The sequence below is a fragment of the Hyperoodon ampullatus genome, assembly GCF_949752795.1.
Source record: "Hyperoodon ampullatus genome assembly, chromosome: 4".
NCBI classification, from domain to species: Eukaryota; Metazoa; Chordata; class Mammalia; order Artiodactyla; family Ziphiidae; genus Hyperoodon; species Hyperoodon ampullatus.
This window is the reverse complement of record NC_136917.1, coordinates 175569009-175708728: the sequence shown is the minus strand read 5'-3', so window position 1 is coordinate 175708728 and position 139720 is coordinate 175569009. Positions and strand designations below refer to the sequence as shown.

Genomic DNA, 139720 nt, shown 5'->3' with positions numbered 1-139720 from the left:
CTCCTGGAAGGCTTGCCTTCTGGTCCCGGTTCTGTGTTGACTGAAGTGAGGGTGTCGCCCGGGGTTCCTCCGAGTCCCGGGGAGACCGGCGTCTGGGCCGTGACCTTCTAACGCTGGGTTTGCTGGCTGCCCCGAAGCTGCCTGTCCCCCAGGCTCTGCGTCTGGACCAGGGCAACCTTGACGTGGACCAGTGAGGGTCACAGCCACCGCCGGGCCCGGCAGCCGACGGGGGAGACGCAGAGGGAGGTGAAGTGCAGGGCCCGGGGCCTGGGTGCGGCTTGAGGAGCTGGGAAAGGTCTTTACGATGGTGGGGCCAGTGTGTGGCCCTGCCCACACGGTGCTCACGCAGCTTGACTCACCCACTGGTGCCAAAGGCCAGAGCCTGTCCAGGAGGATGGGTCTGGGCCGGACAGCCATCAGCATCAAACGCCCACAGACGGGCTCTGAGTCTTTACTGCACCCCAAAGGGACCCCGGTGGGTCTGAGTCCCACCTTCATACACAGACACACACAGAGACACACACATGTAGACACACACAGACATAGACACACAGACACAGAGACACACATATAGACACACACACACCTAGACACACGTGCTTTGCAGTCTCATCATTCGTGTCATGAACACATGTCCAGCAAGCTCCTGACGGGGTCTTGACATGCACACGGCCAGTTCACTGCTTTGCACCGAGAACACAGGCCATGGGTGGGACGTGGAGAAGGTTCCTCCTGCGTCACCAGGTGCAGCCCACTCTGGGTCGAGCCCTAGAAACCTCTCTGTCTGGATCCAAACTCGACTGGCAAGTGGTCTGGTCCCTCCATCTGGTGAAGCCAGGGCAGCAGGGTCTGGACCCTGGCGTGGGCAGGGCTTGTCTTGAAGTGACTGTACAGCCCGAGGGCGGTGGTTTTACAACGAGCTGCAAGGCAGTGGAATTCTGCTCCCTGACCTGAGGCTCTCATGTGCCCAGAGCCCAGTGTCTCCACTCATCCCCTGAGGCTCGGGAGGTGGGGACGGCGGGGTCAACAAGGGCCCCGCGAGCTCACACAGCCACTCCAGCTGGCCAATCCCAGGAGCTGTCCTGTTGCCGCAGGCCTGCTGGTCAGGCCTTTGTCCTGCCCTGGGGAAGGCACCGTGGGCTGCGTGCAGCTGAGGACGTGAGGGTGGGACCAGGGGAGCCCTCAAGGTCGGCAGGGAATGGACTTGCACCCAGGCTGCGGCCGGGCCCTGCAGAATCTGCCTGATGGTGGCTCCGGTGTTGGAAAGCCCTGCTTCTGGGTTGGTCCCCTGAGAGGTGACCCGGGAGCCAAAGAAACCCTGACCCAAGTGGGGGATGACATGTGGGGCAGTGAGCTCCCTGATCCCTAGTGGGTCTGGGGGCTGGGCAGGAGCTGAGGGACAGCTAATCTGATTACTTCACAGACGGGGACGCCATCAGGGTCACGCAGCTGGACCAGGCCCCGTTCCCCCTGCCCAGTGCCCGTCTAGGCTTCCTCCCTCCGCACTCAATGGGCAGCCTTGCCTTCAGAGCCTGCCCCGCGCTCCTCACCACTCTCGGTTTGCCTTCAGGTCAGAGGCGTTCTTAAACACTTTTCATCTATTTTTCATATACCATACTTTTCACTTCTAGAATTTCCATTTGGTTCTTCTCAAGCACTTTCATTTCTCTTTCAAAATATTCCGCCATTCTTTCATCCATTATATATTTTTTCAAAAAAACTTTTAATTTCAGAATAGTTTTGAGGTTGCAGGATAGTTGCTGAGGCACCACCAAGAATCCCTAGACAGCAGGCAACATTTCCCTGCAGTTGGCATCTCACATTAGTGTGGGATGTTTGTCACACCAGCCAACATGCGTATTATTCTTAACCAAAGTCCACGGTTTCTTCAGACTGCCTTAGTGTTTTGCCTAGTGTTCCTTTTCTGTCCCAGGAGCACATGACATCAGCTCTCTCGGTCATGACAGTTTCTCAGGCATGGCTCGTTTTGGAGGGAGACTGGCCAGGTGTTTCATAAATGTCCCTCCAGGAGAAGTTGTCTGAGTGCTTTGGGATTGGAAGACCACTGGGTAAGCTTCCATCTTCATCGCCACTTTGCCACCTGGAGAGAAGCCCATTCTCCTCCAAAGGCAAGGTGGTCCCCTGCCCCTTTTCACCACATTTCTCTGTGTATTTTGTTTCCTCCAGTTTGAGTATAATGTGCCTGGGTGTGGATTGGGGAAATTTATTCTGTTTGCTGTTCCCTGAGCTTCCTGGATCTGTGGTTTGGTGCCTTTCATTACTTCTGGAAAGTTCGCAGCATTTTTTGTGTCAAATTCTCCTCCCTCCCTTCTCTCTTCTCTTCCTGGCATCCCAGTTACACACTTGCTACACTGTTGAAGTGTCCCAAGATTCCTGGATGCCCTGGGTCTCCCGTCCTTCTTTCTCTTTGACGTGGCGGGGGGATGCTTCGTCAGCCCCCCTTCAGCTCATTGATTCTTCCCTCGCTGTGTCTGTCTAATGCTGAGCCCGTCAAAGGCTTTCCTCATTCCTGTTATGGCTGATTCCTAGCGTTTCCTTGTGATTCTTTCTGAGAGCTTTTATCTCTGCCTACATTACCCATCTGTTGTGATCTTCTTGTTCATTTTCTCGTTGGGGCCTTCATGGGTCATCACAGTTGTTTTAAATCCCTAGTCTCAAGCTTCCAAAATCTCTGCCGTAATTTGTTGAGTCTCATTCTGATGGTTTGTTTGCTCTGCTGACGGTGTTTCCCTCGGCTCTTACAGGCCTGCCATGTACTGTGTTGTTGGAAGGCAGACCCAGTGTCTGGGGTCGTCAGAGCTCAGGCAGATGGGCCTTTACCACGAGGCTCATGGTTTCCTGGCTGCGGTTGGGTTGTGCTGTGGCTCTGGGCGCCAGAGGCTGTAGCCTCCTCCTGGTCCCAGGTTTGTCTCCCCTTGTGATCTGGGCTCCCCAAGCACCCCTCCTTGTGTGGAATCTGCATCTTGCAGCCCTTTCAGGTACGACCCCTCAGTGTCAGTGGACCCCTGGTAGTACGGTGGTCGGGGGGCCCCCGTGACCTTGTGATCAGACCCTTACCTGCTCTGGGCTGCCTCGTGGTCTTTCCTCTGTCACCAGCATCCAGAGGGGATGCTTTTGGATCTTCACCATGAGAACCTGGTGGGGTTCCTGAGGTAAAGCCATGAAGGTTTGGGGGAGTCTGTCCTCCGCCCCAGATGAACCCACCTGGGCTGTGATTCCCTGTCTCTCCAGACTTCCGGGTGGTGGTTCGCCCTGTGACTTCAGTCCCCTGGGGGGTCAAGCTATGACCATGAGGATGATGTGAGGACGATCCTCCTCAGTGTCCAGGATGGGGACCTGCCCCCTGCCTGGGGCCCTGGTCACTCAGACACACCGGCTCACAGCCTGCCCTCCTCTAGAGAGCCCGGCAGGGAACAGGGGTCCCATGTTACCTGGGGGCTGAGCCGACCCACACCCCGCCCTTGGTGCCTGCTCCGCCCTTGCCACCGTCTCCCACCCACTGTCCTCTCCCTGCTCCCCTTCCACGGCAGGCCTGGGGCAAGGGCTCCACTGGCACTTGGGCACGAGGGCCTGGGTGGGTCAGGGGCTCAGCCCCCATGAGGCTTTCGGGGGAGCTTGCTGGCAGTCGTTCTTCTTTTCAGTGAAAATGGACGCCGGGCTGGAAAGAAAGTGTCCTGAGGTCAGAGAGGGTGCGTGGGGGCCCTCTGGGGTCTGCCCTATGGCCTGGGCATGAAGGATGTTCCAGAGGGGCAGAGGCAGGCGTCTCCCCAAGCCCAGGACAATCCCTGCCGAGCCATGGCAGATGGAACACGCACAGCCCTCTGCAGCCCTCAGAGCGGGGCACCGAACGGCTGTGTGGGGCTCCGAGCACATGGGGTTAAATAACATATATTGCTAAAATTAATATCATCTGTTTCTTATTGGTTTCTTTAACATGGCTGCTAGAAGTTCTATGTTTATCCTTGTGGCTCAGACGGCGCTGGTCCCGGTGGAGAGAACCGTCTGGGTGATGAGCCCTGTGTCTTTTTTTTCTTTGCGGTACGTGGGCCTCTCACCGCTGTGGCCTCTCCCGTTGCGGAGCACAGGCTCCGGACGCGCAGGCTCAGTGGCCATGGCTCACGGGCCTAGCCGCTCCACGGCATGTGGGATCTTCCCGGACCGGGGCACGAACCCGTGTCCCCTGCATCGGCAGGCGGACTCTCAACCACTGCGCCACCAGGGAAGCCCAGCCCTGTGTCTTTGATGTGCAAAGGAAGGGCTTCAGCGGAAGCCGGCTGGACAGTCTGGTCTAGGCCCAGCAGTCCCACCGGGAAGGCCTCCTGGCACCAGGTCACTGCAGCCTGAGCCCTGAATGGTCTCATGTGAGAAGGTGAGCATGGGGGTGACCCGGCCCTGGGGGTGACGCACACGTCCTCCTGAGGGTGCTGGAACCATCCAGGTGCATTAGAGACTCAGGGTCCAGGGCGTGTGGAGCAGCCAGGCCTCACTGACAGCGTCCGAGGGGCGAGCCCTGCAGAGAGGCCGTCACAGCCAAGGGGCTGCTCTGGAGGTGGGGTCCCTGCCCTCCCCCCAGCCCGGCACGCGGCACGCAGTGGGGGTGGGGAGAGAAGGCTGGGGCCCCACTGTGGGGTTAGAGAAGCTGGCGGCTTCCAGACCCAGAGGGCTGCCTTCACAGGTGTCCTATGGGATCATGCGTGGGTCGGTGGAGAGGCCGGCAGCTCAGGGGCCTCCCTGTCTCCACGGCGCTGGTGGGTCACACTTGCACGAAGAGCAGAGGCCGCCCTGGGAGCACGTCCAGGACACACGTGCTGACTGTGAAGTGGATGCAGCCTAAGCTGCTCCTGGCTGCTGACTGGACCCACCGGGACGAGGGCAGTGGGTGGCCAGGCCCCTCCCCGCCTCGCAGATGTTCTGTGCCAGGCGCAGTGTCAGGGCCTGACCCATTCCTCGGGGGCAGGGCGCTGGCAGTGGACAGTCCTGCTGGGGAGTGGGGGTGTCACCATGGGGCCGCACCTCCAGCTGTGGAGGAGACATCCACGCAGGGCTGAGACCTGAGGCGGGACACATGTGCCGGTTGGTTCCAGGCATGGCCCAGCGTGTAGGAGAGGGGCCTCCAGGGGTGTGCCAGGGCAGGAGGGCCACCCACCGTGCGGGGGCTGGTGAATGGAGTCGTTTGCCTGTTAATTTGTGAAGGTGGCTGGGTGACCCGAAGAGGCTGGTGCCATTGAAACGGTTTGAAAGAAGCCGTTTATTACTTACATTTCCCGAGGTGGCGGGTTGGGGGATGCCACGCCACGTACGGCCACACGGGGAGCCCAGGTTTCCATCAGGAGGCAGAAAGGAGGAGGAGAACAAGCCAGAGCCTTAACGGGGTTTCTGCAGGAAAGTGAGGCTGGGCAGGACCCCCATCTTTGGATCGGCCGGTTTGAATGGTTCTGGTGGATTTGGGGGCACAGGGTGGGTCTCCACTTGCCTGGTACCTGGGCCTGGGGAGACACTGGCTTGTGTGTGAGAGTTAGGTAAGGAGGTGGAATTCTAGAGACTCAGGGCTGTTTGGTTTGTATATGAACGGTGTGCTCCCGTCCAGGCCCTTTGCTCTAAGAATTGCCTAGCCCTGGCCAGCAGACCTTTAAGGTGCCAAAACATCATAGATACAGAAGATTGGAAAACATGGTTAATACAAAAGTGTGAGGCTTAGGACAAGTTTGTTTGTTTTTCGTTTTGAGGGGGTGCCTGGGTATGTTTAGTTGTTTCAGTACCATTTGATTAAAAGACCATCCTTTCTTCATTGAATGGCCTTTGTGCTTTTTTCAAAATTTAATTGGCCATATTTGCCAAGTCTATTTCTGGACTCTCATTCTGTGTGTATCTCTTTGCCAATACCACACTGTCATGATTCTGTAGCTACATCTCAAGTCTTAAACTCAAATAGTACTCTTCACTTTAAAAGTTGTTTGGTTATTTTAATTCCTTTATCTTTCCATATAAATTTTAGAATGAGCTATTATTTATTTATTAAAAAGTGTTACAGGGTTTGTTTGGGTTTTTTGGAAATTGCATTAAATCCATGGATTCACATAGGGACAATTGACATCTTTACTGTGCTGGGTCTTCTAGTCCATAAACATGGTCTGTCTCTCCACTTATTTGATTTCCTTCATCAGCATTTTGTTATTTTCAGCATACAGATCTTGTACATGATTTTTTAGATTTATATTCATGCTAAGTTTTGAACTATTTTGAATTGTATTGGTTTTTAAAATTCAGTTTTCCTATTGATCATAGTTATGATACAGAAATATAATGGTTTTTGTTTATTGACCTTATATCCTGTGACCTTATTAAACGCACTTCTTAGTTCTAGTACCTTTTTAAAAAAATTCTACCCAAATTTTCTGCATAGACGGTCATGTTATCTACAATTAAAGATATTTTAACTTCTTTGTTTCCAATCTGGGTGTCTTTTATTTCTTTTTCTTGTCTCAATACCATAGTGATAGAAGTGGAGAGAGAGGACATTCTCACCACACTCCAAGTCCTAGAGGAAAGCATCCAGTCTTTACCACTGAGTATGACGTTGGCAGCTCTGGCATGTAAGGAGCTTGGAATCTAAGAAAGGGTCAAAAGGAAATGCTAGAAAACAAAAACACTGTGACAGAAATGATGGTAACAGAAGGTTTTTTTGTAAATTCCTTTTATCAGATTGAGGAAGTTCTCTTCCATTTTTAGTTTACTGAGAGTTTTTGTCATGAATAAATGTTACATTTTATCAAATGCTTTTTTCTTCAACAATATTATAAATTTTTAAAGCCTGTTAATATAGTGCATTACATTGATTAATTTTCAGATATTGAACCAGCCTTGCATTCCCAAAATACATCCCACCTGATTGTGGTGTATTTTTTGTTAGTATTTCTGGATTCCATTTGTTAATATTCTGTTGAGAGTTTTTGTGTCTATGTTAACAATTAACTGTAGTTTTTTTCTTATCTTATAAAGTCATGTTTAGTAATCTGACCAAATACAATGATTTGCAAAGTATTCCCTGCTCTTCTGTTTTCTGTAAGAGCTTGGATAAAATTGATCCAAATTTTTCTCAAATGTCAGTTGGCTCAATTTGGTTGAGGATGTTTGGTTTCCTGTATCTTTGCTGATTTTCTTTTTATGATGTCTATCAGTTTTGAGAGAGGAGTGTTGGAGTCTCCTTTCAGTTTTATTGATTTCTGCCTTCTGTGTCCTGAATGTCTCCTCTTATGTTCACATAGATTTTGAATTGTTATGTCTTCTTGGTGAATCTGCTTTTCCTTTTTCTTTAATCATTACATAATGTCTCTCTTTATTTCTATAATTTCTCTGTTCTGAAATCGACTTTGTCTCATATTCACAATGGCACTTCTGCATTTGTTTAGGATTTGTGTATCTTCCAATTTCTTTTATTTATTTATTTATTTATTTTATTTTATTTTATTTTTTTGCGGTACGTGGGCCTCTCACTGTTGTGGCCTCTCCCGTTGCGGAGCACAGGCTCCGGACGCGCAGGCCCAGCAGCCATGGCCCACGGGCCCAGCCGCTCGGCGGCATGTGGGATCCTCCCGGACCGGGGCACGAACCCGTATCCCCTGCCTCGGCAGGCGGACTCTCAACCACTGCGCCACCAGGGAAGCCCAATTTCTTTTATTTTTATCTACCTATATCATTATATTTCAAGTAAGTATTTTATAGACAGCATATTTTGGGATAATTTTTAAAAATCCATTCTGAATATCTTTGTTATTTGGTTTTGGTTTCTCCCTTGCTTTCTCATTCCTCTGCTTCTCATTTCCTGCCCTCTTCTGGGTTCTTTGATTGTTTTATGACTCCATTTTAGTTTATTTTCACCATTTGGGCTCAGGCATTAGAATTCGTAGTGTTAATCACTGTTCTTCTAAGTCACCTGAAACGTTTGCTGCAGATGTGTCAGCGTGAGTGGAATCCTCTCCCCAGGAGAGCGTGCAGATGTCTGGCCCTTCAATAGCTGCGCTATGTCAGGATTTCAAAGTGTGTAACACCTGCAGCCCCTGTCACCCTCATCTTGATCTCTTGGTCTTGGCTCCACCATCATATGGATCCCAGGTTCACCCTCAGAACTTGTGCTGAAGCTTCTCCAGTTTTCTTGTGGTTGTTGGAAGTTGATTCTTCAGCAAATTCTTCGGGAAAGGCTCACGGGACGACATTCCCCGACTGTTGGCATGTTTATGACTTCTTTTGCATTTATTTTATTCTTGAAGAACCGCTTGGCTGGATACAGCATACTGCTCACATTTTCTGCCCTGGAATATCTTTAAAATGCTGCTCCATTGTTTTCTAGCAAAGAGTTGCTTTTGAGACTTTTGGTGCCAATCTTATATTCTTTCCTTTGTAAATAAATTTGTAATTTTATTTTTGCTTAAATGTCCAAAGGGACTTTTCTCCTTATCTCTAGGATGTGATAGTTCATAAGGATATATCTTGATGCTGACTGTTCAGGCGGGGGTTTCCTGGTGCTCCGTGTGCCTTTCCAGTCTTCCCTGTGTCCGTAAAGTGATTCTAAATTACAGTTCTAAGTTCTTGTTCTATTCCATTGCTCTTCCTCTCTTTCTGGAAGATTCCAAATATGTGTATATATACCCACAGAACACACACACAACATACATACACACCACACACAGCACACAACACACACACACACCACACATACACACAGGGACTGCAGTGTAGCCACGTGGAAGTTATTACAATAAAAAAAGAATTAAATAACGTTCCAGCCGACCACATAAACATATCAGAAATGTGTGACTGAAAAGTAGACGAAAATTGTACGGAACTGATGGAATTCAGGAAATAATATGGAAAACAAAGGAAAAGCAATTTCAGGCATGGAGACTGAATTAAAAAGAATAATAGACCCTATAGAAAGCAGTTGAGAAAAAGAAACTGTAAAGGGTAAGAGTGAAGAAAAGTGAACAACAAAGGAAAAAGTGAAAAGATCTGAAAGCAACTGATATCAAAGGTACAAAGGGTGAGTGTGAGTCTGTGTGTGTGCGTATCTGATGTGTGTGTGCTGCAGTGTGTACATGTCTGTGTGCATCTGTGTGTGATGTGTGTGTGTCTGTGTGTATGTGTCTGTGTGTGTCGTGTGTGTGTGCATGTCTGTGTGGTGTGTGCGTGTGTGTCTGTGATGTGTGTGTCTGTGTGCTGTGTATGTGCATGTCTGTGTGGTGTGTGCATGTGCATGTGTCTGTGTGGTGTGTCTGTGTGTGCTGTGTGTGTGCATGTCTGTGTGGTGTGTGCATGTGTGTGTCTGTGTGATGTGTGTGTCTGTGTGTGCTGTGTGTGTCTGTGTGTGCTGTGTGTGTGCATATCTGTGTGGAGTGTGTGTGTGTGTGTACGTGTGTCTGTGTGTGCTGTGTGTGTGCATGTCTGTGTGGTGTGTGCGTGTGCATGTGTCTGTGTGCTGTGTGTCTGTGTGTGCTGTGTGTGTGCATGTCCATGTGGTGTGTGCGTGTGTGTGCGTGTGCATGTGTCTGTGTGCTGTGTCTGTGTGTGCTGTGTGTGTGCATGTCCGTGTGGTGTGTGCGTGTGTGTGTCTGCATGTGTCTGTGTGCTGTGTCTGTGTGTGCTGTGTGTGCATGTCTGTGTGGTGTGTGCGTGTGCATGTGTCTGTGTGATGTGTGTGTCTGTGTGTGCATGTCCGTGTGGTGTGTGCGTGTGTGCACGTGTCTGTGTGTGCTGTGTGTGTGCATGTCTGTGTGATGTGTGCATGCCTGTGTGATGTGTGCGTGTGCACGCGTGTCTGTGTGTGCGGCATGTGTCTGAGTGCAGGGTGCGTGGCCCTCCTGTGCGCACAGAGGGGTGTCCTGGGAGATGGGTGGGGGAGGAGGGTGTCTTCCCAGCTGGGTCTCCCGGGTTGGGGAGGACTCGTGGCCCGGCCCTCGCGCCGGCTCTTCAGGGAGACTCAGCAGCCTGTGTGCGGAGTGGGCCGCGCTGCACTCGCTCCGCCCTCTGGCAGGCGCCCTGCTCCGCGGGGTCCTGTCCCCGGTCCCCCTGCGGGAAGGTTTGGCTGAGGCCTTAGGCCCGAGTGCAGTTTCCTGCAGGCTGTTCTCTCAGGCGTCTGATCTGGCCTCCTCTCCTTTGGTGACTCGGTTGCATGGCGTGTGGGGCAGTGTGGCCGACCCTGAAAGGGGCTTCGTGGGCTTTGCTGTTGCTCCAGCGGGCCCCAGACTCTGCGGAACACCGCTGCTCCCCCACTTCGGCCTGGGGGCCCCCGTCCGGGACCCGCTTCCCGCCGGGCTACAGGAAGGCTGTGCAGCTTTGCCCACCATGAAGGAGGGCGGGGCAGAGGAGGAGAAGCGCCCGCGCAGAGGGCGGCTTGGTGGTCAGTGACAGCTGGACGGGTCAGCTGTGCAGAGCTGGCCGTTCCTTCGGGTTACTGGACACGCTTCACTCCACCTGCCTCTCTGTTGAAGGGGGTGAGAACCAGCCAGGGTCCCACTGGTCACACGTGTGGGGTCGCCAGTGGCCTTATTTTCTTCTCTCTTGGTCTCCAGCCAGGAGAAAGGCCCTGGATGGGCCCGGCCGGAGCCTGAGGTCTGCAGGACAGTCGGTCCAGCCCCCCGTCGACCTAGCACACTCTGAAGTGACCTGAGGTTTGTAATAATTGTGGCAGTGGAATTCTTCCTGAGGGGTCACTGGGAATCCAGTCGTGGGGACGGAAAGACCCTGGGGTCCTCCATGTGTCAAGAACGTGTCCTGAACACCCTGGGTCACTTGTTCCATAGCAGGCCCACCTCTGGCCGAGTCAGGCAGCTCAGTTTTCCCCTGAACGCAGCCAGCACATGACACCAAGTACTCTGAAGGATGAGCGTCCAGCCTGAGGGCCCGAGGGGTCAGCGTTTGGCCCCAGCACTGTCCCAGTGTGGCACACTGGGACCACGTGCCAATCCAGAAGCGGCTCTGTCCAGCCCTGCCCTCCGTCAGCCCTGGCCGGGACCTGTGACTGTCAGCATGGACCGTGGCCTCGGGCACTGCACCCCATCAGGGCTCACGTCCCTGCTGGACCCAGCTGCCCAGAAGGCACCACACTTCCTCCTGAAGTCCAGCCAGCCCGAGATGCACCGTGGAACAGCCTGCACGGGCCGGACCCGGTCAGAGCTCTGCACGGACCCCAGGGCGGCCCAGCCCCTGGGATGGGCCTTCGGGGCTTGGGCATGTGCACGCCTATAACAATATTAAAAATGGGGAATATAAAGAAGTAACACAACTCAATCAAGAAAATAAACAACCTGATTAAGAAATGGGCAGAAGATTTGAATAGACATTTTTCAGAGAAGACACACAGATGGTCCACAGGCACATGAAAAGAGGCCCAACGTTGCCAATCATCAGGGAAACACAAATCAAAACTACAGTGAGATACCATCTCACAGCTGTCAGAGTGGCCATCATTGGGGAGGGGGAAGGGTAAGCTGGGACGAAGTGAGAGAGTGGCATGGACATATATACACTACCAAACATAAAATAGATAGCTAGTGGGAAGCAGCCACATAGCACAGGGAGATCAGCTCGGTGCTTTGTGACCATCTGGAGGGGTGGGTTAGGGAGGGTGGGAGGGAGACACAAGAGGGAGGGGATATGGGGACATATGTATATGCATAGCTGATTCACTTTGTTATACAGCAGAAACTAACACCCCATTGTAAAGCCATTATACTCCAATAAAGATGTTAAAAATAAATAAATAAATAAAATAAGATACATTTTCCAAAAAAACAGTCTATAAACAATAAATGCTGGAGAGCGCGTGGAGAAAAGGGAACACTCCTGCACCGTTGGTGGGAATGTACATTGGTGCAGCCACTATGGAGAACTGTATGGAGGTTCTTTGAAAAACTAAAAATAGAACTACCATATGACCCAGCAATCCCACTCCTAGGTATTTATCCAAAGAAAACGGAAACACTAATTAGAAAAGATACATGCCCCCCCGTGTTCATAGAGGCACTATTCACAGTAGCCAGGACGTGGAAACAACCTAAGCGTCCATCAACAGATGAGTGGATAAAGAAGATGTGGTGTAGGTATATATGTATATATACAATGGAATACTACTCAGCTATAAAAAGGAATGAAATAATGGCATTTGCAGCAACGTGGATGGACCTGGAGGGTATTATGCTGAGTGAAATAAGTCAGACAGAGAAAGACAAATACTGTATGTTATCACTTATATGTGGACTCTAAACATTAAAGCAATCAAATATAGCAAAGTGGAAATAGACTCACAGACACAGAGAACAGACTAGTGGTGACCAGGGTGAGAGGAGTAGGGAGGGGTGTTTAGAGGTACAAACCACTGGGATAAAACAACAGAGTTACAGGGATACAATGTACAGCACAGGGAATACAGCCAATCTTTTATCATAACTGTGGAGTATAATCTATAAAAGTACTGAATGACTATGTTGTACAGCTGAAACGAATATAATATTGTATGTCAACTATATTCAAATAAAAACATGTGAAATGGGGATTTAAACCACTTCATAATTAAATTACCTTAGAATTTATTTTTAAAATTTTTTAATGAATTTAAGAAAATAAAAGAAAAACAGGAAATGCCAGTGGGAAGACTTCATCACAGAGGCACTGCCGACCGGCCTAATGTTTCCCAGTAAAAGGGGCTGGTGCTGCCCCGGGGCTGCTTCACCCCTGCGAGGGCCCAAGATCCCCATGGGCGGAGGGCTCCCCTGGCGGGGCTGGGGTCCCCATGGTGCAGGCCCCACGTCGCAAGTTTCGGGAGCCCAGCAGCTGGGTGGTGGTGATTAAGTACAAGCGCTGCCCAGCTCTGGACAAAGAACAAGCTGATATTAAACACCTGATAGACACTGATGGATGTCGGAGGCCGAGAGTCTCCCGCCGTGTCTGGGAAGCAGCACGTGCTCGGTGACCCCCGTGTCCTCTGAGGGCCTCACAGGAGCCCCCCGCCCCACCTAGCAGAGGGCATGTGGCCCCAGGGATCACAGGTCTGGCCCTGCTGAGATCCACCAGCGCAGCTCGGTCCTGAGCCCACGGCAGGGCGGGCTGGGGTCCCTCACGGGAGGGTTTGAGCTCTAGCTAGGGCCCTCTCCTTCACGCCTGGTGCCAACCTCCCTTCCTGCTGCAACAAAACACGGGAACTGGGGCCTAAATAGCAGATTCACTCTCTCCCGGCTCTGGGGCCAGACATCTGGGATCCAGGTGCCCTAGGGCTGCGCTCCCTCCCGAGGCCCCAGAGAGGGTCCTTGCCACCTCTTACGGCTCCCGGGGCTCCAGGTGTCCCTGGGCTTGTGGCCATGTCATCACGTGGGTCTCCTCTGTGGCTGTGTCTCTCTTCCCCTGTCCCTTGTAAGGACCCTGTCTTTGAGTTTACAGCCCGGCGGATAAGCTAGCATTCTCTCATCCTACGACACTCAACACAATCACATTTGAAAGAATCTTTTCCTAATAAGCCAATACGTTCATAGATTCTGGGGTGAGGCGGTGGACATCTTTTGAGGGCCACCCTCAGCCCACATGGGGCTCCGGGATCAGCCTGCAGGCCTTCCACCCTCCCCTCCTGAAAGCAGCACATCTGTCCTGGGCAACTTCCCTCCGGGCCGGCCAGCCTTCCAGACGCAGCGTTACTTCCAGAGTTTGGCCGTGTCCCAGAGGTCCTTCAGAATTTGTTCCAGAGCTAGAGCAGCAAGAGAGGAAACCCCAGGCCCTGCACACGGGTAGGGGGTCCCCACACAAGGCCACCCCTGCCCTCGTGGGCATCAGCGGGGCTCACCCGTGGCCTCCCGGCCTGTGGGTGCCCCCGTCACACCTCTGGACCAAGGACGTGCCAGTGTCCCAAGGAACTCATGGGGTGTGGGATGCCTCATCACCCCCTCTCCTGTGACCCCGAGGCCCTTTGCCACTTCTGGTCCCTGCAGGCGACAGGCCGGAGTGCCACACCTGGACGCGAAAGAAACAACAGCTCTTGTCCGGCCTCTCGCGACAGAGGCTGACTGGTTCCGTGGTGGGAGTGGCTCCAGGATGCCCCGCCCTCTGCTCTGTCCGCCATCCCAGGACCACCCTCCTTGTCCACCTGACAGTTGTGTTAGTGCGTGGGGCCCAGAGATCACCCTCAACCCCGCATACTCGGGGGGAAGGGTCTCCCTCTCCCCTCTCCCCCACTTCCCCGACGCTCTGGTTCTGTTGAATCCCACTCCCCCCTCATCCCCGGCCTGGTCTCTGCGTCCCCCCCACTCCACCTGGTAGACATGAACCTGGTCCCCACTTGGGTCGCCCCCCCAGTGCTCCGCCATCAGCCCCCCTGCATTCTAGTTCCCTGGAGGGAAGCACTGCATGCTGATCAAACGTGCAAATGACAGGAGGCTGGGAGGGAGAGCTAATATACTGAAGGATGGAGTCAAGATCCAAGACGACCTCACCACCCTGGAGAAAGGGCTCAAGGTAACAAGATGGAAGGTGGAGGGAGAAGTCCGCAGTCGTGCCCTCGGGCCCACTCGGTTCACAAGAGGAGCAGGAAGACCCAGCCTGACAGTTTGTGAAGAAGATCTGAGAGTGTCAGTGGACCACAAGCTCATCAAGAGACAGCTGTGTGGCTCGGCTGCTTAAGAGCCCTGGTGGAGCCTTGAGCAGCCCGGAGAGAAGAGGACCCTCAGGCCAACAAAGGAAATAACCCCTGCCTTGCCATGGTCTCCACTGGCCAGTGCCCACCAGTCAGACACAGGGTGACAGCAGCCCACACTGATGGGGCAGTCCTGTGGCCCTGTGTGGACATTTCATGGGTTAATAAGGGTGTGACCCTCATATCATGCAGTGGGTCTTTCCACTGAAGGGGACAGGAGGTGGGCCCAGGCAGTGGGAGGCGAAGCTCTGCCCTCGGGTGCCTCTCAGGGGTCCTGCAGGGCGTCCGGCCCGGCCTCAGGGTTTCCAGAGGGGCAGTGACAGACTCGTGAGCTTGCAGCAGAAGGGCAGGGTGGCAAGAGTCACGCACTGTGGACTTGGACGTCGGCGGTGGGACCGTAGACACTCAGCCCCTGGAAGAGCCTTCACTGAAAAGGGAAGAGAAATTGTCTTCTCTGTGGCCACGAGGTGAGTTTTCAGAGCCGTGGGGATAAAGCAGCCGGGCAGGGGCAAAGGAAGGCTGACTGAAGGGCCCAATGAGCCACGTAAGCGGCCCTGGCCACATGCTCGTGGTCTGTTCTGTTCTGGTTTGGTTTTAGAATTATGAGACAAAGTGAGGTAATAGGACAGCATACAAAAGCGTGTGTGCACAGCTTAAGGGACACGGTGGCCAAAGAGCCTCAGGCCAGACCCCACGGGAACGACAAGCCTTGCTCGCCCTGATCAACGCCTCTCTCTTCCTCAAAAATAACCACCATCTGGAGGGTGTGTTTCTACCAGCATCCCTGGAGAAGACGCTGCTCGGTCCTGCCCAGTGTTGGCCTCTGTGAAGGGGGCCGCACTCTGCTCTGTGACCTGCTGCCTTTGCTCACTTTGCGCTGGAGCCTCCCCTGTACTTTCACAGACGTTCGTTGGCTGCCACAGGCTGCGTCGGTTTGTCCATGCTGCCGCCGTCGAAGCCCCTGGTCCAGACCCCCCACTGCACCAGTGACGCACGGCGCACAGGCACCGCGGGCCGCCCCGCGGCGAGCCCGCTGGGACGCACGTCTGCGGGCCTGACTTGACCACGCGGCGGTAGCTGCTCCCTGCAGGGCTTCGTGGTCTCCTCCTCGCCTGCCGTGGGTGAGAAAGAGGGCCGCCCTCGGTGTCCCTTCTCGCCAACTCTTGGTGTTGCCTGACCTGTAAATTCTGCCAAACGGTTGGTGTGAAATCATGTCCAATTATATTTGTAATTTCCACTCACCTGATCACTAATGAGGTTGAACATCTTACAATTATTGGGTCGTTTGTGGTTTCCTTGTCGAGTGTTGGGGGGCTTCATGTAGCCTGAGTATTAACCCTTGGTGAAGAGTGGAAGGGATACCTCTTTCCTGCTTCGTGACCTCTTTACTCTCTGGGACGGGCAGACGTTCTTCATCTGAACGTGGTTGAATAGATCAGAATTCTCTTTGCCGTCTGTGCCTTTTCTGGGTTGTTTAAGGAATCCCGCGTACCTTCAGGGCTTATGGATGACCTCCTGCCTCATCTTCTAATTTGTTGTTAACAGTCAGGGCTATGAGGGCACTAGGATCTCTCTACGTGTGGGGTGAGGGAGCAGCGCATCCTTTTTTTCTTGCGATGACTAACTTCCCTCTGACTTTCACATGGGAGTCCAGCCACATGGTCCCCAGAGTGGGCTGGTCTATCCCCGCACCAAAGCCACCCGGCCCCTCAGCAACAGCTCTCAATGTCGGTGGGGAAGGTCCCCGCCGTGGTCTTCTGCTTCTGGTTCATCTCTGCAACTCGTATTCCTCTGCCCATCCACGTGAATTATAGAATCATCTCACCAGGGTCCACAGCAAGCCCGCTGGAAGCTGACTGGAATTGCGCTGGATTCACAGACCCATTGGGAGGCCCTGGCTTCCTCACAGCACGAGTCCTGCACTCTGTCTCCGTGGCAACCTCTCCTGGATTTAGGTCTTTATTAATGTCTCAGTAAAGTGTATGATTTTCTCCTCAATTGCCCTGTTCATGTTTGGTTAGCTTTTTATTTTTTTATTTTTTGGGGGTTGGTGTGCAGGCCTCTCACTGTTGTGGCCTCTCCCGTTGCGGAGCACAGGCTCCGGACGCGCAGGCTCAGCGGCCATGGCTCACGGGCCCAGCCGCTCCGCGGCATGTGGGATCTTCCCGGACCGGGGCACGAACCTGTGTCCCCTGCATCGGCAGGCGGCCTCTCAACCACTGCGCCACCAAGGAAGCCCCAGATATTTACATTTTTAAAATGTTTTATCTGGGATATAGAAATGCAGGTGATTTTGTGTGTTGGGTTCACATCCGACACACTTGCTACATCTTGTTACGTCTAAAGTATGTGCAAATTCCTTTGGATTTTCTATCTTTATTCTCTTTTATTTCTTATCTTTATTATTCTTTTTCATTTTGTTCATTTTCCCTAATTTCTGTAATATAATAATACCATTTGTGAACAATATATTTTTTCTTCTTTCCTTTCCAATCCTTAGCCATTTTCTCTCCATCTTCCTCCGTCTCTCTTTGTCTCTGTCTCTGTCTCTTCCTGTGTGTGTCTCTCTCTCTCCCGCAGATGACATGACCGCCTACCTGTCTCTGAACGTAGCAAGAAGTGCAGTTGGAGGTATACGTACCAATCCTGTTCTTAAGGGGAATACTTTCTGTTTCACCCTTTAGTGTTATATTTGCTGAAGGTTTTCTGAAGAGACCCTTCATTCAGTTAAGGAAATGTCTTTCTAAGTCTGATAAAAAGTTTTTCGTGGATGACTGTGAGTGTTCTCAGATGTTTTTCTATAAGCTGATCACATGACTGAATTGGAATTTTGTCTGTCTGTTCGCTGCTGAACGCCCACTGCTTAGAAGGGCTGCCAGGACAAAGCATCTTGACTCCTCCATCTGGAAAATGGGTCCATCTCGGTGACCCGGGCCTGGAAATCTGGCTCCTGGGGGCTCTCTGTGGCCAGGTCCGGGTGGCACCAGCTGGGCCCAGGGCTTGGGCCGGTGGTCAGCGTGAGCCGTTAGGCCACCAGGAGGGACGGTCTTCCATCTCTGCCTGCTCTCCCGGCCCAGGAGACGTCCCAGATGGTGGGGGCCCGTCGTTGCCACTCCTCTGGGGTCTCAAACCCGAGAGGTGGCCTTCAGAGGACTGCTCCGGCACGAGGGAGCCACGGGGTCTTCGGACTTGCCCGTGAAGCCCCCGACCCCTGGGGGCAACTCCAGCGCCCATCCCAGGGCAGCTGGGCGTGGAGGAGAGGCCGCAGTGCGCCGGGCGCTCCAGGAAGGGCTCTGCAGGCTGGGTCTGGGCGTGAAGAGCACACGCAGCCCGAGTTCACCCCTCCATCCCCAGGGCGCCCTGCAGGCCCTGCCCCCCACCCCGGGCTCAGCCTCCACCGGGCTGGCGGCTCCCGTCGGCCTCCCCTCCCCTCACAGGCCCGCAGCCAGCTCACGTCTCCAGGGTGATTGCACGTTCCTTCACCCCCCAGAAGCCGAGAGCAAGCGAGGTGCCGATGCTCCAGTTCTTGGAACGTTTTCCGGTTGTTTGGGCCGAGCTGAGACCCCAGGCTGTGGGGCTCCATGGGGAGCCTGGCCTCGGGGCTCCTCCAGGAACCCTCTTTTGTGGCATTTCATCAAACTACTGGAACAGAAAATGAAAGGCCCTTGATGACCAGACAGTGGGGACCTGCCGGCCCCACAACTCTGGCTCAGTGGACGCCAGCTCTCTCCCCGGACACCCAGCCCGGCTGCTCCTGCCCCATTGCTTCCTGTTCTTGACCTTAGTCTGCAGCGGCCACGCTGCAGGGACAGAGCTTCTTCATGTTTCAAGACCAGAAACACCTGTGTGGGTCCTGCCCCAAAGGGGGCTGTCGGGAGGAGACCGGCGATCCCACCCCGAGAAACCACGTGGTCAGCTGGGCCCCCTACTCACCTCCTGCAAGTGTCAGCGTTTGGGAGAGACGGACAGACTCAAGCTGCTCTGTGGGCTTGCCAAGTATTTTAAGCAGTCATTTGATGAAATCCCATGTGGTTTTGGCCAAGTCCTTTTCCCAGAACTGTAAACATGCACAGAGGGGAAAAAAAAGCGGCACAGATGTTTCTGATTCCTTCGCACTTGAGGGACCGTTTCCTGCTGTTCGGAGACTCCAGGCCCCTCCTGGGGTCCCTCCCCGCTGGGCCAAAAAGGGGCGGTGGGTGACCTGGGCGGGAGGGTGGGGAGCCGTGCTGGGGGCTTTGTGAGGGGGATGGGTCTTCCCACGCTGGAATTTCAGGGTTTGTAAAATATGCAACTGCCCACCTCTCAGGGCAGAACCGGTGCCCCAGGAGGGGCCTGCCTCTCTCTGCCTTTGCTTCCCAGGACCCCGCACCCCTCTCCGCCCCAAACCCACATTCTCCTCCAAGTCGCCCCTGAGCATGAAAAGGGGGCTGTGTGCCTACGATCTCATCTCAAATCTGAGCGACGTGTTCTCCGCCAGCTTTATGTTAAAATGTTATTGCTGCTGCTCCGAGGATGGCCTTTATGGGGGAGTTTCCCTTCCTTCCTCTCTTCCTTTTACCAGTCCCTCCCTGTTGATGATTTACAGATTCTATGCTGAAACTGAGGAGGAGAAAATGCATGACAGAGTCGACAAAACCTGACCAGAACTCTCAGCCAGCCCCCAGTGGCCAAGGGCGCAAGCCTGGTGACACAGGGGGACGAGGCTCAGCAACGCCGTGTGTCGGGGACCCTGGTTGGGACAGCCAGCCATCAGCACCTGCAAGGTGGTCAGGATCGGAAGCCACTCCCAGCAGATTCCTACCTCCATCATTTTCTCTGAGGAAAGCACATTAGGTCCAGGCGAGGGTGAAAACCAAACAAAACACGGACACGGTTTGGGAAGGTACGTCACACCACAAACGCCAGCGCCTTGTGGCTCTGTGTGATCACCACCAGCTGGCAGATCATCGCAAACGTGTCAGTTCACAGCTACAGTCACAGGCTGGTTCCGAACAAGGAGAGAAGGGGGCTTTCGTGTTTCCAGGAGTGAGGATACAACAGAGTTTAAGGGACACAGAAACATTGGGACTGAATCAAACTTGCCCGCGTGCAGTAGAGCCAGTCCACTGACCCCGGGCTGCGGTGAAGGAAAAGGGAGCGTTTATTGCAGGTGCCACAGCCGAGGAGTCCGGACAGCTAGTTCTCAAAGGGCTGGAACGCCCCAAAGGCTTCTGGGTGGGGGTGGCTTAAGGGCAACATCAGGGGTGAGGATTGTAGGGTGCCCGATCGGCTCGTGGAACTCTTCTGATTGGCTGGTGGTGAGGTCATCAGGAGTCAGCGTCATCAACCTTCTGGTTTCAGCTGGTCTGGGGTCTACATGCTTGTGGGCAGCAGACAGTTAACTTCCTCCTCCTGGTGGGGTTTCAGTATCTGCAAAGCAGCTCAAAGATGTGGCTCAGACTAGTAACTATAGCCCTTGAGGAGGAACTAAAGGTCGTTAATTTTGTGACGGTTTTCCTTTGTTTCACATTTTCTTACTTCTCTGATTAAATTTTCTCTTTGGAACTCAGGGAAGTCCTAGGAGGCTAAAGCTTTTCTACAGACAAGAGGCAGGAGGACGACATGGCAGGGTCCTGCTTGGTCTCAGCGTGAGGTTGCAGAACATCTATAGACTCTCTTCAATTCCTTTTCTAAGGGGCTGACCCAAAAGTCAACCTGGGTCTATGATAATGGGAAGTAGAAATGTCGCAGGGAGGGGGAGTCAATTTGCAGTGATGTCATTTCATTTGTGGATGTCACAGCAGAGCCATTTCTCAACTCCACGTTCACATTCAGTGTTCTCTCTTCACAAACAAGAACCACAGATTAACACAGAGAATGTATTTTTAGTAACCAACAGTCTCTGAGAGCTTCTATGTACAAACCATCTTCCAATCAGTTCACGTATGTCAATACACCCGGTTCTCTCCTCAACACCGTGAGGGGGGTGCCTTCCACCCCATTTTACAGATGTGGAAACAGAGGCTCCAGAAGAGAAGCAGCACCCTCAAGGGTGCCAGCTGGAAGGGCACATCCAGGCAGCCGCATCTCTGAGAAGTGGCTCCCTGGGTTTGGGACTCCTAACTTGGGGAGCAGACGGGGAGGAGAAATCCCCCAGGCGTCAGGGAGCCAATGCCACATCTACTGGTGCCGATCTAGGCCTGGAGGACAAGGGTGTCCTCGGGACTTCTTCCTTCCAGGAGCACCAAAATTCAGAAACTATCAACAGCAGTTTCCTCGGGGCTCAGAGTGATGCTGAGGACTGTTAGTTTTCAGCTTTGTGTACATTTTTAAATCCATGGACACTACTCTTTTGTACTTTTTGTTTTGAGATAATTTTAGACTTAGAGAAAAGTTGAGAAAGAGTCCAGGGGTCCGGTGTACCTTGTGCCCAGCTCCCCGTGCCGGCATCCTGCGCAGGCACACCGCAGCACTCCAGAGCGGGGATTAACACGGGTAGAATACGGTCAGCTACACTGCTGGCTTGGGTCAGATTTCACCAGTTTCCTCACAAGTCCAACCCCGTTCCAGGTCCTACAAAGGACCCCACTGCACTTTGTCTCCTCGTGACCTTCACACTTCTGAAGGTCAGGGGTTTGTCAAATGTCTCTCCATTTGAGTGTCTGTTATTTTATCACAACTCGGTTGAGGTTACGTACCTTTGGCAAGAAAACTGCAGAAGTGCTGTGCGTTTTCTGGTGTGTCTTGTGGGGCTCAGGAAGCCAGAGTGGTTTGACTTGATTCCCCTGGGAAAGGTGGTGTCTGCCAGGTTCCCCCACTGAAAAGTTACTATTTCCTTTGTAAGTAATAAACATCTTGGAGAGATTCTTAAAACTATGCAAATATCCTATTTCTCCTCAAACTTTCGCCCACTAACTTTAGCATCCATTGGTGGATTTTGCTGCGACAATTACCCCTGTGGTGTTCTAACGGTGACTGTATGTTTACCTCATTCCTTCTACATTTAAGAACTGGAATTTCTGCGTAAGGAAGAACTGTCTCCCTTTCCCTCATTTTTTGCTTATTCTGTTATTTATTTACATCAGTATGGATAGTGGATACTCACCTTACACTGAGGTTATACCCCTGTACTGCTGTTAGTTGTTTCACTGCTCAAATGGTTCCAGTTCTGGCTGTGGGGCTCTCCCAGGTTGGCTCCTGTGCCCTTTGACACACACCTCCCTCCTCACCATCCTCTTCTGAGCACTTCCTTGCTTCCTGGCACAATGAGATACTCTGGGCTCATCTCATATTTTCGCCCAGCCCTGGAATCAATCACTTCTCCAAGGAGCCCTGGTGCCTTTTATTGGGAAATGGTATTAGAAACCAGTATCTGGGCATTAGGTGTGCTCTCTGCTATTGGGGTGTCATTGAACAAAGAGAAAGTTAAGCAGAAAATTAGCCTGCAATTAGTATTAAAATAAATGTGTATCAGATAAATAAATGAAAGAGTGAATGAAGGAACTGATTCTTCAAAATAGTCAAAAGATAGATTTTGACTGACTCACTTCCTCTTTATAAGAAATAATTTAAAAGTAAATAAACATATTTTACTTGCATTGTGTTTCCTTCTCATTTCTCTCCTCCTTGCATTTAGAGAAAGAAAATTGCTGAAAATATTTTGACTAAATAATGTTGTAGTTCCCTCTCAGCTCCTTTCCAACTCTGACACAGCACCTCTCACTGTCAAAAGGAATTCCTGGGGGTCTTAATAATGTAAATGAACTTCTCAGCTGAAACAGAGTGATCCAGGTTGGGCTTTTTCACCTGAAAGTAAATGCCTGCACGATGCCACATACGTAAGAGAAGTGCAGACAGCAGTGTGTTCAGAAGGCAGGGGCACAGCCCCAGGGGACCTCTGGGGCAGGACCTGCTCCCGGTGCACTGGGTGCTCCGCACAGACATCGGCCTCTTCGCCTGGGACGCTGCTCCTTGACCTGCACTTACACTGTTGTACTTTTCTTCGGTAATTACATTATTTTGGTACCGTTTTAACTGCATTCGTAGCAATTACACAAAACGTGTAGGAGGCGCTTCTGTCCCTCCTGAGACATGGCTTGTCTGGGGCAGCCACTGCTCCCCGGCCCACTGCTGCACCCAGACTGGACGCTGGGTGAGAACACTTGTCACACCGCAGCACAGCCTGAGTGTACGTTTTCACCTGGGCTTACTCCATCAGACTGTGGTGAGGGCAGGAGGCCTCAAGAGGCCTCGAGAGCTAGAGGCCCAGCCGAGCGAGGGCCTTGTCATCTTCCTGTGTGCAAGCTGCTGAGACACATCAAAACGCAAGAGACACCCCGCTGCGTGCAGACAGAAATGCTGCACAAAACACAGCAAAAGCAAACTAAGGGTTGTAGCGGAGTAGCTGGGCTTACGAGAAAGAAATACCACGTTCGGAAAAACACCTCCTCCTGATACGATGAGGTGGGTCAGTGAACACAACGGAGCCCACATGTACATCACTTCTGCGATCCGGGAACCACCATGGTACGACGACAAAGAAACGTGCTTCCAAGCTGCTGATAAGCCAAGATTCCTGCCGAAAGTAAAGGCCAGAATGTGCTGAAGGGGCCCCCCAGCCAGCCTGCTCGGATCCCCCTGAACAGTAGCCCATAGTCCTAAGGACAAACACGCAGGGAGACGGGGGAGCACGACGGAGAGTGGGCAGTGGCCACAAAGCAACGGGTTCAAACCCTGGAATCTGCCCCAAGTCACTATGTTTAGAATCATTAATCATAAAGGAGGGACTTGAAGCCAAAATAAAATACAAAAATGAAGAACAAATGTGAAACGTGAAAAATAAACAGGAATAATTTTTAAAAGGTCAAAATAAAACTGTCTTATCAGTTCAGCTGCTATGACAAAAACACCACAGACCAGAGGCTTAAATGACGATGTGTATGCCTCACGGTTCTGGAGGCTGCAGGTCTGGGATCAGCAGGATCGGGTTCTGGTGAGGACCCTTCCTGGTTCATAGACTGCCATCTTCTCACTGTGTGCCCAAAACGCAGGAAGTGTGAGGGAGCTCTGCAGGGTCTCTGTCTTCAGGGCACTGATCCCATCACGGGGGCTGCACCCTCATGACCTCATCAGCTCCCAAGGCTCCCACCTCCTAACACCATCACATCAGGGGTGACGGTTTCAGCATATTAATTTGGGGGGACACCAACATTCAGTTCATAATAAACTCCTAAGAATGAAGTATATTGTTCATTGAAATTAAAAATACAAAGAATGGGATAAGCAACAGATGAAACATCACTGCAAGTTATGCTTTGAAGAAATAACCCACAGTGTTTATTCATAGAGAAAAAGAGATGGAAAAACATGAAAGAGAAATTAACATACATGGAAGAGAGAATGAAAATGTTCAGCTAGTTTTCATGGGAGTCACAGAAGAACAGAAAAAAAAAAAAACCTTAATGGCTGGCAGTAAATAGCAAAAGAAATAGAATAAACCGAACTTAGATCCATTGTATTGTAGTGAGATTGCAAGATACGAACAATAAAAACAGCTTGAAAGCATGTTGAAAAAAGGCAATTTGCCTGCCAAGGAGCATTTAGACAGATGCAGGCTTCTCAAGATCAGCAGCGGTGGCCAGAAGACAGGACAGTGACACCCAGACGTGAAGGAGAAGGACATCGGCCTGAGGTCCACGTGAGCCATAGGGGTGAGAAGTGCTCAGTCTTGATAGTGGTGATGGGTTCACAGGTGTGTATCTATGTGATGAAACTCACCAAATTACACACTCTAAATTCAATCACTTTTTGTATTTTTGTATATCAATTATTTCTCCATTAAGTTATAAAAAGAACGTTTAAGACAACTCTTCATAGGCAGGTTTAAAAGCAGATTAGACACAGGAGAAGAGGGGATTGGAAAGCTGGACTGTAAGACGTAGGAAGTACCTGGGCTGGAGAAGAAAGACAAAAGAATTAAAATAGAAAATAAACATAGTTTAAAAGGTGAAGATGTGATGAAAACACCTAACCCCATGTACATATTTGGAGTCCTAGAGAGAGAGTCGGGAAGCAAGACCAATTTCAGTGCCAAGATCAGTGCTAAGAAAACCATGTATTGATGCATCGACAAATCACAGGAGAACTGCTGAACACCAAGGGCCAAGGGACATTTTATTTTGTTTTTTTATTAGTTATCTATCTTATACATATTAGGCTATATATGTCAATCCCAATCTCCCAATTAAGGGACATATTTTAAAAGCCGGAGGAAAAACACAAATATCACTTCATAAGGGGCAATAAAGTGATGCAACCCAGAAAAGAACAGACTGGCATCTTTGTGGTGCTAAGAGAAAGTAAGTACATCCAGACTCCTGTACCCATGTGAGTAGCCTTCAACATGAAGACGGAACAGACATTCCAGGCTGAACACCAGAGATAAGACATTGCCAGGGGCCGGCACCGAAGGAAACGCCAGGTGAGTTACTCAGGTGGAGGAAGCGCATCCCAGGTGGAGGCACGAGAACGCAGGTGGAGTGGAGGCCACGGAAGGGCCGCCCGCCGCCACATCAACAGCCAGGGTGTCGTGTGGGACCCGGGATGCTGCGGGCTCACGGGGTGCCTCACGTGGGAGGGGCGGGGCAGGGGGGCACCGGGCCGGCGCTGCGAATACTGGCTGGACCCTAAGGTCAAGGTCGGGGCAGACCGTGGGGCTGGAGTGTTCACGGGGGTGAAAAGGCCGTCCAGCGGGCGGTGCGGTGATTCTGATCTGTCCACGAGACACAGCCTAAGTGGGGACGGATGTCCGGTCCACAGAACCAAAGGATAAAGTGGGTGAGTCCACAGTCATCGCGGGAGATTTTAGCACACGAAGCTTAGCAACTGGGAACAAACTGCCTAAAGACATAGGTTTGTAAAGCACATTTACATAATTGACAAATGTAGACCAGCGCGTTCAGTGCATACAACACAAGCCTTTCAAGGGTACGCAGGACACAACTGACAACAAGTGGGTCACGAGGCAAGACTCTGCAGAACTGAAGGACTGGATTGCTCGAGCGTGTTTTCTCTAACTGCAGCGGGACAGCAGAAACACGATTTAAGAAATCCTCAAATGTTTGGAAATTAAGCAATAACCTTTTGGATAACCCATGGGTCAAAAATAAATCACCATGGAAATTAGAACGTATTTGGACTGAGCGATAAACATGACAAATTTAAACTTGGGGGATGCAGTGGTTTTATAGCCTTAAATGAACATTAAGGGAAAAAAAGAATTTAAAAACAATGACCTAATTTCCATCTTCAGAAATTAAAGAAAAGCAAATTAATGCCAATGAAAGTGGCAGGAAGGAAATAATAAGGATAAGGACAGAAGCTAATAAAATAAAAACCGCAGGGTAAAGCATTGTTTTTAAAAAGCTGGCTCTTTGAAAAGATCAAAAACACTGATAAAACCCTGACAAAAGTGAACGAAAAGGGGAAAAGGCCTAAATTACTAACATCGAAAATAAAAAGTGATGTTGCTGTGTGTTCTGTGGACAGTTAAAGGGTGTAAGAGAGCGCTCTGAAACACTCTGGGCTGTTATATTTGAAAATACAAAAGAAATGGATGAGAGCCTCAATAAACACAATTTTCCAAAACTGACACAAGGGAAAAAGGAGAAACTGAATCCCTTAGCGAAATGAATGTGTAATCAAACCTCTCCCACGGAGAACATGCTACGCCTCACCCGCTTTTCTCGAGAATTTTCGGGCGAACCCGGGGACCGGAAGTGCTGCCTTCCCTCCCCCGCCAGGCGCTCAGGGCCCGGGTCTCAGGCGCCCGGAGGGCACAGGCAGGCCACGTGGGTGGCGCCGCCGCCTCCCCTCAGCCCCGGGCCAGGGCTGTCCGAGAACCCAGAGCACCCGCGGTGCCGCCGGCTCTGTGCTCGGCTGGTTTCGGCCGAGGGACCCAAGGCCTGGGGCCCAACCCTCTGCGGACCCAGCCCTGACGGCGTCCGCGGTGAGAAAGCGTCCGGGACAGCCCTGCCCTGAGCGGCTCCTCCCTCCAGCCCGACGGCCAGCTTCTCCGGGAGAAAAGCCCCGCCCCGTTGCCATCAGGGGGTCACGTGGGCCCCACGGCCGCGCCGGGCCAGGTTGGCTGTGTTCCCATGCGCATGCGCACCCCCTCCCCCGCGGGACTTCCGCCTGCCGCCTTCTGTTTAGCTGTCGCCGGTCCTGCAGGCAGGCGCCGCGCGAGTCCTCTTTCGCTGGCGCCTCCGTGGTAAATGTGCCGGAGGCTTGGCAGACAGGACGGGACCAGAGTCTCACGCGTGTCACGGAACTCACACCTCACCCTCCAATTTGTACAAAGGGAACCAGATGGACCACGAACAGCCCACGGGGGCGGGGGCTCTGTGTGTGGCATGTTGTGCCCCCTCTTCTCCACGGGAGCCCAGCTGGGTGACAGGACGTCCCCACAGGCCCCTGGCGTTCCCTCTGCTTCGCTCTGAGTGCTCGCCTGGGGAGGGGTGGCATGTGCTAAACCTGCATCGAATCCTGTTTTCATGACTTGGAGAGTGTGTCGGTCCTGCCCAGAGGGCCGAGAGCCGGGCCTCAGCCACTCCGCCCCAGAGCACCCGGAGAGGCCCCCGGAGCGGAGGGAGGACCTGGGGAGGATGAGAACCCTGACCCCGCACCACACCCAGCGGGGACGCGTGGGAGAGGCCCGGGGTGCCCAGGGCTCAGCAGGGGCCGGGGGGGGGGGGGCGATGGGCGTGTGTCCCCTTCCTCCCGAGGGGCCGCCCCCAGCAGAGGGACCCGCCCTCTCTTCTCTTTGGTGCTTTACTTCCCTCCCTCTCGGCTTCCAGGGCTCTCACAGCAGGAACTGTCTCCCCGACGTCCCTGCGCCCACCGAACGCCCTACACACACTAGGGACCGATACACGCCGTGGGGGCGAGCCGTGAGCCGTCAAGGCAGGGGACGCAGGAGCTCCGAGCCTCGTACAAACTCTGCGGGCACGGCAGGCTTGGGGGAGCAGGCTCGCCGGTCTGCTGGCCTTTCTGCAGGAGCCGGAGCCTGGGAGGGCTGGCCTGCCTCACCTGGGCAGGTGACGTCGCCCACCGCCGGGCCAGGTGAGGGAGGAGTGCGCCCGTCTCCTCGGAGACACAGGGACGCCACACTGGGACTCTGGGGCTCCTGAGCAAGGAGGGGGCTCCTGAGCAAACTGTTCACCTCCTGAGCTCTAATGGACCGGGGGAGAAACGGGGGCCCAAAGGAGATCAAAGGTTGAGACAGATGGTTCGGGCAGCGGCCACATCAAACAGCCTGTCAGCTCTGTCCACTGTTCAGCCCACGTGGGCCAGCGACTCGATTTTTGCCTTAATTGACTTAACATGTTGGTGTCATGGAGATGCTGACAAAGAGTGAGTTCCTGGACGGAGCTGAAACTTAAGAGCGGATTTCCAAGGGGGCCTGCGTTCTTCTCCCCTCCGGGGACTCTGGGCAGAGGAAAACAGGAAGGGAGGCTGAGGGCCTTTAACGCGGTTGGTTTCTGCCCTCCTGGACCACCAGAGTCACTAGATGAGATGCAACACCGACAGGTACATGTTAAAGGATCTTGTGTGCTTTCCGGAGTGACGGGGGTCTCGTCCGGAACCAACGACTAATTCTCAAGTAGGTCGGTGTGTTATGAACACTTACAACTAATCTTTTATGCATTTTAACACATAGCTCGTCTTTTTAACAGACTAACTTTTAGTGAATACTCATGCATGGGAGGCCCTGAACTGAAGTTTCTAGAAAAGGCCTGACGGGGAGAAGGGCTTGTTCTAGGAAGTAGCATAGCCTAGAGCGGACCTTTAGACAGCATCTCGCTGGGCGTTGGGCAGACTCTTCTCTGAGCAAAGGGAACTTCTCTCCTTAGAACAGTGAGGACAGACGTCCTCCTGTCCTTCTGGGCACGAAGCTGTGTCATGACTGCAGAGGCAGGGAGGGCATGGCGGCCTCCTTCCAAAGTGTTTTGCAAGCCTCTCAAGATTAGACCCTGGGCCGCTGGTCGGGTTTCAAATCCTAACTGGAAACAGATTTGTTTTCTCTGCTTTGATGAAGTTCTGCTGTTTTGTGGGGCTTTGAAGTTTATTTTTTTGTCCTTAAATTGCATTAATTATTTTTGAAGTTTATACTTTTGTTCACGAAGTCTCTGTGAAGGGCATAACGTGTGTAGATTCAAATAATTCAAAGGGACGTGTCTAATAGTTACTCTTAATTGGTAGCAGGGGATGGCATTCAACTTACTACAAACCTACATGCTATGGTTGAGAACTAATTAAACTTCCCCTTGAAGCTGGAATTCAAAGCCTCACTCATGGCCTGAAGTGGTATTATCTGGGGAGAATGTTTGTTTCATAATTTGAAACAAGCACCAGGATCTTATATGAGGCGCAGTATTACTTCCATATGAGGGGGCTGGACGGAAGGACAGAGCTGGACCCCTGACTAGCGCCTCTGCCCTGGGGGCGTGGGCCCCTGCACTGGCGGCTGCCCTGCCCTGGGCCCGGGGTGCAGCCACCTGGTGAGGCTGGGAAGCCATGAACATGTCTGTGTGCCATGTCCCCACAGCGACCGTGAAAGCAGGGGCCCAGGGGATGGGGTGCGTCCATGGTGCAGCCTCTGAGCAGAAACTGAAGGCCTGTGGGACCTGGCCCAGAGAACTCCTATCCTGGGGGCAGGACAAGTGGGTTGGGCTGGAGGAAGCTGGGGAGGGCGGGCAATGACCTGGGGCTGCAAGTGTTTTGGGGACTCTAGCTCCTACCGGGAGGGAGGAGGATGGGCACGGGGGGCTTCTTAGGGGGTGGCTGGGCCTGACTCTCAGTTCTAGGGATCCTTTGGCTCCCCATGGAGGATACACTATGGGGGGCACAAGAGCAACACCTGCCAGGAGGCTGTGGCCAGTGCCCAGGGCGGCTGGATGGGGACAGGGGTGCGAGTGCCTGGGTCCTGGGTGGGTTGGCAGGAGAGCTGAAAGCGTCTGCTCATGGCTGGGTGGAGTGTGAGGGGGCTGCCAGGAGAATCCTGGGGTTTCATCTGGAGCCCCTAGAGCAGGGGCTGCCAGTTCCTGAGAGCAGGGGAGATATGGGGGACATGTAATGAACGTGCTGGAGGGGCACCCAGAGTGGATGTCATGGAAATGCACATCTGGGGTCCCAGGGGGAGGAGCCAAGGGCATCATGTGACCATGAGCCAGAAGGACACACCCCTGCATCCCAGTACAGAGACCTAGGCGCTTGAACTCTGAGGCTGGGGACCAGGAGGAACGGTCAGTGAGGTGAAGGGAACTGAGAAGAGGTGTCCAGCAAACACAGGAGGCCTGGCGCAGCCCTGTCAGCCCACCCAGGTTTTCAGAGATTATTGATGTATTTGGACGTTTCCTATCACCTCTTAAATTTCAATTTCCTCTACGTTTTCTCATTCATTTTTTTTGTTTTTGCCTTTATTCAGATTGATAGCAGATGCTCACTCGACCAGAGGAGGGTTTAGTGGCTCTCAGAACGCCTGGTCTCCACGTCCTGGTCCCTCATCTCTTGAAACTACTGGGAGTTCTTGTTCTGGGTTCGTACATACGTGTGTCCATGTTTCTTAGTTTTTTCTTAAGACAACAACAAACTTTATAAAGTTATAGTTTTAATCTTTCTTTTTATCTTCTCACATCTCTTGCAGCTTTTCTGGGTTTGTTTCTTTATATTTTGAGGTTTCCTCCAAAAATGTTTTCATTGTGGGTTTTGTTGGCAAATCTTTTGAGGCCTTGTAAGAATAGCTTTATTATGCCCTCAAAACAGTTTGTCCTTTCAAATATTGTGTACCTACTATTTCTACTTTCTTCTTTTTTCAGGGTATTTTTTTCTTTTTCCTATTGCTAATGTCTTCCTTTATTTTTAAAGCATATTTGTCATACTTATTTCAGATAATTTGTCCTAACACTTCTGCTTCAGATGTTATAAGCTCCCTGGTTTGTGGCTCTTTCTTTGTGATTTTTAAACTTCTTGGGTGTTTAGATTTCTTTACTCGGAGCTCACTTCCCACTAGAAGTGAATTAAGTGATCTTTGGAGGAAAATACATCATCCAAGACCTCTATTTCCATGCATGGCATCCAAAACACACTCAAACTTTCCAACCATACCAAGGACCAAGTGGCCAAAAACCTTGGGACAAAAAGACAATGTAAACAGCATCAAATGTGAACAGATGCTGGACTTGCCAGATACGCTTTTAAAATTAACTGTTTTTAACCCTTCCCTGCCAGTTTCTAACAATTAAATTAACTATTAATATATAAACAGAAATATGACAGGATGACCAATTTCACAGGAGAACTGAAATCATTTTTTTAATCAATGGAAATACTAGAGCTAAATCTACATTAATTGAAATTAAGTACTTGAAAGATGGATTTAGTGATGGGTTAGAGCACAGAATAGAGGTCAGTGAACTGGCAGAGAGGTCAGCAGAAAATATCAAAAAGAGCATAAAAACACCTGAGATTTAGTGAAAAGCTATAACATGCATGGATGGGAATCCCAGAAGGAGAAGAGAGAGAACGAGGTGCAGGAAATATTTGAAGAAATGCTTGTCAAGAAATTCCCAAGGCAATGGAAGACATCAAACCACATATTTGTGAAAATGTACAAACATGAAGCAAATGGACACACGGAAACCACACCTGGGCACATCATAGTCCAACTGTCAAAAATATAAATAAAAGGAAAATTGTAAACGAGGTTACAGACAGCTGACTTCTTCACAAAATGATGGAAGTTGGGAGACAATTGAAGGGTATATTTAAAATCCTTGGGAAATAACAGCTCACCTAGAATTCTCTATCCAGTTAAAATGCGTTTTGAGAGTAAATATGAAGTTAAGATATATTAAAATGAACAAAAATTGAGAGAATTTGCCAATAGCAATTTTCACTAAAATAAATGTTAAAGGAAAATTTTCAGGCAGAAGGGAAATCTTGTTATTTTAAAGAAAGATAATAGAGAAAATTGTGGAAAACAATAGAAAGGGTACATATGTGGGGAAACCCAGATGGCTGCTGACTGACTGCAGCAATACAATATCTCATAGAATTTAAATAAATGTAAAATTAGGATACGGGAAAAAAAAAAAAAAGCCAGGATAGGTAAATGGGATTCAAGAGTTGAAGTGTGGTTGCTTTGTCCAGGAGGCTGAGTACTAACTCTAATATATCAAGGATGCATGGGGGAAATCATTAAAAGAAAAATAGAAATCGTATTTAGGGGAAATAATAGGAGATATTTAGATATTAGTCAAAATCTGTCGGAGAAAGATTTAAAAGGGACAGAGGAGACCACTGCAAAGCAAACTATAATATGGTAAATTTGACACAAATGTACCATTAATAACACCAAAAATAATTATTATTTTGTTAAATCATTAAAATACATAATCCTCTAACTGAAGACAAATATTGTCAGGCTGGATCACAAAAAAACAAAACAAAACAAACAATTGTTCCTCCAAGTGACACATGTAAATGTGAGTACATCAACATGAAAGGATGGGGAAAGGTACACCATGCAAACAGACAAAAATCAGTAGAAATATTGAAGATTTGAAAATCATGATAAACAAATCTGACCTGGTTGACACGCACAGAACCCTGCATCTAATCGATGACTGCAGAATACACTTTTTTTCCAAGTGCACAAGGAACATTTACCAAAAGTGATGATCTTTTGCATCCCTCAACAGCTTTTGAAGTGTTGAAAACATACAATACTCTATGACCACATTGAAATTAACCTAGAAATCAGTAACCAAAAGATACAAAGCGGGGAAATCCCAAATGTTTGAAAATAACATGATAAAGTTCTAAATGATCCATTAGTCAAAGAGAAGTCCCAATGGAAATTAGGAAATATTTTGAATTGGATGATGATAAAAATATGAAGTATAAAAACTTGTGTGACATAGTTAAAGCTATACTGAAAGGAAAATGTACAACTTTGGGGACTTTCCTGGCAGTCCAGTGGTTAGGACTCAGTGCTTTCATTGCCGTGGTCCCAGGTTCGATCCCTAGTCTGGGAACTAAGATCCCACAAGCTGCAGCCAAAAAAGAAAACAAAAAAAGAAAAAGAAAAAGAAAATATATAACTTTCAATAGCATATATTAGGCAAAATGCTGAATATCAAAGAAATAAGTACTTTACTCAAGAATTTGAGAAAATATTGCCAAAATATCAGCTTCCCTGTGCACCAATGCTGAACAGAAATACGGAGACAGGGATTTTGGAGGAAGAGAGAGATGGCTTTACTTTTCTGCCAGGCAGAAGGGAAGACACAGCAGGCTAGTGCCTCAAAAACTGTGCGCTCCCTTGAGAATCAGGGAAGATTTTATATGTGGAGCTCGCAATCCGGGGTATATGATAAGGATCAAAGTAGTGAAGGTCTTGTACTCTTCCTTTCCTTTGCATTATTTCAAAACAGTCATAGCTGGTGTCAGGCCACCCAGTAATGGTAATTGGGGTCCAGCAGTCTGGAAATTGCATCCTTTTGCCTCTGGTTTATCAGGGGCGCTGGTGATCTTGTTTCTGAAATGCAAAAACTACAGGGGGTGATTTGTTACGAGGGACATGTAGAATGTAAGCAGCTGTAATAAGGTTAGGGAGTGAGAGGCAGGGGATGTAACTCACACAGAGTTAGGGGTGATGGGTGCCGAATGTAAATTACATGGTGTCAGGGAGTGAGGTTAGCTTGGTAAAGTACAAATCTAGTTACTACAAATCAGTGACAGTTAAAGTAAAACAAGGAGTGATTAACCCTTTCAGGCCAGGCTGTGTTTCTTCTCTAGCCGGTTTGCCATTCCCTTTGTTTTCCTCGCTGTCGGGAGAAGAAGAAAGAAAACTCTCACTTCTATTTACATTGCAACAAAAAGAACAGAAAATTAAACAATTGCACTCAATTAATTAGAAAGAAGAATACAGCAATGATAAAATCAGTAATTAATGAAATATAAATCATACAGGAGAAAAAAATCAATAGCCAAAGATTGTTTGCTTGAAATAGAATAATTAAAATGATAAACTCCTAGAAAGTTTAATCAAGAGGAAGATAGGGAGGCACAATTAACAGTGTCAAAGATGAGAATGGAGACATCACTAAGGATCCCACAGATATTGACTCATGAAAGGACATGCTGAACAATTTATGCCAATAATCTTGACAATGTAGATAAATAGAACAAATTCTGAAAAATGCAAAACTAATACAAGAAAAAAATTTAAGTCTAAATAGTCCTACTGGGGCTTCCCTGGTGGTGCAGTGGTTAAGAATCCGCCTGCCAATGCAGGCGACATGGGTACGAGCCCTGGTCCGGGAAGATCCCACATGCTGCGGAGCAACGAACCTGTGAGCCACAACTACTGAGCTTGTGCTGTAGAGCCCGAGAGCCACAACTACTGAGCCCGAGTGCCACACTACTGAGCCCATGCACCACAACAACTGATGCCCACATGCCTGGAGCCCGTGCTCCACAACAAGAGAAGCCACCACAATGAGAAGCCTGCGCACCACAGCCAAGAGTAGCCCCTGCTTGCCACAACTAGAGAAAGCCCACATGCAGCTATGAAGACCCAACGCAGCCAGAAATAAATTAATTAATTTAAAAAAACCCACCTTAAATAGTCCTACTAAAAACATTCCCACAAAAACTCCAGATCCAGTTGGCTTCACCAGTAAATTCTTCCAAATGCTGTGGAAGAAATGACATCAGTCTTACACAAACTCTTCTAGGGAAGAGAAAAAAAAGGTGATACTTCACAACTTGATTTAAGAGAACAGAATGACCTTATTATTCATATCTGACCACAAGGTCATTGCAAAAAAGAAACATTACAGCAATCTCTGACATGAGCATGGACACAAATGTGCTTTAAAATTAGCAAATCACAGTCAACTGTGTATGCAGATATACACCATAGCCAACTGAGGTATAATCCGAATATGCAAGAATGGTAAAACATTAAAAAAGAAATCAATATAAATCATATGCAATCAAACAAGAAATGCTACAACATGGATGAACCTTGAGGACATTATGCTGAGGGAAATAAGCCAGTCACAAAGGGACAAATACTGTGTGATCCCACTTATACGAGGTACCTAGAGTCATCAATTCATAGAAATGGAAAGTAGGTGGTGGGTGCCAGGAACCAAGGGGGGGAGGGGCTTATTGTGTAACGGGTACAGGGTTTCAGTTTTGCAAGATGAAAAGAGTTATGGAGCTGGATGGTGGTGATGGTTACACAACATTCTGAATATATTTAATACCACTGAACATACACTTAAAATCATTAACGTGGTAAATTTTATGTGTATTTTACTAAAATTTTAATTTTTTAAATTTTTTATTTTTTTGGCCACGCCATGTGGAATGCAGAATCTTAATTCCCCGACCAGGGATGGAACCCACGTCCCCTGCAGTGGAAGTGCAGAGCCTTAACCACTGGACCGCCAGGGAAGTCCCAACTTTTTTTTAATTGGAAAAAGTAATAAGGGGAAATAGCTATGGAAAGAGAGTAAATTTTTAAAAATCAGAATTGATTATTGTCAAAATCAACTTAAACCTCTGTCAGATGGAAAACTTTATAGAAAAATATACTTTACCAAACGGAACTTGAAGACATATAAGCTTTAAATAGACCACTTTCCATGGAAAAAAATAGTGGAATTTGTCAAAGACCTACCTCTGAAAAAAAGCACCAGACCTGCCCTTTAAGCTGTTTCAGAGCATAGAATAAGAATAGACAATTCTAGATTCTTTTTACAAATTGCATGTAACATCAAAGTCTGGAATGCATCAAAAATAAAACAGGCCAATCTTGCATCATGAATATTGATGCAAAAGTCTTAACATCTTAGCTAACAGAATCCAGCAACACATTAGGACCAAATGGGGCTATGATGATCAGATATTAGAAGACCTGCAAATATCATAATATGTTCTCAATAGATGCTGAAAAGCCAACTGACATATTTCAAGGATAACTTGTCTCTTTTGTAAAAAGCGGGGACAGACTTGTGTTTTCTTGTATAATATTTCTTGTGTGTAAATTAAAAGAAAAAAACCTCTGGAAGCATGCACAAAAAAGTATTACAGCTGATTACCTCTTGAAGGAATGGAACTGGGAAGGTTAGCAGGGGGGATAATTTTCACTATCTTTCTATATATATATTTATTTTTTTATTATTATTTATTATTATTTTTTTTGCGGTACGCGGGCCTCTCACTGTTGTGGCCTCTCCCGTTGCGGAGCACAGGCTCCGGACGCACAGGCTCAGTGGCCATGGCTCATGGGCCTAGCCGCTCCGTGGCATATGGGATCTTCCTGGACTGGGGCACGAACCCGTGACCCCTGCATCGGCAGGCGGACTCTGAACCACTGCGCCACCAGGGAAGCCCCTTTCTATATATTTATTAAACCATATGGATATATTATTCAGGACTGTTAACTAAATAATAAAAGAGTCAATTTGTGCCAACTATGTAGACAAGAAAACAAAGAAAGGGAAGATTATCAACTAAACACCAGTAATTCTAGAACCTAAGTAAAACAGAAACATTTCTGGGAAAATAAAGAATGCCAAAATTAGTGTGAGAAGAAACAGAAAATGTGATAGTCCAATACCTGCTGGAGAATTAGGGCTGCAATCAGAGACTTAGGGCCACCAAGGCCACAGCCCCCACCATGTCAGATGCACTTTATTACCCTCTTCTACAGGACACGCAGCAGAGGAGCTGGTGCACTTCTCCAAGACCAGGAGCAAAATAAGGGTGACCTCCATCCCCACTGCATTTCATAAGAGCTTTGTAGGTTCCTGACTCCAAAGTAAAGGAGTTAGGAGTAGGTGGATGATTGGATCATCTACAGACAATGCACAGGATCCGTCGACAAGCAATCTGACCTAACCCAGGAGAAAGTCAATATTACAGTGTTATCCTTCTACCAGCAGCAGCCAAGTTTAATAGGAACAGACTCTCCAGAACTGTGAAACAGGAAGAGGAGCCGTTCTTGCGGCTACTGACTCCGAGACACGGCGTGGCAATAAGGCAGGGGGCTGGTTTGCAAGGACAGGCAGGGAGAGCCAAAGTGCAGCCCCACATGTGGGACCAGCTCTATGCGAGATGCAGGCCAGATATCCATGGAGAAAGGATGCCTGGTCCAGTCAGAGGTGTGAACACTGGCTACTACCTGTGGCATCCCTGCCTCACACCACATGCAAAAAGGGGGAGCTGGAATAAAGCTCCAAAAGTGAAATCATGGTCCTTAAAGCTAACAGAGGAAAATGTAAGACTGTCTTCACAACCCAAAACCCACAAACCGTAAGGTGAAAACCTGCTGGGTTTGCCTGCGTCAAAGTTCGATGCGTGTGTTCCATGGAGGACATTGTAGGCAACGCTGTGGATGAGCAACAGGCGGGGGGGAGCCGTTTCCATCATCAAAAACCTGCCAGGGTCTCTGCCCTGAAGAACCCACCGGAGCTCCTGCCCACCACCAGGCAAGGGGCAGCCAGGACTGGGGCAGAGGAGGTGTGTGGGCGATGCACAGAGGGGCACTCAGGTGAGTGAGCAGCCTCACCTGTAACGGGGAGTGGGGGCCGGCAAGAGCAAGCAGCAGGCTGTCGCTTCACGCCCACCAGGTGGGGGGGAAGGTGGGGTGCTGGGAAGCACCGCCCGGCGGGGGAACCGGCATTGCGGGCATCTGGAGAGCAATGGAGGAGAACCTGGGTGATGGGCACTTACCCTGCCCCCGGGGCACCATCGGGGGGTGCAGGCAGAGGGCCAGAGAGACGGGCTCGCATATCACTGCCACCTTGTCTGGGGAGGAGGATGGTGGTGGCCACTGGCTAAAGGTGAGGTGGTGCCTAACCCGCCCCCAGAGGCAGTGAGCGGGGCAGCCCTTCACCTCTGCGCACGTGGCAACCACTTGGCCTGCTTTTAAGGCACGCGGCACCCAGGCTGCACCTCAGATGCAATCAGTTGCAGTCTCTGGGGCTTGGGCCAGACACAATTTGTTCTGAAGCCCCAGGCTATTCCAAACGCAGCAGCTTTGAGGATCAGCAAACCGGCTGTGTGGACAATAGCGTAAATCTGGACGTAGCTTTAAAACAGTGTTAAGTTTTAAAAATCAACAGTTATGAGTAAGACCATTGCAAATATCAATTATGCCACTAAAATCAGTTCAGGAAGCACCCTGTGTGTCTGCACGGTTCATACACAAACAAGGACATGCCCAGTCGCATTGGGGGACTCCATGGAAGTTGCTGGAGGAAAGGGGTGGGGCATAAAGCAATGTAGCTGAACCAGAAGTGACTCACTGGAACGGTGCACGTTCCAGAAGCGAGAGGTTTGATGAACTCTGCACCCAAGCTCAAAAAGTAAGCAAAAGTGGGCTTCCCTGGTGGTGCAGTGGTTAAGAGTCTGCCTGCCGATGCAGGGGACACGGGTTCGTGCCCCGGTCCTGGAGGATCCCACATGCCGCGGAGTGGCTGGGCCCGTGAGCCATGGCCGCTGAGCCTGCGCGTCCGGAGCCTGTGCTCCACGACGGGAGGGGCCACAACAGTGAGAGGCCCGCGTATCACACACAAAAAAAAGTAAGCAAAAGTCAGAAGTGAAACCATAAAGGATTAGAATAAAATACGGATGGATCTTTTTACATAGTGTAATCAACATATCGGTCTTGGCATAAGACATGAAGAAGAGATCAGTGTTATTTTCAGTGTTAAAGCCAGTTTAAAAAGCTCCATCTCTTCACACCCGACCTGAAATGCTGTCTCAATCAACAGTAAATTCCTGAAATCACACCCCTGCCACATGGAGTTTCATATATTTTAACATCTCTTAGGGAAAGTCACTCCTTCTTACTCTCGTTTTAGGACTTCCCTGGCTATTATTGGATTCTTTTTTCCAAATAAACTTAAGAATTATTTTGTTACAAGTTTCCAACATCGACCGCTGGGATTCACTTTACAGGCCAATTTGAAGGATGTTGACTGAACACTGGGGACAGCAAGTGTCCCACCTTCTCATGTGGCCTCTGCTGTGTGTGCTTTACTCTTTGTCTAACTGAACATTTCATAAAGCTGGTACCACGTGCTGTTGAAGCCCGAATGAATGAACTGGATCTTTCCTGCACATCACCACACACAGGTGCGGGGAAGCCACGTCACAGCCCCTGTGGCAGTTCCCGTGGCAGCCCCCGTAGCCCGGCCTGCACCTTCAGCAAACAGCCACTCTCCACACTGGGAGGCGGTCAGGGGCACCACATCTGCTTGAGACCCTGTCTTGGTCCACGAGGCCCCTGTGACAGGGCAGGAGGGGACACCGTGCTCTCAGGCAGGTTGTGCAGGGGACCTGAGTGCTGGTGAGAGAGAGTCAGGCTCAGAAACGAGGAGCCCACGTCCGCTCACGGGAAGCACGTGACTCCTCCCAAATCAAGTTGCATTTGCAGACAGTTGCTGGGACGGGGTGTAGCCGTCGGAGCAGTGGTGAGGGCCCAGTGGGGTGTGGACCCGCCCCATCCGGCTGATCCACAGGGACCCGCAGGGTGGCTCCTGGAGACCTGCATTCCTTTCTTGCATTTGCTTTTGGTTTTCTTATTTTCATGCATTTATCAACATATCAGTTGTTGCTTCCCTACCGCAAGGATGACGAGAGCAGTTCTCAAGCTGCCGTCCACCCTCCCCTGAATGGCCGTCAGCCGGGAAGTCACAGGCTCTGCGGCCTGCACGGCAAACATCTGCTTTGTCTTTGTGGGCACTGCCTTTTAAAACAGCAATAAGTAAAAATTGTCCTGGTTCACTTGATACGCTTTCTTTTCCTCTCGACTTTGGTAGGAATTGTTTCTTCCTGCTGCCATCGCGCTCTAAAAGATGCCGTCAGAGGGGAACGTCAGCCCGCTCCCCGGGAAAGCCACGGCGGCGTGAAGCGGGCAGAGAAGCGGGGGATCAGGCCAGAATGTGTCTGTAAAACAGCCTAGTCTGAACATTTTCAAATAAAGGATTCAATTGTGCTCATGTGTTCCTCTTGTGCCGTCTTGGCTGGAGGGCCTCGTTAAACGCTTTCCTGGAAAACAATGCGTTCCTCTCTCTCCTCTCGGGAGCACTTTGGACGCCCCAGCGGCTCATAAAGGGCCCTCTGTGGGGCTGAGCCTGCGGAGGTGATGGGAGATGGGCCTGGGGGGGCACACCTGTCTCCCCTCCCCCCCCAGCTTCCACAGCCCTCAGACCCTCAGGGGTGGGCTGTGGGCGGCCGTGGACCCTCGGGGGTGGGGAGCAGCGGGCGAGGCCATGACAGTGAACTGGACCCGAGCACCCGCGTCGCGTGGCCTGGACAAGCGCACCGCTGCCCATAAGGGAAGTCTCAATAAACGGTGCCCAGTCGACCGAGTATCTGCAGGGGAGGGGAACACGGACCTTGACCCACACTTCACATCAAAAACGAAAATAAGTTTGAAATGGATCTGAAAGGACACAGGAAAATAGCCTCATGACCCGGGGGCAGATTTCTCAAACTGGACAGAGACAGCATGACTCACAGAAGAGGGAGGAACGGGACAGTGTGAACGTTGAGGACGTCTGTCCGTCCAAGACTCCAGGGAATGAAGTCCAGCCCCAGCCTGGGAGACTCTGGGACACGCGGGTCTGACGCGGGCGGCTGGAGCCCGTCAGGAGGGAGCTCACTCCGGACAAGAAGGCAGACAGCCCAGCACATCCAGGGGCTTTCCAGGCGACAGCAAGGGGCTCTGCGTCCCGTTAAGCCGGGAGACACAGCTCAGACCACAGCAGCAGACTCTGCGGAGGCCGGGTGGGTGGTGGAGCCCGAGGGGCAGGGATGGGGGCCGCGGGAGGGGAGAGTCGGGGCTCCCGCCGAGGCTGCACCCGCAGTGGGTGAGTTCAGGGCCTGGCCACCCCCGGACACGGAAGCTGCACCGACCAGAAAGCAGAGCGGAGACCGGCCCGCCTCCCGGGCAGGGGGTGCAGGTGGGGGGAGCAGCCCTGCGTCCTGGAGCCAGCCCTCAGCGGCGAAGGCAGGGACGGGCAGCTGGCACCACTTCTGTCTCGGGCTAATCAAACTGCATGTGGAAGCCGCCCTCCGGAGCGTTTACCCGCGTCTAACAGGAGAAACAGACGCACACTGCTTGCCGCTCCTTCCCCGAGGGAGAGGGAGCAGCACCTTCGTTCCCGAGGAAACCACGGGTGTGTCTGGGTGCAGAGCCCTCTGCCCGCCCCCTGCACCGCAGTGAGTGGGCTGCTCCTGGCCCTGCTCTGTGCCCTCGGGTGAGAAGGGATTGGGAAGACGTTCTCAGGGGCACTCAACCACCCGTTTCCAGATTGGGGCTCCCAGGGCCACGGGCAGCTGAGCAACGCCGCCTGCTGTGTCTGGGCAGCCGTATCCCCTGCCGGAGCCTCGGCTGCGGTGTCTCCCGTGCAGAAAGAAGCAGCGTCTCACCCTGAAAATGGCTCAGTCCACACTGACGCTCGCCATACACTCTGTCTCTCTGTATCTCTCTGTCTCTGTCTCTGTCTCTGTGTCTCTGTCTCTCTGTATCTCTCTCTGTCTCTGTCTCTGTGTCTCTGTCTCTCTCTCTGTCTCTCTGTCTCTGTCTCTATGTCTCTCTCTGTCTCTGTCTCTCTGTATCTCTCTCTGTCTCTGTCTCTCTCAGCCTGGGCAGGGCTGAGTCTGCTTTGGGAGCTGCCGTGAGGGTGTGGGTGAGAATGGGAATGAAGTTCAGCAGGAAGAATCCATGATTCCCTGAAACTCCTCAGAGGAACTTGTGGTCCCTGGGAAGAGGTGGCATCACGGCATCCACGCACATTTCCCAAGGTCACCTCTGCGCCCATCTGAATATACGTGCATCTGAATGCTGGATGCAACGGGCAGAACCCCCAAAGACCTCTGCGTTCTAATCCCCGGACCTGGGAGCAGATACGTTAGGCTATGTGGCAAAGGGGGATTAGGCTCTGACCAGCTGGTTCGAGGTGGGGATGTGATCCTGGGTCATCGGGGTGGCCCGGTGCAGTCACAGGGGTCCTTCCAGTTGGGGGAGACGGGGAGTCAGAGGGTGCACTCAGCTGCGATGCCGGCTCTGGGGCCGGAGCTGGGGAGGGCTGTGAGCCCAGGGCCACGAGGGGCCTCAAGAAGCTGGGAGGGGCGGGAATGGAGTCCCCCCTGTAGCCCCAGGGGTCCGGCCCCCTGCACACCTGGAGCGGAGCCCAATGAGACCTGTTTTGCTTGTGGTCTCCGGAGCGGTGGGGCAAGAAATGTGACACTCATACCTGGTCACCAAGGGCTCGGCCAAACAATCCATCAGGATGGGACCTGGAGGGTGGGGAGGGGAGGCCACGGGGGAGGGGACAGAGCTGAGCCCTCCTCCTCCCTCAGGGTCCTTTCCCTGGTACCTTCCCCAGGGGCCCCTCCTGCCAGGCCGCAGCCCAGTTCCCAGGGAGGGTCAGGGTCTTGGTCTTCAGGGGCAGCCCGGCCCACGGCCAAGGGGCCGAAACAAGCGGCTGCCCTACCGACTCCATGCCCTCTGTCCTCCTGCGGCCCCTAATGTCTCACACGCACGTCCACTTTGTGTCCAAACTCTTTTGCAGTTGCCATAGACATGGGGCCTGTGGTGGCTGGTGCGGGAAGCTGCCCCTCGGGGCTGCCCTGCCTGGTGTCCCCCGTGACCTCTTGCCTGCCCCGTTCTCCCGGGGGATGTCAGACGGCCCGACAGTGTTCCTGGGCGGGGCGGCAGCTTCCCACAGGGCTGCAGTGGGCGGGAAGGGCAGGGCTGCGCGGTGATGCCCCCTCCAGGCCGGAACTCCTGCTTCTCTTCCAGAGCCTTCTGTTCATCCCCTTCCCTCTCTCAGCTCCAGCTGATGCAGCTGGAGGGGGGGGGGGTGCGTCCCCATGAGGGCAGGGGGCAGAGGGCACGTGGGATACTAAAGGGGACGCAGACAAACCACGTGCCCACGTGTTCACACCGCCAAATGTGCAGACAGCCCGCGTTCCCCAACTGATGCTCGGGTAAGCCGGGTGTGGCCCCCCCTGCAGCAGGATCCCCCAGCGGTAAAAAGGGACGGGCTCTGGTGAAACCCCGTCATGGATGAGCCTCGAAAACATCGTGGAAGAAGCCATACACACATTCCATGAATGCGAAATGTCCGGAACAGGCAAATCACAGAGGCAGGAAGTGAGTGGGTCAGCGCTGCAGGGGCTGGGGGAGGGGTGGGGAGTGGCAGGGTTTCTCTTCGGGATGACGAGCATGCTGTAAACTTGGATCCAGTTGATGGCTGTGCAATTCAGTGACGAGACTGAAACCACTGGAATATACACTTGAAATGGGTGAGTGGTGTGACTTGTGAATTATATCTCAATAAAGCCATTAAAATTTTAACAAGACCTCTGAAAATAATAATGTTCCCACAACTAGAAAAAAATTAATGTAACATTTTTCGGTAGATTTAAAAAGATCAAAACAGCATATGCTCAGTGTAGAAAAATTTTAAATACAGAAAGCTACGAAGAAGGACATTGAAACCACACCTACACCTTTCAGTGTAGGTACCACGTGTTTTCTGGTTTTACGTCTGACTTACTCATGTAAAATTACGAACGTCTCCTGTGTCATCAGAAAGTTTCTCCGACGGCACTTTTACGTCTGCGTGGGCGTCCGTGCTCCGGTCACCAGGCTCCACCAGCTCGTCCCCGCTCGGCCCTCCCGGTGGGTCCCTGGCCTTCGCTGCTGTCAGGACAGCCTCTGGGCAACAATCCTTCTGTTCAGTGGTTCCTTAGAAATAATATCTAGAAGCAAAATTACTGAATGAAAGAATGGACTGTATTTTAAAGACCTTTGAAGAAAAAAGGGAGTAAGCATCTCTAGGCTGTGGGCTCCTTCGGGCTCTAGTGTGATCGCCGGCGCCTCAGTGAACCTGGAGGATTCTGGCCTGAGTAGCGCTGACGTCTCTGACTGTCATTTGGCCACAGCGGACAGCGAGCTGGCTGTTTTCCGTGGAATGACCTTACTGAGGTTAGAACGACAGCAGGGGTTAATGCTCTTTCCTCGTGGACAGCATCTGGCCGCTGGCTCCTGGGGTCTGCCTGCTCCTCCAGCCCCTGGCAAGGGCGTTTCCGGGGCCCCAGTGGGACGCTGCGGGGAGCCAGGGCCGCCAGCTTGCCCACGGCCAGCAGGGATGGCCCCAGAGCACCCCCCAAGCAGGGCCACGCAGACGCCCCTCCGGAGCCCCCGTGCGTCTCACCTGGCCCTTCCCGGCCTGGGGGAGTGCGTTATCATCCTGAGACGGCCCGGGACTCACCCAGGGACCACCCCTTCGGACCCCAGGCCCCGGGATCATTTCTCTTCTCAGGCCTGGTCTCAGAGCAAGCTCCAGGGCTAGTGGGGGAGGCAGGGAGCCTGGGGTGCCAAGGCCTCCCCAGCAGGGCTGGGCGTGGGGTGGGGACCTCCCCCTCTGCACCCAGGGCGGTCACAGCGGAGCCTCCCTGACGTGCGTCTGGGTATTGCACCTGCTTTAGGCCAACAGTGCAACCCAGCAAAGGAAACCCTGCCCTGGGCATGACCACTCCGTCCAGAGCTCGGTGTGCAGAAGCCCACCTGGAGTGGTCTCCGGGGCCTCCGTGCTGGGCCCACCAGCTGGGTGTCCCCTCCGCGTCCTGGTCTGGCTGTTGAGGAGAAGCCAGGCCACAGGTGGTTGGCCCCCAGCCACCTGGGCCTGAGCTGTCGGGGAGCACGTCTGTTCCCAACTGTTAGGAGTTCACTCTTGCTTTTGAAATTCAGGGGGAGGCGGTGACCTTTGGCTCTGACGTGCAAAGGGTCAGATGGCAGACGTGGGTGTCTGGGGAGGGGACGTGTAGCGGCTCCCTCTGTTCTTAAGGCCTGGAAGGCTTGGTGATGTTGTGCACAGCTGTGTGTGCACGCGTACTTGTGTGTGTCTACACGGGCACCACGGGCATGTGTGCTGTGCGTACACCTGTGTGTGTGTGTGTGTGTGTGTGTGTGTGTGTACGGGTGGGGGCCGGCGCTGAGCCAGCCCTGGGTCCCCCCGGCCTCCTGCCCCTCGAGCCCTGTCGGCTGCTGCCCCTGCTCTCCTGCAGGAGGGACAGAGGTCGCACCAACGACACTTCCCGGGGTGAAGGGTGCGCTGGGGGGTGTGGTGTGGCTGCAGGGGAGGGGCCGGGTCTCCAGCGGGGAGGGAAGAGTGACAGGCAGAGGGGACAGCTGGGACGGCCTTGTCCACAGGTTGGCCCCTGGCTTGGGGGTCCCTGTCCTCTGCTCAGGCCCCTGGTCTCCCCTCCACACCACGTGCCTGTTGCCCTCTCAGCACGTGCGCAGCTGAGGGGAGTTTGGGGTAAAGGAACGAAAGAATAATATCTTTTCTTCCCCTTCAGCTTTTCTTGGGTCGGGGCCATTGGTGTCTTTAAAGCCAGAGAGAAGCTCTGTTTCTCTTTCTCTTCGCTGAAGGAAGAACACCCACTTTTTCCAGCATGACTTGTGTGGCTGATTTACAGAACCACCTGGAAAGAGAAAGGTCTGCCCGTGGGCTGTTCCTGCAGAGCCCCCGTTCCACTCCAGGCTGTGGAGGCAGCACGGGGGCTGGGGGTCCAGGGTCCAGCCCCTGATGGTCAGAGAACCAGCCCAGCGCTCGGGGTGCGGTCGCCGGAACGGAGGGTGGCACCCAGAGTCCAGCCGCTGGGCTCGACGTCTGCCTGGTGCTGGTGAGACACCGGCCTAACCATCACGGCCCTCTGCATCAGCTTTCACCCTGGACATCGGCGGAGGAGCTTGGTGCTTATTCTTGTTATACCTTTAAAGCCAAATGAATATAACTGTACCCACCCAGGCCACGCAAACTCGGGTCCCATGCACTGGTCTAAAGAAAACAAAGCTCTCAAAGCATCTCCTTGGCCTCTCTTTCTGGAATTCCCCCTGCCCCTTGGCCCTCCCTAGTGGAGGCTGCCCTGCCTGGAGCTGCAGAGCTAGTCAGTTACCTTAGAACCAAAGGCAACTGCCTGAGCGCTGGCTAACCAGCTAACCAGTCAGTCCTCCGAGCAAGACCGTCCTGCAGAGGGATCCTTGCCCACCTCTACCCCCCGCACAGTCCCTGGAACGAATGCTCCCGGGCAAGAGGGGACCACACTGCCACACTTCAGGTCTCCTTACACTTGTACGGTTTGAAGGTTTTCCCCCATCTATTAAAGAAATGTGTTTATTGTAAAAGAGAAAAAGTCCAGAACTGAAACAAAAGTCTCCCACCCCCAATAGAAGTAACTTCTGCTAACAATTTAAGGGGTGTCTTTCCAGAGGTTCCCCACGCAAATGCAGACAGAATGATGTTTGTACAAACAGGATTCTGGCAAAAATATGTCCTGAGGCCATTTCATCTATTAAAAGCAGGGCCGCGATGAGGACTCACACGTGCACGTGTGCACACGTGTGCGCCCCCAGGTGTGTCTGTAGGAGGAGGTCCTGTGGGCGGCGCCCCTGCTTCTCCGCGGAATCCTGGGCCTGACGAGGCCACCACGTTCCGGCTCAAACATCCCCCCGGACGAGCCCGCCTGCTGGGAGAAGGGGTCGCCAAGCCCCGAGGCCCCTTCCTTCTCTGTCACGTGTGTCCAGTGCCCGCCCAAGACTCGAGGCCTCATCACCGAGATCAACAGAACCCCCTGGGCTCGGCACTCAATGCAACATGGCCCAGGCATTAAGAGTTGTCAGAGGCCAGTGCTGGGCCGTGGACGCCAGCTTCTGAGAGGTGGATGGAGCGTCCGGCCCAGCCTGGGTCCTTCCAGGCCACCGTGAACATGGGGCTGAGTTGAGTTTGCGGCGCCCGCAGGGACACTGACGGGACCACCAGAACCGAACTCTGTGAGCCTCATTCGGGGCAGCAGGTCCCAGTCTGGACAGCTGCCATGACCGTGACCGCAGTGGCCCCGGGGCGGACCCAGCGGGTCTGAAGCGTCAGGAAGCCTTGAACTAGGGAGGCTTGGGCCCCTCAGTGGGACCCCCATGGCCATGCCCTGGGAACTCCTCAGAGCGGCTGAGAGGCCCTCTCCCAGAGGCCTGGGGGCCCCGAGGACTCTGTCGAGGAGCCGGGTGGCCTGCAGTGGACTCAGCTGGGGGTCACTTTGCTCCCCTGCCACTTTCAAGGAGGAGGGGACACTTCCCGCGGCCTCCTCTTCAGGCCGACTGGCCACACAGGCCGGGGTCATCCTGTCTCTCTTTTCCGCCTCTTTCTGCAAATTCTTCTGGGCAGCACTTGCCCGGTGCTTCCCAGAAACCAGCCCCCAGGCGGTGAGAGCCCAGAACAAAGTTTTCCTGGGTCCCCGAGGAGGGAGGCTCCGGTGAAGGTCTGAGGGGCTCACGGGGAGGCCGGCCCTCGACCTGCGAGGTTCTACTTTCTCCAGGGGGACTGACCACAGACAGGCAGCACCTCAGCGGAGGGTGTCCTCAAGGGGGGTTGACTGCACATCTGGGACCCTGCGACCCTCTGCACACCAAGGGGGCAGCCTGCCCTGTCCCCTTGAACCTGGGGGATTCTGATGACCTCAGAGAACAGAACACAGCACAAGGGACACCCCACCCCACCAACCTCAGGCCCAGGCCGGAAAAGACCAACCTTTCCCCTGCACACGCCAAGGGCCTTGGGCCTTCAGCACTTCCAGCTGTCCTGGTGTCCGGAGGAGGCACTTGGAGCCATCCACTCCTGCGGACCCCGTTCCGTCACCCCAGACGGAGAAACAAGCACAGGGGTAGCAGCTCGGACCACACCCTCGAGGTTCCCGAGAGAACATTTCAGGGGATCCGTCAGACGTGGTTCCCACACGCCTCCCCCATCCAAGGCGGACATCCACTTGCAAACTGCCCAGGACAGCTCCCTGCCCCAACCTGAATCAACCCGATACGTCCAGGTTCCCCCTGTGGAGTCGCGTGGGAATGCCTCCCCTTCTAAGCTGGACTTGGAAGATCCTCGGGGGCCCCCTTGGACCAGAGTATTTCCCCCCAACCCCCTGGGCATTTAGGATGCTCAATTCATGAAGTTTCTATTGACCACGTGATATGAATGGGGTGCCGTGTCCTGCCGGGTTCATACACTGAAGCCCTAACCCCTCCATGAAGGTGTCTGGAGGTGACTCGGGGGAGGTGAGCCCGTGAGAGTGGGGCCTCCTCGGGGGTCAGTGTCCTTGCGGGGTCGCGAGGGAGCCTCCGCTCTGTTCTCTGCCCGCGAGGCCACGGCGAGAAGGCGGCGTCTGCACGCGAGAGGCCTCACCGGAACCCGACCCCCCTGGCACCCGGTCTCGGGCCTCCAGCCTACAGGACCGTGAGAAATAAGACCCCCCAGCCTGTAGGTTTCTGTTAGAGCGGCCTGAAGGGATTAAGACACACAGCCTCTCCAAGATTCTATATCCACCTGCAGGGGGAAGGACTCTCTGGACTTCACCTGTGAATGCAAGTGCAGGGGATTTGCCCTGAAAGGTTCGCTGGCTCTTTTCACTCACACATTCACTCGTTCACTCATCCAGCAAATGATCTCTGAGCACCTGTCCTGTCTGGGCAGTTGTGTAAACACTCAGATTCCCAGGCTCCATGGAACTTAGAGTGGCCGGAAGGTGTGTTCAGGCAGTAAGCAAACACACAAGGAGGGGGGCTTCCTGGGGACCGAGGACGAGCCAGCCACGTGGAGGAGGTGAGGAGGGGCCGCAGAGGTGTGGCAGAAGCACCCCAGCTCCGGGGCCACACGTGCAGAGGCGCCGAGGTGGGACCGTGCTGGCGCGTGTCCTACAGGCAATGAGGCTGCTGTTGCTGAGGCAGAGGGGCGTCCGGTCAGAGGGGCGCGGGGAGGTCTTGTGGGTTCTGAGCTGGGAGGCGGCCTTGCCACCCCACTGGTTAAGGAGTCCCTACGCCTGGAGGGCTGGGCGGCAGCAGCAGGGACATGGGAGAAGGCGGCTGCCCCGCCCGGGACAGGGCCCAGGAGGCCGGGGCCACAAGCTGCCACGGGCTGTGAGGAGGGCTGGACGGCGCGTGGGCACCGCAGGCGGAGCACACGGGCCACCACAGGTGTGAGAAGTTTCTGTCGACTTGGGTGGATGCGAGGGGAGATTTGGGGGAACAAGAGTTGGGCTGGGACCCTCTGAGAGTGTCGTCCCCCCAGACATTTCCCTCTCCTCCCTGTGGTCACATGTGGTTGCCTGGGGGATGCTCCTCAGCCGGGTGCCGTGGATGCCATGGAGGACACCGCCCGAAATAGGCCCGGCCCATCTGGGCAGGTTTCTGAGCCTCAAAGGGGTCAGAGCCATCCCTTCAAAGCAAAGCCTTTACCTGCTGTGTGCCCTTGGCAAACTCAGAACAGGAACCGTGCAGTGATGCTGAAAAAGCAAAGGTGGGTGAGTGAGGGCGCCGGCTCAACCTTGGAGGGAGAAGGCGGCTTAAAGCTGGGGGACTCGGGGGCCCCTCTGGCTGCCTGGGGGAGGACGGCCCCCAGACACAGCCCCGCCGGGACGAGGGTGACACCCGGGGCTCCATCTCCCCCAGGGGGAGAGCCGCACCCACGCCAGGCCCCGCACAGGTAGGCAGACGTCTTGGGTGCCAGACAAACCCAGCGTCCTGCCTGCTGACGGCTGCCTTGCCTTATCCTCACCACCCATCTTTGTCATCTTTGGAGAGGCCATGATTATCCCCATTACAGGGATGACAAGGCAGAGGGACTGCCCAGCATCACGGGGCCACTCAGAGCCCTGACCCCGGAGCCTCCCTCCCACTTGCTTGGCTACACACAGGCAGGCACCCCGGGGCCTTGAGAAACAGTGTATGGGGCCCCCACCGACCACTGGCTCAGACTCCTGGGAATCTGGGGGGCTCACCGGAGGCCGATGCCCCAGACACAGGATGAGAGAGGTGGGCCCTTGACCCCACCCGGCTGAGGAGAGAGCAGGTGCACAGCGGCCTCAGAACAGGGGTTGCAGCCGCACGAGAATCCCCTGCCCTGGGCCGTCCCGGGGCTGCACGTTCTCCCACCTCCTGTATGTAGACACCACTCAGGGTGGCGCTCGGGAGACTGGAGGCCTCGCCCTAGGTGCCCCCCATGCCCTACCCTGGCCAAGCTGCACTGGGGAGACAAGAGACCCTCTGTGACCGCCAGGCAATGGGAGCCCCGGAACATTCCGGATGTCCCCGTGCTCCTGGTCACTGGGGTCTCTCCCTGTGCTGAGTCACGGCCCTGTACCCCCGCCCCTTCCTGGCCAGGCCTGCCCCCCACGATCACCCAACTCCCCAGCAGGACACCAGACACCCAGACGGCCGACCCCCCTGCGGCAGGGGCTTCCCCGACTCCCTCTGGCCACTGGGTGGCTGGGTGTCACGGGGCTCGGGGGGTGCGTGGGGCCCGGGGCCCGGCCTCAGTGTCCGCCCAGCCAGCCCCAGGCCCTGCCCGGCCTCCGGCCGCTCGCGTGGCTTCCGCAGTGGGGACTTGCTTACCGTGGCCAGGGGCGGGGGCAGCAGAGGAGGCAGGAGAGAGAAGGCTCTGTGTCGACCCTTCTGACCGCCGAACGGAGAGCAGGTCGTGCCCGGCGCCCCCCACTCAGGGGCCTCCCGCAGCCCCCCAGGCTCCTGGCCGCCTCCAGCTCGGGGCCTGGCCCGGGGTCTCTCCACTCTGTCTCCCGCCCCTGCTCCCTGACCCGCGTCTCAGCGCTCAGATGTGCACCCGGCTTCCCCCGAGTAGGGGGCCGACAGGAGGGGCCTGGCCCCGGGTTGGCCCTGAAGGTGGGGGGGGCGGGTCGAGCTGCTTCCCAGCTCCCTGGGTGATTTACGGGGCTGAGCTGCGTGGACGCCCAGCGCAGGGATGGTCTCTCATCCTCCCCCCTCCCCGCCCACCCACTGTTCTCAGTAGCACGCAGTTATCACTCCGTTTCCCACGTCTGCGGGCGTGACCCTGACCCATTCAGTCGGGGGTCACCACGTGAGGACTGAGCCCCCTTCCTAGGGGAGCAGAGAAGCCCAGCAGCCCGGGGTGCCCCCCCGTGGGGAGCCCTTGACGGAGGTCCCGTCGGAAAGACTGGGCTCCACGCCGAGGCCCGGGATGAGAGGCCGGCTGAGGCAGAGGGAAGCGCGGCCGGGAGGGGCCCTTGCGCCTGTGCTCAGCCCCACAGAACGTGCGGGCTCTTCTGAGGCCTCCTCGAGGCCGGAAGGGGGGACTTGGGGAGCAGAGAGAGACTTGGAGGCGGGGGCCCCCTGGCAGCAAGGGGAAAGCGCCCCGAGGGGCCTGGGGACACTGGGAGGGAAGGCCCGCCTGTGCTTGCCTGAGGGCATCGAGCCAGGTGACCCGGCAGACAGCGGCCCTCGGGCAGGAGGGACTCAGTGTTTACGGTGCGTCCCAGCTTGGGATGTCTAGGACCCCGGGAAACCCAGGACAGCAGAGGTCAGTCCGGCTCAACGGTGCAGCACGGCTCATAGGCCCTACTGTGTGCCCTGAGCGTGACAGGGCCCGCCCTCGGGGGCCACGTAATTCTAAGTTCCCGGGGGCTGGCTGGGGCTCCGAGGTGCTGAGGACGGACTGGACAGAGGGGACTGAGTCTCGTCCCCCCGAGGCCCCCAGCTTCCCCAGTAGCCGCCAGCTGCCGGTCGCAGGCTACCCGTCGCCCTCCCAGCCCTGCTCTGACGGGTCCTAGGACTGGTGGCCAAGGGCACCCTTGTCTGGCGCCAGGGTCCCCACCCCCACCCTGGGGAGAGAATCCTGGCTTTGGGCTCAAGGCCCCTGCTGTGCAGATGAAGGAGATGATCCCCTGTTAACAGCTGACCCAGCACCGGGCCCACCTCCTCGCCTGCATCCTGGCTGTACGGGCAGGAACTCACCTGCAGGGCAAGCACTGGGTGGGCAGGGGGCGGAGGTCAGAGTTCAGCCCCCGGAGTTAGCCAGAAAGATGGAATTTGTGGTTATTTCCTAACAATCTTGTGCAAGCAGGAAGCAACTGGAAAGAGGTGGTGACAGCTTCAAACCCGTTTCAGTTTCTTGGTTGATTCCAAGTTTTGGAGGCTTGCAGTCGCGCTGGCCCTGCCTCTGCTGCCGGCCTGGAGGAGAGACGGGGCTGGCGGGGCAAGTGGCCGAGGTCCCTGCGGGAACTAGAGCCAGGATCCCACTAAGGGGTCAAGACAGCGACAGCAGAGCATTAAACCAAGCGTGTGGCCCAGGAATCGGGGACTAAGTGCAGAGGGTGGGGGGCCCTGGAAAACACCGAGGACGCCTGTTCCCACGTGCGTGTATGTGCGTGTTTGTGAGCACGCGTGTGAACGTGTCTGTGTGTTTGTACAGGTGTGTGCACATACGTGTATGCATGTGAGCACCTGGGGGGAGGAGGGAGGAGGACCCGCCCCACAATCCCCTTCTGCCTTCCTGTCCCAAGCTCACCCGGACCTTCGGGGGGGACACGGTGAGGGCCTCCGCATGGGGCCCTGAAGGACCCGCCCCCCCCAGCCAGTCGCCTGAAGAAAGGCGATGTGGGCCCCTATGTGGCTTATTGAGTGCACGCAAGGCACTGGCCAGCAGGCGGGCCTGGGGCCCGGGAAACCAACTTGACGGCACGGGAGCAGGTGGCATCCTGACTAAAGGGCCGTGAGGAGGCCCCTGGAGCAGGCTGACGGGAGGCTGCATGTGGCACCCCTTTCACCGGGGCAGCTGGTCCGGCCCCATCGAGAGGCAGCCTGAGCCGAGGCCACCCACCTCCTGCCAGCGGCTCCAAGGGCGCGGGCTGACTGGACCCCCAGAGCTGGGAAGGGCGACTCAGACAAGCAGGGCTGTGGCCACCTGGCCAGGCTGCATCCTGCTCGGCCACAACCCCACAGCCCTCAGGGAGAAAAAGCATGCGTCCCCACTCCTCAGGACTGGCCTGGGGAGCTTCCCCCCAGAGTCACGTGACCTGGGCCCCTCGGTAGCTGGCCAAAGACATCAGGCAGACGTCCGGGCAGGCAGCAGGGCTTCCTTCCTTCAGGGAAACCGGGGGTGGGCCTGGGCCCACGGAGGAGAGAGGTGGTGACTGAGGAGTGTGCGGAAGACCCTCGCTTCTATGTCTCCTCTGATGGGGGCCTTTTGGGAGCCGGGGGTCCCGGGGCTCCTCCCACCAGGGTCTCCCTCTCTGGCCGGACGTCCTGAGCTCAAGTCACGGGTCCCCTCTGAGCCAGCTCTACCGCCGGGACTGCAGAAGACGCTCTTTTCCTCAGGACAGCCCGGCCCCATGGCGCTCCTGCTGGCTGGAGCTGTGGGCACACGTTCAGGACGACACAACGCCTGTCACTCAGGCACCCCAGCCCCGGGCTCGCCCTTGCCCTGCAGCACATACTCGGCCGGGCCCCTGGTGCTATGAGTCGGTTTCTAGAAGCAGGTGAGCCTGAAAGGGCGACCCCACTGCTCTCCCATCCTGCCGAGGCTGCCAGTTCGGGGGAGAGGAGCGGCCGACGGCCTGGTCAGCCCTGCTGGACCTCCAGGTGCACTCCAGTGGTGGACAACGGGCTTGGGGACTCCACTGGGTGGCCACCGTCCACACCAACTGTAAAGCAGCCTGCTCCAATGGGCAAGGACTCTCCAAGGATAAACACTGTTCAATTAAATAAGAAGAGAAAATGTAGGTTTGTTTTTTTTTTACGACATAGAAATGTTAAACTTCTGTAAATCAGAAAAAAAATACAAAACCAAGTCTAATGTGGCACATATGTACAATGGAATCTTACTCAGCCATAAAAAGAAAGGAAATTGAGTTATTTGTAGTGAGGTGGATGGACCTAGCATCTGTCACACAGAGTGAAGTAAGTCAGAAAGAGAAAAACAAATACCGTATGCTAACACATATATATGGAATCTAAAAAAAAAAAAAAAAAAAAAAAAGGTTCTGAAGAACCTAGGGGCAGGACAGGAATAAAGACACAGACGTAGAGAATGGACTTGAGGACACAGGGAGGGGGAAGGGTAAGCTGGGACGAAGTGAGAGAGTGGCATGGACATATATACACTACCAAATGTAAAACAGATAGCTAGTGGGAAGCAGCTGCATAGCACAGGGAGATCAGCTCGGTGCTTTGCGACCACCTAGAGGGGTGGGATACGGAGGGTGGGAGGGAGATGCAAGAGGGAGGAGACGGGGGATATACGTATATGTATAGCTGATTCTCTTTGTTATAAAGCAGAAACTAACACACCATTGTAAAGCAGTTCGATTCCAATAAAGATGTTAAAAAACAAACAAACAAACAAACAAAAAAACAAGTCTAAGAGCAAACTGGGTGAATGTTTGCAACAAAATGATGGGGCAAACATATCCTTCATATACAAAAAGCTCTTACCCATCAATAAAAATAATACCATAATAGCAATAGAAATGTAACGGTAGACATTAATACAAAGGCCAACCTTGATCACAGCCAAAGAAAGAAATATTGAAGCAAAAATAAAACTTCATTTTCCAGTTTATCATGGTTTTGGAATGTGATGGGCTTGCCTATTGGTTGCCGATGGAAGTGTAAACTGGTGAGGGCTTTTGAAAAGGAATGTACCTCTAGACATCACAAGTAAGAGCGGTTCCATACCTCTGCCAGGCAGTTCAGGGGACAGTTAGAACAGAGACAATGATTTGTGACAGAGGCCAGGTGTGATGGTGTCACCTGTAATCATGACAGGAGGGAACCAGTGATACACGTGCTATGGTTGTGCCATGGAGCATCCGGTAGAAATGTAAATTGTGCTTTTAAAGACTATTCAGGTGTTCAAGAAAGTGACCATGAGACAGTTTTCGGTAAAATGAGCAGAAACAAAACCCTGGATAATGAAGTGGTTATCTCAGGGAGGTGGCATTGGGGACAGTTATATTTCCTTCTTCATATTTAATGTCTACATTTCCTAAATTATCTATAATGATCAGCCAGAACTTTTATAACAAGAAAAGGTAAGGAACTTTTCTTTTTACAAAAAACCAATTCTTATAAATGTGTATAATGTATACTGTGAATATTATGAAGCTTTTTGATCCACACGGGCAGATCTCAAAAAACTGCAGGTGTTGCTGCCAACGTGCTGGCCCTTGGGCACTGCCAGGACCCTGGGTGGCTCTGGGCCCCTGCTCCTGCCTGGCTCCCTGGGGGGACGGCCATCCCGTTTTGGAAAACCTTTCACCCTCCACTTCACGGCCACCTGGCTTGCATGGAAATACCCACCTCTGCCCAGCTCTGCTGATTCAAATGCACTGGGCATCCGCGGTGGGAACCGTGCCTCCACGTGGTCCTCTCCTCTCTCTCGTAGTTACATGTGTGTCATCCTTTCTAAGGAAAGCATTCAGTGTGGCTCTATTTGCAATAACTTGAGTCAGTCCCACTCGGTGGTGACAACAGAGAAGATCGGAGGTCTGAGGGTCAGAGACCGAGAACTCGCCGCGCTCGCCGGGCCTTCTGCTTCGGGCTGGAGGCGCTTTCAGGACCCAGCAGGCGAGGATGCTTATTGGCAGAGAAAGGGCTCTGCTGATCTTGGTCCGGCCCGAATTCCCTAAATGAATGATCCAGGCACCTGGAGCCGCCACAGGACGATAAGCAGGAAGGAAGGTCCCGCTGGCTGCGGCACAGCGGGGGCCCCCACGAGCTCGCAGCCAGCTGGCAGCTGCCACCCAACCGAGTGTTTCTGCCCGGGAAGGGGCCAGGCCCTCCGTCCTGCGTCCTGTGGGGTGGCCTATCCTGGAGGTCCTTACGGGACTGCTAAGCACGTCACAGCACACAGACCCAAGCCTTCACTGACATGGTCAGACGGAAATTATTTTCATTTAGCAAAGATGATGCCCAACAGAAGCCTGGCCTGCGGGCGCTTCCTCCCAGGTTGAGCTCCGTGGCCCCCGTCTGCCCCTCGAGGCTCTTGTGAGCTTCCTGCACGTCTGTGCTCGGGCCTCCCTCGGGGCGCGGGGTGTCTGGGCCAGCACTGCCCTCCGCCAGCTGGGTGTGGGCCCCTCTCCATGGACGTGGGTCCCGGCGGGGGGTCCCAGGGCGGACACCCCTCCCCCCAGCACCCAGGCGAAGGCTTGGGGTAGGTGTAGGACCCACAAACTGTGCTCCCCAGAAGTCGATGCAGGTTTTCAAGATCGGCCACTAAACACCCTGGGGGAGGGAGGCGTCCTCACGATGGACCCCAGCAGCCACGAAACCCCACTCACCATCCCCTCCGCCGGCCTCTGTACTCGGCACGATGGGGAAAGAAGCCCCAAAGGAACGCAGGCATGTGACCCCGAGCCCCACGGCGTGGGAGGTGGGGACCCCTTGGGGGCCTCGGGTGGGAAGGAACGTCCCAGATCCTGAGCTGGGGTAGGGCCGCTGTGCACACGGGCCCACCCCCATCAACCGAGCCCCTCCCAGCAGTCAACGGAGGCCACGGGCAGGGCATCCTGGGAACACAGGGCCCCCAGGGCTACGACGCATTTTCAGAGCAGGAAATATCCCAGCCAAGCTGAAAGTGGTCTGGATCCGGCCTCCTCATTGCCTGCAGCTTTTCTCAATGGAAACTCTCCCCGTTACCTGCCCGCGGATGTGCTGGGTGAGGGACGTGGGGAGGACAGCGGCCGAGCATCCCCCCTCGGGCTCACCCCACCTCCAGACACGTCTCCTCATCTTAGAGACATGCCTGGGTCCTGATGCGATCGTGCAGACACAGATTTATGACTAGAGACGCGGCTTCGGCACAGCCCTGCCCTTTGAAAGTGCTGAGAACTGATTTCTACCAACAGTGGAACTGTCCCGAAGGCGCCACGCCTGGAAGGGGGCTCAGGACGCGGGCAAGGCTGCCTCTGAGGGAGCCTGAGCTGGTCTCAGCTCCCGGTCCGCCCCGGTTCTCCACCGGCAGAGGACAGGACACTGCAAGCGTCCCCGCCCAGACCGCCCATCCTCGGGGGACCAGGACGCTCAGAGGGGCTGAGCTCAGCAGAGGGGAAGGGGCCTCGGAGGCACGGGGGCCCAGGCAGAGTGTCCGCCCTGAACGTGGATGGCGTCCCACGGACGGGCTGTGGCGAGGCCACACCAGTCAGTGCCACGTGAGGGGGCCACACGCAGACCACGCTGGTCTGAGACTTGCGGGAAGAACAGACGGCAGCCCCGCAGGGGTCACATCATAGCGGAAGCACCAACGCAAACACGATGCCCACCGAACTAGTGGGCGACAAGGAGAGGCCGCCCCAGAGAAGGTCCAGGACAGGGACGGTGGCCAAGCACACCCCTGCCAACCGGAGTAACAAAGAGGGCACAGCCACATTGCACTGAGAATGGTCACAGCGGCTCCAGGCCTGAGTCTCAAGAATGCGCAAGCCAGCGGCTCTGCTGGGCCCTGGAGCTGGTGGCGCATCCTGTAGGGACCCCAGCTAGGCTTGGCCCCACCTGGGAGGGATGGTCAGAGAGGGGAAGGGTCCAGCAGGCGCCAGGGGCTGGGAGCCACGGTGTCCCAGGGCCACCTTTGAGCGGGGATTGCCGGCAGGGTGGGGGACTGGGGGTCCGGTGGAGGGTGGACGTGAGAGGTCTGGGTTCAGCCTGGGGTGCCCGTGCCCCGTCCCCCAGGGATCCGGCCCCTCCCTTGGCGCCAGCGCATGTGAGCTCTCTCTGGGGCCTGGGGCGGAATCCGTGAGCTGGCTCTGGGTCAGAGCTCCACCCCTTGACCGCTATCAGGGCTTCTTGTCTGCGTCCCTCTTTAGGTGCGGGGCACTTTTACGCGGCGATGGTGTCGGGGCTGTGGCAGGGGTTCCATTCCGCTGTGCGCGGTGGCACCGGTCAGACTCCCAGCGCTGTTGCCATGTGTGTGCGCTCAGCCTGAGATCCGAAGTGTGCATCAGCAAAGAGCCAGCTGTAGATTCTTAACCTGGAGGTTCCTCCTGAGAACTACAGCGATCGCTCCATCATTGTGAGCAGGGAAGGACTTGCCTTCCTTGCATGCGTGCCCTCCAGCTGGGCGGAGCCAAGGTCAGCAGGCGGGTGGCCTTTCTCGGGAGCCCAGGCTTGGCCGGGAGCCCGCGGCAGCCTGCAGGACTGGGAGCCCGGCCGGGGGACGGCACGGGGTGTGGGGCTCCGCGGGTAGCCCGAAGATGGATGGAAGGCAGCCTGAACCAGCTTCCGCTGAAGGGCCTGGTGGCCTGGGGCCCAGACGGTGGGTGCAGCCTCGGCCCCCAGGTCCCCGTGGGCTTGGTCAGTGATCTGGCCAGGACTCAGCCCTTTGGTGGGGAGGCTGAGGAAGCAATGCCATCGGGACAGGGGCGGGCACAGTTAGAAGATAGAATTTTCAGTGTTTTTTATGGAGAAAAGGGCCTCCAAAGGCCAAAGTGCCCGGTCTGGGCTGCTGAGCCCAAGAGCTGGACGGACGCCCTCATTTTCCAAGCCGGCACTGCAGACCCTCCTTCCTGAGCTCAAGCGGCGAGTGCACCCCGAAATCTGGGAGCAAGGGCTCCCCTCACCTCCCAGCCCCCCTGAGCCTGGGGGCTTGCCGGACACTCAGGACACACTTGGCCCTGTGTGGACGACGAGGGACACGCACAGGACCCACCCGCGTGGGAGGCGCCTGTGGGCACTGACAGCCAGGCCAGGAAGCTGAGCTGAGGAGGACTGAGGGCCTTTCCTGCCCCTCAAGGCACCCAGATGCCACCCTGAGCCCAGGGAGCAGGCAGAGCAGGGCTCGTGTCCCTCCTGCGGCAGGGGGAGGGCGCTGCGTGCCCCGTAGGGACGCGGCCGCAGCCTTGCCCGGTTGGGAAGCACGGTGTCCCAGGCCGGAGGGCCCTTCCGGCATCTCTGAGGTCAGCGCCCCCAGACAAGGGCCCTAGGTGAGAAGGGAGCCTGTGCTCATCCCCGGAGTCGGCAGACGTGTGGTCTGAGGCTCAGGAGGGACCACATGGAGTCGGGCGGAGTGGCTTTTACAGGTGGGAACAGGAGCCCGGGGGGCCTTTCTGAGGAGCAGGTGGGGGTCACCAGCTGAGGTGACGGTGGCACCAGACGGCGAATGACCAGGTCGCAGGAGCCACGAGCAAAGCACAGCCCGTGGCCGGGCCCAGCCCATGCTAGCTGCTGCCTGGGCCTCGCCGGGACGGGTCTGCTGGGACCTGGGCCTGAGGGCAAAGGGGGCCTGGAGCCCGGTCTGCTGTCTGCTCTTCTGTCAACGATCCGCCTGTCCAGCTGAGGGCACTGCGGTAGCAAGGGGGGTGGGAGGACAGCGGCCATTCTCTGGAAACTTCAATCCACACCCTGTTTTTGTACCCACTGTGGACCACCTGGCAGCCTTGCTGGGTGAGGCTGGGAAGCCATGGGCCACTCTCTACCCAGAACAGGACCAAGCGGAGGACACAGGACATTGCAAACAGCACTTCTGCCCGGACGAGCCAAAGATGATTCAGGATTTCATAGAGGGCGCGCGGGGCACCACATTGCCTCTGTCCTGGCTGGGACCCACACTCAGCCGGGGCTCTGTGAGGTGACGGCCGTGGTCCGTGTCAGTCCTGCCCTGCCCCCTTCCGCCATCAACCCCCCCCCGCCAAGCACAGGAGTAGACATTCAGCAGGCTGAACGGCCACTGCACACAGGCCCTTTCTTGGGACCTGCCCAGCCAGAGCTGGTGGGACCGTCCTTGCTTCTTCCCCAGTTTTTGGGTGTGAGTGGGGCTGCTGGAGCTGCCGTGGCCGTGTCTACACGCACCGGGGGAGCCCAGAGTCTTCGGGCAGAGAGAAGCCCCAGAGTGTCCCGGTGGCTGAGTCCCCTGTCCCGTGCCCAGGCAAGCCCCACCTCTGCTCGTCCGTGGCTCTGGTTTGTGACCCTCTTTGGGGTTCAGAGAGTCTGAGTTGAGTTTCTTGCAGTCGAGAATTCCCGGCACCGATAAGCTTGAGGGACTTCCCAGGATGACCGGCTGTGTCCTGCCCCGTGGCTGCAGCCACGTGAGCAGAAAGCCAAAAATTAAGACTCAGAGAAATTGGAGGTATGCCACCAAAAGCACGATCAACAAAAGATGAAATGGATACACTGGAAATATCAAAATTAAAAGGACACCATTAAGAAAGTGAAAAGACAACCCACAGGATGGAAAAAAATATTTGCAGATCCTATATCTGATAAAGAACTTGCAACCACAATATGTAAAGAACCTTTACAACTCAACGATAAAAAGGACAAAGATTTAATAGACTTTTCTCCAAGGAAGATATGCAAATGGAAAAGAAGCACACGAAAAGGTGCTGACATCGTCACTCATCAGGGAAATGCAAACCAAAACCATGTGAGACACCACGTCACACCCACCAGGACAGCCAGAACCAAACGTCCCAGGACGGCAAGGGCGTGGAGCCTCCCACACGGCCGGCAGGCTGTGAGGCGGGCGTCCACATTGAGAACACCTGGGGCTCAGTGGGGTCGTTCCTCTCGACGCGAAACAGAGGCCCCACGTGACCCAGGTGCGAACCCAAGAGAACTGGAAACCTGTCCACAGGCTTGTGCATGAACATCCACAGCCGCCTGAGAGAAGAAACAAGCCAGGTGTCCACCAGCAGATGAACAGACCAACAAAACGGGGTCCATCCACACCACAGAATGCCCTCAGGCAGGAAGAGGAATGAAGCACTGACATGCTACAACACGGATGAAACCTGGACACGTTACGTTGAGTGAAGGAAGCCAGAAACAAGGCTGCACGTCACGTGATTCCCTTCACATGAAAGGTCCAAAACAGGGCCATCCATGGAGAACAAACACAGGTCGTGCGGCTCTCTGGGGGTGGTGGGAAGACAGTTCATAGTGGAGTTTCTCTCTGAGGAGGGCAAAGATGTTCTGAAATTGCCAACGATGGTTGTGCACATCTATGAAAATACTAAGAATCATGAGTTGTACACGTCACGTGGGTGAATTGTGGGGCATGTGAACTAGATCTCAATACAGCTCAAGAATGAATTTAAAGCAAACAGTCGCCAGCGAGCCCAGGTCAGGGTGGAACAGGCGTGAGGTTTCTGCCTTGCGCTGTGTGACAAGGTGGCCGTGAGGACAGACACCAGGCAGCCCCAGCCTCACGCCACCCGCCTTCCCAGGACCCTCGTTCTCCCCCTGGGCCTTCTCCAGACCTTGTGACACCTGCACGGAACAAGAACCAGAGCCTCTGCCAGAAAGAATGAGGCTCAGTGGTCTCTGCCAACACACCTGGCTGCGCTCCTGGCCAGCACCCCTCCGTGGAGTATGGGGAGTCCCGCTTTGCAGCCGCTGCACCAGTGAGCACGCAGGTGTCACGCACAGCCCCATCCAGGAGCGGATCTGCACACGGCGTCGCACGCCTACCCCTGAGCTGCCGCCTCACGTGGACATAAACACGATGCCTTTGGAAAGGCTGTAATCCCCAAACGGTCACTTTGCAGAATGCACAATAGCATCATCATTATTGTTGTCACAAAAACATTAACAAGACACATGAAATCACAAGATGACGAGCCATTATATTCTCAGTTGGGGTCAAAGGCGGTATGGATGATGGAGACAGAGAGGGAGGGCTGCAGCGGTGAGCTGGGGAGGCCCAGCTCCGTTGAGGGGGCGAGCTCAGCCACCCACGGCAGCCCACCTCCAGGGCTTGGTGCCAGCCCTGGGCTATGTGGGGTCACCACGGAGACTGGAGATACGGCAGTGACACAGAGTGACGGGCACCTGCTGAGCTGAGGCTGCTGCAGGAGGTTCAGGTGCTTGGTGGGTGCTCGGGGGGCTCAGCTGAATCGAGGGGAGAGGCAAGCGGGGGCCCAAGCAGGAGGTGAGGCCGGGCAGTCTCCGAAGGCAGGCGGGTAGGGGCCGATGCAGGGCAGGGGCTGCAGGGCAAGATCAGGGAGAGCGCCCAGGGTCTGGGCGACGTGGAGGGGGCCAAGCGCACGAGACCCCCTGCCCACTGCCCAGGAGTCCAGCCAAGGCCAAGGGGATGGGGTGCAGGGCGAAAGCAGCCCTGGGCTCCCACCCCAGCCCTTCCCTGTCCTTGATGAACCCGAGGCAGAAAGAGGCCAGCGGGTCCCCACCAGCCGGGCCAGGACCCGCAGTTGGCTTTTCCCAGAGACCCCCTCCTCTACCTCCTGTCCCTCCAAAGGACCCTCCCCAGGGGCCTCCTGTCCACTCGGATCCCCCCACCGTCTCTTCAAGACCCAGGCTACCACCAGACAGGGAAGCCGGTTGCCTCTAAAGTCGCGGGTGGTGCCCCAGGGTCCTCTCCTGCAAGTGGAAGGGCCTCTCGGGCGCCTCTAGAATGGGGGGTGCGGGGACACGGGGTGAAAGGTAGGTGGGGTGGGGAGCTGTCCCCCAAAGGGCCCGCGCAGAACCGCGGGGTCCACTGCACCCTCGACACCCTAAGAGGCCGCCTGCCCCGGGTCCTCGTCGCCGGCTGGCGCCACCCGCCTACGCCCCTGGTTTGGCTCCGCCCCAGCGGGAGGCGGGCGGGAGTCCCGGGGGCCGGTGCGCTGCGGGCGGCGGCCGCGAGGGGCGCTGCGGGGGCCGCGGTTAAAGGCCGGGCACGGGGGCGCGCGCTCAGAGAGAGCCGCGCCGCAGCCGCCGCCACCGCCCGCCCCCGCTCCCCGCTGCTGACCGGAACCCGGTCGCCGGGTCCCTGCGGCCCCCGCGGACGCCCGACCCCGCCCCGGACCCCAGCCCGGCACCTGGGCTCGGCGCTGGGAGCGCGCGCGCGGGCGGGCGGGCGGGCCGGGGGCGACATGGGGAAATTCCAGTCCAAGCACGGTGAGATGCGGGGCGGCGGGCAGGCGGGCGGGCGGGCGCGCGCCGGCCACTCACTGTCCCTTCCCTCTCCCCGCGCCCTCCGGCCGCAGCCGCTGCAGCCTTCAAGCGGAGAGAGAGCCCCGAAGGTGAGCGTGCTGGGCGGCGGCCGGGGCGCGCGACTGCCACCGGGGCTGGGACCCGAGCACAGAGCGCGACGCGCTTTCTGCCGTCGAGGCCTGCGGGCGGGAGGGGGGCGGCGGCGGGGAACCTTGCCTTGGGGCCTCCGGGAGCGCACAGATTTCCCCGCCCCAGACCGCGACCCCGGCCCCCCGCCGGATCCCCGCGCCCCAGGCCGCGCGGCGAGGGGTGGGCGCCCCGGGCGGCGGGGCATCGTCCAGGCGCAGCTCCCGCGGGCTTACCGAGCGTCTCCTTCCCTCCTCGGTGCCCCGTTTCCCGCGCGTCTGCTCACGGGGCCAAAGGGGACAGCTTCGTGGTGTCTGCGTACCTGGGTGGCCGCAGAGGCACGGAGGAGGCGGAGCGGCGGGGCTGCGTGGAGCACGGCCCAAGGGACAAGCAGGTAGGCGTGGTGGGCCCGGCGGCCCCGCCGGGGCCAGGGGACCTGAGTAGCAAAGTTGTGCCCTCTGACCCGGACCCAGGACCCCAGGACAGAGAAGGCGAGGGCCCCGATGGCCCAGCGAGAGTGACTCGGGCCGGGCCAGACGGCCCCTCCCTCTGGGGGAGGGGGGATGTGGTGCGAGGCCTCACTCTCCCAGGCTGGAGCAGTGGGGGCAGGGCCGGGGAATGACCTGCTCTAGGATCAGTGTTCCGCTCAGCAGTGGTGGCCAGAGTTAAAGGCCACCGTGCCGCCCATCTGCCGTGTGGGTGACCGCAGGCCTGCGGGGATGCTCACGGGAAAGCCAGGCTTCAGAGGACAACCAGGGCCACCTGGGCTGCAGGTGCTGTCAGGGGCTGCAGGGGTCCCACTCAGGACCCAGCGCCCCTGAGAGTGGATTTGGAAGGTGTTCCATCCAGGCCTGGGGCACCAGAGGGGCCTTGGGCAAACCAGACTGCACACGTTCGCCAGGGAGGAGAAGGAGGCCGGTGGATGGTCTCGGGCGTCAGTGTGGACGGGAGTTGGGTAGGTGGCCGTGCCGGATGACTGAGACCCCCTCCTCGACCACTGCTTGCCTCCCTCAGCATCCCCTGCGGACAGAGTGCAGCAGCTCACGGGCACGTCAGCTCTCCTTTTGGAAAGACACTTTTCTGGCCAGTTGATAAATGAAAAGTTCTGAGTGTATTTGTAAACACTTGTGTGGCCTCGTCCTGTGAAGGGACCCAGATACGCCCTGAGATCAAACACACTAGAGTTACGATTCCTGCTTTCTGGGAGTGAAATTTTAATCCCATACCTGTGAAGGTAGGAACTCCATTTTACAGTATTTGCTGGGCACGTCGTAAGAAGGTTGCATGGACATGTGCTCCTGGGTACCAGGGGGCCGCCCCAGCTGGTCTCTGTCCCTCCTTTGGGCTGATTTTGTTTGCCTGGGCAGGTGGTTGTTGATAACGGGATGGTGTTTCCTTCCCGCTTGGTCCTCCTGTGTGTAGGGGGCGGCAGGTAATCCAGAGCGGTCAAGGGCATGTCCACCACCTAACCCTGTCCTGCCAGCCACCCGTCTGGGGGCATTCTCCTGGGCGTGGACACCGTGGGCCTTGGAGCTCTCGGGCAGGGCCGTCGTTAGCTCAGGACGTGGACAATACAGCACAGCAGGTCCCACACGCAGGCGGTGTTCGTCCCGGGCTGCGGGCTACGGAGATGGAAAACAAAATGCTTCCGCTGTGGCCGCGGGTTATAGTGCCAGGTTATGATGGTTTTTAGGCCAGTGGATTCCATGCTCTCGGGACGTTCTTGAAAGAACAGTGTGGGGTTTGGCTTGGGTTGTCCCCTTGTTATTTTGTTCTCAGCTGTGGTCTGAATGTTTGTGTCCCCCCCAAAATTCATGTGGTGAAACCTAACCCCCCGTGTGATAGATTCAGAGGATGGCCTTTTGGGAGGTGATTAGGTCCTGGGGGCAGAGTCCTCACGATGGGATCAGTGCCCATATGAGAGCCCCAGAGCACCACGCGGCGTTACAGGCAGAAGGCCAAGTCTGCCGGCCCCTCGGTCTTGGATGTCCAGCCTCCAGGACTGTGAGCAATGAATTTCTGTTGTTTATAAGCCACTGGTCTGTGGTGTGTTGTCGCCGCAGCCTGAATGTACTGCCACAGCCTCATTTCATGACACCACGACGTAGGAAGAAAAAAATCTCAGAATAAGGGATGGGCCTTTAAATGTAATACATTTGGTCTTTTCTCGCCTTTTCCCATCTTTCCTCATTTGGCCACGGGGCTGTGAGCCATGCTGGGAGTTCAGACCCCCTGGCCCAGGGGCTCAGGTGTCTCGCTGCCACACCACTGACCCCCCTCGCCGGGCACCTCCACTCCTGCCTCTGCCCGGAAGTTGCTCTGTCGGGGGATATTGGGGTGTCAGGTCCTACGTTCCTCCTGTTTCCTGTCGTTCCCCTTGTGTGGTGTCCAGAGCCCCGTCACCGTCCCTGCCCTCCCAGGCGATGTCCCAAGGAAGGCCAGCCTGACTGTGCATTGCCCCCAGAACACCTGACTGGGGTCAGCGAGGGGACACGTCCTCCTTTTCTGAAGGCCGCCCTCCCGTGCTTCCACGCAGGTCAATCCTGGTGCGCCGTGTTGCCACAAGAACTGTCCCAAATGACCTCGTGGAAATTAAGTGCATGTCCACCACCTAACTCTCACCTGCCCTCACTCACCATCCCCCCCCAAAAAATAAAGGAAATGAGGTTGATTTTGCCCACTAATTAGTGAGCCATGCTGGCCTCTGGTGCCCACTTAGTGCATGTCTAGTAAGGTCTCTGGCAACTATTAGTGTTTCGGGCAGGTAGACGCCCGCTTCACGATCTAGGGTGGTGGTCCTCCTCGTTGATTCTGAGAGATGCTGCCTCGCTTCATTGCCAAGGGCCCCCAGGGGCCTGGGGTTGTGCAGGTGCCGGCCGGTGACGCGGGACATTGGCAAGAGCGGCACAGGATGCAGCAGGGGGTGACTGAGGCTGCACGTGTGTTACGGTCAAGAGAAGAGACGGCGCTCACAGCGTCAGCGCTTGACCGTGCTGTTCCAAAGGTGGGGCTGGCGGAGGCCAGGGCGAGGCCCTGTGGGGATACGGCTGCCCCTCCCGGGCACGCGCTCACTCGCCATCTGCCCGTCTGATTTCTCCATGCTCCCTGCGGGGCGGGAAGAGTCCAGAAGACAAGAATCATCACTAACAACTGAAACTTTGTTGTGACTCAAACACAGATTTCTATTGAGTAAGCCCAAGAAAGGGAATTCCAGAGGCTCCAGAGGCGTGGAAGGCGCCCCGTGGCTTCTGGATGCCCCCCGTCCCCCGCCCCCATCCCCAGTCACCGTGGAGCTGTGGTGTGTGGTGTAAACCACACGTTACCAGGCTGTGTCCTGTCCTGTGGATGCCAGGGCTCCTCCTCAGCTGTCGGGCCGCAGCCACGTGGAAGGTGTGGCCTGGGTGGACAGGTGGTGGCGCTGTAGCCACCGTGCAGCTCCACGGGCTGACCCCTGGTCTTCCATGACCCGTGCTCTGGGGACGCGTGATCTGTGGAGTCCTGGCCTGTGTGGGGCGTCTGGGCACCACTCCAGGACCAGCCATGGGGCCTTGGCTTTCTCTCGGGCCCACTGTGCACCCAGGGCCCTGTTTCTGCCCTTGGATGTGGCCTGGCCGTGTGTGAGGCCAGCACAGGTGCGCACACAAGCCTGGGAGCTCCTCTGGATTTGGGGGCACCAACCACAGGCCTGAGGGCCCAGACCTCACAGATCGGCAGGGAATCCCCTCAAGGTCGGGCGGTGTCAGTGTCCCTCACCCCGCCCAAGCTTCCAGAACTGCAGATGGCCTCCCTGGACCCCGCTTGGCCTACGGATGAGCCAGGTGGCCCTGACTGATCCACCTCTGGGGAGCCGCTGGGCTGGGGACCCTGGAACCACAAGGCTGCTTTGTGGGAAATGCCTGGAGGGGGCGGGGGAGATTGGGCGGCCTGAGGACCCCGGGAGGGAGCCAGCTGCTCTGAGTGTGTCCAGGGGTGAGTGGCTAACGTTTGCCTCTTCCTCACCTGGAAACCTGGGTGGGTGCTGTCAGCAGGCGGGCCTCCCGGTGGGGAAGAGGAGCCACCGTGCCCACCTGGCTGTCCCCGGGGTTGGGGGGTGCAGGAGGTTGGGGTCGTTTGTGGGCCTGCAGCCAATGGCATCTGACGACCAGTAGGCGCTGAGGGCACACAGACGGGCCAGACGCCATGCACATGGCACCCGCCCCAACCAGGTGCCCAGGGAGGGCATGAGGGCAGAGCATGTGCCTGCCTCGTACGTGCTCTGGCATCCTCACGTGGGTGGCAAGGACTCTGGGATGTGGACCCGGCGAGGCTGCGGCTGGCGCCCCGACCTCAGGGCCCAAGTGGTGGACGGTGTTAGCCGTGGCAGGGCCAGAGGCGGGCAGAGGCTGATCCCCAGGGCAGGACAGTGGTGGACGTAGACACCGCACTTGGGATGCTGGTCTCTTGAGAAGCCCCCAGCTTCAGTGGGAGACGTGGCATTTGCCTGCCTTCCCTGGGGACACGTTGGCACGTGAGATTGACCCACCACTCTCACGTGTGCCCTTGGGGGCAGCCCCAGAGAAGCCCCATGTGCAGACCAGGGATGGTGCTCGGACGGAGGGCGGGGAAGTTCACGGAGCACCCCTGCTCGGGGACACTGTTTTGAGAGGAGGGGCCTGCAGGACGGCAGGGGGTCTGGAGCAGCCCAGTTGGCTGCTGGGTGAGCGGAAACATCAACTTTGCAGGAGTAAAAGCAGAGACCTGCCGTCACCCTGCTCTCCTCAGGACGTGACTGGCCACCGTGGGAGAACGTGGTGCCACATCCAAGCAGCACCTGTTCCTTATCTCGCCTTCATTTTCCTTTGTGGAAAAGTAGTTAAATGAATGACTTAAAGGGGTTTTGTTGAAGTCTTGCTTGTTATCTTTTCTTTAAAAATCCATGCCAGTTTGCAGTCTTCAGAAATCAGCCCTCAGCCCTGGTGGCTGTCTGGCCAAACTGCCAGCTTTTAAAGGGGGTGTGAGCACAGACCCAGATGCAGTGGTAAACCCAGAGTGTCGGTGTGGCCCCGGCCCCTGACCCAGCAATGCCGCGTGACCAACTCAGAGCCCTGGTAAGGAGTGAGCCAGGTCCTTACAGCCTCGACACTGTGGGGTTCGAGGTGAGCTCAGGGCCATGAGCATCAGCGAGTAGATTCTGTCCTGGGCACTGAGACCTGCCGTGCACACATGACTCCTGGCCTCTGGAGTGATCTTCCTGGACACTGTGACCCCGCCGTGTGACCCCGCCGTGTGTGCCGGAACAGACTGATCTCTCATTTGAGCCACAAAGTGACCAACAAGATCTGTATTTTAGTTTCATCTCCCTTGTTGGCAGCACCTGGTTCTTCTTCAGCCGCCGTCACCTGGGCGGCCAGAGCTTGACCAGAGCTTGCTGGCAGGGCAGCACGGCCATGGCTGAGCCAGTCCGCAGACCCTCCCTGGGTGGGAGGAGGAGGACGGTGCTGCCCTTCCCCTCTGACCTGCCTCTCCAGGGGTCAGGAGTTAGGTCACGGGTCCCCATTCCCCGGGCCGTGGAACCGGGCCGCACAGCAGGTGGTGAGCGGCGGGCGAGCCAGCGAAGCTTCACCTCTTGCTCCCCGTCTCTCCCCGTGGCTCCCCGTCGCTCCCCGTGGCTCGCACTACCGCCTGAGCCATCCCCCACCCCCGTCCACGGAAAAATTGTCTTCCACCCCACCAGCCCCTGATGCCAAACAGGTTGGGGACCTCTGGGTTAGGCCGTCTCTTCCTCTGGAGGTGAGACATCAAGGCCACCCGTGTCCCCTGTTCTCACTCCCGCCATATGGCCAGGGGGCAGCCAGACAGGCAGCCCCAGCAAGGTTGTCAAAGAAATATTGCCCATAGGTAACGACCTGGAGCCCCGTGACGTGGCCCTTTTGAAATGTGGGCGGCTCCCCCCACCCCCCAAAGCCTTCCTCTATCCCGTTGTTCACGGGACGCAGCCTACGTGGTGACCTCATTGCCACCCAGACCCCACTCTGGGCCTGGTGCTGCCGCCTGTCACTTGCCCTCAAGTCTCTGGGCCACAGCCTGTGCTCCGTGGCTCGGAGGCCACATGCCTCTGCTCCGTGGCTCGGAGGCCACATGCCTCTGCTTGGGTCCTACGAGGAGAGGTGAAGCGAGGGACATGCGGAGAGCGGGATGGGAGCGGTGCTGGTGCCGCGGGGCCGGCCTCCGCTCTCACTCCCCACAGAGGCGGCGGTGGATGGCGGCCCACCCGTGGTCAGTAAGCGTGACGGGCCTGAGCTTCGTGGCTTTCACCCCAGGGCCCTGTGAGCTGTGCCCGCAGGTCAGCAGCCCCCTGAGAGACTGGGTGCTCCAGTCGGGCCTGGCAGGCGTGGGGTCGTGGTGGCCCCGTCCTCTCCTTCTCCCTGAACAGGGGAGGCCTGGGGCTGCCGTCCCCAGTTCCCGGTCCCCAGAGCGGAGGCTCGGCTTCGGAGCAGCGGTTTGGGCCCGACCAGGCACGGCCCATCTCCTGAGTTTGTCCTGCGCTGGGATTCAAGGGAAGCCGCCTGCTGGGTTGCTGCATGTCGCTGTCCCCGGGCCTCGGCCCCTCCTGGGCGTGAAGTGCAGCCTCTCCCAGGTTGACCCTGCATCAGACCGCCGCTGGGTTTGGAAGAAAAAGCCTGTGTCGAATGGAAGCCCTTGAGGAGGCTGCCGCGGCCGGAAGCAGGCCTGGCGTGCGGGTCACCGCAGGGCCGCCGGGTTGGTGACCAGCCCCCAGGAGCGCGCGGCGGGCCTGCTCTCTCCACGGGCCCCAGACGCCTGCTGCCCTTTGTACCCAGCAAGGTGCCTTCGGGACAGTTATGTGTGTGGAGCGAGGCGCTGACCGCATTGCAGCAGGAACCCTGGCTGCTGGGAGAGGCGGGGGGTGCCCGGCCCTCACAGGGAGAGGTGGCCTCGGCCATGGGCCGAGTATGGGTTTCCTGGGGCAGCCATAGCAAAGCCCCGCGGACAGACGCACAGGCGGACGGACGGGGCGGCCTAAACGACGGACTGCTTGTCTCCGTCCCGGAGGTGGAGGGTCCAGGCGTCCACAGGCCACTTCCCACCAGGGCCGCGCTGCCCTGCCTGCAGGCACCGCCCCTCCCGTGTCCTCGCAGGGTCACCCCCTGAGACGGGGCGGTCTCTTCATCAGGACACAGGCTGTGGGATCAGCGTCCGCCCCGGTGACCTCATCTTACCAGAGGGCCTCTGCGGCGACCCCACCCCTGCACACCGTCACCTTCTCAGGAATTGGGGTGCGGTGCGGCCCTAATGGGCTGTGAGGCTTTCTTCGGCTCAGGACCGGCTCTGTGCCCTGCATGTCCACCCTCCACGTGCACCCCGTGCAGGCCCCGCCACTGCTCTGACGGCCGACACTCGGCCAGCTTTCTGGGCTCTGCCGTCCCAACCAGGCCGGCGGCTTGAGTCCCTGTGCTGGTGCATCTCCGGGGCGGGGTCTCCTAGTGACAGAGGCCCGAGGGGGACCTGGGCCTCGCACAGGGGAGGCTCCCGTGGCCACGCTGACCAAACGCTTATTTGCCCCCGTGCGGCGGCCGCCTTTGCACCCCAGCTGGGAGCTGCATGGGCGTTGCTGCTCCGGGCCAGGGTTCCCTGCTGCCCCGGGTCCCCCTGGAAGGGCTTCTGGGGAAGTGGGGTCTGGGGGAGGGGACCGCGTGCCTGCCGTTCTGGTTCCTGCCTCCAGAGCTGAGGTCTGTAATCCTCCGGTTGTTGTGCTTGGAAGAGGGTGGATATTTCTGCGCTGGTTCCACGGCCTCCCTTTGACAGCGCTTGTAAAAGAGCCGCCTCTGTTCTGTGGAGAAGAAACCCTTGAAACGCACCTCCCTCTCTGAGCACTAATTTCCTTTCCCTGCAACCAGAAGGCAAAGAATCTCTAGGAGGGCCGGGCCCTGGGGTGTCTCACAGCCCACGGGTCTAAGCCTTGCCCGTGGGGGTCTGTCTCCAGCTCCTGGTCTCACCCCCTCCACTCTCTTCTCCCCCCACCCCTTCTCTTCTCCCCCTCCCCCCCTCCTTTGGGCTGTAGGAGGTTGGCGACCCTATCCAGAGGCCAGTGGACCCTGACATCCTGGGGCACGTTGCATCCTTCTGGCCTGAGGGCCATCTGCCCCTCAGATCTTTCTCCCCGAGGAGGACGGAGCCGTCCCTGCCTGGGGGGTTTGCAGATGCCCCCCTGTACACCCTAAACCCACGACGTGCCGGCCCACTGCCCTGGGGTCCCTGGATCCTCAGGTGAGGGTTGGGCGGACCCCAGGCTGTGGTCAGCAGGCACTGGGGCATCTGACTGTGGATCTTTCCAGAGTTCTAGGTCTTTGATGGCTAAAAGCACACATTGGGGATGCCTTAAAGTTAAATATTTTAAAATAGTTATATAAAAGAGCAGCCTTGGGCTCCCTTCGTTGGTCTCCTGGGGTGGCCGTGACAAAGTGCCACCAACTGGCCGGCCTAAAATGACAGACGTTTGCCCTCTCACCGTTCTAGAGGTCAGAACTCTGACACTGAGCTGTCCCAGGGCTGCGCTCCCTCTGGAGGCCCTGCGGGGGGTCCTCCCTGCCTCTTCCAGTTTCTGGGGGCTCCAGGCCCGTGAGAATGTAGTCTAACGCTGCGGATTTCCACGTGGGCGCGAAAGGGATTCCGGCACTTCCTTTCCGCGAGCTGGTCGGGAAGAGGCCCTGCCCCTCGTGGCCCGCAGGCCCGTCCTGGGCACCTGGTTTCTGTGTCGAGGGCTCGCAGCCTGCGGCCTCCCCTCCTCGGCACGCGCCCCTCCGTGGCCCCTCTGGCCCTTTGGCAGCTACAGGTCAGACGTCTCTGTTGGCCTCTGCCCGGCCCGGGAGCACCTGTCCGGCTGCCGCTGGGACGTCCGCTCCCCACAGCCTGGACAGAACTCCTCATGTACCCCTGGGCCTGCGTCCACAGCCTGGCCTGCTTGGGACAGCCCTGTGGTCCCCGGGCCCTCAGTCTCTGGCACCCCCGTCGCTCAGCAGATCTGCCAGCCCCCCGGTTGGCCTGGAGTCGAGAACTGCCCATGTGGGCCGCCTGCTGGGCCTCTGTGCCGGCCAACTGTCCACACGCGGCCAGGTAGGCACGTCCCTCCGCCCAGAGCCGCCTGCTGCCCCTTGGAGCCTGTGCTGACCGACTCCTGCCTGCCTCCCAGCCACCCCCGTGTCCGGTCTGCCTGGTTTCACGTGTTGCTCCGGCCCCTGGGATTTTTGCTCACTCCTTGGCCTGGGCCCTGCCGTGGACGTCTGGCCCGTCCAGGGGGCCTCAGGCTGCCTACCAGGACTGTCCGCCTTGCCTGTTTCAGAGCCCTGCCCTTCTCCCTGCCCGACTGAGTCATCTTCCCGACACTGGCCAGCAGAGCTGGGTCACTGAGGTCCCAAGGGTCCTGGGCTGGGGAAGCCCCACTGGGGGGCCAGAGTCCAGCTGGCGACCTCTGTGACCTCGGCCGATCACCACGTCTCCACCTGTGGGTGGGGGTGGGATTTGGGTGCTCCCAACCGGGGCTGGATGTGGTCTGTATCCATGCTGCCCACAGCGGTCACTGCTGGCCACGCTGATGCCCAGAGTGTGGCGAGTGACAGGGGAGCCGGATTTCTAACGTGGTTTCATTCATAAATTTAAATGTAAGTAGCCACATGTAGCTGTGGCTGCCACGTGGACAGCACAGCTCCAGAAAGCTCCATTTGATGTCTGCTAAGCCCCGGGGCCCCTCCCCCTGCAGCTGCAGTTTGGAAAGTGCAGAGCCCCAGTGAGCTTGGCGGGTCTCATGTATTTCAAGGAACTGTCAACGGCCAGTGTCCGCAGGCATAGGCAAATCCCTGCTCATTTTGAACATGCTGGAGGTTTGGGTTTTAAAATTGGCCGGAATCCTTTTAGATGCAAGAAAGCAAAGCAGGTCATTAGCACCAGGGGCTCAGTAGTTTTTGTTTGGTGAGCATGTAACGCACGTAAACGTACAAACACGCAAATAGGGGAGAGGACCGTTGGAGACACACACCTCGGCTCGGGAAGGAGGATACACTTACGTTCAGGAGCGTTGAGTCCCCTGCGCCCCTCGCTGGGGCCCTGGGAAGGAGAAGGCCATCCTGGGTGGTCCCGGGTCCAGATGATACACCGCGGTCTGCTGCTAGCCCACAGAACCCTCTCCTCAAAGGGGTGTCAGCAGAGCAGCAGAAGCTGCGAGGAATCCGTCTCACACCACAAATTAAATTGGCGGGGACGCTGCCGAGGGCCCTGCTTTATAATTCACGGTGGAGCTGCCGCAGGGCCCACGGGAGGGAACACGGGCGGGCGTGGCCGTGCAGCCGATCGTCTGTGTCACGACTCTTCCCACACCCTCGTGTAAACGTACCCACGAAGTCAGAGGTGCTGGAGTTCGTGGGTGAGGAAGGAGGACAGTGCAAGGATACCTTGGAAGAGAAAGTCTGGCATCCAGACTCCACCGGCATCAGCGTCCACGGCTATCAGGTACACGGAGCCCTCCCGGGCTGCCCGGGCAGCAGGCCGAGGACGGCAGGCTCAGGGCTCCTTCATGGGACAGTGCACCCTGCGTCTGCAGCTGGTGTTCGGGTTTTTCTGAGTCACATGGAGATCCCAGGTGATGGTAAAGGGCGAGCAGAGGGTGCTGGGGTGTCTGTATGGTGGGGACACCTCCTCCAGGGGGACTGCAGTGCCCTGGGATGGAGGACCCCATGCCCACCCGTGAGCCCGGGACACCCGCTCCTCCTTTGAGGCTTCTTGAGGAAAACCTGGAGAAGGGCTGTGAGGCAAGAGCGGGTCTCCTGCACTCGGGGTTCTTCCCATGCTCCCCAGAGTTTCCCTAACCACGCGGCTGCCCTGGGCCTGGCGTCGCTTCTGAGACAAGATCATCGTTTAACAAAGACGCTTTTCAAGGGAAGAAATGCAGATGGTCAACAGGCCCAGGAAAAGGGACTCAAGAGCGCTAATCATCAGGGAAATGCAGATCAAAACCACAAGACGTCACCTCCCACCTGTCAGGATGGCCATCATCAAAAAGACAGGAGATAACAAGTGTTGACGAGGGAGTGGAGAAAAGGGAGCCCTCGTGCACTGCTGCTGGGAATGAAAATCGGTGCAGCCCCTGTGAACAGTACGGGGATTCCTCAGGAAGTTAAAAATAGAACTACCACAGGATCCAGCAATCCCACTCCTGGGTATGTATCCAAAGAAAGCAAAAACACTAACTCAGAAAGATAATATATGCAGCCCACGTTCACTGCAGCACTGTGCACGATAGCCAGGACACGAAGCCACCTAAATGTCCGCTGATGGGTGAATGGATAAAGAAGATGAGGTGTGTATATACAATGGAATATTACTCAGCAATAAAGAAGAAAACCTTGCCCAAAACATGGACGGACCTTGAGAGCGTTATGCTAAGTGAAGTAAGTCAGGCAGAGGAAGACGAACGCCATATGATCTCTCTCGTACGAGGACCAGAAATATGCAAATATGTGTATAAACCAAACTCACATATACAGAGACAAGAGCTCTGATTGCCGGGGCTGGGGGTGAGGGTGGGAGGAATGGTTGAAGGAGGGCAAGAGGGTTAGACAAGGCAAGTGCAGGTCTCTTCAAAACACTTTCTGTCTTTCACGGGTGGGGTCTCAACTCCGTTGCTTGAAGGGTGGGTTTTGGTTCCTTTGTGTAGAATTGGGGAGGGGGCGCTGGGCTCCGTCGGCTCTGTCGCACGGGGGCAGGAAGCAGCCTCAGAGCCACGAGGAGGTGTTTCCACCTGACACCACACAGGTGCTGCCAAAGAGAGGAAAACCCTGATTACTCTCCTCAGAGAGCTCGGCCCTCGGGCTCCGGAGCCGTGACCAAGTATAAGCCTTTACCAGTCTGTTTATCTCTGCTGTGGGCACTGGCATCACTTGTGGACACGTGGGGCCTTCTAAACTAAAAACACAAGTGCATGGGGTTCTTTTCCACTTTGGAGTTGATCTTCCTTTGAAATAGGAGACACGAGGCTTTAATATGAATGAAAGAGAACGAAAAGTCCAGTGGTTTTTCCAGAGGAAGAAGTCGTCAAATAGAGGAAGATGAATCTGGGTCTGCAGCTCAAACCCAGTGGCGTTAAACGTCTGAATGGGAGCGGTGAAGGGCACGGTGGTTCAGGCATGTGGGGGATGAGGGTCTTGTTGGTATTTTGCGTGTTGTGACCTCTGCGGCCAGGAAGCTTGGAGGGCAACAGTAGGCGCTGGAAGGATGATTGCCCGCGATCTTCCGTGTTTTGTGAAGTTACTCGTTGTTAGCTCTGAAGACGGAAACAGGAGCAGGCACGACCGGGAGAAAATTCGGTCTGCAGATCTGTCGCAAAATGATTTAGTGTTAAACAAAAAACAGAATTCCAGGGTGTGAGAATTGAAAACACTGAAGACGTTTTTGGCATATTTTATGGCCACTTCTCAATTATCTGGGGTAGAGATTATGTGTGTGGGTGTGTGGGGGCATGTGTGTGCCTGCATATATATATATGTGGAGGTACGTGTGCATGTATGTGTGTACACGCACATGTATATGTTTTCATGCATATGTATATGTGTACGTGCACATGTATACGTGTGTATACATATGCAGGGTGTGTGTGTGTGTAGGGATATATGTATGTGTATATGTATATATATATATATATATATATATATATATATATATATATATATATATATATATAGCTTCTCACTGACCCTCCTCTTATTATGCTTTCCTTGCACATATCTTAGGGTGGAGTTATTTCCCCAGCAGGTGGCCTGGGTGCCCCTACCTCCCCCCTGTAACTTATTCACAGCCGTGGGCTGTGGGCCAGCTCCTGGGCTGAGTCCCCCGTGGTGCATGTTTTCAGGCTTTCCTGCCACACGCGTGCCAGCCATTCTCTGGTGGGGTAAGGTGACGTCACCCAGGAAGCAGGTTACAGCCTGTGCTGGCACGTGAGGTCTGTAGGCATTTATTTTAGGAGACCCTTTGATCCTCAACCGACTGAGTTTCTAGACCTTAAGTTCCAAATTTGGTTATTACCCAGCCTGGTTAAACGGCGCTAACGCAGGGGCACCGATGGGCAAATCTAGAAATGCCGCTTGGCTCTTGAAGTGTGGTTGTAACTTGGAAAGCAAGACGCTGAAGGCCTCTGTGGTTGTGGGCAAGCCCCGCACCGCCCCTCCCCCGAGGCCTCGCTGTCCTTAACTTTCGCTTTGAAATCAGGAGCTCACAGCCACAGCCTCCGTGGCCCCTCGAGTGTAGACCCTCCATGGCGTCGCCGCCCTTGAGTAGGAATTACTAGGCCCCAGAGCTGCGTCGTCACATCTGAAACTGTTGCGCCGCTGAAGCTGAGACGCCCACCGCCTGGCGTTTCCAGACAGATGCGCTGGCCCGGCGCCTTCCAGCCAGTTCTGCCCAGGCTGCCTCGGTCTCCCTTGCGGGTGTTTCTGAGATGTGTGCCCACCAGGCCTTCAGGCAGCGGCGTGGGCAGACCCCCTCTGCCCTCTGTTCTCTCCCGCCTGAGGCCACTGTCCCCCCTCCTCCTGCTGTCCCCCCCGGCCTCCTTTGCCGTCCACTCTGCTGCACCCCTGACCTTTGACTCTGGGGCGTCTCCACCCACAGTGCCCCAGCCCTTGGGGTTTCTTGAGCCCTGCCTTTGCCTCCTCCCGCATGGCCCGGTTCTGTCCAGTGCATGGTGCGCCCAGGCCTCCCCACCTCTCACCCCACACCAACCCCACCACGTCCGGCGTCCTGACTGCCCCGAGCAGGAGCCCAGCTTCCTCTCCGGTCCCCCCACTTGGCCCAAGGCGCCTTGCCTAGATGTCACGTCACCCCTGCCCCTTACCCAGCCCCAGGTTCCTCCCAAACTGCCCCGAAGTAGCCTTGGTCACCTTGGTCACTGAAGTAGCACAAGCCCACTGGGCACGTCCCCTGTCCCCGGCCCCGCTCCGCGGCCTCCTCCCTGAGCCCCGCGAGCCCCTGGCTGCCTGTGACGCTCGCTCCGGCCCCGCATCTCCACCCTCTGCCACGACCAGGTCCCCATCCTGGTCCCCAGCGGGCCGCCCAGCACCCGGGGCTGCCGTTTGAAGGATTAACCAGGGGTGGACCTGCCGTCCCGGGTGGGTGCGGCTGTCCTCGTGGCTTCTGGGGAGCCAGTTCCCCGGCAGTGCTGACCGCAGAGCCAAAATCAGTGTGGTTCTGACGGCCCCTTCCAGCCGTCCCCAGGGCCCTCCCACGTGCCGCTTCAGAGCTACCTGCTTCACCTGCCCACAGCGTCACCTGCCCAGGGTGGGGTGGGGAGGCCAGGCTCTGTCTCTGATGATCAGAAACCCTGCTGGACTGATCAACATCCCACGAAGGCCGACAGCCCACGCCGGGGGGCTGGTGTGAGCCGGGGCCGGGGTGGAGAGCCCGTGGGGCAGCCAGATGCTGTGGCTAGAGAGGTGCTCTGTGTCCCCGGGGGAGGTTCGCTGGGGTGATGGGCACGGCAGGAGCGATCCGTCTGGTTTCCGAACGGGCGGGAACGCGTGGTGGACAGCAGCTTCGGGATAGTACCTGTGGCCCTGGGCGTGGGCCCCGCAGGCCCCGGACCCCAAGCGTCCTCCTGGCATTGAGGCCACCGTCTCCTGAGGGAGCTGGGGAGCACCGAGGCTCTGTTCTACCAGGAGCCGTGCGCTCTGGAGGGCGACCCCGGCTGGCCTGCTAGGTCCTCCTCCTCCCCGCAGCCCTCCCGCTGCTCCCCCAGGGGAGCCCCTCCCCCTCCCCCTCTTCCTTCCCCTCCCCCATGTCCCCTCCTCTTTCTGACTTCCTGTGTTCTTTACTCCCCCTGCTTGGACTCCCATCCACACTGGGTCCCCCTCCTACCCCCACCTGCAGACATCTCATCTCGGGACTCCGGAAGTCACCCAGTCCAGGCTCTCAGAAGCGGCCTTGAACTTACATCCCGTGGGGCTGTATTTCCAGACCCCAAGATGCTCTATGGGCTTTAGCTCCTGAGCTGCAAGGGGGCTGCAAACTCCTCTGAGTGGGTCACCCCATACTTTTACTGTTCCAAGATCAGCAGTGGGACCAGGGCAGTTCCTGGGGGTGGTGCGTGCAGCCTGGCTCTCCCAGGGGACCCTCTGGATTCTTGAGACAGCAGCGTGTCCTTGGATCCTCCACAGAGAGGAAATTGGACTCAACACACAGAGCTCGTTTTCCGTCCTCTGGGGAAAACTAGTTCTCAGAAACTCAGGCCCGGGGCCGCTCGGAGTCTAAGGAATCCACTGTGGGAGCAGACGCGGCTCCCAGTCTGTCCTCGCGGTTTGCACTGTGACCCTGGCTTTGGAGCAGAGCCGCGGTCTCCCCACCCCTGAGGCCGGAGGAGGGGCCCGGTCGCAGCTGGGTTTCTGGCCAGTGTGCTTCCCTGTCTGCCCCCCGTTTCAGGAGAAGACCCTGTGGCGAGCGTGTGCGTGGGCGGTCACTCTGCACCCCGGCCTCGTGTCACTGGGAGGAAAGCCGAGGCTGCGCCGTCGGCGGCTGGTTCAGGATTCTCAACCGCCTTTCGGCTTCCGGACGGTGCTGGGCGCATTCCCATCCCAGAGGCCACGACTGTTACCGTATATGGAAAACGGGTCTCTGCGGATGTCATTAAACGCAGGATCTAGAGATGAGAGATGGTCCTGGTGGCCCAAACTGCCACCAGCTGTATCTCTGTGAGAGGAAGGAGGGGGGCGGGGGCGCTGACCCAGAATGGAAGATGCACCCAGGAGACGCCGCGTGGCCACAGAGCGGAGGTTGGCGGGATGCAGCCATGAACCCAGAGATGCTGGGGCCCCCGGGAGCTGGGAGAGGCAGGAGGGACCCTCCCTGGGGCCTCCGGGGGAGCTCCCTGCCAGACCGTGGTTTCTGACTTCTGGCCCCAGAACTGGGAAAGGATACATTTCTTTGTTTTAAGCCACCCAGCTGGTGGCCATTTGTTACGGCCGCCCCAGGACCCTGACACACTGTCCTCCAGGCCCTGTGACCCTTGACACCTCCTGTTTGTTGAAGCCCAAATCCCGCAGACCCCTGCACTAAGCCCTGGTGAAGAATCTGGGTTGAATCAACCTGGATTTTTGAAGGAAACAGTGCAGGTTTATCTGTTTGGAAAAGGGGAGACGCCTGCCCTTCCTGGAGCAAAACAAGGTCTGAACTAACCCGAAGGGCTGCTGCCTGGAAGGGCCTTGAGTTTTCCCCCCCCCCGGCAGCATCGGCGGGGGGCGGTGGCGGAAGGCCGGGATGTGAGCCCCCGCCCGCCCCGAGGCTTGTCAGCTGCCGAGGACTCACCACAGACCCGCGGCCACGCCAGGACCCCGGGTGGACCCGGATTCAGGAACCAAGCAGCCTGGTGGACGCCGGGCACCCCTCACGGCCGTCTCTGCAGGGAAGCAGGTTCCCATGCAGGTGGGCGGCCACAAGAAGGGGTGGCCGGGCCAGAGTGGCTGGGGAGCTGGGCTGCAGGATCTACCAGGAGGTCCCCCTGGGGTCTCGAGTTTGCAGCGGACTGTGAGGTCCTTCCAGGATGCCCAGCGTGTTTGTCAAGAGCAGTTTCTAACCAGACCCTTTAACAGGCCGACGAGGAAGCAGGTTCATAAAGGCCATCTTTTCACATGCTCCGCCCGGTTCCCGGCTCCATGGGAAGAGCAGAAACTCCGGCCGCACCGTTTCCGTCGGGGATCTTCCCGGGAGTCGGGGGGCGGTGAGCCTCCGCTCCGTCAAGAGTGTGGGGTTTCCAAGGACAACGGGCGGCCCCGAAAACCCGGGAACATGTTTCCTAAGGTCGCAGAGGCACTGAATTTTGAAGGAATATGTGAATGTTGACATTTGGAAAGCGGCCGCTGTTCGGGAGGTGATCGTTTACGTCACCAAAGGTTCCTCCTTTTCAATCACCCAGACGTCGCCACATCCACGTGGCCTTAAACGGGGGCCCATCTCCTGCCCCTCAACCAGGCTCGCACGAGGGGTGGACGGCCCAGCATCGACAGCTCTGGTGGATGGAGGGGGCACCCTGGCCGTGGGAATGTGCGGCTAGACCTCTTGGCTTTTTCATGGGAGGCCAGGGTCTGAGCTTTTAGGCGGTATGTCCCAACACCTCTGTGCCTGTAGGCCTCACCTGGGCAGATGGGCCGTCGTGGGCCTTTCAGCAGGACCTGGCCAGGCCAAGGGCCGCTTGCTGGGAAGGACCAGGAATTCAGTTCTGTGCCGTGGCTCATGGAGCAGACGTCCTCGGGAGTCTGAGCTCAGGACAGAGGCATAGCAGGGTACGTGGCCTCTGGGGGCCGTGGCCCATGGGCCTGGTGGGCTCCCCCGAGAGCCCCTGCGGGTGGGAGGGGCACGGATGGGACCATGGGGACCCTGCAGCGAAGGCCGCGGCCACCTGACGTTGACATCCAAAGAAGGACGGAGGATAAAGCATCAGGATGTGTGGGCCCTGGTGCCGTCCCAGGGGGCCAGCAGAGCGCCTGGCGAGAGGAGGGCCCGGCGGATGCCGAGAGTGGACGCAGATGCTGCGGGAGCGAGGGGGGAGCCGCCCCTGCCGGGCGCCCCAGGGGGTCGGCAGGAGCTCAGGCCCCACGTGGATCGAAGAGCATCGTGATCTCGCAGGCCCTGCTGGCTGATACTGGAGTCCCGGGGCTGCATGGGGATGGAGCCCGTCACCAGGAGAGTCAGGAGGTGGTTGGTGCCGAGGACCACGTGGTCAGGCGGGGAAGCGGGAAGGTGGGGGCCAGAGCGGAAAGCGAGGTGAGGTTGGAGGGTTCTGTATGCAGGAGGCCGGGGCTCCTCTGCGGGGGCAAAGGGGAGCGAGGTTGATGCTGGGGAGGGTCTGCAGCGGGGCTCAGAGCAAGGGCGGTGCCCGCCAGCATGGGAGGGGCATCCCAGGAGGGGTGGGGCTGGACCGCCCTGGGGAAGGTGCTGCGGCGGAAGCGGGGCCCTTGAGCGGGGCCATCAGAAATGGGGCGTGTGTTTGCACCCCGGTCGTGCTTGAGGGCCCCGGTTTTCGGGCCACTTAGGAGGTCGCCCTGCGGGGAGTGGCCGCACATCTGGTCAGCAGCCCTGTGGGAGGTTTTATATGTTGCAATTAAAGCTCTTGGCCCTTCTACTGAGCCAAAGCAGTGAAGATTAAAGGGCATTTATGTGTAACCAGGACGGATTTGAAATCACCAGCCACAGGGAGAAGCACGGGTACCTTCCCTGAAGTGCTCTTTCTGTCCCTTGATTGCTCTGCATCACGGAGGTGGTTGTTGACTCAGATCTTAAACGCTGCGTGTTCTCACGTTGGGGTGTACGTGGATGACCAGTGTTTCAAATGTTCTGAGCGTCCAGCTACGTTAGGGAAGGAGGTCACGACGGGCTGTCGTATCCGTTGCTGATCAGGTACCGTCCTGGCCCGCTGTGTCCTTACTGTGTTTGCGATTGTAGGGGAACATCTCAGGGTCCAGCCAAGGGTCTGTGCAGACCATTTCTGTCTTGACCCTCCCCCAGCCCAAAGCATTTATCATCTTGTCTGTAACCAACACAATACGCCAAAAGCAAGTGCTCAAATTATTTTAAAACAAAAAAATGGGATGAAGTTTTGAACTTGCAACTGTTTTAAGCTCACACGTAGAGGACTTGGGTGGGTCTTGTTTTTCCTTTGACCTCTCAGCCGAGCCAGGCGAGCGATGTGGAAACCCTGGCTTCCTGCCTGTCGCTCTGGCTCCTGGTGGCCGAGGCCTCCGGGCCAGCCGCTCTAGCAGCCGTGGGGCCCCGGCCCTTTCCCAGAAGTGGGTCTCGGGGCCTCAGCTGTTCCACCCCGAGACTGGCTCTTCTAGCAAGAAACGCTGTGCTGTACTGCCAGCTGACCTGCAAGCCTCCGGCACCTGGTCCGGGAGCTCCCGCTGCTCCCCGCAGATGCCTGGGACCTCGGCTTCATGGCTTATTTTGATTTTACAGAGAAAAATTTAACCAGAAATCAGGTTTTTAGAAAAAGTGACTGGAAGTTATCGTAATGTCCACCCGAGAGAGAGCTCAGCCCTGTCTTTGGGTGGGAGAGGACCTTGAGAGCCTGGGCACTGCGTGGGCAGGGCGTTCACAGGACCCCAGGGACGCTTGGAGCTAGGCGAAGCGGGTGCTTTCGATGCCAGCAGGCTGGGTGGCGGAGGGGGTGACGTCTTAATAATGGGTGTCTTTATTTTTTATTAAAACAAGTTCACTGCCCACCTGGCGTGCTGAGAGTACTGTGGGCCCCCAGCACAGCCTTGTTCTGAAGGGTGTGACGTGGAGGGGGTTAGGGTAGGGGGTTAGGAGAGAGGAAGACGCTAGGGGCACCTGTAGGGGCTCTGGAGACAGACGGCAGGGGTCCCCCTCCTTCCTGGGCCCAGCGACACCGGCTCCACCCCGCATCGTCCTCGAGGCTCCGTCTGGGCAGCGATGGTCCCTGCACCGTCCGGGTGCTCCTGTGGCGCCCACGGCCGTCAGAGCCCCAGGCCAGGTTCCCTGACGTCACGTGCGCAGGGGCCCCCAGCACAGCCGGGATCTCACCCGGAGGAGCCCGCGCTGTCCCTCGGCCCCGCCCTGCCGCACCGCGTTCCTGGGGAGACCCCAAGGCCTGGGGGGGTTCCCTTCCCCACGCAGAGCGGGACATCGGGGCCGGCCCTCACTGAACCCAGGGCAGCGTGTGCCCAGATCAGGAGGTGTGCGTTTGTCTTCTCGTTCCCATGGACCCAAGTATCTTAGGGTGTGTTTGTGGTTTGTGTTTGTCATCAAGGCCTTCTTCAAAGTAATTAGTTTGAAAATCTGGGTAAAAGCATTCTAAGTGTTTTTCGTGGTTCTTGTTTAGATTTGCTTGATCTCAGAAAGAACGAGCCAGAGACGCAGAGCTGTGTTTGAGGATGGCCTGTGTCCCCTCTCCTCCTGCCGACGGACACGGCCATCCCGAGGGCACTGGTGGGCCTGACGCGAGGGGCTGGGTCTGGCTGGTGGCATCAGGCCCCTAGATGAGGAGCCTGGGAGCAGGGACCAGTGTCCCAGCCACGTGGGCCGAGCCAGCACAGGGCCTTCTGCTGTTCCGGTGGTGACCGGGGCACCTCGGGCTGGCAGAGGCTCTTGCAGTCACCGGCCAGGGCAAGGATGCTGCCAGGCTGCCCCCGCGGGGCGCAGGCGCTTGTGCTCCTCAGACTGTGGCCCCATCTCCCTGCCACCCAGTTGGTCCTGCACGTGGTCCCTCCTGACTGGGCCTGATCAGCGCCCTCTGAGGCACCGGCATGGTGACAGTGCTTCCCACCCCAGTCCGTCTGCGTGACAAGGCGACAGGGGGACGATCGGACCCAACAATACCACCACGTGGAGATGACGTCAGGCCTGTTTGTGGACAGGTCGGGGCTGGTCCCCGGCCACTGCCCGCAGCCTGAGGGGCAGCGGTCGGAACCCTCCACCATCCCCTGTGGGACCCCGAGCTTGTGGGGTGTCAGGCGACCTGGCGGGGCAACCCCGCTGGGCCTCCTGCTGAGTTGACTCCAGCCTGGGCCTGAGCCCTTGGGAGAGATGAGGGGCCCCAAGTGACCTAGAGATGCTGCGTCAGGAGGTGTGATAGAGCCTTGGGGCCCAAGAGGGCCGTGTAGCCAAGCAGCCTGGGGGGCCGTGTCCACACACACATCTGAATGTTGCATCCTTGGCCGGGCTCTCAACAGCTCTGTGGCTTCGGAGTCGGAACGGAAATGTGGGGGACAGAGACGTCCGTCTGCCCAAGAGTCACCTGGGGCAATGCCCGGGTCCTGGGGGCGGCGCCACGTGACCCGCCACAGGGACACTGGATGGAGCCAGGATCCGAGGCAGCTTCCCTGGCCATGTCGCCCCTTCTCCCCGTCTCTGTGCTCTGACTTCTGTGGGCTGTCTCCACGGGCCACGTGAACTTCTGTTCTGTAGTTTCCTGGCTGAAGCACCCTTTGGATACGTTGGAAGTCTTGTCCCGTTTTTCCGTAACTGGTCTTGGGATCGGCCCTGGAAGCCGGGGAGCTCCTGTCTGTGCCCTCGGCCCGGCCGCCCTGGAGGAAGTGCCGTCCCCCTGCAGCCCCGGCCCCTGGGTTCGTGGGTGTTTCGGGGGCAGGTCACTCGGGTTCTTTCCCAGCTGTGACGGGAGATGCTGCGTGCGGGCCAGGGGGCAGAGGGCAGGCGGCTTCTCCTGTCCGCAGCCTAGGGTTCTGGTCTGTGCCCACCTCTTGCAGCAAAGGCCAGGCCGGAGCTTTGTTCTCACTGCGGCTGTGCCCTCGGGCAATGGCCATGTCCCTCGTGCGGGGCTCTTGTTGAAGCCCTGGCGCTCTCACAGGCGCCATGTCTCATCCTGGAGACGCTTCGCATGGAACCAGACAACATCCAGGGATGTGCGTGTGTTTTACTTTCAAAAATCTGAGGCTTAGTGAGTGTGGAGAGGTTGGTATTTCTAGACCAAGAACTCTTGACGCCCGAGGAGGTGGGGTGCGGTTCCGGCACCCGGAGCTCATGTTGGGGTGCACACCGTCTGCCCTGTCCTTTCTCCCTGCAGGGGCTGCCTGGCGGGGACCCCAAGGAAGGACCTTTCCGGGATGACCCGTGTCCCCTAGAGGGTAAGTCCTGCTCTCCAGACCTCACTGACGCCACACCGTACCCCAGGCACCTGCCCCCAGGACACCCTGGCTATGGGGACCACCCACGCCCCACGCTCCCCGACCTATCCCACCACACCCAGACCAGCCCTGGCTGGTCGCAGGTCCCCACCGGTGGCCGTTTGCAGGTGCAAGCCAGGTTCCCCGGCCTTAAAAGCAAATTGTTCTGAGATGTGCTTAAAAACACATCTCACGTGGGCTCCTCCGTGGAGCAGACAACATGGACTCTGGTCTGGGGGTTGGAGAAGCAAAAGGCGAATCTCAGGGCCTCTGCCCGTCCACGTCCCTGGAGTCCCGCGAGCCCGTGGGCAGGAGGACAGGTTCCGCACACGGGCGTTTCGGTGAATCCACGGGTCACCTGTGGGTGTGATGCGCCGCATTAGTGTAAGGCTGTCCAAAACGGTCTGCGTGTGAAGCACGACCGCCTTAGTCACCATCGCACGTGTGCAGCTGCCGTGGAGTGGGTCCACCTGTGGAGTGTGACAGGTGACCACCAGGCTTGTCCGGGGGTCAGGTACCAGGTGAGTGTTCTCAGCATTACGTGGGCGGGAAGGCTGACCGGCAGGGCTGCCTTCGGAGGGGCTCCACGAGCCCTGGTCAGGAGCTCGGGCCCCGGGTGTCTCCTGGCAGCTGCGTGTCTCCCAGACATGCCCGGCTCCTGTCCTGGGGAGTAAGTGAGCCCGGAGACCAGAGAGCTCCTTGTCTGTCGGGCCCAGAGATCGGGGAGGGGACTGCCCGGCACATAGGCAGCCTCGCAGGCTCTGGAGTTGCGGGCTGTTGGGAAACTGGACCGTGTCGCTGGGGAGGGGAAGGCAGACAGTGAGTGCAGCAACCCTCCTAGAGGTCCCTCGGGCCGGGCCGCCTGCCTGTGGGCCTGCAGGGCAGCCCTCTCCCTGCCCCAGGCTTCGAAGCCACTGCAGCCAGGCAGGCAGAGGCAGGAGCGCGCGTCCGGCCACGGCTCACCCCGGGGAGGGCCGCCCTGGCGTCCGCTCAGGTCCCGTGATGCCGCGTGCTCCAGAAGCCCAGGCCCTCAGCTCAGACCCGGCTGGAGAGGTCACAGGCCCAGCAAGGACTCCGTGGCCCCGGGGCCACACCCTCTCCCCAGCCCTGCATCAGCCCCAGGGCCAGGCCAGGGGAGACGGGCCCGTCCCACCCCTCTCGTCCCTGCAGTGGCACTGCCGCCGGAGAAGGCCGAGGGCCGAGAGGGCCCAGGACAGCTCTTCGGCACAGAAGATGGAGAAAGAGCAGCGAACCGCGAGGGCCCCCGCGGGCCGGGCAGGCGGCGCCTGGACGTGGACGTAGGTCTTCGCCCTCAGGCGGCCAGGCGCCGGGGGAGGGGCGCGTACTGTGCTAACATGGGGTCCCTGCGCCCTGCAGCTCCCACGCAGCAGGCTCTGCTGGGTGGAGGTGTCGCCGTGCACTCGGCCAGAGCTGGCCAGTGTGGCCCCAAGTAATTCAAGGGACTTGCCCAGCACCAGTGCCAGCACCACGGAAATGATCCAGGAGTCAACTGTACAGACCTCTCACCTCCCCGGCCCGCCTGGCGGGGAGGGGTCCGTTTCCTGGAGGGCAGGGTGGGGGTCAGGGGCCCCGGTGCGAGGACGAGGATGACCCTGCCTGCCTGTCCCCGTGCACCCCTGCAGGCGCTCCAGTGTGACGTCTCGGTGGAGGAGGACAGCCGCCAGGAGTGGACGTTCACGCTCTACGGCTTCGACAACAGTGGCAAGGCCACCAGAGAGGTGACACGCTGTGTCTGCGTCACACGGTCCCTGGAAGGGCGCTGGCAGCAGACAGACGATGCCCGGGTCTCCACGATGGGGACGGGCTGAGCCCCCTCCAGGGTGGCAGGAGAGGCTGGCACCCTTCATAGGACAGGCTTGCGGGGGGCGGGAAGGGAGCCACCGCAGGACCCAGGTCACTGACAGAGCCGGCTGGCGTCCGCGTCCCCTCCTGCGCCCGGCTGCTGTCTGTGCGGTTCCTGGCAGAGCCCTGCACGCCTGTCTCTGCCCGGGCCAGCAGCCCCTCCCCTCCGCAGGGTGGTGAGGGCCCCAGGGGTGCCCCCGGCGCTCTGCTCTGCTGGCTTGTGCACCCAGGAGGGGCAAAGTGCCTCTTGAAAGGAAGCAGACACGTAGGATGACTAAAATAAGTGTGTTTGAGTTAAAAGCAAAATTTGATAGTTTATCTGATTGCTAAGTCTTTTGAACATAGATTCGGTTTGAAATTTAAAAGTTCGCAAAGATGTGATTCCAGCAGGGCTGCTGGCTCAGGTCGCGTGGTTCATTCACAGGAGTGAGGAAAGGCGTCTCAGATGAGCTGTCTCCTTTAGCTGGGCTCTGCTGGGATGCCGAGTGAATCAATCAGGCAGGCAGCCTGGAGGTGGCAGCAGGCTGTGTGGGTTGGGCGGTCCTCCCCCCGGTCTGCCTGTGTCCATGACGTCCACACCCGCCCTCAGGACATGTCCAGTCTGATGCACACCATCTACGAGGTTGTCGATGCCTCGGTCAACCACTCCTCGGGCAGCAGCAAGACGCTCCGAGTGAAGCTGACTGTCAGCCCTGAGCCCTCCAGCAAGAGGAAGGAAGGCCCCCCCGCCGGCCAGGGTGAGGGCCTGGGCTCCCGGGCTGCAGCAGCTCCCTGCTCAGGCGCCCTGAAGACCCTGCGCTAAATGTCAGCCCACCCCTCCTTGCAGGCAGGCTTTCTGCACCCCGTGCCCCCACACTGCATCTCCCCAGAGCTCCCACTCACCCTGCCGGGGGGTGTTAACTGTGTCTACTGTTCAGTGCCCCCATCACAGAAAAAATCTCTGTGGCTTCCTGAACGTGGAAAGCGGGGCCTGGCACCTGGCGAGGGCTCGGAGCTGTTTGTTCAGTGAAGGCATGAGTGCGTGGGTGCCTGAGCGAGTAAATGAGTGAGTGAGCGAGCGGGTGGGTGAGCGAGCGAGTGGCTGATTGAATGAGTGAACGAATGAGTGAACAAGTGGGTGAATGAACGAATGAATGAGTGACCGAGCGCCCACCCGCCTCTCTCAGGCCGGGAGCCCACGCGATGCAGGATGGAGGGGGAGCTCACCGAGGACCCCAGGGTGGCCGACAAGAGGCTGTCCACGTACATCAGGTGAGGGGCCGGCGTCCAGCTCTGGCCTCCTGAGGTGCGAGCAGCCCGGCCACACTCCTGCGTCCCACAGGCCTCAGGGGCTGTCCCCTCAGGGTGGCCCGCCAGGATGGGCACCTGGGCACAAAGGCCTGGATGCAGCCAGGGAGCCCCGGTCACTCCCTGACGTCAGGTGGGTGGCCGGCACTCGGGCTGGAGCTGGGCGCTTCCAGTGTTGTCTGAGAGGCCATGGGGCTTGAGGGCAGCGGGGGTTCAGCCTCCAGACCCTCAGCCCAGCTGCTCCCGTGCCCTACGGCTCCACTCACTGGGGCAGCAGCCGTGGAGCCCTAGCCGGAGTCCTAGGTGATGCAAAGACAGTGGAGGACACTGGGTGGGACCATGGTCCTGGGGTCCCCTCGGGCCCCTGTTTGTCCCAGCACCCACCCTTGCTGGGTGAGCGTGCTGCTCAGAGCATGAGAGAACAAACCCTCCCCCGGCCATGCTCTGCCAGGAGGCCCACCGCCGACCCCCACCCCTGCTCCGAGCGGGGGCTGTACTGCGTGGACGAGAACACGGAGCGGAGGAACCACTACCTGGACCTGGCGGGAATCGAGAACTACGCGTCTAAGTTCGGACCAGGTGGGTCCTGGAGACCGGGCCCCTGGCGCCAGGCCTGAGGGTCCCGGGTCCCTGCGGCAACCCCAGCTGGGGCCCCGAGTCCCAGAGTGGCCCATTCAGGTGTGCGGGCGGGACCGGGCCCGGGTGGGATGTCCCAGGCCCTGCAACGGGTCTCACGGGTGCCGTGTCTGCAGGGTCCCCCCCGGCGCAGGCCAGGCAGGAGCCCCCAGCCAGGGCCACGCACCCGCAGGGCCGGTCCCGCTCCCAGGAGTCGGATGCGCACACCGTGCACCATCGCCGCTGCCTGGGGCTGGCGGAGCCCGCTCTGCTGGCCGCCGAGCCCGCGCCCCGGGCTCTGGACCTGCCGCCCCGGCCGAAGGGGCCAGAGAGGCCGTTTCTGAGGTCCCCGCAGGGCTCGGGGCGGCCACCTGGGGCCCCCAGCGGGGGCAGGCCCGGGAGAGCCTTCAGCTTCCACCCGCCGGCCCCCCAACCCCAGGCCCCGCCCCAGGACGGTCACCATGTCCCGCAGTCCCTGCCTCCACCCTACGGCCACAGGCGGTGCCGGCAGAGGGGCCGGGAGGGCCACTCGCCGCTCAAGGCCACACCAGGCCAGCCCGCGGCGCTGGAGCACGAGGCGGTGCGGGAGCTGCCACCCGCGCTGCTGGGCGAGGCCTACGCGGTGCCGGCGGTCCAGCGCCACGAGCATCACCACCACCACGAACACCACCACCACCACCACCACCACCACCACCCGGCCTAGCGGCCCCGATGGCACTGGGGACCCACACGGAGGAGCCTCCTCCCTCCTCGGCGAGGAGGTGTCGCACACCAGCGGCATCCCCATCCCGAGCTTTCTGTGTCATCCATAAACACGTTCGTACGCTTAGACGCCTGCACCTGCTTCTGTCACGATGCCAAAGCAAGGCCCGCGGGGTCGAAGGGACCCTGCTCGGACGGCCTTGGCGTGTTTTCCTCTTGGAGCCCCACTGTGGGTGCTTCTCCTGTGTGGCAGGGGGTGCGAGACTTGTCACTGGCCCCGGGTGGCCGGGGGCTTTGTGGCTCCCATGGCTCATCCATCCTGAACCCGGGAGGGGCGGCTCGGGGCAGTCGCTGCTCGGGGCCACGTGTGCGGTGGTGAGTTCCAGTGTGCGAGGCCGGCACGGATCACAGGGGAGGAGGCTGGCCACGCGGGGGCCAGGGAAGCGGCTGGAGTCCAGAAAGGCGGAGGTGAAAGCCAAGAGGAGGGGCGGCCAGGCAGGGCCACAGGCGGTGCCACCAGCATCCTAAGAGAGAGGTGGCCAGCGGGGCCAGGCAAGTGTGGGCGCCCCCGAGACCCACACACGGACAGCTGGACAGGAGGCGGGCATAAATCATTGAGTGCCGGACACAGCTTCAGCTTTGGAAAAGCGCGATTCCCTTTGGGAGGCTGGGAAGAGGGCTGCAGGCAAGCAGGAAGTCTGGGTGTCCTGGAACCTCGGCCCGCGGATCCCCCTGAGGCAGGACATGCCGCTGCTCCGTCTGAGATGAGCAACGTGAATTTGTGCAGCTGGTTTTGTATTTACCTCCTTGGCACTGTTTTTAAGGATAAAGCAAATTGGTGGTTGACCTGTGATTTATTCCCCAGTCATAATAAAAATACGTGCATTTTGTAACACATCACACCTTGTTTTAAAGTGGGTTTTCAGTCGAATCGGTCTGTCGCCCTACACCAGCGTGTGGCCATGAGTGCAGACAGCTGGCCGCTCAGCTGGGACGGGCCCACGGTGCTCGGAGAGAGCATGTCCTGTATAAACGCTGTTTATACGTTTGTAGAAGTAAAATTAACGCACACAGGGCTTCCCTGGTGGCGCAGTGGTTGAGAGTCCGCCTGCCGATGCAGGGGACACGGGTTCGTGCCCCGGCCTGGGAGGATTCCACATGCCACGGAGCGGCTGGGCCCATGAGCCGTGGCCGCTAAGCCTGCGGCCTGCGCGTCCGGAGCCTGTGCTCCGCAACGGGAGAGGCCACAACAGTGAGAGACCCGTGTACCGCAAAAAAAAAACCGCACACGCGGCACACACAGCTCCGCATTTATGCATAACTCTTCCCCCACTTTACTGCTCTAAAAAAGCAAAATAAAAAACCCCTAAGCCTAAAATTGGGTTCACGCTATGGGGACACTTCACACCCCTGCGTGGGGCTGCGCGGGCTGAGGCTTCACACCCCTGCGTGGGGCTGCGTGGGCCGAGGCTTACGTGGAGACGCTGGCTCTTTGTGGGTGCGCCTTGCCTCCATCTCCTCCTCCCCCCTTCTAGGCGCCGTGTTCGTGGCTGCTTGAAAAACCCCTCTGGGCTTCCGAGTAGCTGGCGTCTCTGTGAGCTGCACCCCGCGTGCTTAGGGAGGCGCAGGCGTCCCACATCTCAGAGCTCCGGGGATCTTGGGAGCAGACGCGGGCCGGGCCTGGTTGGCCCAGAGGCCAGCGGCCGGGTGTGGCCCCGCGTGGACGAGTCCACGTTCCATTCTGTTGTCGTGAACCCAGCTCCATGTCACCTGCCCCTCGGCACCAAATGTTGGCCCCGACCCCGGTCCCTTCCTCTGTGTGCAGAGCTCCTGCACCCGGTCCCCACATGAGGGGACTTGTAGTCCCAGCAGACCCAGCCAGCCCTGCCACCGCCCACACCGCCCTCAGGCAGAGTTCCCTGGCCGACCGGGAGTGTGGTGAGGCCTCAACTTCAGCCTGAGTCCAGACCCCGGTTTTAAAGACAAAATGTAACTGAAATGCCATTGAACAGACCAGAAGCCGAGTGTGTGTGTCTGCTGCCTGTGGATCCGTGGACGAGAGAAGCCCACCCTCCCTGCCGCCAGTGCGGGTCCAGGACGGCTGAAAGGGACAGGGAAGCTGTTTGAGAGCAGCGACGAAAAAGACCACTTACGAGCACACACAGAGCGCCGTGTGGCCGTGGACACATAAATTAAACGGCCACATGTGGAGAACAGCTTGTCTCTCGTGAATGCAGCGGCTTGACCTGGGGCGGGGCCCCGGGACCACATGGGTCAGGGGAGGCAGATGCCCTCCTGGAAGAAAGGCTGTGAGACAGAGGTGGACGGGGTCAGCGGAGCTGTGTCCAGCCTGCTTTGGGGGCAGCTCCTGCCCGCTGGGCCCGGGCGGGGGTGAGGCAGGGAGGAGGCCCCAGCGCCGAGTCCACCAGGGAAGCTTCGTGGTGACTGGTCAAGTGCAGAGAGATGCCTTCTGTAACAGAAACAAAGAGCCTCGTTACTTATTTGTTTTTAAGCGTAGATTTGGCTACTGGACGATCTCGAAACTGGACCAACCTGTGTCTTACTTCCTAAGAAGGCCCTCCCGGAGAGTGTGTTGCCAGAGAAACCTGGCACGAGTGAGCGAAGGTCTTCGTGACACTAGTGGGCGTGGCCTCTGGGCCTCGGCGGATCAGGGCTGTCGCTTGGCCACCCACCTCCTGGTCCCCCGTCCGCACGCCGGCCTCCCTCTCGTCCCCTTCCCGGGCCCGGGCCCTCGGCCGCTCCGCTCGTGCGTGCGGCCCCTGCTGGCCCCCGAGCCCGGGAGTCTCTCTCCTCGTGTCCCTCTGAGCACAGACACGACGTGGTCACTTGTGTCTCTGCACTTGGGGCACCTGGCCCCGTGCCCCAACCCCGCGTGCCGGGCCGGCCTCGCCTGTGCCTGCTGCCCACGGGCCCCGTTCCCGTCTGCTCCTGGGGGACCCACAGCTTGTCCTGGGACCAGGCTCTTCACGGGAGCCCAGCGAGCACGGAGGGTGAGTTAGGGAGCGAGCGGGTGGATGAGTGAGTGGACGCTGCCCAGTCTGAGCCTGGAAGGACGGGGAGGGCGGTGCCCGCCACTAGCCATCGTCTGAGAAGTGGGACCCGGGGCCTCCCACGGGCTCCGTGAGCCACACGCTCCCACCATGCGTACCCCCACGGCGCCTCCGTGAGGGTTGGGGGTGGCTGGGGGTCGCTGCCCTGGGGGGGCCAACCAGGGACGAGCCCGCGCCCCCAGCTGCCTCTTTGCCCTCCAAAGCGCCTGGCGCCGAGTCCGGCGGGGCTGCATCCCCACGGCGACCCCAGGCGGCTCCAGGCTGAGAGTCCATGTGCACCGTGGTGAGGGCCTCAGCCGCTCGGTGCCTCCACAGACTCGGCAAACAGCAGGTGGGAGACACAGCTGGGCGGCCGGGGTTAGAGCCGCTGCTGGCGTCCACGGTGAGGGGGCAGCACAAGGGGGGCACTGGGAGGGAGCAGGGGTCGGACGTTGCCAGGGAAACCGGGGAGGCCCAGCTGCCAACACAGAGGTGGGGAGGCAGCCACCGGGGGCAGCGGCCGGGGAGGCTGAGCATTCACCTCCTCAGAACATTTCTCTTCGCCCTCAACAGAGACCCCGTGCCCACCACGGGCTCCCAGTCTCCACCCCCGCCCGTGACTGCACCGTCAGCCGGTCTGTCTCTGGCTCTGACCACTCTGGACATGTAACGGAACATGACGGTCATGCGTGGCACCTTTCTCACAGCAGAATGTTCTCGAGGCTCAGCTGTATTGCAGCAGCAGCACTTCATCCGTCTCAGGACTGAGTTACACACCATCAAACGCGTGCACTGTGCCCATCCACGTGCATCAGCTGACAGGCACGTGGGCTGCTGCACAGCAGGGTGGCTGTGAGCGCTAGGAACCGGCGCTTCCGCGTCTGCTCGGGCATCCGTTCCTCTTGGCTTTTACGTCCAGGAGTGGAACTGCTGGGTCTCCTGGCTGAACACGTTTAGGAGCTGCAGCACTGGCCCCACGAGCAGTTTCCCTACGTTCGGGCAACACTCGTCAGTCTTCCTTTCTTTGGTCACGCCTACATCCTCGCAGGCGGGAAGGGCTGTCTCGCCACGAGCCCATGTCAGAACAAAGGGCCCCTCATCACAGATTCTTTGCCGATTCCCCCCTGATAGAAATTACAGGTGGAGTCATGTCAGCCAACAGCAGGATTTCACTGCTGTGCTGCACACCCAGCCACGGGGGGACACGGGACAGCTCCCTGTTGACAGCAGCTTTGGTGTTTACTTCTTTCAACCAATTCACGTGATGATTCTTTCGCCATCTGAGTGTGCTTTGGCTGATGAGACCTGAAATAAACTCCTCCAAGAAAAGAGAGGGAGGGGAGCATCTCCAAACGTTTAATTTCTGAACGAGTCTCGGGAGATTCTTCAACATACTCAGATTTTATACAACTTTATTCTTCTACTAACAAAATCATACAAAGAACCTAAAAAAGGAAAACATGAAATCAACTTTAAAATGGCTGCAGTTACGGTTACACAGTTGACAGCATGGAAAGGACGCCCAGTGTAGACAGACACAGCAGGAGGCAGGTGGAGGGCGCGGGCACCTCCGTTCCACGTGAGCTGGGGTCATGTGACTTACGAGAGGGACTGGCGGGCCCCTCGCCAGATGCGCGAGGGGTCTGGAAGCCACTGAGGTGGGTTTCGCTGCCTAACTCAGCACTGAACCAAGACCCCCCATTCCCCAGCCCAGCTGTGGCATTTGGCACATGCTGTGGCCGCCGAACGCTACCCAGCCACCCCTCAGAAGCGTCTGGAAGCACGTGCTTAGCCCCTGCCTGACCTGAAATCCATGCACCAGGCCGATTCCTTCGGGAGCCCACGGAAGCCAGAGAAGGCCAACGGCTGGTCTGTTTGGAGCCCCTTTCACAGAAGCTATCTCCTTATGGTCAACTTTTATCACTCAAACTCCCCCAGGTGTTTAAATAAATAAATAAGCCATCGGGAAAGTGAGGCACACATTACTGCGACAACATACAACGGACGTGATCAGCGTGTAAAGTGCAAACACTCCAGGATCATTGGAAGGTATCGTGTCAGTGCCCTCGATGTTGCTGGGACCACCCGTCAGTGCTCTCAATGTGGCTGGGACCACCTGTCAGCGCCCTAAACACAGCTGGGACCACCGTCGGTGCCGGTGGGAGGGGACACACAGGCTCAGCTGACAGCTGGGCGCCGTGGCCGCTGACGCCACAGGCCGTCCCGTAGCTGCAGCCTCGTCCCCTTTCTCCAGTGTGAGGGGTGGAAACTGAGATCACAGGGGCCGACGCACATCAGATGCTAAAGTGTGTGGCGCTCCCAGCCCCGAAGGCTCCCCCGCCGTTGCCTGCAGGTTTCCGGAGCATAAACGCAGGCGGACACCCAGCTGGGAAGAGCCGGCGCCTGAGTCCGGGCCGCCGAAGAGCCTACACGGAGCCCTCAGCAGCCGAGGATCAACCTCAGTCTGTGCGGCTTCTCGCAGGAACCCTGGTGGGGGGTGTGAGTGAACGTAACCGCACGACAGCCCAAAGATCCAACCTGGGGAAATCGCTTCTAGAATCCAAGGGGCTTCCCACCTCCTCTGTCACCACGAGACGGCCGGCCATGTCCCAGGTCACGGCCAGCCTCGCCGGGGCGGGGGGGGAAGCGGGGTACAAGGGCTTCGCGCCTCCCCTCGGCCGCGAGGAAAACGTGAGTCACGTGCCGGCTCTTGGCCTGGACAGGAGAGCCCCCGGTGGTATTCAGGTGCCGGTCAGCAAGCGTTGCGGCGCCATCCGCACAGCCGCCGGGCACATCCCCGGTGCGGCCGAACGTTAGGAGTAGATGGTGACCACCTCCCGGCCGCTGCCCCTAACCAGGAGGACCCTGTTGAGCCCCTCAGTCAGGACCTCGAGGAACTCCATGTCTGGGGGCACTGAGTTAAGGACAAAGCCAACCCCGCCAGGTGCATGGCTGAAAGGGTGCACGGAGCGCCTGTACCACCCAAGAGCCCACGTCCAGTTAGGCCTCGGCTGGAGAAGGAGGCGAGGACGGGACGGGGAAGGCCGGGATCCAGGGCCTTCGGGGAGGACACTTGGGGTGGGGGGAGGAGGGGGCCAGTGTGAGGGGAGAAGGGCCCTGACCCTGCCAAGGAGGGGCCTGTCCATCCCCAAGGGGCGTCCCGGTCACCACGAGGCACAGACCCCTGAAGCGTGTGCTCAGCCTGAGGCTTAGAACCCGGGCACCAGGCTGCGTGCCTCCTCCCACCTCGTCCTGCCCCCGGGGGACCGACCTGTGACCGCGAGGCCAGGATGACAGCCTCGTGCCTCACGGCTGACCCACGAGGGCTCCACCCGCCGGGGGGCTTCAGGGTACCTGGTGCTGGTAAGGGCTTGGGGGTGGAGCCACGGCTCTGCCACATCGTAGAGACGGGCGGGAAAGGACCCGGCCAGGCGGGAGCTCAGAGTCCAGCGCCGATGAGGACCCAGAGCCGGCGCTGCAGCAGGAAGGCTCAGGGTCGGTGATGCGGCGACTCCCCGGCCAGGCGTTCGGTCTGAGCCCACGTGCCCCTCACTTACCACCCTGATCTAGGGGCCACTGTGATCCCCGGGGAGGCCCCGGGAAGGCCCCCTCCTCAGTCACGTGGCCACACTGCCCCTCGGCCCCGGTGCTCATGCCCGAGGCAATCAGGGGCGACTCCTGGGGCTCCCCCGCCCGGCTGCCCTGGGGCCCCAGCAGCTCAAACGTGGGAAGGAGAAGCACACCCGCCCGCTGGCTCCCGGCCCCCTGCCGGCCACGTGGGGCCCAGGCAGCCGGCAGGAGCCGCCCGTTCGCAGCCTCTGCGTCTGCCTGCCCACAGCCCTGAGGGCGGCCCGTGGCAAAGCGGCTCCGGTCCGGGCCACCCGGGCTGGCCGCCCCACCTGACGTCGAGGGCCCTGCGGCTCCCGACCCCTGCCCCGGGCGTCTCCACTGAGCAGGAGAGGAGAGGGGTGTTGTCCTGCCGCGGCAGCGGTGCCCCGACGTGGGGGCGGTGCCCGGGAAAGGATACAGTTCTCATCCCCCTGCCGGTTTCTGGGGGGGCCTGGCATGTTGAGCAGGACCAGCTGGGCATCCTGGGACTTGTCAAGGACGACGCCATTGAGCTTCACGGCCGTGTGCATCCTCCGCACGTTGGACTGGTCCCTGTGGGAGGAAGACGGTCTCTCGGCACCTCCAGCCGGGGTCCTGGGTGCCGGGCTCAGGCCCCACCCTGCCCGCTCCACTTCCATCAGGAAGGGTGGGTGGAAACAGATCAGACCCGCCACCCGGAGAGCCCCCGGCACGGCGATTGCATGCGGAGGCCAAGCTGACAGCCGGGCGAACCAGCTTCTGCTCCCCAAGCACTGCCCCTTGGGTGTAGGGGGCAGCCCCTTCGACGGCACAGCGTGCACCTCTAGGTCACAGAGTGTCTCCCGTTGAGACCCCCGCCCTGCAGCTGAGCCTGCCCTAAACGCCGCCCCTCGCTGCTTCCAACGCAGGCTGGGGTCCAGGGGGCTGCACAGAGGGTGGGCGAGGAAGGGCGCAGCCCTCCACCCGCTCTGGAGGCCCGAGGTCCTGGAACAGAGCCGGAGATGCAGGCTGAGAGTGCGTCCGCCATGAGGCCCACCCCCGGCTCTGTGTCCACCCCGCCAACGGTTGAAGGATGAGAGCCCCCGCCCTCGGTGACCCGGACCCTGTGCCCGTATGCTCACTGCCTGCCCAGTCCCCACACTCCTCGAAGCGGGCGGAGCATCCACTGTGCACCGGTGGTTCTCGAAGGGTCCCGGGCAACCAGGCCTGGCGGTTGCCCCCAAGGGAGGATCCCCGGGGAAGCAAGACTGCGGACACCAGGTGCTCAGGCACCTGCGTGCCTGCCCTCCCCCCTCCCCAGGTCCCTCCCCACTGAGCTGGGTTCCAAGAAGCAGGGGGCAGACCCCCTGGCTGGGAAGACCTGCCTCACTGCACCAGCACCTCCGCCAACTCTGGGGCCGCACACAGGATACGCAGCTCAAAGGTCTCCATGCCTCGGACATGCGAGGGATGGGCAGATGGGCAGACACACAGACAGAGGCCGCCACACAAGGGGTCAGGGACAGGCCCCCAGGACGCGTTCTGGGCCACAACCTTTGATCAACGCAACCCTTAAGCCAAATAAGTCCAATTACAGCCTCCAATTACCAGGAGGGAAACGGAGATGGAGCCCTTGCTTTCCTCTCTCCAATTTTATCTGGCAAAATTACAGGTTGGGTCTCTGTCCACAGCAGTCAGGGGTCTTTCGTTACAAGAACCGTGAATCAGTTACCAGGATGGACCACAATTACCAGTGCGTCTGGGGACAAGGCGATCCCAGGAATGCGTGTGTGACACTGAAGGGCCTCTCAGGGTTAACAGTCTGAAAACACTTATAACCTTAAAATCAGGAGTTTGGGTCTGGACAGGCCCGCAGCTCCGAGATGACAGGCCCCGTGGAGGCGAGAGAGGCGTGGACGTGGGGCGGGGCAGCCCGTGTGTCCAGGAAGTTAACGGAAACCTGCACTGCCTCCACAACCGGCCACGAGGCCACCAAATGGAAGCACGTGGCCGTGTGCTGAGCCTGGAGAAGGGCTTCCCACACGGGGTCCTCTGAGGCTGGGAACTGCGGCTGGGGTGGGGGCCGCCTGGGGCGGAGGAAGGCTCCATGGGGGCAAAGCTGGAAATCCAGACCCTTGGCTCCTGACAGAGACACGGAGGAGGCTGGTGAAACAGAGAGACGCCCACACGCCCGGGGGCGAGCGAACCCGCCACAGGGCGCCCACTGTGGGGACCTTTATTTGGGCACATGCCACCTGTGGGCCGACCTCCAGCCTTCCGGGGGCCCCTCCAGCCCAGCCCGAGGAGAAGCCAGACAGGAGTGAGGTCCCGGCTGCCGCTCGCACCCTGCTGACCCCTGCCAGGCGCACGCGGGGCACGGGCCCACGGCTCACTGCACCTTTTGGTGGGGGGGACACGCACTCCTGTGTCCACGGGTTTGTTTTTGTCTTTTTAATTAGGCGGCTCTACTCATAGGGCACTTCAAGGTCGTGAAAACACGGCAGGAAGTGCAGTACTCGGCCCAGCATTTCCCAACTCATCTGCACATTTTGCTCCTTCAGTGTGTGACGCACTCGGGTTTCGGGGCTGGAACAGGAAGTGCACCCCAAGTCCTGAGGCTCCACGGAGCATGCTGGCCAGGCTCCCATGGGAGGGAAAGCAGTCCGAAAGTCGTGGGGGAACAAGCGGTGGACAGATGCACAGACAGACAGCAACCCCGGGCGGGCCCTGGAGCCCCGGCCCTAAGTCTTCGGGGCCGGCCACGTGGAGGTTCACCCACATCCCTTCCCACGAGACTAAAGGTGGCAGCTTCCTACGGGGCAAAAAGGCACCCGGTGCTGGGCAGACAGGAGGAAACGCCGTCCCGGACGAGCTGAGATGAGGTCCGAAGCCCCAGCCCCAAGGGATGTGGGTGAACGATCACTACCAGCTACGGGCACAGCACACGTTCTGCTCCGCTGCAGAGCCGCTCGGGACCAGCCTCCCTCCAGCCTCAGTCCTCACGTGCTACCCAGAGAAGGGATTTTGGGTGTGGGCCCTGAGCCGCTCCGAACCGAGCGAGCAGACTGAACAAGAAATTACTGAAAGCCACAGTGGGCGAGCGCCACCTGCACACGGACATGCGCACGTGGCCCAGGCACATATACATGGACACGCACACACGGGCCAGACGCATATACAAGGACATGCACACACACCCGGACACATACACATGGCCCAGGCATGTATACATGAACATGCACACACACAGACATGCGCACACGGCCGAGGCACACATACACGGACACGTGTACACACCTGGCTGAGCACACATACTGGGACGTGCATGCACACACAGAACTTGGCACACACATGTACACGGGCACACCCACACATGGGGCTGAGCACGTATGCATGGACACATGCACGCACAAGGCCATGCACACACACCGGGGCGTGCACACACACAGGGCTCTGTGCACACACGGGACTGTGCACACACATGTACTCACGGGCACACCCACACATGGGGCCCTGCACACACACAGGGCTGTGCACACACTCGGACATGCACACGTGGTTCACGGGGGCTGTGCGTGCAGCGCATGCCAGGCAACCACGTCTACGAGGTCCCGCGTAAAGGGAGTGACTTACAGGTTTCCCCATTCTCTACATGGAAGAGAAAACAGAGAGCATGTTACTTTAAGAGGAAACACGACACACACCTCGAACAACTACTGGGCTCACCCCCGGCTGCCCTTTCTCAGCTGACTGTGGTCCTCCTCCAGCAGACTGACCCCTCGGGCCCCCTCGGGCCCCCCAGGCCCTGCCGAGGACTCAGGGCTCCAGGGCTCTGCTCTGCCACCGAACACCCGGGAGATACTGTCCTAGTCTCCCACTCGGGACCCCTCCCCAGGTCCGGCCACGCCACCGACCGGCACCTGTGCCAGCCCTGGGGGCCCTCAGCTCGACAGCACAGCCAAGAGCCACGGAGGGGGATGGGCCCTGGCCTGACGGGCAGCCTGGAGGTCACCGCGGGGGCTCAGGCCTGACCTCTAGGTGCTGGGACACCCACCAGGAACACTGACGGTGGCATCGCCGCCAACCCACCACCCGCGTCCCCGCTAACTGGCGCTGGAAGGAGGCTGCGGCCCTGGGCCGGCCCCGCCCTCTCCGAGGCTGGATGTGCCCGCCGCTCCTCACGGAGACAAAGGGGCCCCTCGTGGCTGCGGGCTGCTGCAGGGGGACACTCACGGCTTCAGGCTGAAGAGATCCTTGAACCCGGACACGCTGGCGTCCTTATTCCGGTGCTTCTCGGCCACCAGCTTCTCCTTCGTCCAGGTCATCTGCACCTTGTCCAGCGTGGACGGGGCCTGGGTCCTGGCGGCCATGGCAGAGTGGGAGATGGTGTTCCTGTCGTGGATTAGCTGAGCCTGGAGTGACAGCAGGGCAGTGAGCAGCCTCGCCGCGACGGCAGGAACCCAGCCCAGGGGAGGGCGCGTGCACGGGGAGAGGAGCCGGCCGGCCCCGGGCCCCGGACAGAGCATAGCCGGCGGGGCCTGGGGACGTCTGGACCGGCCCTCCCAGCCCCGCCTGGCCAGGCCCCTCCTCCTGGGCTTCCAGACCAAACCCATCGCTACATTTCTGTCTCCTCCTGTCCCAGCTCTGAGAGCCCCTGAGAAAGGACCTCTTCAGATTTGTTGACGGGAGATGTTGCCACGCACGTCTCTGCACTGGACACAGCCCCGCACACACAGGCTCTGCCTTGACCTCCTCATCCATCCGTTCACTTGCTCGTCCTTCCATCCGTCCATTCGTCCGTCCATCCTTCCCTCAACCATTCACCCGCCCTCTCACTCATCAACAGCAGAGGGGCTGTCAGGGAGCCCACGTCCTTGGGGTGAGGCCGTCAGCGCCTCACCCCAAGGAAGGAGAGGTGCAGGGGGAAGGAGCTCCCATGTCACACAAGGTGCCCGAGGAGCTGTGTGCAAAGGCACTGACGACAGCTAGAAGGAGCTGGAGGCCTGTGGGGGTGAGGGGTCAGGGCCCCCAGGAAACCGCAGCGGCCTGTGTGGTGAGAGCGAAGGTCACTCAGGCAGGGACAGGGTCAGGCCGTGCAGGGCCGCGGGGACACGTGAGCTGGGGACAAGGCTGGGAGGGGTGTAATGAGTTGGCGGCTGCTGGTTTGAGGATGGAGGGACGGGAGGAGGTGGCCGGTCGGGATGTGATGTAAGAGGGGCGGGGCCGTGCATGAGCAGGACGCGGGCCCTGACCCCGGAGGCCTGTGAGGGCACGACCTCGAGCCACATGGCGAGCGGAGGTGGGGGCAGAAGCCGCGCCGCCGGCTGTTCACAGAACCAGGTGTGGGGACAGAAGCTCGAGGCGGCCTCAAGGACCCTGTCCTGACAGTCACACGGGGCCCAGGACCGGTGGACACACCCCACGCTGCCCAGGGGCCCAGCAGCGCCCCCGCGCGGCCCCCACGCACCTCCCGCTCCTGCTCCGTCTTGGACAGCTGCATCTGCTTCAGCATCTGCGATCTCTGCTCCATCACCAGCGTCCGCTCGTAGGTGAAGGCTGAGATGTCGTTCTCGACCTACAGGTTCCGAAGCACGGAAGCAGACACTAGCACAGGCTGATCACTACTCACCCCCCATCCCCCAGCGAGCGTGCTGTGGGCCTGGGGGCCCCCGGTCCGCCCTCTGTGGCTCAGAGCCCCGGCCCCGGCGTCCCCACCCCTACGTGTGAGTGTGCAGGTCATGACTGAACACTCTCCACCTGCCCCAGGACCCACATTCACTGACACACGAGACACCCACGAGGAGGCACCACAACCGTGGGCTCCGGACACAGGCTGGCCCACACGCGCCCCACAGGACCGACCGTAACCCTCCCGCTGGCCCTGGAGGTCAGATCCCCCAGGAGGCGGCCAGTCCCATGGTCACACTCGGTCCAGCCGGGTCCTCCTCCCATGAGCCCACGACCCAGTCCAGCCACGAGAAAAGCATCAGGCAAACCTAAACTGAAGGACTCACTACAAGTCGCCTAACCCTCCTCGACGCCGTCGAGGTCACGGAAAAGGAAGGAAGGAACCCGAGACGCCGTCACAGCCAGAGGACAGAGAAGATGTCGTGGACGGCCCAAGCAGGCCGGCCCTGGGCTGTATGGGCCGTGGGGACCCTGCAGATGAGAGCTGCGTCCGCCCGCTGCCCGCGCTCACCATCTCCACCACCTCCACCTCGGCGCTGATCCGGAGGTGGTACAGGAACGTCTGCAAGTCCTTCTTCATCTGGATGCTGTTGTCGTGCACCTGGGCCACCGTGAAGATGCGCATCTGGCACCTCCTCCACACCTGGGGGCCAGGGGGGAGTCATTCCTGCCCGCTGTCCACTCCCTCCCCCGTGTGGCCCCCTCCCCGTGGCCCCGCTCCCCGTGTGGCCCCCATGACCCCGCCCCCTACGTGACCCCGCCCGCACCTTGTGCTGCCGCAGCAGGAAAGGCAGCAGCATAAGCAGACCCCCGTCGTGCACGATCCACCACACGTCGATGTGCCCGTCGCTGAAGCGCTCCTGGTTTTGTGGAAACAGATCCACGTTCTTGGCCACCAGCAGGGCCTGCTGCGCCGCTGTGGTGTCACGGACAGTGTCTGTGGAGAGGCGGGCAGGGCACGGGGTCACAGGCCCACACAGCAGAACCAAGCAGCCTGGACTTACCAGCAGGATGGGGGCGGGGGAGCCCGGGGTCCCCACGAAGCCCCTCGCGGGGCACGGCCCTTACCCCCCACCGCTCTGTGGCCCAGCTGGGGTGCCCCCGGGAACCGCCAAATGGGGGCAAGACCAGGGGAAGGGGCTCCCGTCACAAGGCTTCCAAACGGCCCAACCCACCAACAAAGTTCTTCCAGGAGAAGGGACCGTCCTCCCGCTTCCAGGCCTCGGGCCAGGCCATGAGCACCGTGTTGTGCTTCATGCCCCCCAGGCCGGCCGACTGGATCAGGTGGGACATGCCGTCCCGAAGGTTGGACGACACCACCAGCTGGCAGAAGCCCTTGGCCTTCTCGGCGCCCATCAGGGCCCGGACGTTCTGCGGACACAGGCGGGTCGGGGTTGGGGTGAGGGGCGGGCTGGGGCAGCAGGTGCCAGCGCACACCCGCCTACCACAAGGGGCCGGGCGGGCCCCACGCGGACTCACAGCCTCACGCGTGGAGGCCAGAGGCTCAGTGGGCGCCCCTTGGTACCCGGAGTCGAGGCCAGGGCCCGGTGCTCTCGGGCGCCGCCTGCGTGTGCACATGAGCACGAGTACACGCACGTGTGCGTGCCCACAGGAGAGTGGGGGTGAAGGTCACCGCTGCGGGCACACTGGGACCTGTGGGGTCACAGACCACCCCCTATTGCACATGGACACCCTGGCCCTCACTCCTGGCTTGTGGGAACCTTGGTCAGGAAGCATCAAACCAAATAGCTCGTCCTAGAAGGCGGTAGTGAGGGAGTGAAATGCCCGGCGGGTGCAGTGCTGCTCCCTCAGCCACATGCCAGGCACCCGACTGGGGCAGCTCCATGTCACAGCACAGCCCGGCACACCGTGACCACAGCAGGCCTTCTGTTGAGGTAGCACCACCTGTGCAGTGGGTCCTCTGCCGGCCATGCCGACTGGCCCTTGGTGGCCTGGCTTGGGGGTGGGGCCTCAAGCCACAGGGAAGCACTGCCGGCTGGACACCAAATGAACTGCCCCGCTGGAGTCCAAACCCCCCGGCTCCTCCAATCTGTGCCTCCCCGACTGGGATGTGTCCCCCGTGCAGGTCCCGCAGTGCACTTTGGAACGCGGACTGCTCATCTCCAAGTCGCACAGGCTGTGGGCAGAGGGATTCTGCCCCAGGATGGACTCCACTCAGAATCTCACCCACACCTGAGTCAGGTGACTTAGAAGACGAGATTTGGGACCTCTGAACTGCTGGTTCTTAGACGAGATTCTGCACTTAGTTGACATTGTAAGGGGCTGAGACTTGGGAGGATGCAGTGATGAGATAAACGTACTTTGCACATCAGGCAGGTGTGCATTTTGGGGGCCAGAGGACAGACCACAGTGGGTTAATTGATGGTGGCCCCCAAAAGATACACCCACCTCCTAATCCTGAGAACCTGTGAATGTGGCCTTATTGGAAAAAGGTCTGTGCTGATGTAATTAAGTTAAGGGTCTTGACGTGAAACCATCCTGGATTATCCAGGTGGCCCCAAATCCAATGTCAGGGACAGGAGAGAAGACAGACACAGAGAAACCACGTAAAGACAGAGGTGGAGACTGAAGGGACGTGGCCAGGAGCCCAGGGACACCTGGAGCCCCAGGAGCTGGACGAGGCAGGAAGGACCCTCCCTTGGAGCTCAGGAGGGAGCTTGGCCCTGGGGCACCTCGATGTGTGACTTTTGGCCTCAGAGCGGAGACACAGTGAATCTTGGTTGTTCTAAGCCCCTGTTGCTGGTACTTGGGACGGATGCCCCAGGACCTCTTATGAAAGGTTGGAGCCACGTCGACCCTCGACCACCCGGACTTGAGCCACCACGTCGGAGGGCTGCTGGCTCAAGAAGGAAGAGTCCAAACAGGTGCTTGGATGTGACCCAGGGCTGCCTTGGTGCAGCCGCAGTGCAGTTCAGGGATCCCTGGACCCACGCTTCCTGGAGACCAGAGGCCAGGGGCTCGGCCCCATCAGGACACGGTCGCTCAAGGGGCTTAAAGGCCGCATGTTCCAGCTTTGAGACCAACAGCTTCTCAGGTCACTGGTGGAAATGCTGACCTGATGCTACAGCTTCAAGGAGACACAGCGGGGTTCTGTGGTTCTTCTATCCCACTGCTGGAAAGCCCACTCCGCTGCCCGGTGAGGTGTCGGGGCCCCTGCTACCCTGGCCTCGCGGGAACTTCGAGGGACAGCCCAGCGGTACATCTGGGGCCTCAGGCACTACCTCCACACCCAGCTCCTGGAGCCCTGGGGACCAGGTCCCTGTGGGACCTCGAAGTCAACGTGTGAGCCCTTCCCTGCCCCGGAGAAGACCAGCCTCGTTCACGCACCCGGGAAGGGGAGGGCAGAGCACAGCCTCTCCCACGTCCCGGCCAGCACGTCTCAGCTGCTGAGCCACCTGACGTGAGCTGCTCAGTCTCCCTAACCCAGCAGGAACCTACAGGGCCCTTCCCTCACGAGGCCTCTGCTTCCGCGGGCGGGACACACGCTGAAAAAATCGAGGCAGGTCCAAGTGCACTGCCCAGTCTTCGACCTACAAAACCGGGTGGGTGCCCAGTGACCCTCCAGCGGGTGAGATGCTGTGGGCTGCACAGCAAAACTGGCTGCACCCGACTGCAGCATCCCTGGGGTCCTCACCCTCTGAGACCCCGTGAGTGCCTCCACCCAGCCCCTCAGATGCCAGCCCCTCCCCTCGGGAACACACTTGGCTCTGAGCTGCATCCATGCCGGACATCTGGGGCGAAACCCACCTGTGCCTTCCTTTTCCCATGGCAGCAACGGGACAGAGCCCTCCCAGTAAGAGACGGCAGAGAGGGGCCTGAGGTCCCCCTGTTCCCGGCCACATGGACCAGCCTTTACGTAAACTACCAGGCAGACCAGAACTGGAACTTGGCTCGGAGCCTCGGGGGCACAGCACCAGGGAGGGAGGCTCTAACTCCAAGAATCCATCCTAAGAGCGATCCCCCATGGACTGCGACACACCTAAGTGGTGCTTACACCACACTTCCTGACACCAAAGCAATGGGAACCACCTCCATCCCCAGGACAGCGATTTCACGGAATAAAACTCAGAGCACATCCATGAAACAAACACTGTGCAGCTGTCATAAACAAAACAAGCACCCAGCCAGTTGGAAAAGCAACAGTTCAAAGCAAAATAAGTGTGTTAAATGGTATTTCTGCAGGATCATGTGTTTAAAAAAAAACAACAGATGAAAGTCCAAAAGGACACATATCGGGTTATGATGTTCTTGTCTGGAGAGAGGGCTGTGAATCCAGCCGAGTCGCTGCCATTTCGGGCAGAGGGGCCCGGAGCCACTGAGCCCCCTACTCAGTGCTGGAGCCCCCCCTCCCCGCCCCACTGTGCCCCCTGCCCATCCCCAGAGACGCTGGGAGAACAGAAGGACCTGCGAGTGTAAGAGAGGGGAGATGCTCTGTCAGCGCCTGGGCAACGTCACACACGACAGCTGGGACCTTCCCACCCTCGGACACGGGTCTGGAGCTTCTTCACACCGACGCACGGAGCTGTCGAGAAGGCCACGACACCAGCACAAGGAGGCTGCCCCACCAGCGAGGATGACACACCACGTCTACACCCAGGATCACGGCCACGACCCCGGCATCTATACCCGGGACCACAGCCACAACCCCGGTGTCTAAACCCAGGATCACGGCCACAACCCTGGCGTCTACACCCATGGCTCACAACCAAAACCCTGGCACCTACACCCATGACCAAAACCCTGGCATCTACACCCAGGTCACACCCATGACCCCAGCGTCTACAGCCAGGATCACGGCCACAACCCCGGCGTCTACACCTGGGATCGCAGCCACAACGCTGGCATCTACACCTGGGATCGCAGCCACAACCCCGGCATCTACACCTGGGATCGCAGCCACAACCCCGGCGTCTACACCCCCAGCCAACACCAACAACTACCCCGTTAAAGCCCTGGGTCACGACAATGCTGAAAGGACGGCTGGTGCCTCTGGAAAGATGAGGAGGAGGACACACTACGCCCCCTGAACAAGCTGCACCAGAGCCGCGTGCTGCCAGGGCGGGTCCCCGGGGGCCGGCTGTCCAGCCAACCAAGGAAGGGGTTGTCGGTGCCTCGGGCTACACAGGCCACGACCCCCTCCAAGCAGCTGGGCCTCCCCCACGTGCTCCAGAGACCTCTGGGTGCAGCCCGGTTTACAGACTCCTGGACAGCAGGGCACAGCGGGCAACCCTGACGTGGGAACGGCTGACGAAGCACCCACCCAAGAGCAAGACTCAGACGCCCCAGCCGGACGGGAAGCCGCCCGAGCCCAACAGCCGGGGTGGTGAGCAGGCAGGCCGGACGCGGCCTGTGGACGGGCGTGGTGGGGCTGCTGTGAGAACCGCCTCCTGTTTCAGAGACAGATACGCGGGGTCTGGGGTGAAAAGACAGTGAGTGGTGGATCGGTGTCGACACTCCCGGGGTGGGGTGGGCAGGCAAGGGGACAGGACGTGGGCCACGCTGGGACGGCCATGTGGTACCATCTACTGTTTCTACACATGTTTGAAATTGCCCATGAGATGGGCTTTGAAGCTCAGGCACTGGGGCTGCCCCAGACCGAGATCAGAGGTCGCGGTGGTACCAGCTGAGCATTGAGTCAGGATGACGGAGGCCTGGCCTGGGTGCCCTTGACCCGCCGTCCCCTCTCTGGTCCGTGGAGCCTCTGGACAGGCAGACCCGGCAGCACAGGCCCCAAACGTGGGAGCAGACGTGACGGGTGCTGGGCCCGCCTATCGGGAGACCTGCCCCGCGGCTGCCCTCAACAGCCCCGAGCCCCACCCGCCGTCTGAGGTCTTGGGGCCACGCACGTCAGACCCTCCTGCGCAGGTCTCCCTCCTGCTCGTTTCAAACTCAAAACCTGCCATCCAGTTTGAGACAGGACGCGGCACGACACGCAGGGCTGCGGTCGGGCGCACAGCTGGAAACACAGCGGCTTGGACCCGGCGCGGCCCCTTCGGCCCCTCCCTGGCGCCTGGCCCACCTCCTCGGCCCGCCGGGCCTCCACATGCTTGTCCAGGAAGGTGCCCTCTAGCACGGAGCCCACGATGGTCAGGCCCTTGCCGGCCTTGAGCTGCGAGGTGAAGGACAGCAGGCGGGGGTGCTTCACCTGCTGCTCGGCGTCCAGGTTCACCATCACCAGCACCTGCGGCCTGCCGGGCAGCGGGGGGTAGGGAGCTGTTACCACGGCAACTCGCCACCACTCTCACCCCAGGGGAGCTGCGTGAGACCCCTCCCGGGCCACATGCCCAAGGCTCCCTGCTGGGCAGCGGGCTTTCGCTGCAGGTAAAACTCGGGGTCTGCGAGGGCAGCCTCCCCACCCTCCTCCCAGAGGCGAGAAGACTGTCAACGCCTCCCACCCACGGCAGGCCCCCGAATGGGTCAGCTCGCCTCCCTTGTCCTCCTCCACCCCCGATGCATGACCAGCGGGCGCTGAGACCCGAGTGACCAGCCCAGGCTGATGTAAGGGACAAAGGTGCTAACAGCTTCCCTGACGACTGTCTCCTGGCGGGGGGGCGGGTACCGTCTTCTCCCTGCAGCCTGCTTTTAGGAACAGGCGTCCGTGGGGTCAGAGGGCGTGAGGACACTCACCTCCAGTTCTTGGTGTGGAGGGGGCCGTGCTCCACGTGCAGCAGGGCGTAGCGGGCGGCGTTCAGCGACAGCCCCCGGATGCCGTCACCCCACTCCTTCTCGGCCCTGCGGGGGGCGGGGGGCGGTGGTGAGGCCCCGCCCACAGCGCTCCCAGGTGGCCGCTCAGGGCCTCTCGGCGCTTCCGTGCCAGAGGAGGGGGCTTCCCAGAACGAAGCAGCAGGACATGGGGAGGGGCACCTGGTGGCACGGGGAGGGTGGTGGCGGCACTGGCATCCACCGAGGGTCTCAGAGTCGGGGCCATCAATGGGGCAGAGGAAGGAGAGGGCGCTGGTGGTGGGGGGGGACTCTGACTCACGGGCCGTGGCCCGGCTCACCAGCAGGAGTGGTCATGGCCCCCAGACCCTCCTTCCAAGCCACCCTGGAGGAGCTGGGAGGGGACTTCAGGCAGCGTCCCTGGAGGTCCTCCCACGCCCCGTGCCCTGAGAAGCCCACCCCAGGTCCCATCTCCCCAGGGCCTCGCCCCCGGGAGGGGTCCGGGGGGTCCAGGGGAAATGCCCCAGTGATGGGCCAGGGGCTGTGAGATGCACTTAACCTGCCCACCGTTTCGGTTTTTTACGGTGTACCTTTCAGAAACGTCTATTTCTGAAAATCCACCGCACACCAGTGCTACCGTTAAGCACTGCTAAAAACGTACGTTATAGTTACACATAGATACACATAGACAAACCTAATGAAACGTAACAAACGTGGAGTCAATTCGAAGGAGCAAACGCGGTCATCCCCCGGTTAGGAGCCCACAGGCAGAACCCACGCAGCCCCCGCAGGAAGCACGGGCTTTGACCCCTCCGCTGCCTGAGGTCCCTGAGCACCCACCCCGGCAGAGGGGCCAGTGGCAGCTCACCCACGGTACTCGATGTACTTGTAGATGCAGCCGGCAATGAGCATGGCGCAGAGGGCGTAGTACCAGGAGCAGATGAACATGAGGGCGAAGCACAGGCTCATGCCCAGGAAGGAGAGGGTCCTGGGGGACAGGCAGCTCAGAGGGGGCCCACGCCTCACCACCCGGACCCCCAGATCGGCACCTGAGCAGCTGCCTCGGACCCCAGCAGAAACCCTTGTTTTGGTTTCATCAAGGGCACAGCAAGGATGCTATGACCGGCTCCTCCACCCGGACCATCTCAAGGGCTGAAACGGCCCCGAGGCGCCTACAAGAGACCGGGCTCGGAGACCGGGCTGGTCCCACGAAGGAGAGCCAGGGACCCAGGTGGCCCCCAAGACGCACCACGTGCCCCAGAGAAGGGAGGGGACCAGGCTCCCTACGGCCTCTCACCAGTGGTAATACTTGAAGCGCGGGCGCCAGTTGGGCGTGCGCAACAGGGTCTGCAGGGCGCAGGCCAGGTTCACGAACATGTAGCACATGAGGAAAAACCTGGGGACACGGACAGCGGCGTGAGGGGCGGGCCAGGTCCCGCAGGGTCCCGCCGAGCTGCCTGAGCCGCCGCCACCTCCCCCGGAGCCCCCCTGCCCACATCGCGGTCCCCTCCCGTGGGGTCCACCTGCCCCGTCATCCACCGCCTGACCCCCTACTCTGCGCTATGCCCTCCCATCTGCCGTCCCCTGAGCAGGGGCCTCACGTCCCCAGGGTGGCTGCCAACGGGGCCAGCGGCCACTCACATGGAGAGGATGGGGGCCACGCTGTCCAGAGAGGCGATGAGGATGCCAGTCTCGCAGATGAGGGCCGTGAGCAGCAGGGCCCACGTGGGCTCCCCGTTGGCCTTCCCGTGGCCAAACACCTGCCAGGAGAAAGGCAGGTGGGCTGGGGGCCATGGGGGGGTGGCCGCAGCGGGGGTAGGACGCAGGAAAAAAAGCTCCTGCTCAGGCGAGAAGCCAAGCTAGTCGGGTCCAACCCAAAAGAGGTCTCAGAGTTGCGGCAGAAACAGAGACGGACTTCTCACGACACGGCCTGGACCTCACCCAGCCACGTCCAGGAAGAAAACCCGACACCCAGAGGGCAGACGGCGGCCCAGGTACCGTCAGACCCCAGACGCCCTCATCGAGCGCAGGCAAGGAGGCGACACCCTCGAGCACTGGACGGGGCTCTCCCCACAGCACACGCCCGCTGGGAGGATTCTGTGCGGGCCCTGCTGCAGGCCCTGGGTCCTCGAGCACAGCCCTGCGGGAGGGCAGGGCTCGGGAGGCTTTCCCAGCAGCCTTCCTCCTGCGCAGCAGGCCTGAGAAGGGAAATTCAGAACACGTGGCAGACACAGGGTGGGACAAGAAACGCAGGCCTCGGGGTGGGCTGCCAGTCTGGAGGCGGGGACGTGGGTCCCACCGTCTTCAACCGTAAAGATCACGCCTCGGGGCAGGATCTCTGGCCCCTCCTGACGCGCTCCTTCCAGGGTGGGGGGGGTTTCCCGGCTCTCAGCAGCGGGCTCACCTGAAGGAAAGGGACGATGCCGTCCCGGGCGATGGCCTGCAGCAGGCGTGGGGCCCCCGTCAGGCTCTGCAGGCCGGCCCCACAGGTGGAGAAGAAGGAGCCAATGACGATGACCCAGGGGGACGGCCAGGCCAGCATGCCAATGACGAGGTTCCCCTGCAGGGCCTCCCCGAACCTGGAGGGGCGGCGAGCTTTCAGACACGAGCTGAAGACAGAAACCTTCTCCCACCTGCTGAGTGGGAACGGCCTCTCCCGGGAGCCCCTGCACCCCAGCTCTACCAGGATCTGAGGTCACTGTGTGGGCCCCCAGCTCCAGGCTTGAGCAGGAGATGGACGCACAGGTCAGACCCCAACACGTGGGCCACAGGGCCACCTGCTACACAGAAAGCTAGAAATCCTGGGGTTCTCAATCCCAAAGCTAAAATCACCTTCGAGAAAACCAGCCCTGACCCCACGAGTTCCCAGAAGCCATAAATGAAACGTACTTATCTCGTAAGATCACGCCTTCAATGCAAGCCCCAAACAGCACAATGCAGGAAAGGTCTGCGGCTTGGGTCAAGGACGCAGCAGGCATGATGCAGTAGCTGAAGCCAGCCCTGGACCAACCCCACACCCTGCCCACCCTGCCCGCCCTGCCCTGGGCCCCATGCCGTGGCCTTGCTCTGTGGGGACCTCAGGTCAGTCACGACAGGCCTGGCCTGCAGGGTGACCACCACAGGCACCGAGCTAGAGACCTCGCCGGCTGGGAAAGGGGTGAGCTCAGTGAGAAAGGCTCCACTGGCACCTCTAAGCCAGTGAGCCCACCTGACAAGACTGTGATGTGAGCACACCCGTGGCTACACGTTAGTAACATGACACACGTCACAGTGTGGGTACTACACGCAGTTCTCGGACAAAGCCACGTTCTACCATCAACCCAGGCTGGCGTCCAGGAGTCCGTGTTTATTTTCCTAAGTCAGGCCAACGCCAGCCCAGCCCCCTCTGAGAACGGGTGTGTGGCCAGAACTGCCGGAAGCAGGGAGGCCCGCCCAGAGGCACAGAGGGCCCGGCGGTGAGTGGAGAAGGGCACAGAGCCGTCCGACCCTCAGCACCTGGCCCCCACGCTCGATCCCCCGAAAGATACAAATGAAAGACGTGGTCACGATGGCCAGAATGGTTCCAGTGGGGATGGACTTCTGGGCGTCCTTGAGGTCCCCGGACCGGTTAGAGCCCGCCATGATGCCTACGGAGATGGAGGGAGAAGTGATGGGTCACAGGCACTGATGGCACCTAGGAGATGCCACCCCCCGGCCCGCCCGCCTGCCCGCCTGCCCGCCCACCCTGGCCCATCTGGGGCAGAGTCAGAACGGGCCTGGGACTTCCTCACGACGCAAAGGAGAGACCCCCAGCCTGCATGCCAGGCCTCACAGAGCCAGGCTTGACCTCTCTTCACATCTTGGGTAGGCTGCTGCAGGACATGTGGGCAGGTGCCCACATGTCCCCCACGCTCTCCATGGGGACAGCCAGCCCAGCTGTGAAGTAAGTCACGGTGGAGACCAGGGAACAGCTCATCCCAGACGCTGGCCACGGACGTCAAAACCAGACCTGGCCTTCGCGTGCATCCGGCTCCGACCTCATCCCCACTCTGATCTCCGCTGATCCCCGTGGCCAGGAGTGAGAAACTCCCTGGAGAGTGAGGCCAAATGCTGACTCACTTCTGGGGCCAGGCCTGGGTCAGAGCGTAGCTCAGCCTCAGCACAGACTCCCCGCTGGCCTCAACCCTCCTCCTTCCCACGCGGTGACTGGCCACCGCCTCCGCTGCCGCCGCCCCCCACCCCACACTGGTCACTCCACTTGGCACGTAAGTGTAAGTGATTCCTACTGGGATCAAAGAAAATCCAGGTGGTGGCAGGTTCGTTTGACACCTGTGATCCTATCCCAGGCGTGGCCTGACAGAGCCCGTGGGCATGCCACAGGGCGTGCAAAGACCCACATCCACAGAGGAGGTCTCCCCGCCCTGATCACTGACAGCGCGGGGACAGAAGTACAGGAGAAAGACCCCCCAGGGGCCGGATCCACACCCCCCCATGCCCGTCCAGGTGGCACCGTGACCCCGCCTTCGCAGGGAGGCCACCTGCCCCAGCTCCGGGCCTCGGGGAAGGCAGAGGTGAAGTTCGGAGCAGGGCGAGCAGCCCCTGGCAAGCCAGCCTCCCGGAGCGTGGGGACAGGCCTGAGTGGGGGCCAGGCGCGAGGATGGCTCCGGGCCCCTCGGTTGCCCAGCACCAGCCTGGGGGGCCGGGGCTCCGCTGTGCTGGGCCAGGCTGAGGAACACCCAGGAGCAGGTGTGCGCCCACGGGTGTGTGTGTGAGCGTGCGGACCAGTGTGTGCGTGTGGGAGACTGTGCACCGGGGCCCTCCGGGAGGTCACCAGACTCTCTTATAAGGACAAGGACGCTGCAGTTCCTGCCCTCTGACGGCCCTCGGGCCCACTGCTAAGGGCCAAGGTCGCAGGGCCACTCCGAATAACCTGGGCCTCTCACAAGAACACGGACAACTCCTTGACGCCAAAAGCTCCTGAGCCCCCTGCTCAGACATGTGGAAGACGGAGACCCTTAAGCTCATCTTTGAGCCAAAAGGAAAGGAAAGAGGGGCGGGGGTGGGCGTGTTAGAAGAGCTGAGGGGGCCCTGACCCGCCGGGAGCACCGAGGCCTCACCGGTCACGGAGGGGAAGTAGATGCCGACCAGCATGGTGAAGTAGGTCGTGATGTCAGTCAGCACGTAGGGCAGCCCGCTGGCTCCGCCCTCCTCCGGGGCGGGCACTGAGGGCACGCCCTTCTTCTCCACAAACACCCCCTTGTCCGCGTACGCACTCCACAGGTTATCTGTGGGGGGAACGGGCGGGTCATGAGACTCCACACCTGCCATCAGGGCTCCGCCACCGGGTGACCCATCCCCACCCCAGACTCCAACTTCACACCAGGACAAGGACAAGTGACTGGGAGAAACTGCCCTCTAAGAAAACTATTCTCTCCTAATCTCTGAATGAAAGATTTTGGTCCTTGAGTCAAGTTTGATGAAAAAACTTACCTTGTACAACAATCTACCCCGGAGGAGCTGCCTGAGGGACCCCGCCCGTTAATTATTTCCCTTATCAACATCCTAATCCCCCGTGCCTGCCGCTTTGCAATTCTAAAGATAAAAGATCAACTCTGAAGCCCTGACCTGCTGCCTGCACGATTCACCTGGCGTCTACGCCTCTGGGGAGAATCGGCCCAGAGGGACCCCAATGGGCCAGCAGCTGGGGACGGGGTGATGTGGCCACAGGCTGGGCAGCAGGACAGGACCCAAGGGACTGAGCTCAGACGGCCCGGCCCCGGCAGAGACCCGCCAGACGCTCACCCAGGAGGACGCCGCTAACCACACCGGGGATGCCCTGGATCTCCGTGAGGTTGTTCTGGACAAAGTACTGGTCGCAGGAGACGCCGGCCGTGGATCCGTTGCAGAAGAGGCCCCATAGTGCAGTGGTCGCTGAGCCATTGTTGGCGGCGTGGACTTTGGCACAGACGTCGAAGCTACGTCGGGACAGCGTGCGGTTCCCCAGCAGACAGATCCTGGGCAGGAGCAGGTGGTGAGACGCCTCAGCCACCGCTCTTCTCCGTAAACAAGTGGAGTTCGCAGGTCCCTCGTGAGGGGCTTCGGACCCCCTCCACTCAGGGTGACAAGAGCATTCGCGTGAGGGACCGGCCCTCAGCAGGGTTCCGGCAGCACCGGGCCCCGGTCCGTCCTGCCACCCTCTGCTCTGGGGCGCCTGATGCGGAGTGAACGGCCCGCGTGGCGTGTCCACGTGTGCATAGCGGCCGCCCACCTGGGCTCCTCCTGGCCCAGACCGGTGGGGCGGCCCGGGGGCTCGCTCGCTCGCTCTGTGACCCGGAGCTACCCCCTTCCGCGCGGCATCCTCACCCGAAAGGGGACAAGAGAAGACCCTGCTCAGGGGCTTCCACGAGGACAGGGCCACAGCCGGGAGGAGCTCGGTGCTGCTGGTGTCACCAGGCCTGTCCTGTCCTCGCAGACAGCACGGCCACGAGAGCACCGCGAGCTGCTTGCCCTCGACCCGGCCAGAGTGGGGACGTCTGCGGACACAGGGCGCCATGCCCAGCCCAGCCAACGTGGTCGGCGGTTAAGGCCTGGGCCACAGACTGGGCCAGGAAGCCGGCCCAGAGCCGGGCGGAGGACTCACGGGATGTCAGGCGGGTCGAAGGCGGTCTTGACGACGCCGGCGTAGATGGCAAGGATGGACAGCACGACGCAGGCCAGGAACACCAGGGCCAGCTTGTTGACGTACTTGACACCCACGAAGACCACCATGGCCATGAGGGCCAGTGTGCAGGTCCCGTACAGGCGCATGTTGTGCAGCATGGCTGTGGCCTCGCCGCCCGGCCCCTCAGCCTGCACGATGGCCGCGCTAGGGGAGATGTAGGTCTGCAGGGAAAGGGAGGTCAAGAAGGGCCACCCACCCCTCCCCAAGATGACCACACGGGAGCGCGGGGCCAGGCGCGCCCCTGCCCCTCCCAAGGGGCCCTCTCTGAGGGGGTGCGGCACTGGGATCCCCCTTCCCCGTGAGCCTCCACGCCAGCAGACGCCTCTGGGACAGACCCTCAGGGCGCGCGTCTGCGGCCCGGACAAGGGAACCCGCCCGAAACATAGCACTTACCAAAAAAATTTCAATGGTTCCCAAAATGTACATGGCCCCCGCGAACGTGGTGCCCAGGTAGAAGCAGAGGCCCACGGCCCCCCCGAACTCCGGCCCCAGAGACCGCGATATCATGTAGTAGGAGCCGCCCGCTGCAAACACGCCAAACGGGAAGCGGCGGTCACGGACCTGCCGCCGACCGCGCACACAGACCTCCCGGGGCAGACGGCCTCGTCCACGGAACGGGGAGCCTGGCTGCAAGGGTGGGGACACGCGCCTGCGTCCACAGGCGCCCTCCCCCTGCTGGCGGCCGTCTTTGGAAGCTGTGACTAAAGGAGGTCGGGCCACAGTCAGGAGCCTGGACCCCGACGGCTGTGCCCGTAGGAAGCCTGCGGCTGACGTCACACCCGAAACCTCGACTCAACTTTCGCCCAAGATTTAAAAAGCCTAGAGCTCTTTAGTCATCCTTAGTGTGTCACACCTACGGATACAGTGACACCCACGGCCTCGCCAGCCCGTCCCTGGTCGTCCTGTCTGTCGGCTGAGAACCCCCTCGGACACTGACCAGGGACCATGCGGGACACTGGGCACTGGAGGACATCTCAGGGTGCAGCCCCCTCCTGAAGAACAAGCAGGGGACGGTGTAAACGCGACAAGAAAATCCCTGGAGGCGTTTACGTAGATTCCCCGAGGAGAACCCCAATTTCTCAGGGACCCCACGTGCACGGGCAGGCACTGGGGGCGAGCCACAGGGGGGCACCCCACCCTGGCCTTAGAAAAGCCCCACTGTGCCCTCGGTGGGGGGGGCACGCCGGGGGGGAGCATCACGTGCAGGTGGGGGCCGGGAGCCGCCTGAGTTCCACTGCCCAACGGCAGGGTCACTGCCGACGGGGCCTCTGGAAGGGAAGGGCCTGGCCGCACCACGGGGATGTCCACCCCTCCAGATGTGGAGATCCATCCTGTGGGCGGGTGAGGGCGTGTCCGCGCTGGGACCCGCCTTCTGCCGCCCCTGAGGCCGCCCGGGGTGAAGGGTGAACGTCACACGAAGTGGCACGTGTGCCACCGTCCACAGCAGAGCCCGCTTGGTCACTCCCCGCCATTCCCAGCTCTCCGTGGCACCCTTACCTGGGACCACGCCATTGGTCGCGATTGCACTCATGGAGATTGCGGTCAGCATCGTCTGCAGAAAGACGGGGGCCTTTTAGAAGAAAGAGTATTTGTAAGAGCCACCCCGGGAGGTGGACGGCATCAGGCCTGGGGCAGCGCCCGCCTGCCGACTCCCGGCTCCTGACCTCAGAGGGCTGCTGAGTAACCAGGCGCCAGAACGCTCAGGACCGCAACCCTGTTCTCTCCCACTTAACCCCCAAAGCTGAGCTCCTGTGAGCCCCCCAGGAAACACCCGACTCAGGACCGCCTTCCTGCTTCCAGTGGGCGCCCACTTCCTGATGGGATGCAGGGGGACCCCCCTGTAGGCCCCCACCTAGGTGCCCCCCGGGCCACCCACCCCACGGGGCTGGGGGGCTGCCAGAGCCTGTCCAGTGCAGGCCTTCTCACCCGCTGCTCAGGAAAGCGGCCACACCTGTGGGTTGGGGCGCAGTTACTTCACAACCCGAGGACCAGAAGAAATAGCCCCTGGGAAGCCTGCAGCCTCAGTGCCCACCTGACTGGTTCCTGCCAGGGACATTTCTAGCTTAACAAAGGCCCTGCTCTGTATCCTGCTTTTCATCGGTTTTTATTGGGAGAGAGGCGGGGTGATTACTCCAAAGATACTTCCAGGCTCATTAAGGGAAAGCGGTGCAGGCAGAACAGCAAGAAGCTTCAGACAAGACCTTCAAGCACGACCCCACAGGGCCAGGAAGGCCGTGGACACAGAGGCGGCCCGGGGCGGCCGGGGGACGCAGCTGGGGTCAGGCGGGGCAGCAGACTGGCGTCGAGGGGACTCTGGCTCATCTGCATCGTTTGATTCTTTCAGGTAGATGGCACTTGGGGGGCTCAGAGCGGCTGAATCACCCTCCTCGTAACAGCAACGGAGAAGGGGGAGGAGGGAGGCGGGGGGCAGGTGCTGAGGGCCACTTAGGGGCTGAACGAGGCACGACAAGCTGTCGCAAGGAAAGGCTCCTGGGCCGCCAAGGCAGACGGGGACGTGGGTGCGGAGGCCACGTGGAGGAGGGCCTGGTGAGCCGGGTGCAGGGCTGAACGTGTCACCAGTGGGCAGGGGACCTGGTCTAAACGCAGGACGGGATGGCCGTGAGTGGTGGCCACCAGGGGACGCTGACCCCTGGCTTTGCGGAGGCGGGCCCACGAGACTGCCCCTGGCCCGTCGGCAGCCAGCGCAGGTGAGGGGCGCCCTTGGGGCTGGGGACCCCGGAGAGCCCCGACGTCCAGCTGCCCCCGCCCCACTCACGCAGGTGCAACACACGGACACGATGAGAAAGGACTCCAGGACGCCGGCCGCCCCCACGATCCAGGTCAGGCGCAGGAAGAGGATGACCCCCAGGATGTTCTGCAGGCAGGGCAGGTAGACGCCGATGAAGGTGCCCATGCGGGGGCTCTGGAAGGGAGGGGGCAGGTTCCAGGGCCGGCAGCGCCTCCCCCAGGGCCCCCCGCCCCGCCGGGAGCCGAGGCCACACCGTGGGCCCCAGAGACCGTGAAGAGGTCAGGGGACAGGAAGACAAAGGAAGACCAGCAAAGGCCACAGCTTCAGCTACGTGGAAAACAGCTGAAGCGAGGCCAGGGCTTGGAGAGAACCCAGAGTAGGACCCCTTGAAACTGTGTACAAGGCCCTGAGTCCCTGTCTTCGCAAGTGAAATGCTGACTCAAGAGTGAATGATTGGGAAACGTGAAGACGTATCAACAGAAACAGAGAAGAGCTGCTGGCCTGGGGAACCGGCAGTAATTCAGCCTACAATTCTGCCGCATCTCGGAATCACGAACTCCCAGTTCCCTGAAACATATAGGTAAAGGCCTGACACACCTTCCTAAGTTGTTTCTGCAGGAAGCAGACACCCACCAGATGGAACCTGCTGGCCACAAGCACACAGACCCCAGACCGGCTGAAACCAGAAGGTTGATGATGCTTGAAACTTCACCTTGATGCCAACCAATCCGAGAGCTGTCCACGAGCTGACCGCACCCTGCTCCCTGACCACTGTAAGACTACCCCCTGCAGGGTGGGCACAGGGTCTGAGGCGCCAGCCCGCTGTGTCCCCGCTTCGCCTGGCAAAGAAATAAAGCTATTCTTTCTCTTTCCTCCAAAACCCCGCCTCCGTATTTCTATTCAGCCCTGGTGTACAGAGGCCAAGATTCTGGCAACACCCTCACTGCCCAGGTGTAGGGGGGCGGGGGCAAAGCCACGTCAGTGCCCCGGGGCAGAGAGGGGAGAAGGGCTCGGCCGCCTCCCCCATCAGGGGCGCAGCGGGAAGGGGGGGAACTTAGACAAAAGCGGAGGGGCAAGCTGATCTGGGCTCTGTCCGAAGCGACTGCAGGCCAGGTCCCCAGGAGACCACGCGGTGAGGGGAAATGCGAGGCCGGAAGGAAGGTTAGGGACCGGCCACCGTTCCCTAAGCTACACGGGGTGCAGAAGCACCACGTGCAGAGAGAAATCTGCCGTGTCCTGACCCACCTGGAGGAAGAGGCCAGCGAGGGGAGGGGACCCAGCGAGAGTTCGGAGAGGCCGTGCCACCTGTGAGTCACCCCCTTCCCGAAGGCCCCGCAGCACGGCCGACCAGATGCGGCCTGGGAGAGGGTCGCCCCGCCGTGGGGTAACTGCAGGAGGGTGCCTGACAGAAACGTCTTCCGTAACCCCAGACAGACTACAGCCGAGCAAACCTGCCCAGAGGAAAGCTCAGGAACAAGGCCGGGGCCAGCCCGTCCTGCCCGCCGGCCAGCGTGACAGCTGCGTCAGGCGACACAGTCGGGATTTGGGGACACCTGGCTAAAAAGACAAGAGGACGTTTAATGGGGGAAGCTGCTTAAACTTAGATGAATAAAAGGAAAAAAAGCTGGAAAGATCTGCTCTGAAAACATTTCCTGTGAAAGGGGCCAGGCTGCCTGAAACGAGGCGTCCTGTGGAGGCTGCGGAGACGTGGCCCAGCCCGCTCGCTGGGCTGAAAGGCGGATCCCCCTCAAAGGAAGCCGGGGGGCTTCTCAGGGTGAGAATGGAAGGTCGACACACAGGAACGCCCACGCCAAGAAGGCTGGCGTGGGGCTGGCATGGAGCAGGGACCCCAGGGAAGTAACCCAAGGGGGCGCCCGGGGAGCGTGGAGGTGGGTCAGAAGCCTTGGGCAGACTCGGCCTGAGGCCTGGACAGCACCCAGCAGCTGGCTTTTCACGCCTGGGCCCTGAGCGCCAGCGTCCGGGGCAGCCCGCCCCCCCGCGGACCCGTGCCCTGTTTGTGGCGGTTCCCGGCCCCGGGCGCAGGACGGTGGAGAAGGCTGAGGGCAACACAAGCCGAGAGCGGCTCCGGCCCTGCCTTTGGCCTCAAGGACCGTGAAACACCAGAAGCAAACCCTCCAGCCTCACGGGCGCGGGGCCAGCCTCAGGCCCAGCCCCTGTCCCCGTGCAGCGGCGAGATGACCCTGAGTCATCCTGAAAGGCCGTGACGGGGCCCCCGGCACTCCCATAAAAGGCAGCTTTGAAGGATCAACCTGGCCGGTTACAAGGCCCAAGATACTAGAGGTGCCCAGACCCTGGAGAAGGCACTTTTGGGGGACCGACCCCCCATCTCTGTGCCCCTTGGTCAGGGGGACAAGGGCCGCTCCCACGGACCCATGCCCGGGGGTGGGGCGGCCGGGTCATCCCGCCAAACCTGCCCACCTGGCCACACAACGGTTGTGCTGAGGGTCACGGGCGGCCTGCGTCAGCCTCTGGCACCGGCTCCCGGGTCCCCTGGGGACGGGGCCAGGAGCTGCCCGCCCTGTGGACCTGCCCTACGCGCTGCGTGCAGCTCAGCAGGCTGGGCTTACGGGACCTCCCCAAGGTCTCTGCACAGAATCCTCGGAGAGCTGGGCGCATCTTAGGAGAGGCTCCCAGAGGTAACCCCTCAGAAGTAAGGCTCCCAGGAAGGTGGCAGCAGGACAAGTCCCGACACTGAGAAACCAAGTCGGGGGAGGGGGGGTCCAGGGGATCCGGTGGGGGCGGGGAGGCCCTAGCGCGGGGCTGGGCGGGGCTGGAGCACCTTGGCCTGGCGCCGCCGGCTGTCCTCGGCCTCCTCGTGTTCCACCACGCCCTGGCTCAGGTTGGTGTAGTTGGCCAGCTTGTTGAGTAGCGAGGACACCATGGGGTTGCTGTCCATCTCCTCCTATTTGAGGCCGAGACGTGGAGTTCGTGACCCCCCCAGCCCGAGACGCCCCAGACCGACCAGACCAACCTCCCAGCAGGGCTCCCGCTCTACGTGCCCAGCGGGTCAACGGTCAGGGCTCAGGGCCCCAGGGCTCCCCGGACGGCCCAGCCCCAGCCCCTCCACGGGGCTCCCTGAGGCCTCTGCCCGGACCCCAGGGCACCGTTAGGCTGGGGTCTTCTCTCGCGGGTACATGAAGGGGACAGCAGGGGGCGGTCGCCTACCTCGAAGAGCGCCATGCTCTTCCTCTCGAAGGCGTTCTCTCCGCCCACCTCCACGCTGCCGATGAACGGGCTGTTCTCCCCGGGGTTTCCATCTCCTGTGGGGAAGGGCTCGGTCAGATGTGAAAGGAATTAAAGGAGGCCACGAGGGGACTGGAGGAGGGGCCCCGCCAGGCGCTTCTCTACGTGCCCCGGACTCTTCTAAGTTACCTGTCGGGGGCGAGAGACAAGGTAGAGAGAACGCCAAAGGTGGCGCTGGGTCCAGGAACCTCAGGTCCCACCCCGGCCCTTTTGGGTCCCGCAGGACAAACAGCTCAAGACCAGCAGATCCAGACAGGCTGGCCCGTGACTGTCCACGGTGGGGACGGGGTGGGGACCGGCACTTGTACCAGGTGGCACAGAGGTTCGCTGCTTTGTTCTGACAGCAGCTTCAGGTTTCCAATTCCCCCAATCCTGGTGGACTACGACGGCCTCACTGGTGACCCCATTAGCTCAGAGCACAGTCCCCACGGGGAGTGTCACGGAGCCCACACGTAGGTGCACGGCTGGCAGGTGGCCCACCGCGGCCCTGCTGTCTCCGCGGCTGTTTCTGTCAGGAAGCCCTGACCCGCCGTCCCCAGCTAGAGTATATCAAGGCCCTCAGCGTGGCCAGGCCGCAGAGGAGCGAAGGGTCAGCCCAGACTCACCCTGGGAGCTCCTCCCAGATCCTGAAACGTGAGCCTTACCACGTGCTCCCAATTCAAAGCAGAGAGAAAAACCTCGATGGCATTGCTCTGATTCCCAGCCCTGCCCCATCCCACCGGATCAGGAGCAATGCCATCCCAGAAGCTGCCAGCAGGGACATGGGGTGAGCTCGGAGACACTGGCACCCCTACCTGGGCCCACCTGCACATCAGCCCCACCCACAGCCCTTCCACGTGTGATGTGACCCTGTATCAGAAGGACCGAGTGAGGACACCAGGAAAAGGCGCTCAAAACTGGCTTTTCTCAGGCCCCCAGGGGCCCTGGGCCAACCTGGAGCATGACGTTAGCGGGGAATCACCTGCTCACCAGGTCCCGTCAGGGGTGACACCCGACCTTCTGATGGAATCCCCCAAGTCCCCAGAAGGAAACCAAAGCCCAGACGCACAGGAAAGGGGAGACCACAGTCCATCCCCCGTGAACTCACGTGCCGGCCCCTCGCAACGGACACAGATGCGGGAGCCACTGGGGTCCAGGCATCGCCCCTCACCCCCGACTCAGCTGTCCAGTCCCCCCGAAATCCACAGACCCACGCCCATCCACCAAGGCCTCCCAGACCCCTCCCCGGAAGGTTCCCAGGGTCCAGCCCGCGGAGGCCACAGGGCAGGCAGAGCCCTGCCCTCCTGCCGGACGGACCCTGTGCCCCTCACTGCCGAGCCCCAGTGACCAGCTCGGGGGCAGCAGAAGGCCCGAGGAAGCCAGTGGCCGGGGAACCGCTTGGTGCAGGAACCACCAGCAGATGCCGGGACCAGGGGCGACACCTGGAGGGGACGGGGCAGGGACACCCCCGCGACCATGGCCCCACGAGCCACCTGCTCAGCACCATGGGGCAGGGGCAGTGCCAGGAAGAGCCGACCACCCACCGAACCAAGGGTCAAGGTGAACCCGAGGGTCGCAGGCTGACCGGCACCCAGGAGAGGACATGACTGCCTGGGTCCCCGGATTCCAGCACGAGGAGCTTGAAGCAAACCAAAGGAGCGACCGGCCCTCTTCAGAGGCCTCGGGGGACACGGGCCGGCTCCGGAATGTTCTGGAAAGAGGAAGAAGATGGAAGCAGCCTGATTCTTTCCATAAAGGACGTTACTGGGCCGACGGTGAAATCTGAGGAAGACTGCAGTCAATGAAAACGTCCTGACTTTGGTGACCGTACTACAGGGATCATGAGAGAAAACGTGCTTGTTTTAGGAAACACACAAAGGGCATCGCACCTGCTGCCTGTTCTCAGCAAATCAGGAAGGAACGTGTGAAAAGGGGGCGGGGGGAGGCATAAGGCAGGTGGGACCAACGCTCAGGCAGGTGGCACGTGATCCTGTGCCCTTGAAAGTTTTCTGAAGTCAACGTTCTGAAGTTGGGTCAAAACAAAGCTTAAAAAATGCAACCACATTCAATTAAACAAGAAATCACTCCTGAGCGCCCTCCACCCGCCCTGCAGGTGTCTTCAGGAGAGTGCCCGCCTCTCTCCCTCCTTCCTGCTTCAAGCGGGTTCCTGCTCAGCAGCCTCTTCCTGGTAGTAATGACTGTATTTTTCTGGTGGTAACGATCCTGTTTCTGGTAACGAGAGACAAGCGTTTCCGACTGGGTTTCTGGTGTAAACGGAAGCTGCAAAGAGCTCTCTGCAGAGCAGACTCTGGAGGACACGCAGGCCGGCTCTGTCCCGGTCAACAGGCTTCAGCCTCGCAGGCCAGACAAATTCATGGCTCCCAGGTCTCACGTTTCTCGTCCAGGGAGAGGTGGCCACCGTGGACAGGGCCTCCACTCAGCTCAGGCCCAGGTGCCCCTGCCGCCCCCGCCAGGAAGCACAGCCTGGTCCAGGGGGCTCCAGAGGGTCTGTCTGAATGCCCACCAGGCACGGGGCGGATAGGCACCTGCAACCACGTTCAATCCACAGAAGCAACATCCTTCTTGGAGCATCTGATGCTCCCGGTGGCTGGGAAAGTGAGACCATGAGCTCAAACAGGAGCTAGACAGCTGCCCATCCGCCATGAGGAGGGCTGGGGGTGGCCCGGAGCGGAGCGTTGGAAAGGAGCAGACTGCGCGAGAAGTGCCCAGGTGAGGGGGCCGAGGGGGCCGAGGGGGACCGCCAGGACCAACCGAGTCGAGGCAGGTGGACGTTAGTGGCTTATGTACACACAGGACGACCGTGGAGACCGGAGAGTGGGAAACGGTGCCGTGAACGCCCCACAAAGGCCAGGATGGCCCGCCCCATGGGGACACGTGTGCTGGGCATGTGTGCACAGGAAGCCCGGGGACGGCCAGGACTGGGCTGTCAGGCTGTGAGGCTCTGGTCTTCCAGCTCGCTGCTTATAACCAGAATTCACACACAGAGCGAGCACAGAGAATGGGGGAACGCACACAAAACGCACAGGAGGAACAGCAACACACGCCCCAGCATCTCCGTAAATCCCCCCCCGCCGCCGACCCCCCTGGTTTGGGGGCTGCACCGCCCACACCAGAGGTCACGGCCAACAGCGAGTCTCCTGATCCATCGTAAACCATGAGAACACGTTTCCCTTCATTTCTGAGAAGGCAGCCCTCGGGCATGCTTTCCAAAGCGCTGGGGGACCCAGCGGAAAGAGGCTCACGTGGGAGCCTCGGGCGGCCATCTTCTCCTCGACCTGCTGGAGCCGGGACTCTTGGTTAAAAATCAAAGGCTTCGGGCTTCCCTGGTGGCGCAGTGGTTGAGAATCCGCCTGCTGATGCAGGGGATGCGGGTTCGTGCCCCGGTCCGGGAAGATCCCACAAGCTGCGGAGCGGCTGGGCCCATGAGCCACGGCCGCTGAGCCTGCACGTCCGGAGCCTGTGCTCCGCGATGGGAGAGGCCACAACAGTGAGAGGCCCGCGTACCGCAAAAAAAAAAAAAAAAATCAAACGCTTCTACCTGAGGGACACACCTGCGATCCCATCCCCAAAATGCAAAACCGTCACAAGCTAGCCGGGTGAGCCTTAACAGTCCCTTACTTGCCTTCACCGCTGGAGAACACTCACATCTCAGTTTCTATTTTCCAAGGGAGGGGCAGGTTACAACTCACGTCTTCACAAAGGAAACTGGTACAACCACCCCAGGGCCTGAGCCCTTGGCACACGCTAGGGGCTCTGAAGGCCTAAGGCTCTGGGTGGACACCTCTCCCGCCTCCCCCGGGACTCTGATGGCACCCGGCACGACCCTGCCAGGCCCGGTCGCGGCTCTGAAGAGCAGGGGTCCTCCTCTGGCTGAGCCCCTCCCCCTACGTTTCAGGGAGGAGGTCGCTCACCTGGGCTTGCGCCCGCTGCAGACTCTGCTTGTTCACGACAATGAGGACCCAAGACAAGCCCGAGCAGAGGGGATCCCGGGGGCGCAGGGCCCGCCTCACCGGCCCCACCTCCTCCGTCCTCCTGGGGCGGGTCCCCCGTGGTGCCCCCACCGGGCACACAGCCCGGAGGTCACCGGGCGCCCTCGTGCGCAGCGGTGGCTGCCGGGCCGTGCGGGAGGGGCCCCCTGACGGTCAGGTGTCTTGGGCGTGCGGTCAGGTGTCCTGGGCGTGCGGTCAGGTGTCCTGGGCCACGCCGGCCGGGGGGGCAGGACCCACACCTGCTGTCTCCGGGCAGGAGCGCTTGGGGCCTCGTTCACCTGCTCTAACGGACGGGCTGGGCTGGGCCATCGGATATGTAGTCACAGAAACGGCCTGGAGGCCACGCGATTAACAGCCCCCACCACCACCAGAGCTGGCTCCCAGCCTTGCCCACGGGCGGGGCTTTCAGCCTGCTCGTTTCACGCCGCAGGGGCCGCCGGTGGGGCTCACCGCGCAGAGATCACAGCCTGATGCGGTCCAAGGTCACAGCCCCCAGCAAGCCCGGGACCCCCGGACCCCTAGTGTCCAGCCGGGCGGGCGCTGTGGGTGGGGAGGCCCTGCCAGGTTGGGAGGTCCCTCAGAGCCCAGCCACCTTGCATGTGACTCACCCCTCTCGTCACCGAGGAAGGGGGCTGATTCGGTTTTAAAACAAGGATCCTTCGGCCAGTAAACCCACGTGGAACCAACAAGGCTCAGAATCTCATCACACTCCTCACCACGGGACACCGTGTCTGGGAACGTCCAACCGGCGGGGGTGCCCGTGTGCTGGGGACGCCCGAGAACGGCCACGCTGTGGACGCAGCACCAGGAAAGCGGGGCCGAAGGTGCCCGTGGCCCGAGGGGACAGGAGGGAACTGGGGGTGACGCACAGAAACAGCTGACGAACACGGACATGCCCACAGCACCGCCCCACACACCGGCATCGGGAGGGCGGGCGCCCGCGCGCAGAGCTGCCCGCCAGAGAGTCCGGAGCCTGGGACAGGTGACCCCCACCGCACTCACAGCTGGTGAGTTCAAACACCCCGGGAGCCGCGGGCAGGCACCACATGGCCCGAGCGCCAGCCGCTCGGTTTACAGCCCCTTGGCCTCTGGCTGCACCACCAGCTCTGGGCTGCCGACGTGCGCTCACAACCGAGTTTTGCTTTTCTAGGACACAGCAGCCATGTGCCATAACTAACCTTTTCAAGCCTTTAAAATGTGTATTTACTGGCCCCCCCTGCAGCGCGGGCAGCCCCTCCGTCCCCCAGCCCCCCAAGTCACGGCAGGCTGAGTGGAAGGACAGATGGCTGGAGAGGAGGCGCCACAAAGCCAGGAGCCACTCGCTCCAAAGGCTGGGGAGGGGCTGCCGCACCTGATGACTCGTTTCCCACAGATGAAGTACGGAAAGCAGAAAAGAGGGGCTTCACGGCAGAACCTGACGGACACTCTAGTGCTGAGCCCCGGTGACGGTGGCACCTTGCGTGACGGTGGCACCTTGCATGCCGGTGAGAATTCACGTTCCCTCCGGGGCCTCCTGTTAAACCCACACCCCGCCGAGCCGCGAGAAAACCATCAGACAGATGCCAGTCGAGGACACCTGCAACACACCTGGCCAGCACCCCTCAGAACTGTCCAGATCACAAAAACTAGGAAGCTCTGAGACACCATCATAGCCTAGGAGTGGCCTGTTTAAAGCCCCCTCCCGTGCTCCTGGCACCCCCTGCGCTCGCCAGGCCCGAGGAGCCCGAGGAAGCCAGTGCTTCAGGGGTGACTCCCAGTGCGGCCCAGCCAGGCCTTAGTGTCCACCCACCTGCTGGTCTCCCTCCAGGTTCTAAAGAAAGTTCCAGTAACCTGCAGCACCTTTTGAACACGGCACACCAAGCCCACCGCCCCCAGAGGCCCGGGCGGCACCCTGCCCGGGGCTCCCAGGATGACTGGCCAGCAAGGCCGGACCACACCAGGCCCAGGACCCAGAGCTACAGACCAGCCTCGGCCCAAGACCACCGAGGAGCCCCCCCAGAAACGGGCGGGACAGCGTGTGCCTGGCAGTGAGAGCCCAAGGCCCGGGGAGCAACCGTGGCCAGGAAGGGGCGAAGTGGGCAGGGCATCCCTCCTCCTCCCCGTGAGGGGAGGCAGCAGAGAGCTTCGCATGAGGCCGTGTGTCTTGTGTCATCACGGGCGTCCTGAGAAGCCCCCGTGCCCGCAAGCGCCGGCCACACATCCAAGCGGACCCTCCCCATCCGGTGCAGGCCTGACGCAGCTCAGAGCACCGCTGCCTCCACCAGCCTGCGCACCCGGCCCTCGGAGACACACGGCCCCCCGCCGAGGCGGCCTCTGCTCTTCCCACCCGTCGTCGATCTGCTTCACCCACATCCATTTGGATGCCTGGTTTCTGGCTCCATGAAATGCAAACTTAACCCGGACCTGAGTAAACGTGGTGGTCACCAGGGACACCGTAGGAGCCGGTGCTCTGAACGAGGGGGCGGGACCAGGAAGCCGCCAGGAGAGGAGCGTGCGTCCTCAGCATCAAGAGAACGCAGCAGGGCCTTCGGGGCGGGAGGGGACGGCCCAGGCCAGAGAGGCAGGCGGGACGGGGGCGCCCGCTCAGGGGCAAAGCGGAGGCCGGTAGGCCCAGTCCCAGTGGTCTGCTGTGGACACCGGGTCAGAGCCCCATCCCCGCTGAGGGTCCCGAGCGCAGCGTCCTCCGTCTCTGGTCACAGCCTCCGCCAGCCCCACTGCAACCTCTGCGGACAAGGAGCAGAGAGTGACCTCTGAGGCTCAGAGCCAGAGGCATTCCCGAGGGTCAGCGGGGCCGGGCCTGCACCGAGGCACGGGCAGTGGGCAGCCTGCAGTCCTCCCCTGGGGCCGCGGGGCCAACTCCAGCAGAACAGTCCCACCTGCCAACCTAACAGTGCGTCCAACTGGCCGGCCCCCGAGGCTGGATCTTCTTCCAAGTGGTTCAGCACTGCAACGGAGTTTTTAGGTTCCACGACCCTCAGGGTTAACTAATGCCCTCTGGCCCTTGTCCCCTGCCCTCCGTGCTTTGCAGCCAGGATCGATGCTGGATCTGAAATCCAGCGGCCTGGCCACCTCCTGGGCCAGTGGACTCCCCGAGGGGCACAGCCTGAGAAGAAACCGTTCTGCATTCAAGCCAGAAAAAAAGGAAATGCTTGAGGCCGAGAGCTCCCGTGCTTTCACAGCAAGTTTCTGGCTAAAACAGAAACCCGTTCTCTGGCGAAAACAGGGGAAACACTGACAGGACAGGCACCACCCACAGCCTGGCCAGCTGGACGCGGCCCCTTGCCGGGGCACCTCCCAACGTCCTCTCCCGGAGGGCTGCCTGGCCCTCCCACCCAGGCCTCTGGAGCGAGACGCGCCTGCCCACAGGCGGGAGCTGAGAGGGTGGGAGGTGGATGCGCCCCTGCCCCTCGGACCTCCATGGGCCCATGCCCGACCCTCAGGCGTGGCCTGCGGGGGCACCTTGCCAGCTGGAGGCCCAGACGCCCAGAGATGCTACTTCCCAAGGGCCTCGCCAGGTGACCCTGTGCGCCTGGCCCCCAGCTGCCCCCACCAAGCACAGACCCCGCTGCCTGGGGCCAGAAGCAGCACCGTCCAGGCCCACGGACCAGGGCATGCAGGTGGCGGCAGGCCGGCTCCGCCCTACCCGAGAGTGCTGTGCACGTGCGCCTGGCACCTGGAACCCCGCACCTGGCGGGGCGTGGCGGGTGTCCGCTTGGAGAGGTGGGCAGGGCCGGATCACAGCACCTCTGCGAGGCCTTCCTGAAACGACACAGCCCTCACTTCTGGGAGCACCCTGCCACCAGCGCCCCCACCCCCGACACCAGGTCCAAGCCGAAACCAGAAGCAGGCGGTGCAGCCGAGGGGAAAGAGCCTGCCTAGCCCAGATGTGCCCCCTGCCCCGCTAAGCTGCCCCCACCACCCCGCAGCCCGAGGTGAGGGTTCTCCTGGGCGACACCAAGGACCGGGGTGCTCACAGACAAGGACTCAGGAAGGCTCCGGGCACTGGAGGGACACAGCCTCCCTTCAACCCGGACCAAGGTCACGGCCACCGCCCCGGCGTTCGCTGTTCCAACCAAGGGCCTCAGCCCAGCAGTCGGGCCAAGGACACCAGCTCTGGCACCTTCTCCTTAAACCCGACACTCGCACAGTCGAGACAACGAGGAAAGTACCGGGATTCTCGGCTACTAAGAGGCACGAACACAGAGGAACCAGCCAGCCACGCACGTTAACACACGTGTGCAGGCACACGGGGCACACGGGGCACAGCTGGGGAGCACAGCTCTGTGAGCTGCTTCTCCAGAACAGTAAGTGTTCCAGGGACTTCCCGCCCTACCAGGCTGGATGCGCTCCCTCCTGGGCAGCGTGGGCCTCCGGTGGACTCAGGGACCCGGCTCCCCGCCAGCCCTAGGTGTCTGCTGCCGACCCGACCTCTCCCTCCTCGGGAACTGGCCGTTGTGATCCCAGCCTGGGGGTGGGGGGAAGGGCTCAGGACGGCAGGGCCGGCCCAGCCGGGGCAAAGGCGGGAGGTGGGCAGCCGGGAGCCCCACCAGCCCCCAGGGGCGGCTCCCGTTACCGACTCAGGCTCCTGCCTGGCTGTGGTCAAGACCCTCCATCAGCGGGAAGAGGAAACCCAAGAACCATGTGGCGCGTCTCTCCTCTGATTTCGGCTCCACAGGATCCCTCCCCGGTGACCGTCCCGAGAGCCTCCCTGAGAACCCAGGCCTGACCCGTGGGCGCTGTGACCAGGTGGGGCAGGACACGGCCACCTCTGGGACAGGCCGGCTCCAGGAGAGGGAGACAGGCAGGAGAACCCCCGGGTCGGCGCGGGGCCCACATGAGGCCTCCCCATCACCCTGGGGGTACGTCCCGCTCACGTGGACTCGTGGGGTGCCCCCGCCTCGCAGACGGCGCCAGGCCACAGGCACATGCTGACCACGCGGATGCCCAGACAGGCTCAGCTGTGGGGCGGCTGCAGGCTGGTTAGATGGGAAGCAGTTCTGGCTGCGAGCAGCAAACGCAGGCCCAGGAGCCCAACACCCAGCAGAGACCCCAGCGCCACAGGCACACGAGCCACGGATTCTGGCCGAGAGCAACCCGAGCACAGGGAGCTCACAGCAGGTCACAGGGCCCACCCAGGCCTCGGGAAGCTCAGAAACAGAACCTCCACCTCCTCCCCATTGTGTACTCAGAAAGAAAGAGGAAACAAACCCAGCCCAGGGCCCCAGGGCCTTGCCACCGAGCCCAGCCAGAGCGCGGGCAGAGGCCACGCAGACGCACAGGCCCCAGGCAAGACCTGGCACCCACACTTCACCCCCTTCCCGGCCAGGAGCACGGCCCTGCAAACCCCCACCCCCCAGCCACAGGGGCACCTGGACGCGGCCCCTCACCAGCGCTCCCGGCACGGGGCTCCAGGGCCGACACGGTGCCAGGGGCCACAGACGGAGGAGCGGCCATGGATCGGGGGGCCAGGGAGCCTCATTCTTCGGCTGGTCCTGCTGAAGCTGCAGGCTTATCTGCGCAGACCAGACCTCTGCCCTGAGGAGGGAGTTCCCTCTTTCTCATAAAAGAAAGGTGTAACCCTTCGTGCTCTGCCCTCCGTGCCGGGCGGCACTGCCCCAGGGTCCCCCAGAAGGGAGCCCACGGCAGCCACCCGCTGGAGCCCGGACGGCCCCAGACCGTCACCCTGGCCGGCCTCACACTCCCAGAGCCGCTTGCAGACGCCTGCTCCCCGCAAGCAGCGCTGCTGCAAAGGGATTACGAGAGGGACACCCCCAAAAAGCACCTGGCTGCGCACACGGCGGTTGACACTCACGCCAAACAGCAGCCTCTGCCCTCCAGCCTCACGTGCCCGGCAATGCGCAGCCCTTCAGGGGGGAACGGGAGACCCACAGAGACCAGCCAGCGGCACCGTCTTCCCATCCGCCTGTGCCTCCAATGTCCGCCCCGAGCACGACCACAGTCCCGCTGCTGTGCCCCGAGGATACTGGCCCTGGGAAGGAACCCCCGGCCCAAGGCCACCCATCGGCCAGGGCAGGAGCCCGGGCCAACCCAGTCAGGTGCCAGGAGCTGCTCAGGTCTGCTCAGGACTGTGGCCACAGGCCTGCTGAGCAGAGGCCTCCCTCCCCAGCCGGGTCCCCCGGGGGCAGGGAGGTGCGGACTGCCCCTCGCCTACTGGGTCCGACCTGGCAGACGCCTCTGGCCATCCCGGCCGCCCCCTGCTCGGTCTGTGATGCCCTGAGCTGCAGTAAATCAAGACCCTGGGTGACCTTGGCCCTGGCCGGCTCTGGGCACACACAAGGCCCCTCACCCTCTCTAGGCAGGCCCCTCCTCCAACAGCCCCGCGAGAATCCCCCCCCACCAAGCGGAGAGTAAGCCCGCTGCCCACCTCCAAGCAGGGGACACATGGGATCAATTATTTGAAAATAACGGGGTCTGCACGCAGACCATGGGCTACGGGGCCGTTCTGGTTCTGATGCCTTGGCCGTGTGACTGTCTGGCCAGGGGGGGCCTCTGAGCTGCAGGCTCTCTGTGCGGTGGGGGCCCCGTGTCACTGGGAGCTGCTCTGCCCAGGTGAACCCACCTGCCTCCGTTCATAAGGTGGCTGTGGCCTCAAGCGCGGAGTGGCTGGCCCTGCAGACAAACCCTCTGCTTGTGTAGCCACCTCCAGTGACGTGGGCACTCGGGCCTGAGGCTGTCCCGGTCCCCTGGTGGGCCTGGCCGCACGAGGGGACCGGCGGGATTCAGCCTGTCTGATGGTGACAAGGACCAGCAGCAGCCTGTCCCCAGAAATGCAGCCCCCGGGATGGGACGGGGTGAGCCCGGCCTGAGACAGGCACCTCGGGGCAATGAGTCAGGGTCTGACGCCATGGGGCGCTGAGCTGGCCCAGGGGGATTCCATGGAAGGGCGGCAAGGAGCCAGCTGCGGTGGGGCTGTCCTGCCACGTGTGCGTGTGCGCGCGTGTGTGTGTGCATGTGTGTGTGCGTGTGCGTGCATCTGGGGGTGGCGCTAGGACTGCCTGGTGTGTGTGTCCTGGGCGGCCCCTGGCAGAGTGGAGCCGTGAGCTTGTCTGGGCTGTTAGGCAAGGAGAGGGCCCCAGAGGCCAGCAGGGCTTGCGTGTGGAGGGGCCACTGCGCCGAGCGTCCTGGGGCGTGTTAACTGCCTCTCTGCCCGGCGCCTCTTGGGGGCTGGGGGGCAGTGGAATTCCCTGCTGCTCCAGCACTTGGCGGAGCCCGCTGGTTGGTGATGCCCTGTGCACTGTTGGAGAATGGGGGACCCCTTCTCGCCCTGGGGCCCCGGGGGACCGGGAGACATACGGAACCATCCACTCTTCCCTCGGTGGATGAGGTTCAACCATTTTCAGGGGTCGGCCCTTCGGACAGCCTGCGCTGCCTGCGCTTCCTGCTCAGACGTCCCCCGCGCCAGCATGACGCATCCCTTCCTTCCTGGACCCGGTGGCGGAGCAATGCTCCACGGCCTCGGCCCGGCAGGACGGAACCTCGAGGCTTTGTCTTGGGCCCACTCTCCGGCCGCACTCACGTCCCAGCGCCCAGGGCCTCGGCTTTGCGCTCTGGCCACCCCAGCGGCAGCAGACCCTCGAGGGCAGCGGGCACACGCATCGGCACACAGCCTGCTCCCCGTGACCCATGAGCCCCGCAGGACAAAGGTGATGCTCCCAGAGCTGCCTGGGTCAGTGGCTGGGGGCGCGGGTCCCCTTCACAGGGGCAACAGAAGACCCCCGGGTGACCCACAGGACCTGAGCAGCAGAGCATGAAATCACGGGAAAGGAATCCAAAAAGAGGAACAACAAGAAAGGAAGAGGAAGCCCCAGCAGAGCTGCGGGCAGCTCCCAGGGAGGAACGGGCAGGAGACGGGCAGGAACAGTGGCCCTCCATGGCCCAGCCCACGGGCCCTGCGGTGGGGGGCAGTGGGGTCGGGGCCACCCCTCTGGGGGTGCACGTGGACCCCCCCACCTCACCGCCTGCAGGCCACCTTCCCGGCTCTAAAGCACCAACTGTGGGCCTGCCGACCGGACGCAACCAAGGTCAAAATAGCAGGGGCAGTTCAAGGTCAACACTTGGTATCGGCCACCGCACTCTGATGAAGGCCCAGAGCCTCCGACGGCCAGGAAACGGGCCCCGGCTTCACAGGCTGACAACAGGGCTCCCCGGCAGGCCCAGCCTGGACACAGGGACCAAAGGCAGCCCAGGCGGCCGCCCCGTGTCACAGGCTCACCGACTAGGCCCTCAGCCTCAGGCCGGGCACAACCAAGGCTGGTCCCACCAAGCTCTGGGTCAGCCAGGTGGGCCTGCAGACGTGAGCGCTGGCCCTTCCTCACCTCCCTCCCACCCTCGACCTGGCGTCCCACGCTCCCTATTTCCACGACAGCCCCAGGTACACCTCGGGAGGGTATCCCCAAACCTGCTTCACCAGCACCACCGGGAGGCCCACCCAGAAAGCCAGGAGCCTCCCTGGAGGTTCAAAGGCCGGCCATGGACTCAGGAAGGAACTTCAGTGACTCTGCGATGAGCGGGTGTGGCCACAAGCTGGACCACAGGGTAAGGGCCCCGCACGCGGGTCTTCAAAGGGGCTCCATCCAGCGGTTCCGGCTCCCGCAGGACTGTCCCACCAACGAGCAGAGCGTGAGGCTGCTTCCCAGGCTCCCCCTGTCACGCTGGCGACACAGGCCTGTCACGGGGCCTCTCTGGGCACCGACTGGTCTGACGGCTTGCGTTAAAACTCAGAACCCAGCTGAGCAGACCCCGAAAGGCAACAGCACGCCTGCCCGTGACCCCATAGGGGGCTCCGGCCAGTTCCCCAAGGCCTTCTGTGGCTGTCTCTCTAAGGGAACACGAGGACGAGTGAAGAACACAGGATTCCCAGGTTGAAGTTCTGAGCCCGCTTATCTAAGTGTCACAGGTGCAGCTCAGACCCTAAAGGGTTTGTTCAAAAGCATGCAGGACGCCCACACTTAGCATCTGCCGGTGCTCCTGCCTCTGAGAGCACACAGGCAAAGGCGGTTCTAGACAAGCCGGGAGAGGGAATGAAGTGTGATTAGGGCTGAGAAAGCAAGAGCCTTGGACTGAGGGCGGGCTGGGGGCTCGAGGCCAGCCGGGCAGGCAACACCACGGCCCTCCTGGCAGCCCTGAGCGGAGGCCCAGGGGCACCGAGCTTACAGAGAGCCACCGAGGCCTGTCCGAGAAGGAGCCAGCAGGCAGGGGGCCGCACACCCGGGAGGGCCGAGGGTCACCGAGGACACGATGGCTCCTGGTGGCCGGTGAAACGCCGCTCACCCACAAACGCCACACCGGGATGCGCTAGTCGGAGCCACAGTGAGAGAAAGGCTGGGCTTACGGACTCTGCCTTCAAGTCCGGCCTGGTTTCGGCCTCCGAGGCGTCGGCAGCCGTGCCCACTCCCACACCCACACCCACACCCACGTGCAGAGGAAAGCCGGCGGGCACCCGAGGGACGGGCGGGACCATGCCGACCCGCCCCTGCCCACTAGGACGGCGTGCTGCCCCCAGGGGGTGCCCGGCCTCTGCTGCCAGGCCCCAGGACCTGTGGCCTCCACTGACCGCGCCCCTTTTCCTGCCTGGAGCAGGACACCTCTTCCTCAACGCTGCAGAGTGACCCTCCATTTCTAGAGGGGCGCTGAGCCCCAGACGAAGCAGCAGACTCAGGGTGACCAACCTATCCGCTGCAGAGAAGCCCGGGCCTGGAGCCCAGATGATGGAGGAACAGGCCTGGTGATGCCCCCGCACCAAGAGAAAGTGAAAGTGCCAGAAACCTCCTGATTCCAGAGCGAGGCGGGCAAGGACCCTCCGCCTGAGTACAGCTCCCTTCCCCCGCCCGGCGGGGACCTGCAGCCCTTCCTGCTAAAGACCCCCCAGAGTGCGGGCCTGTCCCGGGGCAGCCGGGCTTATCTGACTGGCGGCCCTTTGCCCCACCGCCCAAGAGCAGAGACGAGCAAAGCAGAGGTGGCTGGGAAGGAAGCGGCCAGGCGCTCCTGCCCCGAGGAGCCTGACCACGGGTGGGGACCCCACCGGGTCACCGGGCCTGGGGGGCCTGGGAACTCTCGGAGGAAGAGCCCCTCCTCGGTCTCCATAGCTACCCAGGGCGTCTCACACCTCCCCAGGGGCCCACCCCGAGTGGGAGAAAGGTGCTTCCTAGGCCCCGGGGGGGGGGCCATGGGGGCGCAGCAGAGGAGCGCCCACCGCCCCTGAAGCCCTCGCCCAGCGCCTCCACCACTAAGCCTGGAGAGGGGGCGCGGCAGGCAGGAGTGGGGGGCGGTGAGCCGGGAACCACAGAAGCAGGCAAAGGGTGGAAACTAGTGAGGAGTGAGAGGAAGGCGCGGGCCGGGAATCAGGGGGAGGGGGAGCGGAGAGCAGCCCCACACCCCTTCCTCGGGCAACGTCCCGGGCCCGGGTCGCCCTCTCCTCCCTGCCACCCATGCCACCCCTTCCGCCGCGGCCTCCCTCCCTCCCCTCCCCCTCCCTCCCGGGCCGCCCCCTCCTCCCTCCCCTCCCTCCCCTCCCTCCCCTCCCCTCTCCTTCCCACCGGCCGCCAGCCCCGCGCAGCCCGGCCTCCGCCTTTGTCCCGCGGGCAGGTGCGGCCGCGCTCACCCGGGCTCGGGCAGTTGGGCTCACCGCCCTCGGGGGGGCCCGGCGCCTCGGTCTGCTCGGGACCCTCATCCTGGCCGCCGTCCGCCCGCGCCTCCACAGGCACCACGGTGAAGTTGGTGGGCATGGCTCGCCTTGGCGCCCCGGCCACTCCGCGCGCTCCCGCCGACGAGGCCGGACTAGGGCGCAGGGGCGGGGTCAGCGCGGTCCGCCCCCGCCCCGCCCCGCCCCACGTGACCGCACCTGGCTTCCCCGCGAGCCCTGGAAAAGTTTGCGCTCCCTGGGCGGGGGCGGGGCTCCTTCCGCTGAGGACCCGCCCCCAGCCTGCGCCCGGGCGCTGCCCGCGCCCCCGACCCCCAGTGCCGCCCCGCCCCCAGCGGCTGGCTTTCGGTTCCTGCACAGCCTGCTCCCCCGCTGCCCCAAGCAGGCCTCTGGCCGGTCTGTCCCCCTTGGCCCCGCCCGCATGGCCATCCCCCTGCCCGCAACTGTACCCCCCTCCGCCCTCACTGTCCTCCTCACCCCGAGAGCGGGACTGTCCACCCCGGCCGAGATCTGGTCTCCCCTCCCCTCCCCCTTGCCTGACTGAGGCTCACCGGGCGCTTCGTTTAGGGAAGCGCTTCCAGCTGAAGGGAGCCACGGTTAGCAGGGCGCCGGGTCCACAACGGACACAGCCGCGAAGCCACAAGTCACCAGGGCTCTGCGACAGGACCCCGCCCACCGGGGACCCCAAGCCCATCCCTGCTGGCTCGGGGGAGACCTCCCCTGCCCCCACCCCACTAGGTTCCGTCTGGGGAGGCCCCGGGAAGGGAAGCGTGCAGGCTAGAGCAGGGAAGGCACAAGGTGGGACTCCAGACCCAAGCCAGGCACTCACCAGGATGCCCCCTGCCTTGTAACCTGCCATCACCTGGTAGTTTCTTAAAGACACAGGAAATCTGTGTCCAAATGTCCATCAAAGAGAAATTAGTCCAAAAAGTTGTAGCATTTAGGTGCAATGAATCACCCCAAAACAGTTTTACAAAAATAAGGCAGAAATATAGGTGGTGTGGGCAAAAATGTTCACGACATACTGTAGCAGAATAATCAGACGCTCTGATCCTGTTTGAAAGTGCATGTGAGTGTCTATGGGCCTGAAGGCAGGGGAGGCCCATGCGTGTCTCTGGGCAGGGATCACGGGGATCTGCATTCCCCTGCACTGTGTTCTCATCAACAACCAAACCACAGAAAACCAAAACCCGAAAAGCCGCTTCCAAGAGAAGCAGGCAGGGTGGCCCAGGCTCCCACCTCTGTCCCGGGTTCCTGGCAGAAATGCTCCCCTGTCAACAGCCCCACCCAGCAGCAGCAGCAGCCTCCTGAGGCAGGGGTGCCCTTGGCCTGGGCCACGGTCACAGCCCACCTTGCACCGAGGGGAGATCTGCAGGCCCGTGGAAGGGGCAGCAGCGTCAGAGGTTCGAGATCAGGGCTGCGATGGTGCTGGGTGGTGTCAGCGGCTATCCAGGTCAGCAGCGTGGAAGGTGGGTAAGGGCCGCCCCCAAAGGACAGGAGCATTTCCAGACGTCCTTCCGGGGAGGGACCAGCTCCGAGGGGAAGATGGGAGCGCCACCCGGCAACACGGCAACAGATGTGGCGCTGAAGGGGGTGGGCGGAGCACAGACCCTCTCCCTGACGTCGCCCACAAGGACCCCATGTCTGCCCCCCATGTGGTGGCTCAGAGATGGGCTGTGGCCTCTTCCCTGGACCTGGGGCCCTCTGCGCACGCGACCCTGGCCCCTGCACACCCTCCCGAACAGCAAGTCCCAGCCTGGAAAGATGAGGCTGCAGCTGAACCTTGGGCGGCAGAGTCGGAGGACCAAACACAGGCTCTGCACAGGAAAGAAGATGCCCCCCCAACCCCTGCCGACAACCCTTGGCCTCTGGCCTCAGTCTCCTCATCTGTAAAATGAAGGGGCTGGACTTGCTGATGAGCTCCCGTGGTCACCAACACAGCTGGACGGAGCTGAGACCCCCGGTCTGTGGGGAGGCTGGCAGCCCCCCTGCCCTCGGGGCTCTGCCGATGAAACTTCAACCCCCACTGGCCCCCAGAGGTGGCAGTAACTTGGGGTGGCAGTCAGTACTGAGCTTGCAGAAGCCTTTGTAGGTGACCCTGCATCCAGCTCCCCACTGTGACCCGCTCTGTGGCCCCAAGTCCAGGACCCCCACCCCGGGCTCCAGCTGTGCTGACCCAAGGCCCACCCACGCAGAAGCCCTGCGGCCCTGCGGCCAGGCCGCCCAGGACCTAAGTGGCCCTGGGTTCTGCAGAACAATGAATGAATCACGTCACTGTCACCTGAGAAGCAAACGAAACCCAGCCCTCAGCAGGTGAAAGGGCTGAAGGGGTGGGTGGGACGGCAAGGGCAGATGTCAAGGACATCACCGGGGGCGAGTGCGTGTCCTCGCACCATTCTTGCGCTTTTCTGTAGGTTTGGAATTTTTCAAAATAAAATAATTTTATAATTCTAGGTAAATAAAGTTCCTTGTTTCACTACATGTAAAATAGATAAACGACAAGGACCTACTGTATAACACAAGGAAGTATACTCAAAAGAATCTGAAAAAAAATATAGATATGTGTAACTGAATCACCTTGCTGTACACCTGAAGTTCACACAAGTTTGTAAATCAACTAGACTTCGATTAAAACAACAAAACAAACAAACAGAAGTTCCTTGTTTTTAAGTGACGCACAGCCATATCTTGAAACTCGGTCTCCACACCCTCCTATCCTCCTGCCACCAGCTGGCCCCCGCTCGGCCTGTCCCCAGCTCAGGATGTCATGTGCCTGGTGGCTGGGTGGCCCACTCTTGGTGCCAGGATGCCCCAGGCTCGCCTACCCTGCCCCTCCGCCTGCGGGATCGGGGTGAGCACACAGGAGCGGGCAGCACCTCCCCGAAAAGTCCCTGTCGGGTGGCATCTGAAGATGTGCAGGTGGGACCCCCACCAGCACACACCCCCGGCCCCAGAGACCTTGCTGGGCGGAGGAAAGGAAGTGACGTTAAAAGAACACACAGGTCAGAAAGCTCAGGGCCTGAGCACTAGAGGGCAGGGATCCAGTCATAAGGCCCACCCTCTGGGAGCCCCCAATAGGCTGTTCGGGGCATCTCATGGGGGTGAGGTAGGGGGATGGGGGGATGGGGTGGGGTAGGGGGATGGGGTGGGGGGATGGGTGGGGTAGGGGATGGAGGGATGGGGTGGGGTGGGGTGAGGGGCACAGCCCGGGGAAGCTGGTTTTGCCCGAGTTCCACCAGAAGGACCCAGAGCCCCTTGACAAAAGAGAGAAGCCCCCACCCTGAGAAAGCTTTCCCTGTAACCTGAGGATTTTGCAAAGAGCTTTCCAAAAACCGCAGGGAAGGAAAGCAGCCCAGCTAAGCAAAACGGTGAGCGGACCGGCCAGGCCCAGCAGGACTTTCGACAGTCACCCCGTGGAATGTTCAGACAACCGGACAAGCTCAGTCACCAACCAGGGCCAAAGAAGGCTGCTCTGGGCATGACTGGTCTCGGGGAGTCTCCTGCCGGAGCCTGGGGTCTTCCCACCAGCAAAGTGAGAGTGGGTCTGGGAGGAGGTGGGACATGGCCCAGGACAGGCCAGAGAGGGCTTGGGTGAGTCGCCGGCTACAGGCTGACCCCAGACAACCGCACTCAGAATGAACTGAGCTGAAACCCCAAAGACGCCGACCATTTCTGGGGGTTCTTCCCTGTGCGCCTGGGCAGCTGGCGAGCCTCGGCCTGAAGAGAGTCGGGGTCCGATCAGTTGTGGGAGGGGCAGGGAGAGAGGCAGGCCCGGCTCCCGGGAACCCCACAGCCTCGGTGATCAGAGCCCCTATTGTTTTAATTCTCAAGGAAGTGGTGGCTCCCCGTTGCCAGACCTTCCCGCCTGGTGGACGGTCCGGAACAGGGTGGAGCTGCATTTTATAGCTGGTCCAGCAAGGAGGGCCCTGACCCATTTTTGTGAAACCAAAGTCTGGTGTGTGAAAATTCAACCTGGGAAAGTACAAAGGCTCCTCCTCACCTGAGAACATACATGCTGGAGGCGAAGACGCTCTAGGCGAGCTGAAAGAATTCGTTCTCTGATTCGCAGGACATTTGAAGTCTCACCAGTGACGCTGAAGGAAGCACCACTGACAACACAGCGTTTTTCAAGCAACTGGGATCCGGGGATGCAAAGGCCAGACCCATGGTCACCGCTGCCACCTTCCCCAACCCTGTCCTGGGGGCCACAGCCGGAGCCCAGACGCCCAGGGCCCTCGCCAGCACCCCACGGTGCTCCCCAGAACCCCCGAGGACCGTCAGCTCCATGGAAACTCTGGGAGCAGACGCACGCCTCTGCTGGGCAATGAGCGCGTGTGAAACCGTCTCCCGTCCACTCCTGTCCACATACAGCTATCACGCTGCCCGTCTCACCCATGGTCAAGTGCGCCAGGGCCCCGGCAGCCAGTCCCAGCCTCAGGAACAGCCGGGACTCTCAGGGCATCAGGGGTCCAGGCCGCATGTCTCACCCACCCTGCCATCTCCGTGCCAGCCCACAGCCCCCTGGGCTCCCCTGACACACCCCCCCAGGCCCGAGATGGCTCAGGGCGCCGGCAGGGGTCCTCCCACCCTTCCCCAGGAGGCCACATCTCAGGGTGCAG

At 59.5% G+C, this 139720-nt stretch overlaps 2 protein-coding genes and 1 long non-coding RNA gene across 6 annotated transcripts; 2 read left to right on the top strand and 1 right to left on the bottom strand.

Annotated features, from left to right (window-relative positions):
- Window positions 1-27660: 27660 nt before the first annotated feature.
- Window positions 27661-39740, top strand: LOC307051765. 3 transcript variants are annotated; one of them, XR_013810836.1, is made up of 3 exons: window positions 27661-27790; window positions 30156-30266; window positions 39574-39740. It is a non-coding gene; the product is annotated as an uncharacterized lncRNA (long non-coding RNA). The 3 variants fall into 3 exon arrangements; XR_013810837.1 differs by lacking the exon at window positions 27661-27790 and adding an exon at window positions 28122-28258; XR_013810838.1 differs by lacking the exon at window positions 27661-27790 and adding an exon at window positions 28139-28331.
- A 22590-nt stretch (window positions 39741-62330) lies between these two features.
- NKD2 (NKD inhibitor of WNT signaling pathway 2) lies at window positions 62331-89644 on the top strand. The gene is made up of 10 exons (XM_079703360.1): window positions 62331-62456; window positions 62546-62581; window positions 62915-63012; window positions 84187-84247; window positions 85457-85584; window positions 85930-86025; window positions 86739-86886; window positions 87316-87400; window positions 87888-88015; window positions 88189-89644. The coding sequence occupies exons 1-10, from the start codon at window positions 62432-62434 to the stop codon at window positions 88752-88754; spliced, it is 1371 nt and encodes a 456-aa protein (XP_079559486.1). The 5' UTR covers window positions 62331-62431; the 3' UTR covers window positions 88755-89644.
- A 4972-nt stretch (window positions 89645-94616) lies between these two features.
- On the bottom strand, window positions 94617-135186 carry SLC12A7 (solute carrier family 12 member 7; the record flags this gene model as incomplete). Of its 2 annotated transcripts, XM_079703713.1 has the most annotated exons (25): window positions 94617-94708; window positions 95831-95964; window positions 99004-99018; window positions 99604-99782; window positions 100838-100945; window positions 101570-101701; window positions 101826-101995; window positions 102234-102429; window positions 107099-107267; window positions 107707-107811; window positions 108608-108727; window positions 109037-109135; window positions 109381-109499; window positions 110144-110318; window positions 110629-110686; window positions 111267-111365; window positions 112836-113003; window positions 113521-113732; window positions 114359-114600; window positions 114833-114963; window positions 115937-115991; window positions 117216-117362; window positions 119989-120111; window positions 120375-120469; window positions 135063-135186. In XM_079703713.1, the coding sequence occupies 25 exons, from the start codon at window positions 135184-135186 to the stop codon at window positions 94617-94619; spliced, it is 3267 nt and encodes a 1088-aa protein (XP_079559839.1). The 2 variants fall into 2 exon arrangements, with proteins under 2 accessions (XP_079559839.1, XP_079559838.1); XM_079703712.1 differs by lacking the exon at window positions 99004-99018.
- Window positions 135187-139720: the final 4534 nt, after the last annotated feature.

Bases quoted from the DNA above. Each gene is read 5' to 3' on its own strand.
- NKD2 (XM_079703360.1), top strand. From the start codon at position 62,432: ATGGGGAAATTCCAGTCCAAGCACG. The intron at 84,248-85,456 runs GTAAGTCCTGCT...TCGTCCCTGCAG, and splicing joins TGACCCGTGTCCCCTAGAGG to TGGCACTGCCGCCGGAGAAG. The intron at 86,887-87,315 runs GTGAGGGCCTGG...CGCCTCTCTCAG, and splicing joins AGGCCCCCCCGCCGGCCAGG to GCCGGGAGCCCACGCGATGC.